Genomic DNA, 117,204 nt, shown 5'->3' with positions numbered 1-117,204 from the left:
GATGAAAATGTTCTCTATCTTGCTTGCAACAGAGTTTGTCAAAATGCACCAAGTCTTATACTGTGAAAAGAAACAGTTTGTTGTGTGTAAATCACTCTCTTGATAGAATTGCTAAGATTAACTCCAAAATGAAGAGTACGCAGCATTCTGTCAAATTATTGTATTGTGCATTCCACATGAAGAGACCAAATTGTTAGGTTTTGTATACTATGTATAAAGGGACAAAATTATTTTTATATTATTTATATTATATAAATGGATATTTATATTTATATATTTATATTATATAAACAGATCAGAAGACATGTGCTTAGAGGATCACTAGTGAATTGTGTCCTCTTTTTCATTTAAGCATTCGTTTAAATAGATGGCTAATCTTGGGACTTCCCTGGTGATCCAGTGGCTAGGACTCTGCGCTCTCAATGCAGGGGATGGGGATTTGATCCCTGGTCAAGTCCTTAGATCCCTCACATTGCAATTAAAGATCTGGCATGCTGCAACGTAGTTCAAAGATCTTGTAATGCCCCAACTTAAGCCAGGCATAGCTAAAGAAATATTTTTTTAAATAGATAGCTGATCTCATTTCACAACTATAAAGACCTCAGAAAGCTTAGAAACAACCTAAACGTACACTCCCTTTAAAACTGAAATGCAACAGCAAACACTAAAGCAGTGTGTGTTTCCTAACTGCACCCAGACAGATAAGACATGTTCCTGGGAAGTCCTTCTCCATCCACAGTAACAACATGGTTACACGCGTGAACCTACACAGTGAACATGTATTAATCGCATGTAATCGAGTGGACCATTCCTCTCTGAGTGCATTGCTGGTGTTTGCAGGCATTGCTGCACACCTGCCCTTCCTCTGCAAAATAACTGCAGAAACTTGGTTCTCCGAATGCTTTTCTAGTGATTATTCCATCTCCCGGCTAGAGGAACTGTAAGTAGACCTCGTTTGGACAGAACCAAAAGTATCAACAGAGGAGGATGTGGACAGACAGAGCTGTGAGAGAAACATAAGAAATCTTCATATTTGCTCTCCAAACACAGGGTAATTAGGGGCCAGAATTTGAAGAAGCAATTCTCCAACAGTGTAAGAAGAAAGTGGGCCTCCAGGTCTGAGCCTCTGCAACTGCCAAAGATTCTGGAAGGAGTGGAACATCAGAAGGAGACAGCCCTTGAGGACTTCCCTGGAGGTCCAGTGGTTAAGACTCTGTGCTTCCAATGCAGGGGGCAAACGTTCAGTCCCTGGTCAAGAAACTAGATCCCACATGCCATGCAACATGGCCACAAAAGAACAAGACAGCCCAAACAAGGGATAATTCTGTCCATGAGCTTAGAATACACAGGCAGATAGAACTAGTATCGGTGCATTGCTTTGCTGGGGCTTTCCATACAAAATCCTACAGGTGGTGCTGGTGGGAAAGAAACAGCCTGCCAAAGAGGAGACACAAGCAATGTGGGTTTCATCCCTGCGTCGGGAAGATCCCCGGGAGGAGGAAATGACAACCCACTCCAGTGTTCTCGCCTGGAGAGTCCCATGGACAGATGAGCCTGGCAGGCTACATGGAGTCGCAAAAGAGTCAGATGCAATTGAGTACTCGTGTGTGCTCACACACACACACACGTAGGTGGCTTAAGCAACAGAGAGATATTCTCTCATGGTCTGGAGGCAGGTTGCCCACAGTCAAGATGTCAGCAGGGCTGGGTCTCCCTGCGGCCTCTCTCCTCATCTCGTAGACAACCGTCTTCTCCCTGTGTCCTCACAGGGCCATCCCTCTGCTCAGGTGTCCGTGTTCTAATCTCCTCTTCTCTTAAGGACACAGTCCTTGTGGGTCAGAGCCCGCCCTGATGACCTCATTTAACTTCATCACCTCTGTGAAGACCCCCACCTCCAAGAACAGTCGCATTCTGAGGACCTGGAGTTGAAAACTTTAACAAACATGTTTTGTTCAGAGACGGTGATGCATTTCAATCCATCACACTCACAGTCCAGCTCCAACCACTCAGCATGTGGCCTTAAAACGTGCTCAGTTTTCTCATCTACTGAAAAATATGTCTGCTTCTGGAAGGAAGCTAAATGTCTGTGACAGAGGAGTGGATAAAGAAGATGTGGCATATCTCTACAATGGAATACTACTCAGCCATGAAAAAGAATGAAAGCCTGTCATTTATAGCAACATACATGCGCCTAGAGATTCTCATCCTGAGTGAAGTAAATCAGACAAAGGCAAATGTCATATGTGGAATCTAAAACATGATACAAATGAACTTATTTACAGAACAGAAATAGACTCACAGACATAGAAAACAAACTTATGGTTACCAAAGGGGAAGAGGGAGGGGGAAAATTCAGAGTTTAACAGATACACACCACTATATATAAAATCAGCAAAGGTCTTACTGTAGAGCACAGGAAACTATATTCAGTATCTTGTAATAATCTATAAAGGAAAACAATCTGAAAAAGAATATGATGTAGAGATAGATGGAGGAATAACTGAATCACTTTGCTGTATGCCTGAAATGTTATAAATCAACTATACTCCAATTAAAAATTAATTTTAAAAAATATACATGTCTACTTCAAATAGTAATCATAGGGACTAAATGAAGTAACATAGCACTTAGCCAAAGCACTTAGAGTAACAAAATACCCAGAAAACACGCATCAGCTATATTATCACTCTTACAATACACTACATACATCTACATCCATGTACATACATGTTATTAGGCTTCCCTAGTGGCTCAGTAAAGAATCCACCTGCAATGCAAGAGTTACGGGTTTGATCCCTGGGTCGGGAAGATCCGCTGGAGGAGGAAATGGCAACCCATTCTGGTATTCTTGCCTGGGAAATCCCATGGACAGAGATTTTCACATGTCATGAAATATTGTTCTTGTTTTGATCTTCTTCAACCACTTTTTTACTTTTTGGCTGAACCATGCAACTTGTGGGATTTTAGTTCCCCTCTCAGGCATCGACTCCACGCCCCCTGCAGTGAAAGTGCTGAGTACTAATTGCTGGACTGCCAGGGAATTCCCTCTTCATCCATTTCAATGTAAAAAACACTCATAGAAGCACTATTCCCAAAAGCCAAAAGGTGGAAACAGCTCAAATATCTGTCAACAGATGAGTGGATATGCAAAATAGGCTATATGTATCTGTTACATAATTAACAGATCAGCTCTTCACATTGAGTGGCCAAAGTATTACAGCTTCAGCATCAGACCCTGATGCTGGGAAAGATTGAACGCTAAAGGTGAAGTGGGCGATAGAGAATGAGAAAGTTGGATGGCATCACCGACTTAAAAGACATGAGTTTGAGAAAACTCTGGGGCTAGTGAAGGACAGGAAAGCCTGGGGTGCTGCAGTCCATGGGGTCGCAAAGAGTCAGACCCAACTTAGTGATCAAACAACAACAACCACAATCTGTTGCCCAACCAAACTTGGATCCAAGCCATGGTGAAAATATATTATGTATATTTACCACAATAAAATATTATAAATTTTTACAAATCTTCAAACTTGCAGCTTAACTCAGGATGAGTTTCGATCTCCCCTTGTTCCCCTAAGAAAGCACTTTTGTGCAGAACACAAGTATATATAAAAACACCAGCTTCCCATCAAGGTTAGAAAAAAATCCCAAGTTTCCATCATGGTCTGTCTCTGCCAACCTCTTACTTCTATCTTTTCTCTATTTCAGCCACTTTGGCCTTATTACTAGTTCTTGATTTCACCAAACTCATTCTTCATACTTCCATAAAGTGGTTTAAAAAAAAAAAAAAAAGCAGCAGCTCTGTCCTACATCTGACTTCATTGCCTGAAATTCCACTGTTAGAAAATCATTCCTTTGGCTAAAGACATTTCTCTTCCAGGAAATACAGGGTACTGACTCAACAGTCTCCTCAGAGCCTTTTCACTTTTCATTTCCTCTGTTTAAAACACACATTTTTCCTCCTCGCTTGTCCATGGTGCACTCTCTCCATTCATTTGGGGTCTCAGTTCAAAAGTCAGAGATGACTTCCCTGCTGTCTGATCAATAATAACCACCCACCACCATCAAGACACCCTCTACCCTGCTACTCTACATACATTCTTTTCCTCCAAGAAGCTACTTTCTAAGTAAACTCAAGCTGAGGTCACATCTTTGCTTATCTCCTGCCCCTTCCAGTTTACAGAGGTCAGTGTGGCCAGAACAAGAAGAATAATGCAAATTACATAAGGTCCTATGGGTCATCCTAAGGATTCAGTTTGGTGCCTGAATTATATGATACTGATTGTGCTTTTGCAGAATGGATTGGAAATTGGGGAGACCTTTACAAAAGTCAATGAACATGATGATATTAATGACTTGAAATAAACTGTGACAAGTGTAAAATGCCATACCAGCATCCACTGAATAAATCCCCTTACTCCATGGCTCCGTCCTCCTGCAGCTTAAAGCTCAAACTTTTTTACAACTTTTTTGGCTGAGCTGGGTCTTTTTTTTTTTTTTTTTTTAAATGTGGTCCACCGGCTCTTCATTGCTGTGGGGGCTCGCCACAACTCTTGTCTACTCCCTAGTTGTGGTGGATGGGCTTCTCATTGCAGTGGCGTCTCTTATCGCAGGTCACGGTCTCCAGAGTGCCAGCTTCAGTAGTTGCTACATGCAGGTTCAGTAGTTGTAGCTTCCAGGCTTAGTTGCCCCGCAGCATGTGGAATATTCCTGGACTAGGGATCGAAACTGTGTCCCTTGCACTGGCTAGAGGAGTCCTATGCACTGTGGGTTAGTGCCTCAGTCTTGTCCGACTCTTTGCGACCCCATGGACTGTAGCCCGCCAGGTTCCTCTGTCCATGGAATTCTTCAGGCAAGAATACTGGAATGGGTTGCCATTCCCTTCTCCAGGGGATCTTCCCAACCCAGGGGTCGAACTCAGGTCTCCCTCATTGCAGGCAGATTCTTTGCCGTCTGAGCCCGCAAGGAAGCACGTACTACCACCACCAGGGAAGTCCCAGAGCTCAAATTTATAAGCCTGATGCAGCCCGCCCTTCCAGCCTGGTCACAGAAGCAGGAAGTTTAGAATCCGCCGTGGCCACTAGAGGGCAGCACACAGCTTCACGTTGGTGAAGCGGGAACACCAGGCAAAAAGATTTCACTGGACCTGAGCCGTTCCTGCTTCCTCTCAAACGTTGTCCTGAGTCGCCGAGGACAAGCTTGCATCAAGTCAACAGTCGCCAGGAAATGTGATAGGAACCCAACGTGGAAATCCGCCGCAGGAGTCAATTTTGGGAGGTGATGAAGGTGTTTATGGCATACATAGTGGTGATGCTTTTGTAGGAGGATGAAAAAGAGAGTGTGTTAGTCACTCAGTCTGTGTCTGACTCTTTGCGACCCCCATGGACTGTAGCCTGCCAGTCTCCTCTGTCCATGGGATTTTCCAGGCAAGAATACTGGAGTGGGTTGTCATTTACTTCTCAAGGGCATCTTCCCTACCCAGGGGTCAAACTCAGGTCTCCTGCATTGCAGGCAGATTCTTTACCATCTGAGCTACCAGTGTGGATAGGTATCCCCAAACTCATTGCTATGTATACACTCAATGTATACATTTTTATATTAATATGTCAATCATACCTCAATAAACTAGGTTCAAAACGAAAGAAAAAAAAATGCCCTGTGCCTGACTTCATTGGCATTCCACCATTAAAGAGTCATTTCTTTGGCTTTAATATTTCTCTTCCAAGAGATACAGGGTACTAACTCAACAGCACAAGCTGAGCCCTGGAAGGGATTAAAGAATTAGGAAGAGCCTTTGTGTCACAGTAAAAGGTTCTGGGCAGAGCCCACTGCACATACAGCAGGTATCTTTTCAGCTGTATACTTAGTAAGAGTTAGTGGCTCAGTTGTATCCAATTCTTTCCAACCCCATGAACTGTAGCCTGCCCATCTTCTCTGTCCATGGAATTCTCCAGGCAAGAATACTGGAGTGGGTTGCATTTCCTTCTCCAGGGGATCTTCCCCACCCTGGCATCCTACCCGGGTCTTCTGCATTGCAGGCAGATTCTTTACCGTCTGAGCCACTTGGTAAGACCTTAAACACACACTTATCCTCAAAAGACCTAGATCCAACCTCTCCTTCCGGGAAACTCATTCCTCTTGGCTCCTCCAACTCTGTGTTTCTCCCTCTTGCCCCAACCTGGCCACATGAAGCTGTGAGTGTTTGTATCCAACAACTCTGACGTGAGGCCTCTATGGATCCCGTCCCTATACTTTTGGGTGAATGAATTGAGGGTGGGATTGGGGGTACCTCTGGGCAGTGTGATGATGCTGCAGGGCCAAAAGTATCAAGGGCTCTTTCTATTGTTCAAACCTGGGCTCATATAAGCAGGCTTGTGAACAAGCGCGTGTGCACACACACACACAGACACACACATACACTCACCCTGCTCTCCACTTCCCCAAGCCAAGTTATCTGCCAAGGAGGTTGGTGCACTACTCCCGATATCCACCAGAGGGCAGGCGTGGCTTAATTTGGGGCTATCTGCATTTGTAATGCGTGTTTGTGTGTGTGTGTGTGTGAGAGAGAGAGAGAGAGAGAGAGAGAGAGAGAGAGAGAGATTTACAGGCTTGGCGTTGTTTTTCCCTTTGGATGATGGCCATTCTGACCTGGGATGGCTTTGGGTTTCCCAAGTGGCGCTAGTGGTAAAGAACCCACCTGCCACTGCAGGAGACTAAGAGACAAAGGTTGGATCCTTGGATCTGATCAGGAAGATCCCCTGGAGAAGGAAATGGCAACCCACTCCAGTATTCTTGCCTGGGAAATCCCATGGACAGAGGAGCCTGGAGGTCTACCATCCATAGGGTTGCAAAGAGTTGGACCCGATTGAAGCTACTTAGCACACACGCATTCTGATCAGTGTGAGGTGATGCCTCATTGTAGTTTTGATTTACATTTCTCTAATAATTAGTGCCAACAAAGGTCCATCTAGTCAAGGCTATGGTTTTTCCACTGGTCATGTATGGATGTGAGAGTTGGACTGTGAAGAAAGCTGAGCGCCGAAGAATTGATGCTTTTGAACTGTGGTGTTGGAGAAGACTCTTGAGAGTCCCTTGGACTGCAAGGAGAGCCAACCTGTCCATTCTAAAGGAGATCAGTCCTGGGTGTTCATTGGAAAGACTGATGCTGAAGCTGAAACTCCAATACTTTGGCCACCTCATGAGAAGAGTTTACTCATTGGAAAAGACTCTGATGCTGGGAGGGATTGGGGGCAGGAGGAGAAGGGGACAACAGAGGATGAGATGGTTGGATGGCATCACTGACTCAATGGACATGAGTTTGAGTGAACTCCGGGAGTTGGTGATGGACGGGGAGGCCTGGCGTGCTGCGATTCATGGGGTCACAAAGAGTCGGACACAACTGAGCGACTGAAGTGAACTGAATAATTAGTGGTAGCGAACATCTTTTCATGTGCTTGTTGGCCATCTTTTGTGATGTTTATAAATGTACTTGTTTGATCCAATGGATATAAGTCTGATTGTGTTTGAAGTCTGTCCACCAGTTTCACCTGTGGATGTCTTCATCTGAGTAAGTAAGGGCAGGGTGTATTGTTTGAGGATGTTGTATCTGTCAATCTGTCTGCTTGTTTCAGGTACCATATGGTGTGTGCTTGGGGTGTGCTTCTGCAGCTAGCTGAGTAGACACATGTCTCCGCACCTATTTTTATAAATCAGTTTGACAGGTGCACCTCTGAATTGCCAGTTGAAAGCGGGTGTCAGTATTTTTGCACCTCTGTGTAGGCGTTTCTAATCTTATTTCAGTTAGTTTCGGTATTTGGGGAGGGGAGTATTTGGGGTCTGGGATCTGTTGGCCTGGTGTAATGAGGGGAGGATATCTGTGTGCATCCCTAGAGATGTCCGCTTGACATCAGACATGGGCAGATCCTTTCAGTGTCCACCTGCATGCCTGCTTTCCAGTTTATTTGCTGTATTTGCCTGTCTGTGTGTATTTGGGGGCCTGTGTTTCTTCATGACAGTCAGTGCACCTGCTTGGCCTGTTATGTGTCTGTTTCATCACAAGGGCCTTTATATCCATCACGTGTGTTATGGGTTAAATTGCATTGACACCCCCCCCACCCCCCCGCCAAACAGAGACCTGACACCCAGGACCTCAGAATGTGACCTTATCTAGAAATAGGATCTTGGCAGATATGATGAGTTAATTTGAGGCCACACTGGAGTAAGGGGGGGCCTTAATCCAGTTAGATTGGTGTCCTTATGGTGGTTTAGTTGCTAAGTCATGTCTGACTCTTTTGTGACGCCATGGACTGTAGCCCTCCTGTAGGAGGGCAGGGTGCTCTGTCCACGGGATTTCCCAGGCAAGAATACTGGAGTGGGTTGCCATTTCCTTCTCCAGGGGCTCTTCCCAACCCAGGGATAGAACCCATGTTTCTTGCATTGCGGGCGGATTCTTTACCAACTGAGCCATAGGGAAGCCAGTGTCCTTTTAGAAAGGAGAAATTTCTTTGTTTTTTGTTTTTGTGTTCGCCTCATGGCTTGTAGAATCTTACTTTCCAAGCTGAGGATCAAACTCTGGTCCTTGGCAGCGGAAGCTTGGAGTCCTAACCACTGGACCACCAGGGAATTCCCCAGGAGGGAGAGATTGGACACATGCGCACAAGTAGGGTGCTGTGTCAACACTGGAGTTGTGCTCCCACAGGCAAGAAGCTCCCAAGAAGTGAGAGAGAGAGATGCCTGAAAGAGATGTCTCTCCACCATCCAGAGGGAGAACAGCCCCCCGCTGACACCTTGATCTTGAACTTCTGGTCCCCAGAAATGTGAGACAATCCATTTGTTTGGTTTAATTAAGCCTTTCATGGCAGGAAAGCCATGACAAACCTAGACAGTGTGTTCAAAAGCAAAAACATCAGTTTGCTGACAAAGGTCCGTACAGTCAAGGCTATAGTTTTTCCAGTAGTCATGTACAGATGTGAGGGTTGGACCATAAAGAAGGCTGAACACCAAAGAATTGATGCTTTTGAACTGTGGTGTTGGAGAAGACTCTTGAGAGTCCCTTGGACTGCAAGGAGATCAAATCAGTCCATTCTAAAGGAAATCAGTACTGCATATTCATTGGAAGGACTGATGCTGAAGCTGGAGCTCCAATACTTTGGGCACCTGATGCAAAGAGTTGATTCAATGGAAAAGACCCTGATGCTGGGAGAGATTGAAGGCGGGAGGAGAAGGGGACGACAGAGGATGAGATGGTTGGATGGCATCACTGACTCGATGGACATGAACTTGGACAAACTCTGGGAGATGGTGAGGGACAGGGAAGCCTGGAGTGCTGTAGTCCATGGGGTTGCAAAGAGTCAAACATGACTTGGCGACCGAGCAACAGTGACAACAATTAGGCCACTCAGTTTGTGGTACTCAGTTGTGGCACCCTGAGCAAACTAATACAGTGTGCTGGTGTATGTGCATCCCCCGGCAGCTGCATGTAACTAACAGCCAGGGCCAGGGGAGTTCCTGCTTAGGGCAGGGGGACTGCCCTGTGTTCCACTTGTTTATTTATTGGTTGCGCTGGCTCTTTGTTGCTGCACACGGACTTTCTCTAGTTGCGGTGAGCAGGGCTACTCGTGGTTGTGGTGCGTGGGCTTCTCACTGCAGTGGCCTCTCTTGTTGCGGATCATGGGCTTCAGAGGGCTGGCTTCAGTAGTTGTGGCACAGGGGCTTAGTTGCTCCCCGACATTTGGGATTCCCCCAGAACAGGGATTGAACCTTGTCCCTTGCACTGGCAGGCAGATTCTTAACCTCTGGACCCCGAGGGAAGTCCCTGTCCTGTGTTCCTATGTCAATACATTTCGGTGACAGCTGTTCCCTGGAACCCAACTCTACAGCCACCTGCAGGCCACGCCAGGGCACACCTGAGGCCACCCCTCACCTCTGCCAGCCGGTAAGAAGTGGCCTCTTTCAGCAGCCATCTGCCTGGTCCCTCGGGGGGTTGTAACAAGGCAGCTCCAACCACTTCTCCGCCCCATACTCTCTCCGTCCCCATCTAAGCACAGTGCTGCTGCTGCTGCTAAGTCGCTTCAGTCGACCCCACGGACTGCAGCCTACCAGGCTCCTCCGCCCATTGGATTTTCCAGGCAAGAGCACTGGAGTGGGTTGCCATTGCCTTCTCCCTAAGCACAGTAAACTCCTGGTAATTTTCAGAACCTACAAGGCTCACATTCATTTCTCTTTCCCCTAAACCCACCCCATTTTTCTTTTTTTCAAATTGAAGTATAGCTGACTTACAGTATTGTGTTAGGTCCAGGGATACAGCAAAGTGATTCAGTTATACATACCTTTTTTCGGGTTTCTTCCCACATAGATTTCCTCCCATATTACAAGATATTGAGCATAGTTCCCTATACTATAGAGTAGGTCCTTATTATTTGCCTATTTTATACAGTCTGTAGACGTTAATCTCATAGGCCTAATTTATCTCACCCTCCCCCCTTTCCCCTTTGGTAACCACAGGTTTTTTAAATCTATGAGTCTGTTTCTATTTTGCAAATAAATAATTGGTGTTTTTTTTTTAGTTTCCACGGATAAGTGATACCATACAGCATTTGTCTTTTTCTGATTCACTTTGCTTAGTATGATAATCTTTAGGTCCATCCATGTTGCTGTAGGTGACAAGATTTCATTCGTATTATGGTTGAATAGTATTCCAGTGTGTGTGTGTGTGTGTGTGTGTGTACACGTCTTTAGCCATTCATCTGTTGATGGTATTGATGGTGCGTCCCAATCCTTAGAAGGACACTAGTCACATTGACTTAGGGTCCACCCTAATGACATCACTTTAACTTAATTAGCGCTTTAAAAAACCCATCTTCAAATACAGTCAGCATCACAGATTCCTTCTTATCACAAAAGTGAGTGAATAAATCAATGAATTAATGAATGAATGATAGAAAGGGCTTTCTGGCAGGTTCTGATTTTATCCCGTGTATTCACTGCTTCTCCCTGGTTGAGGAGGAAACCTTTGCCAACTGATGTTGCTCTGGCTAATGAGATGTCTTCTTTTCATTCCCAAGAAGAAATACGAGGAAACCGCCGAGTGGTCCAGTCATTTCTCTGTTACTCCTGCCACAAGCCTGGCACATCCCAAGGCTGCAGTGCCTTCTCCTTCCAGAAGCTTCTTCTTCAGCAGAGTTGAGGCCAGTGCATGAAAGAATTATGCAATGTTGAGATGAGAAATCATTTGCTAGAGTAGCAATACTCAGCCCAAGGTGACAGATTTTTTTCTCCTAAGAGTTATCCCTTCAGGAAATCTACCAAAGATGTGACTTCCGGGGTTTCAAAAGCCCAAGGAAAGATTCTGGTGCTCACTTCAGCAGCACAAATATTAAAATTGGAACAGCCCCTGTGCAAGGATAACAGCAAATTTGTCAAGTATCCCATATTTTTGACATGGATGGACCTGGAGCCTGTCATACAGAGTGAAGTCAGACAGAGAAAAACAAATATTATCTATTAACACATGTGTGTAGGATCCAGAAAAATGGTAGAGATGATCATACTCACAAAACAGAAACAAAGACACAGATGCAGAGAAGAAACGAATGGACACCAAGGGAGAAAGGAGGGAGGGTGGGATGAGCTGGGAGATTAGGACTCACATACACACTATCAATTCTGTGTATAAAATAGGTAACTAACGAGAACCTACTGTATAGCACCCGGAACACCACGATGCTCTGTGGCGACCTAAATGGGAAGGAAATCCGAAAAAGAGGGGATATATGTATACACATAGCTGATTCACTTTGCTGTACAGTAGAAATTAACATAACATTGTAAAGCAACCTTTGCCGACAAAGGTCCATATAGTCAAAGCTACAGTTTTTCCAGTAGTCATGTACAGATGTGAGAGTTGGACCATAAAGAAGGCTGAGCATCGAGGAAATTTTGCTTTCAAATTGTGGTGTTTAAGAAGATTCTTTTTTTTTTTTAATTTTATTTTTTAAACTTTACAATATTGTATTAGTTTTACCAAATATCGAGAGAAGATTCTTAAGCAATACATTTGAATCAGTTCTAATGAGGTGGATAAAACTGGAACCTATTAAACAGAGTGAAGTAAGCCAGAAAGAAAAACGCCAATACAGTATACTAACGCATATATATGGAATTTAGAAAGATGGTAACAATAACCCTGTGTACGAGACAGCAAAAGAGACACTGATGTATAGATCACTCTTATGGACTCTGTGGGAGAGGGAGAGGGTGGGGAGAATTGGGAGAATGGCATTGAAACATGTATAATACCATGTATGAAATGAGTCGCCAGTCCAGGTTCGATGCACGATACTGGATGCTTGGGGCTAGTAACCGGGACGACCCAGAGGGAGGGTATGGGGAGGGAGGAGGGAGGAGGGTTCAGGATGGGGAACACAGATATACCTGTGGCAGATTCATTTTGATATTTGGCAAAACTAATACAGTATTGTAAAGTTTAAAAATAAAATAAAATTTAAAAAAATAAAATAAAATAAAATAAAATGGTAGCACTAGTTTTCAAGCTCCATAAGAGCAGGGTGCATGTCTGCCTTATTCACATTTGTTCTCAGTGGCTTTGGTATAGTGCCTGACATACAAAAGTGTTGAGATAATTTTTTTGAATAATTAATAGAAGAATTTTTACTTAAAAATCATAACTAGATTACTGTATGCTGTATAACTGGAAGGCTTTCTAACTATATATAGTCAAATAGAGTCAATATCACACACACACATATATCTTCCAGCAGGAGTAAAAATGTTGGAAGTGTTTTTGAATATGAAGAGTTTTTGTCTGCTGCCCCGCTAAGTCTCTTTGGTCATGTCCAGCTCTGAGCGACCCTATGGACACAGCCCACCAGGCTCCTCCATCCACAGGATTTTCTAGGCAAGAATACTGGAGTGGTTTGCCATTTCCTTCTGCAGTTCTTGTCTAGAGGAGTTCATTCATCATTTTTACCTAGTTCAGATTGTTACTTCTGAATCAAAAAAATGAATGAATTACTTGCTTTAAAAATCACTTGTATGTATGAGATGATTAAATTTGATATTTCAGTAGCCATCAAAAAAAAAAGTCTTGGACTCTAGGCAGCAAGGAGATCAAACCAGTCAGTCCTAAAGGAAATCAACCCTGAATATTCATTGGAATGACTGATACTGAAGCTGAAGCTCCAACACTTTGGCCTTCTGTAACGAAGATCTGACTCATTGGAAAAGCCCCTGATGCTGTAAAGATTGAGGGCAGAAGAAGAGGACAACAGAGCATGAGATGGTTGGGTAGCATCACTGACTCAATGGATATGAATTTGAGCAAACTCCATGAGATAGTGAAGGACAGGGAAGCCTGGCGTACTGCAGTCCACGGGGCTGCAAAGAATCAGACGTGACTTAGTGACTGAACAACAACAATTTGTGAGTGTAAAATTCTTTCCTGCCACATAGGAGTCCCATTTCCGTATTTCAGGCCTTATTTGTTTTGATATTCTAAACTTTTTTATTTTCTATTTGGGTATAGCCAATTAACAAAGGAGTTTGTGATGGACAGGGAGGCCTGGCGTGCTGCGATTCATGGGGTCGCAAAGAGTCGGACACGACTGAGCGACTGAACTGAACTGAACTGAACTGAATTAACAAACAATGTTTTGATAGTTTCGAGTGAATAGTGAAGGGACCCAGCCATATACATAAATGTGTCCATTCTCCCCCAAACTCCCCTCCCATCCAGGCTCCACATAACCTTGAGCACTGGAGTTCCATGTGCTACACACAGCAGGTCCCTGTTGTTATCCATTTTAAATACAGCAGTGTGTACATATCCATCCCAAACTCCCTAACTATCCCTTCCTCCCATCCTCCCCCCACCACCCCACACCACCGGCAACCATAAGTTCATTCTTTTGGAGGACTTGGAGGTCTTGGAGGTCTTTTCAGTGACAGAAAAAGGTGAGAGAGCTGGAAAGCAGGAATCAGTGAGGGGGCTTGTGTCTGTCCCAACTCCCTCTCCCACCATTCCCCTTGCAGGTTTGACACAGTCCATCCATTTATCATTATATTGGAAGTAGTTGCCTAGAGCCCCACCTTCTCAAGGGGACCCAAGAGGAAATGCATGTGTTATAAATTAACCATGGCAGGGCATCATCCCTGGAGTCCTGCCAGCTGGACGCTAGCCCTCCACAGTCCGCGGACTCTCAGCCCACCAGGATCTGTCCCAGCTCCTGGCCCCACTGCTGTTCATCCTGGGCTTGGAGCCTGGAATCTCTTGTCTCTCTGCCAATGTGCCAAGGCTCAGCAGTACTCAGAATAGTCCTCTTCTACATAGTTGGAGGGGAACCAGCCAATCTGGAAAGAGACAGGGAAGGAGTCAGGGCGGCCTCTCTGTGCATTCTCCCGCTGTTCCTTGACACACCGGCCAGGTTTCCTCTACCTCAGGGCCTTTGCACCTGCCACACCTTCTACCCCAGAAAGTAGCTCCCCGGATACACCCTCAGCTGACCACCTGCACCTCCTCCTGTCCTTTACTCATGCATCACCTTATCCATAAGGACTTCAAACCATCCAATTTAAGCACTGCAAACCTCACCCACCCCAACACTCTTCACCCCCACTTACTACTTTTCCATAACACTTTTCACCATCTAATTGATTATATATGTTACTTATTTACAGACTTGTTCTCTGTTCCCCCTCTCTTCCCTACAACAGGGCAGGGATTTTTGTCTGTCTGATTCATCACTGAGTTCCAAAAACCTAGAATAGTTCCTGGAACACAGTAAATCCTTAATAAATATTGAAAAGATAGATGGATGGATGATGGATGGATGGATGAACAACGGATGGATGAATGGGATGATGGATGGATGATGGAATGATGGATGGATGGATGGAATGAATGGATGGATGAACAAGGGATGGGTGGATGTAATAATGGATGAATGATTGAATGATGAGTGGATGGATGAATGGATGGATGGATGGAATGATGGATGGATGGGTAAACAATGTATGGATGGACAAAATGATGGATGGATGGGTGGGTGGGTGGATGGATGGATATAACAATGGATGGGTGGATGGGTAGATGAATTCTTTATAGCGCAGATCTTCCTAAACACCCCAGAAGGCTCCCTCAAACCCCATTTGTCCTCCATCACACAATACATTTACCCTCTATGGCTCCTAAAACTGCTCTCCTAAGCAATTATCCAGAGGTCACTTTTCATGTTTCCCTCTGGTAGAATTTAAGCTCCTAACTGCTGCTCTTATATTCATTCAACAAGTATTTTTTGAGAAACCGATACAAGCAAGGCAATATGCTGGAGACTAGAAATTCATCAGCAGATGAAATAAAGAAGACTTTCTCCCCCTTTGTGAGACAAAAATAAGAAGCAAAGAGAAGCAAAGTTTTCTGAGAAAATTTGAGTTCCCTCCTGAAAGTCCAAATTCAGGCAAAGAACACAGAAGGCAAAAGTGGTTGGTCTGCCTCTTCATGCATTCAATAAATATTGAGCAACTACATGACAGCCACTGTTCCAGGCACTGGAGATACTGACGTGGGTAAGACAGACAAACTCCTCCCTTCAGGTTCCCCCAAACATGCCATTCACTCTCTCACCCCAGGGCCTTTGCACATGATGGTTTGTTTGCAATAGCTTCCCACACTGGTCCCCCTCCCCCCCAACTGTGACCTTTTTACCTGGCTAACTTTACTCATCCCTCAGTGATCAGCTTGCCTCTCAGAAGGTGTCTTGACCTCATCCAGGGTGAGTCAGAGGTTTCCCGGGGGCTCCCAAGGTGCCTTACGATTCCCCATCTCAATCTTGACCATTCACTCTTACGAGGGCATGTTCACAGTTCTACATTTCCCACTAAATTATGAGTTTCGTAGGACAGTGATGGTACTGTGCTCCTTTGTGCCTCCTCAGCACCCAGCAGAATGGCACATAGTAGGTACTCAATAAATAAATGCAAGATGCATACATGAAATCTCTGTCCCTTCCTCCTTTCCAACCAGGGACGCCCCCCTGCCCACTCTCCCCAGTCCACCATCCAGGACAGCTCCACTGTCATGGCAGAGCCCCGCCCCGACTCACCCGGCCGTAGATCTCCCCTCGCCACCAGCCCTGCTGCCCCTTCTTGTTAAGGATCTTGACGATGTCGCCTTCTTTGAGGGACAGCTCTGATCGGTCCCGGGCGCAGAAGTCATAGCGGGCTTTAGCAGTGCCAAAGATCTTGATGCTCCCGGCTGTACGGCAGAGAGCAGACATGGGAAACAGCCCGGAGCAGAGCCCTCCCACCCTCCCACCACCTGCAGAGGACAACGCTCTTAGGAGAATGTGCTGGGGTAAAGGACCCCTCGATGCTTCTTTCCACTGAGTCTTGGGCACCCTGTGTTCTGAGGGAAGACAGCTGTCTTCCCAGAATCATTCTTCCAGCCCAACCAGGGTGCAAATTTAGAGGATAATACCATATATGATCTTTAAAATGTTTTGTATCTATTCATGCTTTCCTAGTGGCTCAGATGGTAAAGAACTATTTGCGATGCAGGAGACCCTTGGTCAGGAAGATCCTCTGGAGGATGAAATGGCAAGGCACTCCAGTATTCTTGCCTGGAAAATTCCATGGACAGAGGAGCCTGGTGGGCTAGAGTCCATGGGGTCACAAGGAATTGGATGTAACTGAGCAACTAACAAACACACGCATATATTCATAGTAAGAGAAACAGAAGAAAGATGTGGAAATTTTCATTCCAGATAATATTAATTATATGAAGGAGGTCTAAGAGTTAAAAGGAGAAGGCAATGGCACCCGACTCCAGTACTCTTGCCTGGAAAATCCCATAGCGGAGGAGCCTGGTGGACTGCAATCCGTGGGGTTGCAAAGAGTAGGACATGACTGAGTGACTTCACTTTCACTTTTCACTTTCCTGCATTGGAGAAGGAAATGGCAACCCACTCCAGCGTTCTTGCCTGGAGAATCCCAGGGACAGGGGAGCCTGGTGGGCCCGTCTATGGGGTCGCACAGAGTCGGACACGACTGAAGTGACTTAGCAGCAAGAGTTAAAAAAGAGAAGGAGATGGGCTTCCTTTGGTGACTCAGTGGCTAAGATTCTGTGCTCCCAATGCAGGGGGCCCAGGTTCAATCCTTGGGCAGGGAACTGGATCCCACATGTCATAACTAAGTGTTCATATGCCACACCTCAAGGTCCCGCATGTCACAACTAAAAAGATCCTGGATGTCACAATGAAGAGGGAAGATCCTGGGTGCCGAACTAAGACCCTGCACAGCCAAATAAATAAACAAACAGTAGTTGTTTTTTTTTTTAGAAACAAGAAAAGAAAAAGAGAGAGAAAGATAAGCAAAGGGGAAAGGGACACAGGAAAACTTCTCAAAGTACAATATTAAGTGATATTGTAGAAAATTAGTTTGTAGTATTTCTGCAGATAGGCTGACTGAATATATTTTCCAGGAAGAAATGTGCAGACAGAAACATCTGATTGGGTGATGAGAATAAGGACAATTTTCATCTTAGAGTCCCGATGTTGTGCTGGTGTTGCTTTCTCAAAAATACAGCTTTTTTCGGTGGGGAACTGTTATTTTATAGGCAAACATTTGAACAATAATTAATTTTTAAATCCATCTTAAAATTTTTTTTGGACAGGTAAGAATTCAGAAACTCCACCACCCATGTGACTTTTCCACCAAACATACTCCAGAATGCGCTCCAGCAAAATAAAATTTGAATTAGAATAAGGAATTTTAAAAATAAAGGAAAACATGGAAAATAAGAAGTGTAGACAGTTCAAACAATGCTTGATAACAACTTTGCAAATTGAAATGCAATGGTGAAGAAAGAATTCCTAAAATGTAAGGCATGATTGTTGTCACTCACAGAAAACCATAGCCAACACTCCAGAAAATTTCAACAAACCAGGTTAGTAAGCTATACAAAGGAAAACAGAAGTAAGAGAATGCTAAAGATCTTGCCTTTCTGTGGGAGAAAGTTTTTTGTTGTTTTAGTCACTCAGTCGTGTCCAACTCTCTATGACCCCATGGACTGTAGCCCTCCAGGTTCCTTTATCCATGGGATTATCCCAACAAGAACACTAGAGTGGGTAGCCATTCCCTTCTCCAGAGGCTCTTCCCGACCCAGGGTTGGAACCCGGGTCTCCTGAATTGCAGGCAGATTCTTTACAATCTGAGCCACCAGGGAAGCCCAGGAGAAGGTTATCGATACTGATTAATGCCTGATTTAATACAAAATTAAAGGCTTAAAAGATACAGATGAGCACCCTTCTGGTTTCTTGTATCCTCATTTTCCCAAATATGAAAGTAACCCCTTTCATCCAAGCAAATGGATATGCAGATCTCTCAGGAGCAAAGAGACAAACTGCAAGTGGGAAGGAGTTCAGGCTGTTTCACAGATAGGACTTCTCCACGCCCGCTGGCAGCAATGTTCTCAGCATCCCCCAGCGTTCCCTGCACTACAGGAAGGAGCTGGCGCTACGGGCCCCCCTCTGGAGGCCTCCTACCTGATGGTTTGTTGATGGCTCTCCTCTCAGGCTCCTTGAAGGGGAACTGCAGGGTGGTGTCCAGCGACTTGAAGCAATCCTTCAGAGAGTTCTGTTGGTAGAATTCCACCAGCTCCTAGAAAGAGAACAGGACAGATGCTCTTCCAGCGGGCCAGCCCACAAGGGAGGGAGCCAGAGCCGGAAGGAACCACGTCCAACTCCTTGTGTGAAACAGACCCCTCTTCTGCGCTCCCTGGCAACAGACTCCTTGAAAGCTCCCCTTGACAGGGAGCTAACTCCCTTCCCAGAGGCCAGGACCATTTTATGGGGAAGAAATCACATTGTCTCAAGACAGTTCTCCTAATATCGTTTGTTTCATGATAAACTTACCAAATAATCAACTTGCTTGACGACCAGTTCACCAAAACCAAACACCCCCTCCACCCTCTGGGTGTCAAGAGCTCTATTTTTACAGATAATTGTAATAATAATAGATGTTGTTTATGAAGCAACTACTGTGTGCTGGTCGGTGTGCAACCACACATCATCAAAATCTCTTAATAACCTAGAGGGGTGGAAGGGAGGCTCAAGGGGGAGGAGATATAGGTATATTTATGGCTGATTCACATTATTGTATGGCAGAAACCAACACAACATTGTAAAGAAATTATCTGCTAATTAAAAATAAATATTTAGGGGCTTCTTTGGTGGCTCTGATGCTGGGAGGGATTGGGGGCAAGAGGAGAAGGGGACGACAGAGGATGAGACGGCTGGATGGCATCACTGACTCGATGGACGTGAGTCTGAGTGAACTCCGGGAGTTGGTGATGGACAGGGAGGCCTGGCGTGCTGCTATTCATGGGGTGGCAAAGAGTCGGACACGACTGAGCGACTGATCTGATCTGATCTGGTGGCTCAGTGGTAAAGAGTCTGCCTGCCAGTGCAAGAGACATGGGTTCAATCCCTGATCCAGGATGATCCCATATGCCACGGAGCAACTAAACCCCTGCTCCACAACTCCTGAGCCTGTGCTCTAGAGTCCAGGAGATGCAAGTGCTGAGCCCACGCGCCACCACTACTGAAGCCCACAAGCCTTCTAAGGCTCTGCAACAAGAGAAGCCACCACACTGAGAGCTTGCACACCTCAGCTAGAGTCTAGCCCCTGCCTGCTGCAAGTAGAGAAAAGCACGCACAGAAATGAAGACCCAGCCCCCATTTTTTTTTTTTTTTTGGTTTTAAAAAATAAATATTTTTTAAAATCTCTTAATAATCATGGGAGGTAAATACATTGGTGAGTCCCCTATTTTATAGATGGAGAAACTGAGTCACAGAGAAGGCTCATCCAGGGTCACACAGCTAGAAAAGGACAGATCCAGCATTCAGTCCTAGGACAAGAGATAGAGTGTAATAGCCAAAAGCTGGTCTCTATGTGAACGTGTGAAAGTCACTCAGTCGTGTCTGACTTTTTGCAACCCGATGGACTGTACAGTTCATGGAATTCTCCAGGCCAGAATACTGGAGTAGGTAGCCTTTCTCTTCTCCCAGGGATCTTCCCAACCCAGCGATTGAACCCAGGTCTCCCAAATTGCAGCTGGATTCTTTACCAGTTGAGCCACAAGGGAAGGCCAGTCTCCATAATAAGACTCATCTGAATTCAAGAGTCAGATGTGTGTCATTTATGACTATTTCTCCCATAAATGTTCAAGCTCATCCTAAGAGTGGGGGAAAAGGCAAGTCAAAATTAAGGGACATTTTGCAAAACAAAATATTTTATATGTTTAGGAGTTCTAGACTTCAAAAATGTCAGTGTCCTAATTCATGTGGATGTTTGGCAGTGAAAGTGAAAGTTGCTCAGTCATGTCTGACTGTTTGCAACCCCATGGACTATAGAGTCCGTGGAATTCTCTAGACCAGAATACTGGACTGAGTGGCCTTTCCCTTCTCCAGGGGATCTTCCCAACCTAGGGATCGAACCCAGGTCCCCCACAGTGCAGGCAGATTCTTTACCAACTGAGGCACCAGGGAAGCCCAAGCATACTGGAGTGGGTAGCCTATCCCTTCTCCAACAGATCTTCCCAAGCCAGTGATTGAACCAGGGCCTTCTGCATTGCAGGCAGATTCTTTATCACCTGAGCTATCAGAGAAGCCCGATGTTTGGCAGAAACCAATACTATACTATAAAACAATTATCCTTCAGTTAAAAATAAACACATTTAATTCTTTTTAAAAATGACAACGTCATAGGTGATGGGAGTGCCTTTTTTTTTTTAACAGAATACAGTTGTTATATGTAATTGAAATATTTTTCCGGTTCATTAAGTGTGAAAAAACACTCAAAACTCTGGTTGTTTATTTCATCTTTGTTGGATTAACACATTCTCTCACTTGGAAAAACAAACAAAAAAACGTCAATGTCATGAAAGACCAAAGAAATAAATAAAAGACTGGGGAGCTCTCGCAAATTAAGAGAGACACTAAGCACATGAATGCAACGTGTGATTCCCCTGATTACATCCTGGGGATGAAAAGGCTATAATAAACGTAATTGGGGCCAACAGGGAGCTTGGAAAACGCACTGTATTAGGTAATAGTTTTGTATCAACGTTCAACTCCCTGACTGTGATAATGATACAGTGGTGAGGGGAAAAAAAATTGTCTTGGCTCTTCAGATATGCATGCTAAAGTACTTACAGGAAGAATTTTTTAAATTTATTTTTAATTGGAGGATAATTGCTTACAATGTTGTGCTGGTTTCTGCCATACAACAATGTGAATCTGCTCTCAGTGTACCTATGTCCCCTCCCTCTTGAATCTCCCTGCCACCTTCTACCCCTTCCCGCCTCTCTAGGCCATCACAGAGAACCAGGGTGATCTCTGCGTTATACAGCAACTTCCCATGAGTTATCTATTTTGCACGTGGTTCTGGAAGAGGGCATGGCAACCCACTCCAGTATTCTTGCCTGGGGAATCCCATGGACAGAGGAGCCTGGCGGGCTACAGTCCATGGGGCCATAAAGAGTTGGACACAACTGAAGCAACTTAGCACAGCATTACACATGGCAGCGTGTATGTTTCCACACTGCTCTCTAGGTTTGTCCCGCCCTCTCCTCCCCGCACCGCGCCCACAAGTCTGTTCTCTACATCTCCGCCCTGCAATAGGTTCATCGGTACCATTTTTCTAAATTATAGGGAAGATCTTGATATCTGTGAATTACTCCTAAATAGTGCAAAACAAATGTGTGTGTGTGTGTGTGTGTGTGTGTGTGTAGAGGCAGAGAGGGAGAGAAAGAAAGCAAAAGAGGAAGAATATTAACAACCAATCAGTAAAACCAGGTGAAAGGCCCACAAATATTCATGACACTATTCCAGTAACATCTCAGTAATTTTTCAGAAAAAAAAAAAAAAAAAAAACGGGGGGAGGAAAAATTTTCAGAATAAAAAGTTTGGGGGAGAAAAAGATATGTGGAATGAATGAACAGTCCCTAACCTTTGGGGGAGTAAAGGATATGTTTGAAGCTCAAATGAAATTTGAGACACCTTCCTCAAAAAAAAAAAAAAAATGCAGATATATGCAAAATTCTAGATTTTTTTACCAGAGAATTCAAAGCTCCTCAAGGATCCACAGACCATGGGCACGATCCATGAGCCTTATCAATGGGCTTAAGAGGTCTAAAAGATAGCCCAAAATTGCACAGCAACAAATAGAAGCAAAAACACTTGAAAGGCCTCTGGATTCTCCATGAAATGATCATTAAACAGGTTAAGGAGAGCTAAATCTTTTTAAATTGGGGTATAGTTGCTTTACAATGTTGTGTTCATTTCTGCTATACAGCAATGTGAATCAGCTCTATGTACATATATATATATATCCCCTCTTTCTTGGATTTCCTTCCCATTTAGGTCACCACAGAGCATTAGGTCGGAGAAGGCAATGGCACCCCACTCCAGTACTCTTGCCTGGAAAATCCCATGGACAGAGGAGCCTGATAGGCGGCAGTCCATGGGGGTCGCACAGAGTCGGACACGACTGAGCGACTTCACTTTCACTTTTCACTTTCCTGCATTGGAGAAGGAACTGGCAACCCACTCCAGTGTTCTTGCCTGGAGAATCCCAGGGACAGGGGAGCCTGGTGGGCTGCTGTCTATGGGGTCGCACAGAGGCGGACATGACTGAAGCGACTTAGCAGCAGCAGCAGCAGCAGCAGAGCATTAAGTAGAGTTCCCTGTGCTATACAGCAGGCTTTCATTAGTTTTCTGTTTCACACATATTAGTGTATATATGCCAGTCCCAATCTCCCAATCCATCCCACTCCCCCTTACCCACCTTGGTGTCCATACACTGGTTCTCTATGTCTGTGTCTCTATGTCTGCCTTGAAGAAGAACTAACTCTTGATGTCTGACAAAAACAGAGACTCTGCCATTCTATGACACCAGATGAGAACTAAACCTCAGTTTCCCCCATCTGTGAAATGGGAACTCAGAGCTGAGCGAATGACCTGCAGTCCTAATGATAATATGTCTGGCATTCAACAAGTGCTTTGCAAATGATCACTGCAGCTACTGTTGTTATTATTCTTCTTCTCATTGTTGGTGATTAGAAAAACAAGTTTAAAGCCAGTTGCTCCATAGTGCCTCTTGGAGTGGTTATTCTGGATGGAGGAAAAGGGGTCCTAAGGTGGAGCCTCAGAGAGGGTCCAACTTAGACTCTGAAAGACTGGGGTTAGGGGTAGATTGACCCTTACCGTAAGTCCCCTGAAAGCTTTCTTTTCTGTAATCCGGTACAGTCCTTCTGCTGTCATGATTTTAATATGCTTGACTTCAACATTATACCTGCATGCAGGGAAAGAGAGCAAGATGTCACCGAGACCCGAGTCGGGGAATTCAGGCCTATTTCCTGTTGCGTCTCAGTCCCAGGCTATAACCCCGCACGCCAACCATGGAAGAAGGGTACTTGGCTACTGGAGGGAACGGGCAACCACTGGAACTCAACAGAATCCCTTCCCTGGAGACTTTGCTGTTCTAAGCCTTCATTTCTTCCCTGTGTAATAGGAATCATCTTCCTTAACTCAGGGTTGTCGAGAAGTCAAATAGACTCGGTAAGCAAGGCATCCTTCTAGAATAGATTGAATGAAATCTCCACTTCCACCAATACAAAGGACCATAGAATCTAAAGGATGTAGGAGAAGGGAATTCATTTCCACCAATATGGCAGACCACAGACTAGTAAGGATCCGGAAGAGACGAATTGGCAGGAGTGGTTCTGTTTACATGAAGAACTAGATAACCAAAAAAAAAAAAATTCTACTTCAGAAAACCCCTAGAAATGCTGAGAGAAGAATGCTGAACTCTTAAAAAAAAAAAAAAAAGTAAGGGAAATCCCCCAAAGGACAAAATGAGGATGAAACTTAAAAGTATGTGTCAATTCAATTTTGGCTGTGCGAGGCAGCTTGCAGGATCTCCAACCAGGGATCAAACTCAGGCCCTCAGTAGTCCTAACCATTGGAAAGTAAAAGTGTTAGTTGCTCAATCGTGTGCAACTCTTTGTGACCCCATGGACTGTAGCCCACCAGGCTCTTCTGTCCATGGAATTCTCCAGGGAAGAATACTGGAGTGAGTTGCCATTTCCTTCTCCAGGGGATCTTTCTGACCAAGGGATTAAACCTGGGTCTCCCACATTGCAGGCAAGGCAGCCCCCACTGGACCACCAGGGAATTCCCTAGAGCATACATCTTGATCACACAGAAATACGAGATGAGTTATTGTGTCCTTGTTGGGTAGAGAGTTGGCACTGAGACCCACCCTCATTCCAAAAGGCTGGACTGTCAAGTCAAAAAGCTACATCCTCAGAGGGGAAAACGTGCTCTAGAAAAACTCCACCCATCAGCACAGCAGGGACCATGTGAAAGCTTGTTTGTCTCAGACTCAAAATAGAGAAGTCACACTTAAGAATTCATCATCTTAACCTCACCTTCTTACGGGTTTAGCGTTTATACTTAAACCACCTGTATAGACTGGGAAACTAAGAATTAAACAAAACTATTTTAATCTGAAAAAGAAGTAAACTTGTTGGTGATTCCCAACGGAAGCAAATGCAAAATCTCTGGAGACCCAAGCTGCAAAGATGTCCATGGGGAAAGCCCCACTTATCATCACAAGACAAAATGAAAAAACCAACAAGGAAACGAGTCACCACAAGAAAGAAGCTGCACCCAAAACAAACAGAAAGGCAGGACAGCCAGGGTCTGCAAGACTTGGGTCCAGACTGCATTTCTGCCTCTTATGGCATCACCCATCAATGGACATGAGTTGGAGCAAACTCAGGGAGATGGTGAAGGACAGGGAAGCCTGGTATGCTGCAGTCCATGGGGTCACAAAGAGGCGGACAGTACACAGCATACAACAACAACGAGTATGCTTAATGTCCCCTTAGAGCCTTAAGAAGCATATCTTTTTTTCCTGTGGGTTACCAATCAATGAAAAGAAATAAAAAACAAAAATTAAAAACACACAGGACCCTACAGGAGCTCAATAAAAAGTGACTTGTTAACGTACAATAGTCAATCGTCTTGACAGGGACAGAGCAAAGGGACAAAGTAGGTGATTAAACACTCAATCCCACTAAGGGATTGTAAATAGAAAAACATGGGAGACCCCTGTAAGTTAATGATTACTCAAGAAAGCAGATTTGCTTAACCACAAAACCAAGCAGGCTTGCTTAGCCACACAGGCATGTCACAGAGGCTCGGGACATGACCCAAAACAATAAAACAATGGTGACATGAGCCCCACCTCCTGCCCAGGGAGCTCAGTAAGTTAATGAATCCTAGGACATGCTCTCTGCACATAAGAAGAACAATAATTTGTGGACCACATAGGGACAAGAAAACTCTCCTACTCAACCTGGGGGAGGAGGAGCTGATGCCGGAAGCATGACATCTATCTATTCAAGAAAGTCAAAGAAGTTCTCGTCCCCCTCCTCACTTTTCATTTGTTTATGAAATTGTAGCCCAGTGAGTTCTTAGGGCAGAGCATTTCTGGCTCACCCTTTCGTAAACCTCACAAGCATACTATCCTAATAAAAGTCACTTCATATCTATCACTTTGCCTCTCGCTGAATTCTTTTCCTGTGCTGAGACATAAAGGACTGGTACTGGAGCTCTTCAGAGCCCTCGGAAACAATACCCAAATGGTTTCATCCTTCCTAAGCACCTGAAGTGCTCAGCTCACAAGGGGAAACGGGCCAGGAAAGAAGAAATTACTTAATGCTGATGGCAAATTCTGCGGCATCCTTCACCCTCTGCCGCACCAAGAACGTCCCATCCGAGCGGTTGGTAAGAATGCTTTCCGCCCCGGCTCGCTCCATGGGGCCAGCGTACCTGTCAAGACATACCAAGAAGAGAGGTTCACATAACTCTGATAGGTAAACCTGGGGGAGGCAGTGGCCATTAGACACCTTTAAGTCACGCCCAAGGTTTCACAATTGGATTTCAGGAAACAACACAATCCTTTGGGTGTAGCTATGTCTCAGTGCGATACAGGAAGAAATATATTTGTTCTCTATGCTCTCCACCCTTTCCTGGCATGCTGCTGCTGCTAAGTTGCTTCAGTTGTGTCTGACTCTGTGCGACCCCATAGACAGCAGCCCACCAGGCTCCCCTGTCCCTGGGATTCTCCAGGCAAGAACACTGGAGTGGATTGCCATTTCCTTCTCCAATGCATGAAAGTGAAAAGTAAAAGTGAAGTCGCTCAGTTGTGTCCAACTCTTCACGACCCCATCTACTGCAGCCTACCAGGCTCCTCCGCCCATGGGATTTTCCAGGCAAGAGTACTGGAGTGGGTTGCCATTGCCTTCTCCATATAACTCCTAAAACCTTTGGAATCTCCAAAGTAATATGTCTTTTTAAAATTTTTATTTATTTTTATTTTTGGCTGTGTTGGGTCTTTGTTGCTGTGTAGGCTTTTCTCTATTGGGGCACATGGGCTAAGTAGTTGCGGCTCCCGGGCTTTAGAGCCCAGGCTCAATAGTTGTGGCAGACGGGTTTAGTTGCTCCACAGCATGTGGGATCTTCCCGGACCAGGGATAGAACCAGTTTCTCCTTCATTGGCAGGCAGATTCTTTACTTCTGAGCCACCAGGGAAGCCCAATAAGTGTCTTTTTGTATGCTAATAAGCTGACTGGGGCTCTTTTTTTTTTAATATTTACTTTTATTTACTTGGCTGCCCTGGGTCTTAGTTGAGGCGTGCAGGATCATCGGTCTTTGTCGCAGCTTGCAAACTATTAGCTGCACGTGGGATCTAGTTCCCTGACCAGGGATCGAACTCAGGCCCCCTGCATGGGGAGCTTGGAGTCTTAGCCACTATACCAGGGAAGCCCCTGGGGGCTCTTTAATAGGCTCAGGATGAGGGTTAGTAGTCAGAAGAGCCATGTGATTAGAGGCTTGACATTTTCAGCCCTGCCCCACCTCCACATCTGCAAAGATGGAGGTTGAATCCATCACTAACGACCCATAATTTAATCAATCTTGCCTATATAAAGATGCCTCAACCGAACTCCAACCAAATAGTTTTGATTTTTTTTTTTTTGCGGGGGGCGGGGGTGGGGGTGGGCTGGGGATTCCTAACCACCACCACTCGTCATGTGGGATCCTACTTCCCTGACCAGGGATCGAACCTGTGCCCCCTGCATGGGACGTGCAAAGTCTTAACCACTGAACTACCAGGGAAGTCCCAACCAAAGTGTTTGGAGAGATTCCAGGTTGGTGAACACAGGGAGATACCAGGGGTGGGGTGGGTGGGTGCAAGCCCAGAGAGGGCATGGAAGCCCTGTCCCATTTCCCCATACCTTGCCCCAAGCAACTCTTCTATCTGACTGTTCCTGATTTGAATCCTTTGATAATAAACAGTCTAGTAAGGAAACTGTTTCTACAAGTTCTGGGAGTTTGTGTTAGCAAATTATCAAACCCAAGGAGGGGGCTATGGGAAGCTCCCATTTGTGGCTGGTGGGTCAGAACTCTGGGTGACCCAGGCTTGTGATTGTCATCTAAAGTGGAGGGCTACCTCTTGAAGTGTGTTAGTCACTCAGTCGTGTCCGACTCTTTGCAACTCTATGGACTGTAGCCTGCCAGGCTCCTCTGTCCATGGGATTCTCCAGGCAAGAATACTGGAGTGGGTTGCTATTTCCTTCTCCAGGGGATCTTCCCAACCCAGGGATTGAACCCAGGTCTCCTGCACTGCACATGGATTTTTTTTACCATGTGAGCTAGGTAAACCGAGCTAGAAACCAAGCCTTTAATCTATGGGATTTGTCGCTAACTCCAGACAAATCGTGTCAGAATCAAATTGAATCGTAGCACACCCAAGCTGGAGTCTGTAGAATTAGAGAATTGTTAGGTGCGGAGAATTAAAAAAAAAAAACAAAAAACCCACACATTTGGTTTCAGAACTATTGAGAGTATGAGTATAGAAAAACAGGTGTGGGCTTTTTTTTTTTTTTCCTTTTACTCTGAAATTTGGCATTTCTGGAAAGGTATTTACTGAGTGTCTACTGTCTGCCCATCTGTGTGGTCACCAGGATGGAAATAGGATGAAGAGAGTGAGACACAGCCTCAGGTACAAAAATTAAAGGGCAAGGCAAAAAACTCAGTCATCAGGATAAATAACAACAAAGAAAATAAGTAGCACTTTAATGCAATATTTTCTAAATTGCAAAAGCAACCATACAAAGGAATAAAGTACTGATTAAGTGCTATAAGGTGAATGAACCCTGAAAACGTGGTGCTGAGTGAGAGAAGCCAGTCACAAAGGGCACACAGGGTAGAATTCCATTTATATGAAGCACCCAGAACTGGCAAACTCATAGACACAGAAAGTGTGTTCATGGTTGTCAGGGCTTGGGGAGGGAGAGGAGGGGTCACTGTTGACAAGGGGGGCATTTCTTTTGGGGGTAATGAGAATGTTTCGGAGTTAGAGAGAGGTGCTGGTTGCATACCATTGTAAATGTACATTTAATATAAATGTGAAAAATAAATAGAGATGTGACTATGAATATAATTATGCTATAAGTGCAAATATACAACAGAAATAATATATATTAATTATAGATAATGTAGTATTATATATGATGTATCAGCAAGAATATGAATATATTAATAGCATAAATTTAAGTATATAACATAAAAATATATATTAACTATAGATAACACATAATTATAAGTCATAATTATATAAATTATATATATAAATTTTATAAATATGATGTCATAATTATATAAATATGATGTCAATGTGTTTATGCTATAAATATAAACATTAATATATAACACATAATATATATTATATACTATACAATTATGGAGAAGGCGATGGCACCCCACTCCAGTACTCTTGCCTGGAAAATCCCATGGACAGAGGGGCCTGGTGGACTGAAGTCCATGGGGTCGCTAGGAGTCGGACACGACTGAGCGGCTTCACTTAATTTTTTCACTTTCATGCATTGGAGAAGGAAATGGCAACCCACTCCAGTGTTCTTGCCTGGAGAATCCCAGGGACGGGGGAGCCTGGTGGGCTGCCGTCTATGGGGTCGCACAGAGTCGGACACAACTGAAGCGACTTAGCAGCAGCAGCATACAATTATAGACAGTATGTATGGAATTAGTATGCAACATAAATAATATATACTAACTATATATAATGCATTTATGATATAAATATGAATTATTTATTATATATAAAATGAATGTGTATGTAAATATATAACAATTTATATTATATACCATATAATTACAGATAATATATGTGTGAATATGCCTATATGCTCTAAGTGTGAATATAACATAAATAATATATGTTAATCATACATTTTTGTTGTTAAGTCTCTAAATCGTGTCTGACTCTTTGCCATCCCATGCACTATAGCTGGCCAGGCTTCTTTGTCCATGGGATTTCTCAGGCAAGAATACTGAAGTGGGCTGTCATTTCCTTATCCAGGGGACCGTCCCCAGCCAGGGATCAAACCTGCATCTCCTGCATTGTCAAATATTGGCAGGTAGATTCTTTACTGCAGAACCACCAGGGCTTCCCATCATATACACATATAACCTAATATGTATTAATTATATATATAATTACATTATATATTTTAATATATAACTAACTACATTATAGGCTGTATATTTAATATATAACTAACTACATTATAAGGCTGTATATTGTCACCCTGCTTATTTAACTTATATGCAGAGTACATCATGAGAAACGCTGGGCTGGAAGAAGCACAAGCTGGAATCAAGATTGCCGGGAGAAATATCAATAACCTCAGATATGCAGATGACACCACTCTTATGGCAGAAAGTGAATAGGAACTAAAAAGCCTCTTGATGAAGGTGAAAGAGGAGAGTGAAAAAGTTGGCTTAAAACTCAACATTCAGAAAACGAAGATCATGGCATCTGGTCCCATCACTTCGTGGCAAATAGATGGGGAAACAGTGTCAGACTTTATTTTTGGGGGCTCCAAAATCACTGCAGATGGTGACTGCAGCCATGAAATTAGAAGACGCTTACTCCTTGGAAGAAAAGTTATGACCAACCTAGATAGCATATTCAAAAGCAGAGACATTACTTTGCCAACAAAGGTCCGTCTAGTCAAGGCTATGGTTTTTCCAGTAGTCATGTATGGATGTGAGAGTTGGACTGTGAAGAAAAAGAATTGATGCTTATTAACTGTGGTGTTGGAGAAGACTCTTGACAGTCCCTTGGACTGCAAGGAGATCCAACCAGTCCATTCTGAAGGAGATCAGCCCTGGGATTTCTTTGGAAGGAACGATGCTAAAGCTGAAACTCCAGTACTTTGGCCACCTCATGCGAAGAGTTGACTCTTTGGAAAAGACTCTGATGCTGGGAGAGATTGGGGGCAGGAGGAGAAGGGGACAACAGAGGATGAGATGGCTGGATGGCATCACCAATTTGATGGACGTGAGTCTGAGTGAACTCCGGGAGTTGGTGATGGACAGGGAGGCCTGGTGTGCTGCGATTCATGGGGTCGCAAAGAGTCGGACATGACTAAGCGACTGAACTGAACTGAACTGAACTACATTATGCAATATATAGTTATATTGATAAATGTGAATATGTAATATAAGTGTAAATAATAACATAAATGCCACTTTAAATGGTTAATTTTATGTCACGTGAATTTTACCTCAATTTTAAAACTAAATTGAAAAAAAATCCGTGATGAATAAAATGTCAAAACTTCAAATAAGGACAAGACCTGACTCTGCATGTGCCTGGCTGACTGCAATTCACCTTTCCCTACTCCCAGCCCTGTCATATCCTGCCTTGATTTACAGTTTTGATAGTCTGCCCATCATAGCTGTTTTTTTTTTCCCATTGCTTTTGTTTTTAAAAAAAAAAAAAAAAAAAAAGAGTATGGCTCACACACACACACAGAAAAAAAAACAGTATGGCTCTCAAAGTCTGAGGTTTTGGCACCCCCTTAAATCCTTGCTGCACCCAAAGTCAGGGTCTCGCTCTCTCCTCGCCCCAGTTCCGGCCGCAGTGGCCTCATTTTACCGCATCTGGCCATGCAGGGATAGAGTGAGCGCCCTGCCTCAGGTGAACACAGTTTAAACCCTGGATCCACCACCCGGTTGCTCTGTGACCTCGGGACCTGAGTGTGCTCCTCCCAGACCTAATTTCCTTCTCTGAAAAGAGGAGATAAAACTGCCCATCACAGAGGAACATTTTTGACAAAAGGCAAAGACGCAGTTGAAGCGCCTCATACGTGGTGGGTGTTCACCACACGGGAGCGTTATTAGGCCCTTTGTGTAATAAGGTTGGGCTTTGAAGCCCAGCAGACTTGGGTTCGAATCCCACCTCTTTCACTTCCTTGCTTTGTGACACTGACCAAGTTACTTGCTTTTCTCTGAGTCTTGGTTTCCTCCATTGCAGAAAGAGATTAAGAGGAGTATGCACTCAAAGCATTATTACAAGAATTGCCCTTAAAATGCTGACACAGTGGTCATAAAAACAATACCACAGTGCGTCAAGTCTAAGATACCAATCATTGTAAAATACACCATGCTTTCACGGGCAATTATGAAATAAAAATTACTGGTTTCCCTAGTGGCTCAGATGGTAAAGAATCTGCCCGGAGAAGGGAATGGCTACCCACTCCAGTATTCTTGCCTGGACAGAGGAGCCTGGCAGATTACAGTCCATGAGGTCACAGAGTCTGACACAACTGAGCGACTTAGCACACACACGCACCCATAAAATTAAGCAGAAGAACTGAGACACCACTAATTGTAAGAGCCATTCCAATGCCAGAGGCATTAAACAGTGAGAGTAAAAAATATGCATTTTACAATGGATGAAATGTAGTCATAACAGCTAATGCTAATAAGAATAGATAATAAAGTGCTTTTTGCATGTCAGGAATAGAGCTAAGCACTTTACAGGCTCATGGAAACTTCTTAACAGCGCTATGAATCAGATATTGTTACCAATCTGTTTTCCAGGGAGGAAAGCTGAAGCTCAGAGAAGCTGAGTTACTGGCTAAAGGTCACACAGCTGGATAATGTTAGAGTCAGGATTGGAACCGAAGTCAGTGGGCTCCAAAGCAACAGTATAAACCTCCATCCCTCATTGTACTCTAAGCAGTAGGTTCTCAAAAAAAGGCAAGTGGAGAGGGAGAAGAAGCTCCCATTATATTGTCACCATCATTTTCTTTCCATTAGAACCGAATATCCCAAAATCAAGGACCCTCTTTGGTCTGTGCTCTCTCCTCAGCAGCCCCCAGTGTAGGGCTGGACCCAGTAGTTAAGGCCCAAAGTTTGAAGAATGAATAACTGACTTGTTTGCAGCCCCTTGTGGCACCCTAATGTTCAGCCCAAACATCCACCCCAAAGCACCCCAAGTTAAAAATAAGATGGTTCTACTCACCAGAGATGAACGGACAGGTCCTGAGGGGGACCCTGGGGACACAGACAGAGATCGAGACTTAGGGAAAAGGGTTCAGCATGGCAACAGACTTCAGGACACTGCATTCATTCATTATAGAATAGACATTATGTGCCGGGCACTGTGCTCTTCTCTGGAAATACAGCTCCAGAATCCAGTGGGAGAGATCAGTCCACCCCTCCCAAATAAATCAGCTTTAAAGAGGCAGCTACGTGTGTAGGCAGAAATTGGAAAGACGTCCAGATCTTGATGTGTGAATGCCAAGTCCCACCGAAAGGATCCTGGCTCCTTGGGAAAATGGTTGATTCCAAGATTGGGGCAGAAACAGTACAAGAGCAGTGTGTTCTTGTGCTAAAAAGTAAAGAAGGGCTCAGAGAACAATGAGGTTATGTCAAAAGGACAGAGGAGCCAGCCTGAAGGGGCTCCCACTGGTCCAGTGAACCAGTGAAGTTGCCCAATCATGTCCAGCTCTTTGAGACCCCATGGACTATAGCCTCCCAAGCTCCTCCATCCATGGAATTTTCCAGGCAAGCGTACTGGAGTGGGTTGCCATTTCCTTCTCCAGGGGATCTTCCGCACCCAGGGATCGAACCCAGGTCTCCCGCATTACAGGCAGATGCTTTACTCTCTGAGCCACCAGGGAAGCCCTAAGCCCACTGGTCCAGGCTGGGACAATATTAAAATAAAAATCCAGGAACATTTCCTGAGATAGATAACAAACAGATACACAGATAGACACATAGATGATTGATACAGAGATGGCTATATAGATAGATACATAGATAATGGATGAATACACAAGTACATAGATACACAGATGGTTGATTGGTATATACATAGATACACAGATAAATACATAGATGATTATTAGATAGATCCATAGATAATTGATACATAGATGCAAATGGATACATGGATAGACACACAGATACATAGATATGCATGAATCTGTCAGGTAACTGACAGATTCATAGATACAAAGATGATTGATTGATTATAGATACATACATAATACACAGATACATAGAAGAGACAGTTCTTTACAATAGAATATCAGCTAATAACTTAGGAGGAATGATGGAGTTAGAAATTCATAATGCAACTCCACAATGGAGAAAGGACCCTAAGCCAAAAAAAAAAAAAAGCAAAAGATATTTTTTGGAAAATTGGTAAAGTGTAAATACATACTCTGAATTATGTAATATATAATTTATATATTATAATTTCTAATATGTGATAATTTATAATAGTAGAATGTCCATGCTGAATTTCATGTTTTCAAAAATCACGCTATGTATATACAAGAGAAAGTTCCTGTTCTCAGCAGGTATTCAGATTAAAGGGGAAATGTGTCTATAAACTTATTTTGAAGAGTCTCAAGAAAAAACAAATAATAGACATTTTCTAAATAAATGAAATGTTCAGAGAAAGATGACAGAGACAATGAGACAAAATGTTAACAATTGGTGATCTGACTAACAGATGTATGAACGTTCTTCGCATTATTCTCATGACTTTTCTCGAAGTCTGAAATTACATAAAATGAAAGCAAAAAAAAAAAAAATGGGAGAGACTTTCTTTCTGCAGGCTCCTATGAGGGCTACAAAGTGGTCAGGGGGTAGTGAGGAAGAATGAGGTTTGGGGAGAGTGGGGAAGATTTGAAGTCATTATCAAGATGAGGAAATCAAGAGAGTGGGAGACAGGTGAAGAAAGACAAGCGCTAGACAGAGCGGTGGGCAGGCCTGGTCCCTGCACGAGGAGGCCCAGGGGACGCAACCCCGTAGATGACTCTGTTTGGTGCCTCTGAAGGAATGCAGGGGTTGGCCAGCCTTCTGAACCCCTGTTCCTTCCCCAAGTGATGGAGAAGATTCAAGGATGGAGGTTCTTTAAAAAACTAAAAACAGAGCTACCATACGACTCTGAAATCCCACTCCTAGGCACATATACAGGGAAAAACTTGGTCTAAAAGGATACATGTACCCAAATATTCATTGCTGTGCTGTTTACAATAGCCAAGACATGGAAGCAGCCTAAATGTCCATTGTCAGAGGAATGGACGAAGAAGATGTAGTACATATATAAAATGAAATATTACCCAGCCATTAAAAAGAACAAAATAATGCCATTTGCACAATATAGATGGAACTAGAGATTGGCTTCTCTGGTGGCTCAGCTGGTAAAGAATCCACCTGTAATGTGGGAGACCTAGGTTCGATCCCTGGGTTGGGAAGATCCCCTGGAGGAAGGCATGGCAACCCACTCCAGTATTCTCACCTGGAGAATCCCATGGACAGAGGAGCCTGAGGGCTAATAGTCCATGGGGTCACAAAGAGTCAGACAGGACTGAGAAACTAAGCACAGAGATGGTCATACTGAGTGAAATAAGTCAGACAGAGAAGCAGAGACATCGTATGACATCCATTTTTATGCTAAATCTAAAAAGACATGATACAAAGGAACTTATTTAGAAAACAGAAACAGACTCACAAGAACTTAGAGAATAAACTTATGGTTGCTGAGGAAAGGATGGGAGAAAGGGAGGGTTGGGAAGTTTGGTATGGACATGTATACCCTGCTATATTTAAAATAGATAACCAACAAGGATCTGCTGTGTAGCACAGGGAACTCTGCTCAATGTTATGTGGCAGTCTGGACGGGAGCAGGGTTTGGGGGAGAATGGATACATGTATGTATGACTGAGTCCCTTTTCTGTCCACCTGAAACTATCACGACATTGTTCACTGGCTATACTCCAAAACAAAATTAAAGGTTAATTTTAAAAAGTCATATGTTCATGTGTATGTAATAAAAACTGAAACGTTAAAAATAAAAAGAACCAAGGAGAAAAGGACTGGTCATCCTTCCCAGGGTGAACCCCTCTCTGGGCTCAGTCAGCAAGGTAGGGAGTGACACACCATGATGGGCAGCCCCTCCTGATCTCAGGAGCATTTCCCTCAGTGCTGCCCATCCTCACAGGACGCCCTCTGCACCCCCGTGCCCTCACTCCAACCAGACTGAGGCACTCACATGCACATAGGGCTTGACTCTATTGCAGGGAAACCAGCCAACTTCATTGGTAGATATATTCCTTCCCTAAAAAGATGGAAGGGAGAGATGGACAGAGAGGTTACAGGCAGCCACAATGCTTCTGTGTATCCATCTTTCACCCAACAGCCACTCTGCTTGGCCATCTACCTCTCCATGACCTGGAATGACCCAGAGAGGGACCAACCAGTATCAACTTTTGGGAATACCACCAGCCCAGAAGGGCCAGGTCAGCCCCACAAATCCCCATAGACATCACCCTGCCTGGAGCAAATTTCCATTGCCAGAGTTCAGTGGGAGCATGATCCCACTCCGGAGGCCACCTACACCCTAACCCCTCATTCAGGTCCTTCCCTGTCATTCCCATGGCCCCAGCCTGTACCTCCCACCAGTTCTGTTCGGCTTCAGCCTTAGTGAGCTCCACAATGTCTCCCGGGTTGAGGCGTAGAAAAGGTCCAATGGCTCCAGGGGGTGGGGGCAGCCCGTAGTATTCCTGGCACACCTCCATTTTGGGCAGGCCTGGAGGGAAGGGGAGGGGATGATACAGAGAAGTCCAGGACTTTCACACCCAAGTCTCGCCACCCAGCAGGATGGCAGAAGTTAAGAAGACAGACAATATCAAGTGGCAGCAAGGATGTGGAGCAACTGGAAGTCACCTGGATTCCTGGATTCTTTTTTTGTTTTTAATTTGAAGAAGTTTTTAATATGAAAGCATCTAAAATAATTTTTTTTGCATAAACGGGAAGGGTGGCCATGACTCCACAGCTCATTCCTGCATGACTAGTAGGAACCCACTTTGGAAAACTGCTGGGCAGTATCCACTGAAGCTAATTCCACTCATGAATACATCACCCAGAGAAACGAAACACAGGTCCCCAGAGAGTCATAGATGAAGAATGTTCACAGCAGCTCTATTCACAAGAGCCAAAAAATGTGCAACATACCCAATGTCTTTAAGAAGATGGATAAACACAGCATGAAATAACCATATCATGGAATACAATGCAGCAATGAAAAAGAACAAGTGACTGCTTCAAGCAGATACGCTAATACGCTGTGAGAGTCCATGCTATACAACTTCATTTGTGTGAAGTTAAAGGGCAGGCAAAACTAATCTATGCTGATAGAGGTCAGAAAGTGGTTCCCTCTGGGAGACAGGACAGACTAGCAGCGCGTATGACCAGCACCAGCCAATAAAACTTTCCATGATGATGAAAGTGTCCTGTATATTGATCTGAGTGGTGGTTACACGGGTAGAGATTCAGTGAGTCATACTCTTAAGATTTATTCATCTTACACACCTTATGGTATGTATTTTCTATCTCAATAGAAATATTTCTGTCTCATAGAACATTATATATATCTCAATAGGAAATTATAGAAAATTACATATTTCTATCTCAATAGAAAATGATAATTATATATACCCACATAAAATGGATATGAGCAAGAGTATGTATATATATATGCAAACGTATATGTGAACATATACATATGTTTAAGTATCTGTATGATGGATATATACACACATACACACATTCATATATATTATCTCCTACTGAGGACATCTTGGTTGTTTCTGTTTTTTGACCAGTAAAGTTAATATATACATTTTTTTATACAGCTGATTTTATACATATATATTATTACATTATATACATATATAGTATATATCATATATGTATTCCCACTGTTGACCATATTTGAGTTGTTTCTAATTTTTAACTGTTACAAATAAAGCTGAAGTACCTATAGCTATAGATATAGAACTATAGCTATCTATAGATATCTATCAAGATAGATATAGAATGACAGATATGAAACTGAATCTTTACATTGATTCTGAGCAAAGAGTTTATTTTTCTTGGCCACACCAAGGTCTTTTTTTTACTCTGTGGCCGCACTGTGCACCATGCAGGATCTTTGCTCCCTGGCCGGGAATCAAATCCGCACCTCCTTCATTGCAAGGCAAATTCTTAACCACTGGTCCACCTGGGAGGTCCCCCCTAGTTCTTGAATAAAGTCTTGCCCTACTCACCTCCTGCTTCTTAGGCTTTGCACATGCTGTTCCCTCTGCCTGGACCACTCCTGCCTCCTCATCCATCTAACTCCACCTCATCTTTCAAGTGTCCACTTTAATGCCTCCTCCCCTGAGCAGCCTTCCCTGATGGCTCAGACTTATCAAGTCTCCCACTGTGATGCTCCGGAAAACCCTCTACTCCTTCCACCTCAACTAGAATAACTTAGCCAAACCCTGTCTCCTGCTACCCACCTAGGAGCTTTGGGAGGACAGGAAGTATCCTGTTTTAGTCATCAATTTACTTCAGAGGATATATACAATAGATACTGAATAAAAATTGCTCATCATGACTGTGATCCCATAGACACTGTTAACATATACATGAATCCAGCCTTTCCACCACCACCCCCCGCCCAGGCTAAAAAGAATTCTGGCTTGGTCAAACTGCACCTCCTGCTCCCTACCTTTCAGGTGGACTATGCTTACTCCTTGGAAGGAAAGTTATGACCAACCTAGATAGTATATTGAAAAGCAGAGACATTACTTTGCCAACAAAGGTCTGTCTAGTCAAGGCTATGGTTTTTCCTGTGGTCATGTATGGATGTGAGAGTTGGACTGTGAAGAAGGCTGAGCACCAAAGAATTGATGCTTTTGAACTGTGGTGTTGGAGAAGACTCTTGAGAGCCCCTTGGACTACAAGGAGATCCAACCAGTCCATTCTGAAGGAGATCAGCCCTGGGATTTCTTTGGAAGGAACGATGCTAAAGCTGAAACTCCAGTACTTTGGCCACCTCATGCGAAGAGTTGACTCACTGGAAAAGCCTCTGATGCTGGGAGGGATTGGGGGCAGGAGGAGAAGGGGACGACAGAGGATGAGATGGCTGGATGGCATCACTGACTCGATGGATGTGAGTCTGGGTGAACTCCGGGAGTCGGTGACGGACAGGGAGGCCTGGCATGCTGCGATTCATGGGGTCGCAAAGAGTTGGACATGACTGAGCGACTGAACTGAACTGATGCTTTGCTGAGACCACCCTATTATGATAAGATTCTGTGACACAGGATCAATGGGAGAGGGCATGAGGTGTGCCCAGCCAGCTAAGACTACAGATGGAGTTTGTCAGCAAACCAAAAAAGGGAGGGTGGCCAGTGAATAAAAAAGGTGAGTGGGAGGGGGTGGAGGAATAAACTGGGAATTTGAGATGGACAGATGGACACTACTATATATAAAGAGATGAACAACAAGGACCTACTTATAATACAGGGAACTATATTCAATATCTTATAATAACCTACAATGGAAAAGAATCTGAAAAATATCTGTATAACTAAATCACTTAGCTGTATACCTGAATCACTGTAAGCTCCCAGGTGGGTAGTGGGAGACAGGGTTTGGCTAAGTTATTCTAGTTGAGGTGGAAGGAGTAGAGGGTTTTCCAGAGCATCACAGTGGGAGACCTGATGAGTCTGAGCCATCAGGGAAGGCTGCTCAGAGGAGGAGGCATTAAAGTGGACGCTTGAAAGATGAGGTGGAGTTAGATGAATGAGGAGGCAGGAGTGGTCCAGGCAGAGGGAACAGCATGTGCAAAGCCTAAGAAGCAGGAGGTGAGTAGGGCAAGACTTTATTCAACCAAACTTCAATTTTAAAAAACATCTGTATACATAAAAAAGTGAATGGGAGGCAAGAACATGGTAACAAGGATTGCCATGTTCCAAGCACCCCCTTCACAGTGTTTAAGCAAAGCTAATAACAAACTGACTTTGCTATTTAAAAATTCCTTTCAAGTTTCTGGGACTAGAACAGATGCTTTATAAGTAGGATGTTATGTGGTCATTAACATAATTGTTGAGATCTCTCCCTAGGTCAGCATCACCGAGGCAAAGACTAGATTTCTTTCTGCCCTGCACAGCGTCCCCTGCTGACTCACCTAGCTCATTCCTCTTTTTGTCTTGAGCCCGCCGATGTGGCTTATCCTGGAGGGAAAGACAAAAGAGCAAGCATGACTATCTGTACCCCGTCTGGGGGCTCCTCAACCCTTATTTGCCTGCGGGTGTGCCTGCTCAGTCACTCAGTTGTGTCAGACTCTTTGCAGCCCCAGGACTGTAGCCTGCCAGGCTCCTCTGTCCATGGGATTTCCCAGGCAAGAATAGTGGAGTGGGTTGCCATTTCCTCCTCCAGGGAATCTTCTAGACCCAGGGATCAACTGGGCATCCAGCCAAGAGCCACACCCACTGATAGAGTCTCCCAGGTCCTTCCTTCCTGACTCCTGCCCCAATTTCCATGCACATGGGGGGTCTCACCTTCTTCATAGTTCCTGAATAATCTATGAGAGGGTAAATATACAGATATACTGGTTAGAATGGTGTCGGGGGAACCCTCATGCAGAAACCCACCTCCCACCTCAGTCCCCTAGTACCTTGTCCATGTCGACCACACGGAGGGACCCTTCCAAGACACTCCTTGTGTGCAGGTGCTCGGCACCGTTGACAGCGGTACCCCTGATAGAAAGTGCCTCTGAGATGCAAGGAGAAGATAAAGGAAGGAGTCAGTGATGCTGAACAAACACAGCCAATCATTTTGCCAGCAACATAAAGGGCCCCTTTGGGTGTTTTTAGAGCAGAAGAGAGACAGAGAAGCTGAAGATCAAAGGACAGCCTCCCCCCCTCCCAACTCAGGGGCATGATGGCCAGGGGAGCCCCCCCACCCCAAAGAGGAAGGGACAACCCACCCCAGCAACCAGGTCCATCCTCCCAGATTCCCACCTCAGCAGCATCTGGCAAGCCTTGCAGGATGTGGTCTCCTCAAAGGAAAACATCTGGAAGTCATGACCATTGGCAGTGGCGTTCTCAGGGTAGATGTTGGAGCTGGCAAGGGAAGAGAATTCCATGCAGTGGAACAGGATTCAGCCATTAAAGGCAATGATGTACCAGTACACGCTGTAGCCTGGATGGATCAAGACCTCTTTCCTTTTTTATGGCTAAATACTGTTCCATTGCATGGATATGCCCTATTGCATTTCTCCATGCACCCACTGATGGACCGTTGGATTGTGACCATTTTGCTAGTGAATAGTGCTTCAGTGAACATAGGTGGAGACAGAAAGTGGGTGAGTGGGTGCCAGGGGCTGGGAGTAGGGAAAACAGGAAGGGATCACTGCTTGAGTGCAGGGTCTCATCTGGGGGTTTGAAGATATTCTCGAACTAGATAGAGGTGATGGTTGCACAGTGTGAATTTACCGAATACCACTGAATTGTGCACTTTTTTAAAAGATTTTTTTTAATGTGGACCATTTTAAAAGTCTTTATTGAATGTGTTACAATATTGCTTCTATTTCTTATGTTTTGGTTTTTTGGCCACAAGGCATGTAGGATCTTAGTTCCCTGACCAGGGATTGAACTCACACCCCCCTGCACTGGAAGGGGGAGTTTCAACCATTGAACTGCCAGGGAAGTCCCAGAATTGTGCACTTTAAAATGGCTAAGTTTTTGTTATGTGAATGTCATCTCAAGAAAGAGAAGGAGGAGGAAGACAAGGAGGAAGGATTTCCAGACTGGTGATGGAAAATTGTGAACACTTGGCATTCTGGGGATGCAGACTGTCTTGAAAGCCTGTCCCTCCCACTTCCCAGAGGAAGAAACTGAGGTTCTGAGTGACCCCATGGCAGGGTGAGACTAAAGCCCAAAACTGCCTAAAGTCCTCTGAGGATGGAAAGATGGAGGAGGAGGGGGTCTCACATGGCCATCTCGAACTGCTCCATCCACTTCTTCTTTAGTTCTCGTGTCTTGAAGAACAGCTCATAGCCCTGGGCACCTTGGTCCTCAATCAGGAGGAACATGTGAGTCCACTGCAGAGAAGCAGGGTTTAAAATGAAGGCACCCACCCTGCAGAGGGTGGGACCACATGCCCATTGACCCTACTGCTCTGGGGAAGAAGGGGTCAAGCCAACTACAGCCTGTCTGTCCCCAGGAGAGCCGTGTAAAGGGCTTCCCAGGAGAAGCAAATACACATCCACAAATCTAGATTCATACACATGCATACTTATACCTATGGCTGATTCACACTGATGTACGACAGAAACCAACACAATATTGTAAAGCAATTATCCTCCAATTAAAAACAAATTTAAATAAAAAATTGTTTAAATTACAAAACAAAATCACACTTGGGACTTCCGTAGCTGTCCGGTGGTTAAGACTCTGCACTTCCACTGCAGGGGGCATGAGTCAGATACTTGATGGGGGAACTAAGATCCCACATGCCACGTGGCCAAAATAAATAAATTATATTTTTAAAATTAATTTATTTCTCTTAATTGGAGACTACTTACTTTACAACATTGTAGTGATTTTTGCCATACACTGACATGAATCAGCCAAGGGTGTACATGTGTCCCCCATCCTGAACCTCCCTCCCACCTCCCTCCCCATCCCATCCCTCAGAGTTGTCCCAGGGTCCCGGCTTTGAGTGCCCTGTTTCATGCATCGAACTTGGACTGGTGATCTATTTCACATATGATAATATACATGTTTCAGTGCTAAATCACACACACACACACACAGAGGCATTCCAAGGGCCAAGCAGAGAGCTCAAGTGGCATTGAGGGTCCCCAGCATTGGGGTCTCCCAGTTACTACCTCCGAGCCTTACCTTCTTGTTGTCCCTCTCTCCGGAGGAGTCATCTCGAACCTGGAAGCTGTGCAGGTTCACAAAGTCCTTGAGGTCGTAGGAGTCCCCTCGGCGCTTACAGATGAGCAGAGCTTTGTCAAGTAGGAAGGCATACCTGGAAGCAATCAAGTGTCCCTGTCTGGCTCCTCCCTAAGTTCCCACAAGCTCTCCACCTGATCCCCTCCCACTTTCCGGGCCCACTCTGCTGTCAATCTAGGATTCTGGCTCTTCTTCTCCAAAGTGGCCAACTTGGCCACGCCTACCTGTCTATTTTGACCTCACCCATTTGATTCTTGCTGTTCCTGCCACCTGTCCTTCTTGGCTCCACCCACACAACCATGCTGGCTCTGCTTCTCCTCTCAGTCTAGGCTCCACCCACTGGTCCGTATGGCCCCGCCTACCTCAGATGGTAAAGAATCTGCCTGCAATGAGGGAAAGCCAGGTTCGATCCCTAGGTTGGGAAGATCCCCTAGAGAAGGGAATGGCAACCCACTCCAGTACTCTTGCCTGGAGAGTCCCATGAAGAGAGGAGCCTGGCGGGCTACAGTCTATGGGATTGCAAAGAGTCGGAGACACCTGGGCAACTAACTTATTTTTTAAAACCTATCTATCTAGAAATAGCACCAAGCCCTTGCCCAGATTCCATCCTAGATCTGTGTTGGCTCCACCCACCTGCCTAACCAGTAGCCTGGCCCCGCCCCTGTCCAGGCTCCGCCCCAGATCCGTATTGGCTCCGCCCACCTGTCCATCTTGGAGCGCCTCTCCACCGAAGTTATCTTCAGCTCACCATCGATCTTGGGTCGGCCGTAGTGGGCTAGAGACTGGTCCTACACAGCAGACAAGACGTCTGGCAAGGGGCCCCCAGGAGGAGATGACACCCCATCTCCACATGGCCACATCCCAGCCCTCCCCGCCCACCCCCTCACCAGGTTCTCGATGGACAGCTGGAAGTTGGTAATCTGCCGCAGCGTCTCATTGTCCCGCTTGACCTCGTTTACGCACTGTGCCAGGTCCTGGGGGTGGGGCAAGGGTGAGCCTGGGTGCCCCCCTCCCCCAGCCCTATCCCCCACCTGGCAGGGCACAGAGGGTCAACCTCCAGCAGGGGGCAGCAGGAGAATGTCACTGTCCCCAAGGGGGATGCTGGGAATGAGTCACTGAGGTACAGGAGGGAGGGGGCGGTGGAGGGAGGGGGCGGTCCGTGGGTGTGGCCGTGCCTGGGTGGTACTCCCTGTCTTAAACCCATGGGTGTCTGGGTGGCACCGCCATCCCTCTGTGTGACCACTCACCCTCATGGCATCTAGGGCCAGCCGCAAGTTGTCCTTCTCCGTTGCATCCTGTGTGTGTTTCACCAGCTCCTGTGTGACCCACAGAGATGCATATTGCCTGGGCCTGCCCCCTCCTCCTGGGGGGCCTTCCAAACAAGCCTGGCCCACCAGCTCATTCTTCCTCCCTCTGCTGTCCCTAGAGGCTGGGGCACAGCCCCAGTGATCCCCTCCCAGAAAGGGAAGCCCAGCCCTCAGGAGCCCTTGCAGGGAGATCTGTATACCCCTAGAAGCCCATGCCTTCCCCGCTTTGTGCACCTGGAGCAGGAGGTGATATTTGAGCACTCGCTGCATGGGCACCATCAACAGGTCCCTTAAGGTGAACCTCCCGTTGTTGGCGCGCTGAGAACATTCCTAGGAGGTTGGAGAAAGGGGTGAGTGAGAAGAGGTGGAGGCAGGTGGGGATTGTTCTAGACCCTGAAGCCTCTTCTTCCCGCTCCCCAAGGAAATAAAGAAGAACGCTATGGGGTGAGGGTGACCAGCTGGAGGCTGCCTGGGGTTGATGTCCAGGATTCCTCAGCTGAGGGGGGCTCCAGAGAGGGAGGTAGACATGCCTGGAGGGTCCCCATGATGGAGACCAAAGAAATTGAATGGACAGCAGACACTGGCCATCCCTCATCATCCCTACTCTGTCTAAACTTTCACTAGACAAACGGATCCAGGTTGGGGTTCAGTCCAGGATCCGTGCTCCCTCCAGGATCAAGGCTTGGCTGGGATCGGGGCTCTGTGTGAAGTTGGAACTCAGCCCAGAACTGGGGTTTGGCCCAGACTTGGTGCACAGCCAGGGTTGGGCCTCTGGCTGGGGTTCAGTGTGCCCTCGGAGTTCAGGTCAGTGTCAGAACCTCAGGCTCGTACCAGGGCTCCATCCAGAGTACAGGGTTCAGCTGGGGTCAGTTTCTCCCACTTGGCTGATCAGTACCTCCCTCTGCAAACCTTCAGCGGGCAGACCCCTGGCTGGGCTGCAGCAGGAAGGGATGCTCTCTCCAGCTCAGTCTCCCCACTACTGCCCCCCAGAGAGTGGAAAGAAGTGAGAGAACTTCCCCCCGCAAAGATGAAGCCCATCCCCTACTTCCAGCTTCATTTGTACATCCTCCCGGGCTGTGGCCACGCGGTCCAGGTGCTTGCTGGCCGACTCCACCTGGCTGCAGTAGCGGCCATAGATGAGGAACCTGCAGGAAGAGGGCAGGCGGCCGGGGAATGACACTGGCACCAAGGTCCGGCAGATCTGGGTGTCAATCCCAGCCCCGCCTCTTCCCAGCTGGATGGTGCTGAGCCTCAGTCTCCCTGTCTGTAAAATGGGCATAACAATCGCACCTCCCACATATGGGTTATTGTAGCATTAAATGAGATAATGCACAAGAAGCTCTTAGTGGAGCACCTGGCATATCATCTCTGCTTAATGTTCATTTATTTAATAAGAATTTATTGAACACATACTGTGTGCCAAGTTCCACATTAAGCTCTGTAGAATTCCCTGGTAGCCCAGCTGGCAAAGAATCCGCCTGCAGTGCAGGAGACCCCTGTTCGATTCCTGGGTCAGAAATATCCTCTGGAGATGGGATAGGCTACCCACTCCAGTATTCTTGGGCTTCCCTAGTGGCTCAGCTGGTAAAGAATCCGCCTGCAATGCGGGAGACCTGGGTTTGATCCCTCAGTTGGAAAGATCCCCTGGAGAAGGGAATGGCTACACACTCCAGTATTCTGGCCTGGAGAATTCCATGGACTGTATAGTCCATGGGGTCACAAAGAGTCAGACATGACTGAGAGACTTAAAAAAAAAAAAAAAAGGCATCAATTTATTCGATCCTCACCACAACCCCAAAGAGGTACATTCTTTGGATCACACTGATTTTAGAGATGCAGAAGTAGAAGCACAGAGAGGTTAAGCAACTTTCTAGTGCTATACAGCTCACAAGAGGAAGAGCTGGGAATTTAACCAGAGATGAGCAGCACTGTGCCCACAAGCAAGGAAAGAAAAGCCTTCTCTGCTTGGTGGTCTATGAAGGCAATGTCCCCTGAATGCCCAGCCTGGGCAGGGCAGGGTGACCTCCAGAGGTCTGGGCTGGATGCCTGGGTCTCACCTCTCCTTGTATTTGATGAAGACCTGGTAGAGGGTGGATGCACCGGGGTTGGCCAGGGCTTCCTTCATCTCCTTTAGGAAATGGGTGTGTACACGAAGCAGGTCCTACTTGGAGGGAAGGGGTGAGGCTTGGGGTGGGAGCCTGGAGCTGGGGATGCTGGGTGGGAGAAGGATCATCCGCCCACCCTACGAGGTTCATCTCCCAACCCCCACACCCCAGGGACAGGTGAAGCCAGCAAACCATCCCCTCTGTACAGAAGCCCGGGAAGGCAGTAATCAGTCAGCTCACCTCAATGTTGATGAAGATAATCTCGACGTCTTGGGGTTTAAGGAACCGCTGCAAGGGCTTCATAAAATGCTGTGGGGGAGTGGGGAGAGAAGGATGGAGAAGGGGAAGACTCCTCCTTCCAGGCAAGCCCCAGAGACACAGAGAGGAGGAGACAGAGATGGAAAGGGACAAATAGAAACATAAGAGACTGGGGGGGAGAGAGAGATGTGTAGAGAGAAAGAGACAGAGGCAAGGAAACAGAAAATGAGAGAAAAGAGTAATGGAGAAAGTCCACACAAAAAACCTGTACAGGACTGTTCCATGCAGAATTTATTATCATAAATTCCTAAAGCAGAAACAACCCACGTGTCCATCGACAGATGAATGAATAACAAAATGTGGTCCATCCGGAAAAAGGAGTGAAGCAATGACACTCACTACAGTGTGGATGAGCCTTGAAACACGAGGTTCAGCGAGAGGAGCCAGGCACAGAAGGCCACACGGTGAATGAGTTCATTTAGATGAAATGTCCAGAATAAGTAACACCACAGAGACAGAAAGTAGGTTAGTGGGTGCCAGGGAGGGGCTGGGGGAAAATCAGAGTTTAAGGGGTGATGGCTAAGGGGTATGGGGTTTCTTTGAGGGATGATGAAAATGTTCTAAAATTGGGAATTTCCTGGTTGTCCAATGGTTAGAAGAGCCTGGGTTCAATTCTTGGCCCAGGAACGAAAATCTCACAAGCTGCAAGGCCAACACAACAGGAAAAAAAGAAAACGTTCTAAAATTAAACAGTGGTGGGTTGGGAAGATCCCCTGGAGAAGGAAATGGTAACCCACTCCAGTATTCCTGCCTGGAAAATCCCATGGACGGAGAAGCCTGGTAGAAGCCTGGTAGGCTACAGTCCACGGGGTCGCAAAGAGTCGGACACGACTGAGCGACTTCACCTTCACCTTCACACAACTTTGTGGGATTCCCAGGTGGCGCTAGTAGCAAAGAACCTGCCTGCCAACGCAGGAGACACAGGTTCAATCCCCAGGACAGGTAGATCCCCTGGAGGAGGGCCCTGGCAACCCACTCCAGTATTCTTGCCTGGAGAATCCTATGGACAGAGGAGCCTGGCGGGCTGCAGTCCATGGGGTCACAAAGAGTTGGACATGACTGAGCACACATACAACACTGTAAATCAACTATACTCCAATAAATGTTTTTGAAAATAAACAGTGATGATGGTGGCAAACCCTTGTGAATATACCAGAAAATATTAAATTGTAGATGTTCAATGGCTGAATTGTATGGCATTTTGATTAAATCTCAATAAAATGGTTAAAAAAGAGATGGCCAGGGACTTCCCTGGTGGTCCAGTGCTTAAGACTCCATGCTTCCACTGCAGGGGGCATGGGTTAGATCCCTGGTCCAGGGAACTGAGATCTCACATGCCACACAGTGCAGCAAAAAAAAAAAAAAAAAAAAAGAGCGAGAGATGGCCAAAGGAAAAAGAGCAAGTAGAAAGTGAAAGTAATAGAGATAAATGGACAAATGAAGATACAGGAAAAGAGGGCGACAGGGATAAAGAGACACAGAAGGAGAGAAATTCAAACAGAGGGAGAAGTAGGGAGCAACGCGGAGGGGACCAGAGACTATGAGAGACGAAGAAATACGGAGCAGTGAGGACGGGAAACATCCCCAAGCCCGTGTGGGCTGGATGATGCCTCTCCGCTCTGCGCATGCGTCTGGCCAGGACCGGGTCGGAGCATCACCTGTTGGATGGAGCCCAGCGTGTCGGTATACTTCTCCTCCGTCTGCTGGATCTCCCGCAGACAGCAGCACCGCTTGTCATACTCTGTCATCTTGGGCTGAGAGTGGGGAGGAGAGGCTGATGTTGGGGTGTCCGGGGATGCGCCCCACCCATGAGCCTGCCCAACCCGGTCCTGCGCCCCCACACACCGGCATGGGCACCGGCTCCGAGCGCATGAGGTCCTCGTAGACCTCGTCGCCCTCTGCCTCCTCGTTCTCCACGCAGTCGTACAGGTCCTCATCCTCCTCCACCGTGTCGCTGCAGGACGCGGAGTCAGGCGGAGCCAGAGAAGCCCCCAGACCAGGGACCCTCCGACACCCCAGGGAGAGGCCATGTCCCCTCAGACCCCCACCCCCCATGGCGGGGACTTGTCTCCTCAGACCACCAGGGCAGGATCATGGTCTCAGACACTCACTCGATCTGGTCGGACAGTCCACTGTAAATGTCTTCATCACCCACACTCTCCTCAGTGGGGAAGGGCCTGGGGGAACCCAGAGGGTATGAGCAGAGACCCAGGGGGCCAAGTGGGCAGCAGGCTTCAAGGAGGAGGAATAGGGCCGAATGGGGTCCAGAGCTGTCAGCTCACGTGGTTACTCACATGATCCCCTTGTTCTGGGCAATCGGGGTCCAGGACAGAGCGGACAGGGTGTAGATGACCTGTGATGGGGGCCAAGGCTGCTCAGCAAGCCCCTTGCCCACCCACATGCCAGAACACAGCCTCCACGCACTTGACCTTGAGGTTAGACTTCATGTCCCTGGGAGCCCAATTCAGAATCTTCCCACCTTCCTATGTCCCCACGTCAGCATGTCCACATTCCCTTAACTGAGCACCCACCACTTGAACCCTTTGTTCTAGTCAATCGCCATAACCACTCAGACAGAATGGGATGATCTTATTTCCAAGTTACAAAGGACCTAGGGCTCAGAGAGGCATGGCCACAAATCTGAGGTCACACAGCAAGTGATGGGACAGGGACTCAAACTGGGTTCCACGTGTTCCAAGCAAGCCTGTTTGCACCTGCTGTATGACTTGTTCTAGCCCAGCAGTCCTTCCCTGACAACGCTTGGTTTGTCCAGTGTAGACATTCATGGAAATGAATTGAAATCCAGTCTTTGGGCTCTAGGTGTCCATCTCACAGGCAGCTCAGTCCCATCTTACCTTGCCAAAATCCTGCACATCGAAGAGGTCGAAGGCCTCAAAGAGTTCACTCCGCTTGAGGCCAAACTTCTCATAGCAGGTAGACAGAAAGGTGCGGATATTCTTAAGGCAGAGGAACTGTGGAAAGAGAGACGAGGTTGGAGGAAACAAAATGGGATAGGGGAGAAGTTGACTCCTGGCCATTGGGCTTGAGGTCTTGCACAGAAGACGGAACAGAAGGCACAGCCCCCTCTCAGGAAAGATCAAGCTGTACCGGAAGCCACATCTACCCTGGCATTTTTTTTTGCTGAAGTACAACTCATAAGATACAAAGTTAACCATTAACAGATAACAATCTGGTGTATATAAACAATGGAATGTTACTCAGCCATTGAAAAGGAATTACATTTTGATTTATGCTGCATCACAGATAAACCTTGAAAACATTATGTTAAGTGAAATAAGCCAAACACAGAAAGATGAAAGGTGTACGATACCACCTATATAAGGTCCCTAGAAAAGGCACATCCATAGAGACAGAAATTAGGATGGGGGGCATGCCAGAGGCTGGGGGAGGGGATGGGGAGTCTGTGTTTAATGGGCACAGAGTTTCTGTTGGGGATGATGAAAAAGTTTTGGATATAGTGGTGATGGTGTCGCAACATGATGAATGTATTAAATGCCACTGAATTGTATACTTACAAGTGGTTAAAATGGCAAGTATTATTGTTTTATTTTATATATATGTTATTTGTATATTTTCATATAAAATTTTATTTATATTTACAAAATATACTTATTTTATTTATATATAATGATAAATATGCATAGTTTACCACAATAAAAAATTTAACTATTAACCACTTTATTTTTAATTAATTTTTATTGGGGTATAGTTGATTTACAATGTTGTGTTAGTTTCTGCTCTCCAATAAAGTTTTTCAGTTATACATATACATATATCCACTCTTTTTAAGATCCCGTGTAGGTCATTACAGAGTCTTTTTTCAGAGCAATGTAAAAATATTTTTATTTTCAAAAATAGTAGATGCAAGCATTTAAGGTTGTCTAATACTATTGTTAGAGAAGGCAATGGCACCCCACTCCAGTACTCTTGCCTGGGAAATCCCATGGATGGAGGAGCCTGGGAGGCTGCAGTCCATGGGATCGCGAAGAGTCCGACGCGACTGAGCGACTTCCCTTTCACTTTTCACTTTCATGCACTGGAGAAGGAAATGGCAACCCACTCCAGTGTTCTTGCCTGGAGAATGCCAGGGACGGGGGAGCCTGGTGGGCTGCCGTCTATGGGGTCGCACAGAGTTGGACACGACTGAAGCGACTCAGCAGCAGCAGCAATAACCTATAATGGGCTTCCCTGGTGGTTCAGTGGTAAAGAATCTGCCTGCAATGCAGGAGACACAGGTTCAATCCCTGGGTCGGGAAGATCCCCTGGAGAAGAAAATGGCAACAAACGCCAGCATTCTTGCCTGGGAAAATCCCATGGACAGAGGAGCCTGGGGAGCTACAGTCCATGGGGTCACAAAAGAGTCGGACATGATTTAGCAACTAAACAACAACAACTCTGTGATTCTACAATATTTGTATTTGGGGATGCCTACTCTATGTGGTTGGGCACTCAGACTTGTTCCATTCTCTTGATAACCCTGTGAAGTTTTGATGCCCATTTTACCTAAAAGGAAGCAGGCTCAAAGAGGGAAGGAAAGTTGCCCAAGATTATTAACTGCAAGAGTGACTCTGTGGCTGGGAATTCCCTGGTGGTCTAGTGGTTAAGACTCTGCGCTTCCAGTGCAGAGGACACAGGTTTGATCCCCCGTCGGAGAATGTGTGGCCCAAAAAAAAAATTATATGCACAGGGAACTCTGCTCAATATTATGTAACAACCTAAATGGGACAAGAATTTGAAAAAGAACAGATACATGTATATGTATCACTGAATCACCCCACTGTAAACCTGAAACTAACACAACATTGTTAATCAACTATACTCCAATATAAAATAAGAAGTTAAAAAAGGAAAAAGAGTAAGCATGTGGCATACAAAACACACTTCTGGTTATCAAAGGGGAAAGGCCGAGAGGGTAACAAATTAGGAGATGGGGATTTACACACTATTGACTATAAAATAAACAACAGGGACCTACTGTACAGCACAGGCAACTATACTCAATACTCTTGAAGTAACTTACAATGGAAAAGAATCTGAAAAAGAATATATGGCAACCCACTCCAGTATTCCTCCCTGGAGAATCCCCATGGAGAGAGGAGCCTGGCAGGCTACAGTCCATGGGTTCGCAAAAAGTCAGACACGACTGAGCAACTAAACACAGCACACACATATATATAACTGTATCATATTTGCTATGTACTTGAAGCTAACAATACCGTAAAATTCTTGCCTGGAGAATCCCCGTGGACAGAGAAGCCTGCTGGGCTACAGTCCATAGGGTCACAAAGAGTTGGATATGACTTAAGTGACTTAGCATGCACAAATCAACTATATAATTGTTGACTTAGCACGCACAAATCAACTATACTTCATTTTTTTTAATCCAAATAAAAACAAACAAACAAAAGGAAGACCATGGAAGAGCTGAAATTTAATTCCAAGATGGTGTGAATCTGGAGTCGATTTTCTTGACTATAACTTTATTGCTTTGCATGCAGTGGAAGTCACCATGAGCACCTGCCACTTGTTCCATTCTCAGCACTTTCTCTATAGTGTTTTAAATTTATGTATCTTCAAATATGTATATATATATATATATAAGGTAAGCAACAGGACGGTTTGATGTACTTATTCATAGTGAAAGCATTACTACAGTCAAGCTGATTAACACTCCTCATAGTCACCATGTTTTCGTGTATAATGAATGCACTTGAAATCTACTCTCAGAGCGTAGTTATGGTGTTCAATACAGTGTTACCAAGTACAGTCATACAGTACCCTAGAGCTCCAGACGGACTCATCCTATGTAACTTCAACTTAATACCCTTTAACCAATATCTGCCCATTAATTTCCCCACCCCTACCCCCAGCTCCTTGTACCCATGGTTCTACTCTGCTTCTGTTAAGTTTTACTCTCTCTGTGTAGAGAGGTCAGCTCATCAAAATGAATTTAAAAATTAAACAGGAATGCTTCTACTGTGTGTGTCCCCATTAATCATAATGTTCGCTGTTGGTTCCTAACAGAAATTCTGTTTTTCTTTTTTTTAAAATTGAAGTATTAGTGATTTACAATGTTGTCTTAGTTTCAGGTGTACAGCAAAGTGATTCAGATACAGATAGATAATTCTTTTTCAGATTATTTTCCATTGTAAGTTTTTGCAAGGTCTTCCCTGGTGGTCCCGTGGTGATGAATCTGCCTGCCTATGTAGGCAACACGGGTTCAATCCCTGATCAGGGAAGATCACACATGCTGTGGAGCAACAAAGCCCCTGCACCAAACTGTTGAGCCCACATGCTGTACCTGCTGAAGCCCATGAGCCTAGACCCTGTGCTCTGTGACGAGAGAAGCACTGCAATGCAAAGCCCGCATACAACTACAGCAGCCCCCATGGGATGCAACTAGAGAAAGCCAGCGCAGCAACGAAGACCCAGTGCAGCCCAAAAATAATAATAATAATAAATAAGTTGTTATAAGATAATGAATATAGTTCCCTGTGCGATATAGCAGGTCCTTGTTGGTCATCTATTTTATATATAGCAGGGTATATATGTTAATCCCAAACTTCTAATTTATAGAAACGTTTTTATCCATTTAAATAAGTTTCTTTGTATTCCTAGCTTCTTGGAAAGTCTTTGTATTTGCTTATTTCATTGAATCAGGAATGGATGTTGACTTTGATTAAGTGATTTCAAAGACCTATACAAGACAAGCAAGTGTATTTTGTTCTTGACTCAACTAGTATAGTGAGTTATATCAATCGAATCCCCGATACTGAATCTTTGGTTCTTTTGAAGTGACTCTCAATTTTGTTCTGCATTTGAAAAAGGTAAAAATGAGTCACACAACATCTATGGGCTCTAAAATGCCAGTGTAAAACCCTGATTATAATTTCAGTGTCATTAATTCCTATGTACCTAAAAATTATAGATTTTTGGAGGCTATTCTGCCTCAATATTTGTGAATATTTTTGCTCGCATGCATGTGGCCACATTTAAGTCAGATAAGAAATGATTAAAATAATGTAAAGGGGAATTTATTTTAAATTTTTTAAATATATGTAATCATATTTATATGAGAGATACCATGGAATCCTTGCAATAATCTTACAAAATAATTACAACTATTATACTCATTTTATAGATAAGAAAACTCAGGCAGGGACAGACACAGCTGGAGTACAAACTTAGCTGCATTTATGAATCAATTCAATACACACACTGTTCTCTGTATCTTTGTATCTCACACTTTCATCTTCAGATTGTATCTTCTTCTGAATTATTTCCATATCCACAGCCTACTTAAGCCATTCTACGTGGAACATGAACTTTAACATAATTGAATGTATTTAAGGCGAGAACATCCTCCTCTCAAAGAAAACCAGGATCAAGTGCTATAAACAGAAATCAGTATAAAACAAATATGATATAAATAGTGTTATAAAATTTTAGCTTGGTGGTCCAGTGGTTAGGACTCCGCACTCCCAATGCAGAAGGCCGGAATTCAACCCCTGGTCAGGGAACTAGATCCCACATGCCACAGCTAAAGATCCTGTATGTCACAACTAAGATCTGGTGCCGCCAAATAAATAAATACTTTTTAAAAAATTTAAACCTTTGTCTTAGGTAAAAAGCAAAACATTACACTTAAGACTGAAATGCTGCAGAAATTTTCTTTGACATCAGAACTAAGGCAAGAGTGCCCACTTTTCATTCTTATTCATATTGCACCAAAGAGCTTAACCTGTGTTGTAAGACAAGACAAAGAAAGAAAAGGAAATTAGAAAAGAAAGACATTAATGCTCAGTTTTGCAGATGATATGATTATCAACATAGAAAGCCCCAAAGAACACACACATAAATAACTGGAATCAATAAAATAGCAATGCCACTGAATACAAACTCAACTTAGTGCATCACATGTCGGCACATCAACAACAATCAGAAAACGTGTTGTTTTTTAAAGATAACATTTGTGAAATATTAGAATAAGCCAAACTAAACTACGGTGATAGAAATCAAATCAGTGGTTGCTTCTGGGGTGGGGAAGGTGGAAGAGATTGACTCAGAAAGGCTGCAAGTCATGAAAAAGTTCCGTATCTTGATAAGGGTGTGGGTTGCACAAGGGTATGTGTTTGCTAGAACTGATTGAACAATAAGTTGAAGAACCAAGCATTTCCCTGTATGAAAACTGGGTTTGATTTTAAAAGGATAGCATTTCCCATCACCTAAAAAATGTAAAAGCTCACTACCTGCCAATTCAGGGACACAGGTTTAATCCCTGGGTCAGGAATATCCCCTGGAGTAGCTAATATATTCTCCAGTATTCTTGCCTGGAAAATCCACAGACAGAGGAGCCTGACGGGCTAGAGTTCATAGGGTCGCAAAAGAATCAGACACAACTTTGTGACTAAACAACAACAAAATGTTACACAAACAACAAAGTTGGTTAATATCTAACACATCTAACAAAAGAAGTACAAATCCTTTATGAAGTAAATTATAAAATTTTATGGAAAGGTATGAAGGAGCATCTAAATAACTAGAGTGACATATGTACTAATTCTTATCTAGAAAAACTCAATATTTTTAAATTTTCAGCCTTCACCAAAACTGAGCTATAGATTCAAGGCAATTACTATTAAAATCGCAGAATGACTCTTCACTGAACATCTTTTATGTGACCATCACTGAACTCCAGGGCTCTCTTTAAACCTTACAATCTTTAATCCCTAGAGCCAGGACAGAGATCCTGGGATGGTAAGGTAGAGAACAGGATGGAGAATAAACTCCCACAGTGCCCCTAATCCAAAAGGACACACGAAGGAAATTCTGTGGCAGCCCAGTGATTAGAACTAACTCCATGTTCTCACTGCCAAGGGCCCAGGCTCAATTCCTGGTTGGAGAACTAAGATCAAGGTGTGTCCAAAAGAAGGATAAGAGGAGATTCTCCTATTTGCTGTGTGTCTTTGGGAAAATCACCTCCCCTCTCTGAACTTGTTTCCTCATGGACCATCATAATGCCCACTGTGGCATGTTGTTGTAATTCAATAGAATAATCCATGTAAAGGGTTCAGCATGGTGTGAGACCTCAATATCTGGAAATAATCATTATCATCATAGTGATTATCACATCATCAGTATTACGATTACCACCACCATAATCATCTGTATAATCATCACCATCAATATCATCACCATCTTCATCATCATGACCAACGTCTCCATTACAATCACCATTACTACCATCATCATCATTACCATCACCATCATCATCATAAACATCTTCATCGTCATGATCAATGTCCCCATCATAGTCACTATTACCATCACCACCATCATCATATTCATCTTCATCATCATCACCATCATCACGACGATTGTATTCACCATCATCTTCTTAGCTCCAGCTGGAAAGCCCAAGAGCATTCACCGACCCATCAATTCCCAGAACTGGAAAAGACCTCAGGTAGCCACTAGTCTCCAATGTTCATCACCCAGAGAGAGGAAAAAAAATCCAGACAGGAGGAACTTATTCAAGGTCACAAAGCAAGCTGGGTATCTCATAGCACCTCCCAGGCCTTAGTTCTATTTCTGCTGCCTACCTGTGCAGAGGCCACTGGAAGTCCACGAGAATTCATGCTTTCTCTTCTATAATATGGAATTGCTCCTGGAAAGTTGACTGCCCAGCCAAAAACTACATTTCCATCCCCTCTTGCAAGTGGGTGTGGCCATATGCCTAGTTCCAGCCAATGGAATGTGAGTATTCATAATATGCAACATTCTCATGGCAATGTATTTAAGAAGTGAAATTGCATTCTGCATACTTTCTTTTCTCCCGTTGTCTACAGGCAGAAATGATGCTGAGACTTTAAGGGATAGCAAAGCCACAAATGAAAATAGTCTCTGAATCACACCATCAGAAAAAAACCTCCCTCCTGATACCAGGAGGAACATTGGACTACTAGGTGAACAGGAAATAAATTTCTATTGAATTGCTGCTAAGTCATTTGTCGTGTCCGACTCTGTGCGACCCCATAGACGGCAGCCCACCAGGCTCCCCCGTCCCTGGGATTCTCCAGGCAAGAACGCTGGAGTGGGTTGCCATTTCCTTCTCCAATGCATGAAAGTGAAAAATGAAAGTGAAGTCGCTCAGTCGTGTCTGACTCTTAGCGACCCCATGGACTGCAGCCTACTAGGCTCCTCCATCCATGGGATTTTCCAGGCAAGAGGACTGGAGTGGGGTGCCATTGCCTTCTCCATCTATTGAATTAAGTCACTGCAAAGGCTTATTTGTTACAGCAGCTAGTGTTATCCTAATACAGTAGCCTTAAGGGCCAGAGCCAGCTGTGGTCTGAATGATCCTCAGAGACCCCATGACCGCCCATTCTAGCTCTTCTTGTAATTGTTCCTCTAATTACACACGTGGCAATAAACGAACAGCTGGAACCTGAGCTAAGAGCTCCTGTCACATCTGCTTAGTGGACTTCTGCTCATCCTTCAAGGCTCATCTCCAATACTCTTCTTCCAGGAAGCCTCCCCCAGTTTCTTCACCCAAGCAGAGTCCTCACCCTCATTCCCCTACCCTGGGATCCCTTAGTATGATGTCCCTCTCCACCCCTAAATGTTACGTATTTTACATTTTACACCTTGTTCCTATTTTCCCTCTGCCTGAATGCCCCTTGTGATCATCAACAAATATTTTTCAGCTCCTACCATCTAGAAGGGCTCTCCAGGTGGTACTAGTGGTAAAGAACCTGCCTGCCAATGCAGGAGATGTAAGAGATGCAGGTTCGATCCCTGAGTCAGGAAGATCCCCTAGAGGGCGGCATGGCAACCCACTCCAGTATTCTTGCCTGGAGAATCCCTGTGGACAGAGGAGCCTGGCGGGCTACGGTCCATAGGGCCTCAAAGAGTCAGACACAGCTGAAGCAACTTAGCACACATGCACCTAAAGCAACCTGAGTTGTATTTTACATTTTACACCTTGTTCCTATTTTCCCTCTTAAAAAGAGTGTCAGAGCCCTCCAAGACAATACGCCTGGATGCAAACCCAAGTCCTCTCTGCAGCTCACCCGCGCCACCTTCCACCATCACCTCCCTCCACTCAGCTCCTCCCCATTCTCCCCTCACCCACTTGGCCCTCTTCACTATTCCTAGAACAGTCAGGCAAGATCAGCCCTAGGACCTTTGCACCGGATTACTCTCTTCCTAGAAGACTATTCATCCCCTCAATTAATTTGGTGCCTCCCTTCCTTGCCGCTTTTGGACCTTTGATGAAATGTCATTTCTCAGGATGACCTTCCCAACCACTCGACTTAAACATGTAGAGAATTTCCTGGTGGTCCAATGGTTAGGACTTGGCACTTTCACTGCCCTGGGTCCCGATTCGATCCCTAGTTGGGGAACTAAGACCCCACAAGCCGAGAAGCATGGCCAAAAAATAAAATAAAATTGTAACATACACGTATTTCACTTTGCAATTTTTTTTAAATGTATTTATTTATTTTTGGTTGCACTGGGTCTCTGTCACTGCTCGTGGGCTTTCTCTAGTTGTGGCAAGCGAGGGCTAGACTCCAGTTGCAGTGTGCAGGCTTCCCATCGCAGTAGCTTCTCTTGTTGCACAGCACAGGTTCTAGCGCTCAAGGGCTTCAGTAGTTGCAACTTTCAGGCTTAGTTGCACTGCAGCATGTGGGATCTTCCTGGACCTGGGATCAAACTTGTGTCCCCTGCATTGGCAGGCAGATTCTTAACCACTGGACCACCAGGGAAGTCCTCACTTATTTATTTTGTGATTGTCTGTCTGTATTCCACCACACAAGCCCCCCCCCCCAACACTCTAGGACATCAGCACCACGAAGGCAGGATTCTCTGTGTATTTAGTTCACTGCTGTGGCCTCAACAGCTAGTTCAAGGCCCAGCACACAGTCAGTGCTCAAAAAAAATGTTGATGAAGGAATGGATCTCCATTTGACAGATGGGACAACTGAGGCTCAGAAAGGAGATAGCCCCTTCCCAAGCCCACACAAGTAGAAGTGGGGAGCCAAATACCAGCTCTGCAGGTCCAGAGGCAGTGCTCCTCGCCCAAGCTCTTCAAACTATACCAGGTTGCCTTGCATTTCATGGTGCCACACTGCAGGTGGAACTACCTGGAAACCAGGGTGCAAAGGCACCTGGGAAATGTAGTTCCCTTTGATACAGAGCAAAGCAAAGAAGTGCAGGTGGGATCTGAGAGCAAGCAGGCTAATAACCCTCATAGAGCCTGAGCAAGTGACTGACTTTTTGAGCTCAGTGTGTTATCTCATCTCCAATCCTTTGGCCACCTGATGCGAAGAGCCGACTCACTGGCAAAGACCTTGATGCTGGGAAAGACCACTGAGCAGTTTGAGGGGCTCAGCATGTGACAGGAACCACATGTACCACTCTACAGCCTGACAGCCTTTGTGGGATGAGTCCACACAGGACCTACAACAGAACAGATGGCCCCATCTGGCCTGAGGGAGGAAGTTCTCTGCTGACCTCAGGAAGATCAGCTGAGCCTTAAGCCTCGCCCCAGTCATGTGACATCTCAAAAGGGGAAAGAGGGTATGACTCATCAGCCCTCTGGGCTGGAGTAGGGCCAGGTGAAGAAAGGGGCTCCCTCTGACAGCAGGAGTGACTGAGGTTAGACCACTAGAAGGACTTCCTGGTAGCCGGAAGTGTGGGCGAAGGTAGCAAAGGACAGGAGGCCCTTTGACTAAATGGAGAAGTGGCCTGGGAGACTTTTTTCCTCCCTGCTGGGGGAGAGGGGGTGCAACCCCCTCAGTTCCCCTCCTCCCTCCACCAGAACCTCTGAGCTGGGCTGGCATCTCGCCCATATGCAAATCAGCACCCAGACACTTCCCCCTTGCTTGCAGGTCCCCCACCATCACAGCCCTGCCCCAGGCAAAGAAAGGGCTGGAAAGGTCGGCCAGTTCATCACCCTCTTTCGGGGAACTGGTGTGCAGCGATAGAGGTCCCTTGGGGTGCTGGAGATGGGGGCGACGGGATGTAGGGGACATGAAGCAGGAGAGTCAGAAGCCAGAGCCGAGCCCACAAACAAGCAGAAACCAGCTCCCCCACCCCCACCCCAGCCCCAGGGAGCCGACCGGAAACAGGAAATGCCTGTTACCAGGGCTTGCTCGGGGGAGACCGAAAAAGGGCGGCCCCGCCGCATTCAGCCCGTGCAGCCCCTTAATCTTGAGCTCGCAAGACTTCTTCCTGCAGACCAGAGAGGGTGGGCGTGCTGTGCATCCTTTTCGAAGCCTGCAAGCAGAGGTGCTGAGTATAAACGCCTCTTCCTGGCATTCAAAACCCTCCCTGCTCCAGCCCATCTCTCTCCCCATCCCCTCCCCTCCCACTCTAGCACGCACTCAACATCTCACTACCAGTACAGGGGATCAGACAGACAGGGTTTGACTCTCAGCCAAGCCAACTGCAACCTGAAGGACCTTGGATGGGTCACTGCATCTCCCCGGTTCCTCTGTTTCCTCATCCTCACCATGGAAATAAAAATACCAGTCGAATCTCCACTCTATCCCCTACCCAACAGTCAGGGCCACACTTTAATTCAGCAAGCATGTGTTGAATGCCTGCTGTATGCCACATCCTGGGACTGGGCGGTGGCTAAGACAGAACCTTGTCCCTACAGAGCTTACAGTCTAGTAGGGAGACAGACACCAAGCAGTTGTCATTGTTTAGCCACTCGGTCTTGACCGACCCTTTGCGACCCCGTGGACTGTAGCCCGCCAGGCTCCTCTGTCCATGGGATTTCCCAGGCAAGAATACTGGAGTGGATTGCCACTCCCTTCTCCAGGGTCTCTTCCCCGACTCAGGAATCGAATCCGCATCTCCTGTGGCTCCCACGTTGGCAGGCAGATTCTTCAGCACCGCGCGACCTGGGAAACCCCACTACTTGTGTAAAAAGTATTATAAACCTATTACAGTACAGCACTATATAACAGATTGTGTTAGTTTTGGGTACCTGGTCTAACTTTGTTGGCCTTATGAAAAAGTTAGATTTACAGGGAATGGGGACTTCCATTCGTATGTAGGGGACTTATTGCAAATATTATTTTAGAGTGTGAGGTGGGGGAAAAGTGTTCCAGGCAAAGGGAATAGCATGAAAGGGTCTCTGATCATTTAGCCACTCATTCACTGATTAGGGAAATATTTATTGAGCAACTATTATGTTCCAAACACTGGTTTAAATGCCAGGGATACAGTTGTGAAAAAAAAAAGATTTACATCCCTGCCTCCATGAGGCTGACATTTTGGCAGGAGACAGACAACAAATGTGTTACATGAGTGTGTATATAGCTTGTGTGTGTGTGTGCGTGTGCCCTCAGTCATGTCCTACTCTTTGCAACCCCATGGACTGTAGCCCGCCAGGCTCCTCTGTCCATGGGGATTCTCCAGGCAAGAATACTAGAGTGGGTTGCCACTCCCTTCTCCAGGGGATTGTCCCGACCCAGGGATTGAACCCATATCTCTTGTGTCTCCAGCATTGGCAGGTGGATTCTTTACCACCGAATGACCTGGGAAGTTCATATAGCTTATTGCTGCTGCTGCTAAGTCACTTCAGTCGTGTCCGACTCTGTGCGACCCCATAGACGGCAGCTCCCCCATCCCTGGGATTCTCCAGGCAAGAACACTGGAGTGGGTTGCCATTTCCTTCTCCAATGCAGGAAAGTGAAAAGTGAAAGTGAAGTCGCTCAGTCGTGTCTGACTCCTAGCGACCCCATGGACTGTAGCCCACCAGGCTCCTCCATCCATGGGATTTTCCAGGCAAGAGTATTGGAGTGGGGTGCCATGCTTGTTAGGAGGTGGTAAATATTAAACGAGAAAAGTTAGTAGGATAACGGGATGGGGCATGCCAGGAAGGGGTGCCATTCTAAATGAAGGGGCCAGAGAAGGCTCACTGAGAGAGTGACATTGGAATAAAGACTTGTAGGAGGACTTCCCTGGTGGTCCAGTGTTTAAGAATGCACTTGCCAATGTAGGGGAAACGGGTTTGATCCCTGGTCCAGGAGAATCCCACATGCCTCAGGGCAACCACAACTACTGAGCCTGCGTGCCTAGAGCCCGCGCTCTGCAACACGAGAAGCCACCGCAGTGAGAAATCCATGTACCACACCACGCACCACAACGCAGAGTAGCCCCTGCCTGCTGCAACTAGAGAACGCCAGCGCACAGCAACAAAGACCCAGAGCAGCCGAAAAATAATAATAAGAAGTGTTTAAATTAAAAAAAAAAGAGAGAGAGAGAGAGAGACTTGAAGGAGGGAATAATCTGGTTAGGTGTCTGGAAGAAAACGCTTCCAGACAGAGGGAACAGCTAGTGCAAAGACCCCGAGACTGGACCCTGCCTGGTGCTTTGAAGGAAGAGCTTGGAGACCAGAGTGGCTGGAGCAGAGTGAGAAAGGGGGAGTGGGAGGGAGTGAGCCACGGGTGGTATCCAATGCTGATTTACCAAAACTGGGGCCATGTGAGGGAAACCGGGCAAGTGTTGCCATGGGAGCATCCCACCATCCTGCCATTATCTCCCAGAGTCCCTGTGAGGGAAGCACAAATTATTTTTTTTTTAACATTTTTAAAAAGATTGTTTTGATATAAACCATTTTTAAGTCTTTATTGAATCTGTTACAACACTGCTTCAGTTTTATGTCTTGATTTCTCAGCCATGAGGCATGTGGGATCTTAGTTCTCTGACCAGGGATCAAACCCTCACCGCCTGCATTAGAAGGTGAAGCCTTAACCCCGGGACCACCAGGGAAGTCCCAAGTACAAATGACTGATGTCTTTTGAAGCATTTTCTCCAACTCTCCCCTGGTCCCCCGCTCAATCACAGCTAAGATTGACGGCAACAGCCCCACCTCTCTTGGGATGCTCAGATGCTGCAAACATCTGGGGGTCACTCTGGGTCCCCCAAGCAAATAACCACAAGACAGCCACCCCCAGGGAGAAGTTCTGGAAACCCCATCCTTTGAGGAGTCATGAAAGCACTGTGGGTGTTCTTCCTCGGTGAGAGGGAACTTGGAGGAAGCTGAAGATGTAATCACAGAGGCAGATCTCTGATGGGTTATCTGAAGGAAGACGATTAGCTGGAGACATGTGATAAGGAGAGTCCTAAGAAACAAGATCTGGGTTTGATCTAAGAGTGAACAAGTGTCCAAAAGCAGTAGAGCCATTAAAGCTTAGGAGGGCCCTGCCACTGGAAAAAAAATCATTGCTTATCTTTGATTCTCAGGCAAAGAGCAAGAAGAGGAGCTTTCTTTAACTAAGACACTTTGTTGCTGTTCAGTTGCTAAGTCATGTCTCTTTTGTGACCGCCCACCCCCCCACCATGGACTATAGTAAACCAGGCTCCTCTGCCCTCCACTATCTCCCAGAGTTTGCTCAAGTTCATGTCCATTGAGTTGGAGATGTTATCTAACCATCTCATCCTCAGCCACCCCTTTCTCCTTTTGCCTTCAACCTTCCCCAGCATCAGGGTCTTTTCCAGTGAGTCAGCTCTTTGCATCAGGTGGCCAAAGGATTGGAGCGGAGATAACACTCTGAGCACAAAGAGGTAGTCACTTGCTCAGGGTCTATGAGGGTAATTAGCCTGCTTGCTCTCAAATCCTACCTGTCCTTCCTTTGCTTGGCTCTGTGTCAAAGGGAACTGCATTTCCCAGGTGCCTTTGCACCCTTCCTTCCAGCTAGTTCTAGCCAATGGGAGGCCCAGGCAGGAGACCAGAGGGTGGAAGGAAGAGAGAAGCCAGGGTATTTCTCCTTCTCTTGTTCTGCCTCTCCAGCAGCAAATATACCTCCTCCATGGTCTCAGCTCCCTGAAGACAGCTTTAGCCTGAAGGTCTAGCTCCTGTTACATGGTTCTGACCCCAGGGTCCTGGTCCTACTACCTCCTTCTATTTTTTTCTCCAGTCTATGACTACTCTCTGGCTTACCTTAGTAGCGGGCATCCCTGGTGGCTCAGACAGTAAAAGAAGCTACCTGTAATGCAGGAAACCTGGGCCGGGAAGATCCCCTGGAGAAAGAAACGTCTACCTACTCAAGTATTTTTGCCTGGAGAATCCCATGGAAAGAGGAGCCAGGCGGGCTGCAGTCCATGGGGTTGCAAGAGTCGGATACGACTCAGCGAAATTATTAATAACTGTGCCTTCCAAAGATGGCAACAAAAATACCACCATCCAGCATGCTCTTCTGCAGTGTGACTTGTCAAATCCCCCTTAAGAGGTGGAGTTTGTTTCCCCACCCCTTGAAGCTAGGCTGATCTCAGCTACTTGCTTGTCACTGAGAACACAGCCAAGTGACACCATATGATTCCTAATTAGGTCAGAAGAAACCTTCCAGCTTCTGCCTTGGTTTCTTAAGAAACACTTGCTGTCTCTCCACACTCCTCCTTGAAAGCCCAGTCACCATGTTATGAGGAAACCCAAGTCACATGGAGAGACCACATGCCAGTTTTCCAGGCAAGAGCTCCAACTGAGCAGAGCTTCAAGTCATCCTAGCCTAGGCACTCCCACAAGAGAGTGAAGAAAGCTCCAGGTGCTTCCAGCCCCCAAATATTCAAGGTTTCTCCTCCCAGAGCTAAAAAACCATCATCACCACGCCCCATCTGAACCCCAGACTCACTAAATCTGTGAGAAGGATAACATAGTTATTGACATACATCACTTAGTTTGGGCTGGTCTGTTTCCCAGTAACAGATAACTGAAACACAGAGGTGCCTAAGTCATAAGTACTTAGAACAACACTTGCAGATAAGTAGGTGCTCAGTTAGTGAGACCTGTTTCCGTTGTTATTCATTATACTTTCTAAATCTAGCCCCATCCATTTCATTAAAATTATTGTTTTCAAAGTACCCAAACCTGGGGAGTTCCCTGGTGGTCCAGCGGTTAGGATTCTGAGCTCTCACTGCTCGTGGCCTAGGTTCAATCCTTGGTCAGGGAACTAAGATCCCACAAGCCACATGGTGCTGCCAAAATAAATCATTAATTAATTCATTTACAACAGGGTTTCAGTTTCCAAGGAAGATGGAAGGTTCTCCTGGAAAGAGGAATTTATGACTACCAGTCATTCACACTTTAGTGAGGATTAACAAACTATCAAAGTGACAGGTGATGGAGATTTACCAAAAAAAAAAAAAAATTTCCAGGTACCAAGACCTGGATGTGGATACACTTTGCTCTTTAGGTCTCTTGATGTTGCATCCTTCTGGCCCCTGACACTACAACCTTATAAGGTAGGTACTATCCTTACCCCCAATTCAAAGGGGGAAAACCAAGTCACAGGTTCAGCAGCTCATCCAAGATTGCAAAGTCAAGACTGGCACCCAGACACCCAGGCAACCAGAGTCCATGGCCCTCCAACAGGGTTTCTAGGTCTTTTCAAGACTGATACTTGGGCAGCTATCTTGGGCATTCTTGCTATTGATCAGTTGCTAAGTTGCGTCTGATTCTTTGTGACCCCATGGATTGCAGCACACCAGGCTTTCCTGTCCTTCACTATCTCCCGGAGTTTCCTCAAATTCATGTCCACTGAGTCAGTGATGCTATCTAACCATCTCATCCTCTGCCACTCCCTTCTCCTTTTGCCCTCAATCTTTTCCAGCATCAGTGTCTTTCCCAATGAGGCTGCTCTTCGCATCAGGTGGCCAAAGTTTTAGAGCTTCAGCTTCAGCATCAGTCCTTCCAATGACTATTCAGGGTTGATTTCCTTTAAGATTGACTGGTTTGATCTCCTTGCAATCCAAGGACCTCTCAAAAGTCTTCTCCAGCACCACAATTCAAGAGCATCAGTTCTTCAGCACTCAGCCTTCTTCATGGTCCAGCTCTCACGTCCGTATATGACCACTAGAAAAACCATAGTTTTGACTATACAGACCTTTGCCTTGGGCACAAGAGGACAAATAGCTACACCTCTGTTCTCTACCCACTCAACACAGAACCACACCACTCCCTCCAGTAGTAACAGCCCAAAACATCTCCAGGAATTGCCACATGTCCCCTGGTAGGACAGAGCTGCTTCCTCCCTACCCCCAGTTCAGAACAACCGCACTGTGACCCAGGTTCAATCCCTAGTCAGGACTGGAAAAAAAAAAAGGAACCACTGCACTAACCAGCACGCTGGGCTGCCTCCCAACTCCAGGGTCAGATGGCCCAATCAGAACTCTCCAAAAGCTATGTCTCCCCCAGCCTTCCCATCTCAGCAAATGATACCCCATTTGTGTGGGTCCCTAAGCTACAACCTTTGCCTGATATCATCTGACCTCCTCCTTTCATTTATTTCCAGCCCTCCTCCATCCAATCTGTCAGCAAGTCTGATCAGCCCAACCCCCCCCAAAATGGGAGGCAGATGCATTGTCCCCAGCTCCTTGTCCAAGCCCCCATCACTTCTCCATGGAACCCCTCCATCAACTTCCTCCTCCCAGGTTCCCTTGCTGCTACCTCTATTGCCTTTAGAGTCCGGTCACCATGCTGCCAAGTCGTTTCAGTCGTGTCTGACTCTGTGCGACCCCATAGACAGCAGCCCACCAGGCTCCCCGTCCCTGGGATTCTCCAGGCAAGAACACTGGAGTGGGTTACCATTAGAGCAGCTTAAAACCCTCCAAAGATTTCCAATCCCATTTAAATTCCATACACAGTCCCAAAGCATTTTGCAGTGAAGTGCCTTCCTCCCAAACATCATTTCCCTCCACTCCCCTTCACTGGCTCACCTTCTTCAGCCAGCAGATTCTTCATTCTCATCTGCCTGCCACAGGGCCATTGCACAGGCTTTCTCCTCCTTGCCCCCGTGCTTCCTAGGTGGCTCCTCATTCTTCAGCTCTCAGCTTTCCTTGACCACCCCGCTCTGTTTGCTCTTCAGCATCCTGAACCTTGATTTATTCCATCTGCAACACTGACTACTGTGTTTTATTGATTTGCAGGGCGTTGAAAGGAAGTCCCCAGATACATCCACATCAGGCCCTTGGCACCAGTGAATGTGCTGTTATTTGGAAAAGAGGGTCCGGGATGGAGGGTAGTCTTTCCTGGTTGCTCAGTGGTAAAGAATCAGCCTGCCAGTGCAGGACACACAAGTTCGAGCCCTGACCTGGGAAGATCCTACATGCCACGGAGCAATTAAGCCCGTGCCCCACAACTACTTAAGCCTGTGCTCTAGAGCCCGGAAGCCACAACTACTGAGCCCACATGCTGCAACTGCTGAAGCCCATGACCCTAGAGCCCAGGCTCCACAACAAGAGAAGCCATTGCAATGAGGAGACTGTGTACCACAACGAGAGAGCAGCCTCCGCTAGCCACAACTAGAGAAAAGCCCACGCAGCAACAAAGACCCAGCATAGCCAAAAAAAAAAGACCCTGTGCTTCCAATGCAGAGGGTGTGGACTCGATTTTTCTAAAAATGACTTTGCAAAACATCATAAAGGATATCAAGGTGAGGAGATTATTCCAGATTATGAGATGCACAGACAGACAGACATAAAGGACACAGTCACTTGAAGATGGAGGCAGAGGCTGGAATAACACAGCCGCAAGCCAAGGAATGCCTGGAGCCAGTCGAAGCTGGAAGATGCAAATAAGGGATTCTCCTTTACAGCCTGGAGTTGGAGCAAGATGCTGCTGACGCCTTGCTTTCCAACCACTGCCCTCCAGAACTCTGAGACAATATAGCTGTTGTTTCAAGCCACCCAGTTTTTGCGACTTTGTTACAGCGGCCACAGAAAACAGAACACAGGCAGCCTTCTCTCCCAAGAGGCCACGAACTCAGGAGAGCAGAGAGGAAATCTGTGGTGTTTCTTCCCATCACCCCAGTCATCAGCACAGTGCTGGCTGCCGGATAATAAAATAAAGGAATATCTAACTTGAAGAAGCTCTCAATCTCATCTTTACCCCAGCCAGTAATTAATTGTTCATTTCTCTTTAGATTCTGTGCCACCCACCTCCCCCTACTCACCTCCCTCCCCCACCCACCTCCCACCTCTCGGACACAAGAAGCTCACTCCCTCCAAAACAGTGGTTCTCCCAGGGGCAATTCTGCTCACCAGGGTATATTTCGCAATGCCCAGGGACATTTTGTTGATCCCACCCTAGGGGGGCAGAGTGGGTGAAGGTCAGGGATGCTACCCAACTTCCTACAATGCATAGGCAGCTCCCAGGACAGAGAATGAAATGCCAATTTCAGTACTACTGATACTGAGAAACTCTGGACTCAGTTTAGCACTTGATACCAAGATAAACATCGATGGATCAACTGCCTCTTGACTTCTCCCTGCTTTTCTGGTAACCATCCCTCTATTTCCCCGGGATGAAACAGCCCTTTCCCCAGTCTAGTTCCTTTGGGTAGAGTTGACTCCCTCACCAATGCCAGGAATGGGCGTGTGATCTGGCCTGATCAATCAGGCCATGCATTCTCCCAGCAATGGGTTCAAGATTGGACATGTCACCCCCTCCCCCCAAATGATCATGTCCGATGAAAGAGAGAGCTGGGGTTTAGGGGCCATTAAATTGACCCTTTCGTTTTCCACTAGACACAGAATTGTGGGAATAAAAATTTGGAACATCTGGACACTCATGTCTACCTCCATGAGGGCAAAGAATGACTAAGATGGAGGAAAACACTTAAAAGAAAACAGAGTTAAGAGATGGAGGGCAATGGGTAAAGAGAGGAGGGTTTCTGAGATATTGTCAAGACCCTGGATCCAGCTGGACATATAGGCCTTCTCTCCCAAGCTTTTCAGTTATGTGAGGTAATAAATATTATTTTTTGACTAAGCCAGTTTCACTTGGGTTTTCTGTCACAAGATCTAAGACTCTTGCTCGAAACTTCTGCAGATTAAGCTCAGAATTTCCTCAAACCTTAAACTTCTCCAACTGAACATCCCTTATTTCTTCAAGAACACAGTTCCCCCAAGGGACCTGACTTTCATGTTCCTCTTAAAGTCCAAGTCTCAGAACACCATCCTTGATATCAGAGGAGGACAGTCCATCTCTGCAATGTAGTTAGATCGTTAGAATGTAATATAGTGAGATTGTTAGAAACCTAAATATGCCCATCCAACATACCCCCAGGTCCTCCCCACTTCCTGGCACCGTTAGTTTTAGTAAGAGAGAAACAGAAGTGCTTTTGGCCCCTGAAATATACCCGGACTTCCCACAGTCAGTTGGCATGTCACCTCCTCCAGGAAGCCTACCCTGATTGTTTCTGGGACTTCCCTTCTCTCTGCTCCCACAATGCCCTGGGTGCCACCCACCCATCACTGAGTGTGTTACTCTGTCATAGCTGCCTACTTCCTCATCTGTTTCCATGAGCTGCTATATGGTCTGTGTCTCATTCATTGTGGGACTCTCCATCGCCCAGTGAGTGGAACGAACTAGTACAAAGAAATGCCTCTGAGGTGGGTGGCAGCCTCATCACCATTATTATTTTTGTTATCATTGCTATCATCATTGGCTTCATTTGCCCCATTTTACAGACAAGAAAACCAAACGTGAGAAAGCCGAGGCAACTGCTTGAAGTCACGTAGCCTGGAACTAGTAAAGCCAGGATAATCTCAGGTAATTCATTCTCAATCACCGGTTACCAACTACCACTACCTAGTCATAGGCACTCAACAAATACCTACTCAATCAGAGATGGATCAGCAAACTCTGTAAAGAGGCAGACAGTAATTTGGGTTTTTTTTGGCTTTGCAGGTCATAGAGTCTTTGTCGTAGGTCACACAGAGAGAGCAGTCACAAACAATGTGACAAGTAGGCAAGACTTTGTATCAGTTAAACTCTGCTTACAAAAAGAGGCAGACGGCTGACAGTTTCTAGGGTGCTGACCCCTGTATTGAATGACTGAATGAATGAATATGTGATCAATGTTTTATTGAGTGGGGCTTCCCTGGTGGCTCAGAATCCGCCTGAGCAATGGTAAAGAATCTGCCTGCCAATGTGGGAGATGAGAATTCAATCCCTGGATCAGGAAGATCCCCTGGAGAAGGAAATGGCAACCCACTCCAGTATTCTTTGCTTGGGAAATCCCAGGGACAGAGAAGCCTGGCAGGTTATATCATCCATGGGGTCATAAATCAGTTGGACATGATGCAGCAACTAAACACCAACAACAATTTCGTTAAGCACCTACTATGCGCTGAGTGCTGTCCTAAGAACTAAGGACACAATTGTGAACCAAACAGACAAAAAGCTTTCCCCTGATATTCCAATGGGGGAAGCAGATAATAACCAAATAAGCCAAAAAACTATGGTAAGTCTGGGGCTTCCCTGGTGGTCCAATGGTTAAGAATCTGCCTTCTAACACAGGGGTCACAAGTGTGATCCCTCATCTAGGAAGATCCTACATGCCGCAGGGCAACTAATCCACTGCTCCACAACTACTGAGCCCAAGGTGCCCTGGGTTAGCCAGGGCACCACAACGCATGCCACAACTAAGACTCAACACAGCCAAATAAGTAAATAATTTTTTTAAGTTAAAAAAAAAATCAGTGGTAAGTCAGCAAGTGCTAAGTACTGCTTTGTTGTTGTTTAGTCACTAAGTCATGTCCACCTCTTTTGTAACCACAAGGACTATAACCCGCCAGGCTCTTCTGTCCTTAGGATTTTCCAGGCAAGAATACTGGAGTGGGTTGCCATTTCCTCCCCAGGGGATTTTCCCAACCCAGGGATCGAGCTTGCATCTCCTGCATTGGCAGGCAGATTCTTCTCCCATTGAGCCACTTGGGAAGACCCACTAAGTATTACAGAGGAAAATTTAGAAAGGGAAGAGAATGGAAGGTATTGTGGTGGGATGGGGGTGGGGGCAGACAGGGCAGCGGATGCAATTTCATATAAAGAAAGCAGCAGAAATCTCTCTGATAAGAAACCTTCAGGAGATAAGAGAACAACCAGGGTATGTATCTGAGGGGAAGAGTGATTTGTGGAGAAAGACAGCAAGTGCAAAGGCCCTGGGGCTATATTGTACCTGGTGGGTTCTAAGAACAGGGAGGGGGCCCATGTGGCTGCAGTGGGGTGAGGGAGGAGATGAGAGCTGAGAGGCGGGCAGACACCAAACTCAGAGGCTCTTATGGATCATGCTGAAGATTTTGCCTTTTGCTGCAAGGGGACCCATGCATGGGAGGGCTGAGAGCAAGGGAAGGGCTAGGGGTTTCCAGCATCCTCCCTGAAGTCCTGAAGGGTGATGTTTCCCAGTACTGGGCCCAGAGAGGAAGTCAGTGAACAGAACAGAATGGAATGGGAAAGAAGGCACGGCACCAAATATTGACTCTCTCAAGCTTCCATCCCCGTCAGCCCTAATGGGCATGTTTAAATGAGGTCTTCCACCCAACCCAAGACAACCCACTGGGCTGAGATTTCCTTGTACCCAGGCCCCACTCTGTCCCCAGCTGAATCCTTCCCCATGGCTCTGGTCCATGTCCTCCTCCTTCCTCATCTCACAGAGGTTTCCTCAAAGCCAGCCCCCTCCAAAGCTACATCGCTGAAGTCAGCTAGGCATCACCCAGGGGTCCTCTTGTCACTGCCTTCTCTATATCCACCCAACCCACTTCCTTGTCCTTCCTGGCACAGAGCTAAACTACATTCCCGGCCTGTCTTGCAGTTGGATGGGACCACATAACCAAGTTCTGGCCAGCGGAATAAGGATGGAGGTGATGGTGCCACTTCCGGGTCTGGTCCATGCAAACCCCCCAGGGTTTCCCTCCCCATCACTCCCTCCTTTGCCGTCTGACTCCAAGGGCTTCAGGGAGGGTGGGGCCTTGAGGCAGAAGGAGCCCAGGTCCTGTAGGGACTTTGTAAAGAATGGCTGGGCTTTCCTGGTACCTTAGTGGTAAAGAATCCACCTGCCAATGCAGAAGACATGGGTTCGATCTCTAGTCCAGGAAGATCCCACATGCCTTGAAGCAGCTAAGCTGGTACACCACAACTACCAAGCCTGTGTTCTAGAGCCTGAGAACCACAACTACTGAGCGTGCGAGCCCCAGAGCTTGAGTTCTGCGGCAACAGAGGCCACAGCAATGAGGAGCCCTCGCGCCACAAGCAGAGAGTAGCCCCTGCTCACCGAAACTAGAGAAAAAGCCTGCGCAGAAACTAAGACCCAGTACAGCCTAAAAATAAATAAAGAAATAAAAGAAATATATACATATATATAAAGAAGGAATATTTTCTTAATCCCCCAGTTGACCCAAACCAGATTGTGGTATAAGCCAGAAGGAAATTCTTTAAATTCACTGAAGAAATACAGTTCACTACAGCAACTAATATTTTGCACCCTGACCTATACCACATCCTACAGGCAAGCTCAGACCTACTGAAATCAAATTAGCAAAAAGAATGACTCCCATTAATTTACATGCTATCAATCATATGTCAATCACTGTGATAAAAATGTAGCCTGCATTATCATGCTGAACCTTCATACAACCCTGAGATATCAGTGCTGTCCACACCCCCATTTTGTAGATAAGGATCAGATAGATTAAGTCATTTTTTTGTCCAAGATCACAAGGCTACTAAGTACCTGACTTGAAATTCAGAACAGCTCAATATATAAAAAGTTCCTAAAAATCAATTTTAAAAAAGGGGGCAATAGTCCTGGAAGGGAAAAACATGGGCAAGTGATATGAACAAATATTCGTTTGCAAAAAGAAAATAAAAATAACTCTTATAAGAAAAGATGCTCAGTCTCAGACTAAGAGAAATGTAAACTGAGTCATAATGAGCTTCATTTATCACCCAAGTTGGCAAGACTCCAAAAGCTTAACAACTGTTGGCAGGGCAATGAAGAAACCAGCATTCTCACTGTTAGAGGTAATGTAATTGGAACAATGCATATGGGAACAATCCCATACAGAGAACAATTTGGCAAGATCTACCAAAAACACAGACTCACCTGCTTTGAGCCAAGAAACCCTTCTGAGAATTCATCCCATGGATATACTTGCTCATGTATCTGGCTGCAATAACAGCATTTATATATAACTAGATACTTTTCTATGTTCTTTATAGTAACTCATTTATCCTTCACAACAATACTTTCACATAAGGACTTATTATCTCCATTTTAGAGATGAAGAATCGGAAGCATAGAGAGGTTAAGTAACATGCCCAAGGTCACACAGTAGAGGAGCTGAAAAACAGTTCATGGACAAGGTTACTGATCACAGAAAGTGTGTCAGAACAAAAGCATGGTTCAATACAAGTTCCCAGCAATAGGAGTGATGGTGAAATAAACCATTGCCCAGCTGGGCTATGGAATTGAGTTTAGAGTAAGTTAACAGTAAAGATTCTAAGAGAGAGAGTAGGGATTCTGAGGGACTTCCCTAGGGGTCCAGTGGTTAAGAGTCCATGCAGGGTACATGGATTCAATCCCTGATTGGGGAAGTTCCACATGCCAACACAGGGCAGCCAAAAAGGAAAGAAAAAAAAAAAAGAGTAAGGATCCTGGGGCCAGGCTGCCTAGGTTCAAATCTCTGACTTTGTCACTTTCAAGCTGGTTACCCTGGGGCTAGGGACTTAACTTCTGTGTCTCAGTTTTCCCAGATGCAGTGTGCAAATTAAGTCACTGTGTAAAAAGTGTTTAAACCAACGATCAGCTCGCTTTTTCTACAAACACCTAGATAATAAATGTCTTCAGCACCATAGGCCAGATACTGTCTTCATCAGTTACTCAAATTTAGAATTGTAACTGGAAATTGGCCATAGATAATACATAAACAAATGGGCATGGGTGTGTGCTAATAAAACTTTATTTATAAAACATGCTGTGGTCCAGATTCAGCCCTCTTGTTGTAGTTTGCCAGCCCCTAGTTTGGAAGAATGCCTGGCACGTGGTTAGCCCAATGGAAGTAGTTTGTTTAGTAAACGGACAATCTAGAATATCCTGCAGTCAATTTTTTATACATGATCTTAGCCAAAAGGCCGAGAAGCGATGCTGCAGTCATTTTTTTTTAAAGAATGGGAACACTGTATGAACTGATTTGGAAAGACGACCAAGGTGATGATTAAAGTAATGAAAGCAGGGTATACAGATAGTATGTTCTGTCTTTCACAGAAAGAGAGGAGTGTAGTTAATAAGAACCTAAATTTCTATGTGCATAAGAAAATTCTGTAAGGATATATAGTCAGCTTAAAAAAAGTAGTCACTTATGGGGGAAAGCAGGAACTGGGTATCTGAGGAAGATGGCCAAAGATTATATTTTTCTCTGCACACCTTCTATGTGTTTTGAACTTTGAACGATACACACATATTATTTAACTAAAGAATCAAATATTTTAAAGATTCTACCAGGCTCTCTGTCCCCCAGCACAGGGTTTCTCAAAGTCAGCCCTGTTGACATTGGGTGCACGCGCGTTCAGGCTTGTCCGACTCTTTGAGACCCCGTGGGCTGTAGCCCGCCAGGCTCATATGCCCATGGATTCTTTTCCAGGCAAGAATTCTGGAGTAGGTTGCCATTTCCTCCTCCAGGGGATCTTCCCAACCCAGGGATGGAACCCACATTTCCTGTACTGGCAGGCGGATTCTTTACCACTGCTTCTGCTGCTGCTGCTGCTGCTAAGTCGCTTCAGTCGTGTCCGACTCTGTGCGACCCCAGGACGGCAGCCCATCAAGGCTCCCCCGTCCCTGGGATTCTCCAGGCAAGAACACTGGAGTGTGTTGCCATTTCCTTCTCCAATGCAGGAAATTGAAAAGTGAAAGTGAAGTCGCTCAGCCGTGTCCGCCTCCTAGCGACCCCATGGACTGTAGCCCACCAGGCCCCTCTGTCCATGGGATTTTCCAGGCAAGAGTACTGGAGTGGGATGCCATTGCCTTCTCCGTTTACCACTGCACCACCTAGGAACCCCACTGTTGACATTGGGGCTGGATAATTTTCTGTTGTATGTGAAATTATCAGATGTTGCACAGCATCCTCTATCCACTGGATAACAGTAGCAGCTCCCAGAAGTGACAACCCAGACTGACACTGCCAAAGGTCCCCTGCTGGGGGAGCAAAACCACCCCAGTTGAGAACCACTGCCCTAACCCAAACTCCTACAAGCTATGCTATGTTACCAACCCTCCCATTTTCCCTCATCTTTCCTAAGAAGACTTTTTAGCGAGAGTTTATCGCAGATTTGATCCCTAGGTGGGGAAGATCCCCTGGAGGAGGGCATGGCAACCCGCTCCAGTATTCTTTCCTGGAGAATCCCATGGACAGAGGAGCCTGGCGGGTTACAGTCCATGGGGTCACAAAGAGTCGGACCCAACTGAAGCGACTGAGCACAGCACAGCACATCAGGTGTCGACACTATGCCGAGCAGTATTGAAATGTTAAAACAGTCCTCCCCTCAAAGGTGCCATATTTAGCCACAGTTCACAGATGGGGAAACTGAGGTTCAGAGAGGTGAAACCAGGAAGTGGTGCAGCTGGGATCTGAGCCCAGATCTGGCGCCTCCGAGCCGCCACCTCCACCACCACCTCCAGCATAAGTCCACCCCTCCTGTTCTAACCCTCCCACCCTCTCCCTTCCCTGCCTCTACTGGTGGTGCCAGGGTTTATTGGCTGGGGATGAAAGCACAGAGAGGTTAAGTAACATGCCTAAGGTCACACAGCGGAGGAACTGAAAACAAGATTCATCATCTTGGCTCCAGTGACCACCCCCATTCCCAGTATAATAAGCTCCCCCGTCCTGGTGGGATCTTTCCCACAATGACGGTCACATTCATCTCTTCCTCTCCACTTCCTCAGCTTTAAGGTTTCATGTCTGCTACCCAGAATTTGGGCTCCCAGAGACAGCAAAGAGTGTCCGGTCACCCTGTGGCCATCTGTAATGACATCGTCCTCTCTCTGGGTCTCAGACCTCAGAGAGACCATCCAGTGCGGAGACCCACTTCAATCTGACCTCACCCATGAACTATGCCCACACAGCCAGCCCAGGCACTGCCCCGCAGCACGACTATGTGGCCACTGACCTGCTCCTACCTTGGGACCTTTGCCAGGAGCTCTGTTTCCTTAGATTCACCCAGCTCTTCCCTCACTTTGCCCAGGTCTCTGCTCTAATGTCACCTCGTCAGGGAAGCCTCCCAGACCTCATATGCAAAAGTGCAGCCTCACACTCCTAAGCCCCCCTTTTTCCAGACCACCCACCACTCCGAACAACGTAAATGTTGCCTTATTTGCCCACTGTCAGTGTCTCCCATTAGAGCATCAGCTTTTTCACAACAGGGTGTTTTTTTGGAGGGGCGGGGAGTACTTTACTTATTTATTTTTGATCATGCTGCACGGCATGTGGGATCTTAGTTCCCTGACCAGGGATCGAACTCATGTCCCCTGCAGTAGAAATGTGGAGTTTTAACCACTGGACCACCAGGGAAGTCCCGACAACAGGGGTTTGTGTGTGTCTTTGTCCCACTGTCTCAGCACCATGGATGAATGAATGAACGAACATGCTGTTTCCACTCTACCCAGGAAAGAGTGGAGCCAAAGCAGAGGAGCTCTCAAGAGGAAATGAGAGAAACAGAGAAGCATTCTAATTCCAGACGCCACACCTTTATTTACGGCATTGTGCGTCCCTCACCCCATCCCACCCTCATCAGGAGCCCTCCCTTTTCTCTCTTTGCCCTTCCACACCTCACTGGCAGTTCTTAGCCCTGGCTTAAATCTGTTGACAGACAGGGACTTGCAAACTTAAAGAGGCTGTTCTTGGGGCACCTCCCTTTGGTTTAAAATGACTACCTTTTAGCTTCCCGTGCATGGCCCCACTGTGAACAGGGCAAAGGATTGCACTTTGAAAGGAGATAAAATGCACAGGGCAGCAAGGCCCAGAGCTCCCAGATAGAGAGGATCATGGAACACCCTTGCCCAGTGCCGGGTCTGACACAGTTAGGCACCAGGGTCAAAGCAATAAGAAAACTCCTACTCACTCTTCAAAATCCAGCACAAATGTCCCCTCTTGCATTAAGCCCAACTCCCCCAGGCAATCTTTTGCCTTTGCTCCAGGGCCCTCAGCCCAGAATTTTTGTTTCCCTCTGTCTCAGTCCTGACAACACAGGGCTAGGGAATGTCTGTCTTCCCCAGTCTGGGAACTCCTTGAGGGCCAGACTGAGACCTGGGTCCTCGGCATTAACCAGCACAGAAAATCAGGATTCATTAGTCCCTGAAGCTGCCCTCTTAGAGGTTAATGCCACACCCCACTGCCTTTTATCAGAAACCAGCTGTAGGGAAGATGCAGGCAAGGATGGAAGTTCATCCTTAGGTCTAACCACTTTCCCATGAGCGGCTATCGAAGCCACACTGGGTCTCAACTGCCCACAGGTCAGAGGCCTGACTGATCCTAGGGCTACTTCCTTCTGTGTGCAAACACATGTAGGCATAATTGTGTCCTGTGGCCACAACAGCTGGCTGGGGTGGGAGGATCTCTGGGGTTCCCTCATTCTTTCAGGAGGCCTGCCTGTGCTCAGGGAGGGTGAGCCACCCATCTCTCCCACGCGTGGGCCTGTCACCAGGAAACACCCCAAGGACCCCTCCCTGATCACTTACTGCTCCTCCCCCGATCTGCACGTGGCATCTCAACCCAGAAAAGAGGCAGTGCCCCAGGCCGCCCTCCCCATCTATCCCCAAAAAGGGCCCCCACCACCAGCCCACTGCACCTCCAGACAAGGCTTTCATCCTGGGGTGGGACCTGAGGGCTGGATGGCTAGTGTCCCCTCAGACCCCTAGGGCAGGCAGGGTGCCCCCAACCACCACCCATCAGCAGACATTACTTTTCATCCAGCGCTCAAGAGGCCAGGGGGAACCAGAGAAGGTACAACAGAGAGAGAATCCAGTCCAGTGGCCTCCCCCACCCAACCACATTCAAATAGGGATTTGAATATATTTCCTGAGCCGGGGAGGTTGAAGTCAAATCCACCACCCCCTGAACCCTGGGGCCCTTGCAGAAATCCCTACAGAGAAAAAGCAGCTATTTCTAGGTTCCCACAAACCCCAAGAACACAGTCTCAGGGCTCTTTGGGACTGGGTCCTGCCTCAATGTACCTCTTGGGATGGACAGAGCTAGGAAGACCAGAGTCCCAGATCCACAGTCCCCCCACCCTCCCCATGCTGCCCCAGGCCCCGGCAGGAAGCCAAGGGGAAGATGTGAGGGGAAGGAAGGGGCCCAGGGCCCAGGAGGAGGCGACGCATGTGGGGGAAGGAATAGGAGGAGGCCCTTCCCCCATAGCCAGAATCTTAGTGGGTGGCAGGGTCAAGGGAGCCCAAAATCTCAGGTGCCCTATCGGCCACTCAGGAGATTCCTAGGGCCCCCTCCGGACCCCTAGCATGTCCCTTTTGGGGTCTAAATCTCCAGTGGAGTCAGCCTGAGGTTTTGGACTTGGGTTAACCCCAAGTTTGCCAGTTTTCAGCCTAGATGTGGGAACCCATTCCTGTTAACCTTGAGGGGGCCACCCCTGAATCTTCAGTGTTAGGACCCCCACATATCCCCCATGCCAGGCCCAGAGTTGGGGCCAGCCTCCTCTCTTCACTGCTGGCCCAGAGGCGCAGTGCATCAACCTCCTGGGTACCAGCCTGGGGTGCCTCCCGCCACCCACCCTCTGGTAGGCCTGCCTGTGGCCTGTCTCACCTGGGACATCTGGGGACGCAGGTTGACTTCCCGCAGGTTGATAGCGTGGGGCAGCAGGTTGTTGAGCAGCTGGCACAGAAGGACGCCATCCCGGAGGGCCTGCGCCAGCTCGCACACTTGGGCTCCATCCCAGGTCACACGGTGGCTGGGCGGTAGCACCCGGCACTGGATGAGCCAGTGGGTGCACTGGCGCCACAGCTCCATGGCCACTGCCTTCCCAGGCCCGTCCGCACACCCTCGCGGCCTCCTCCGCCCGCCGCCCGCCCGCCTGCGTGCCTGCCTGCCTGCCTCTGCTAGCCAGCTACCACTTCCTCTTTTTTGCCTGTAACTGTCGCCCTGAGAAGGGGTGGAGGAGGAGGAGCCGTGGGGTGGGGGCGGGTGGGGGGAGCACCTGGCCAGACCCAGCCCAGCCCCCTTTCAAGCAGGACCTGGCCTCTCTTTCGCCCACCAGCTAACACCAGGGCATCTGGGCGTGGGGACAGCGTAATTAGGCGGAGTTCCACTGCCTTCCTCTGCATGCAACCCAAGAGCAGTACCACCTCAGGAACATACTTAAAATCCACCCTCTTCTCACCCCTCCCTCCTTCACCTCCTTGCTTGGCCAGCCCTGCTCCTTGCTAACCTGGACCAGTCTCCTCCCCCTCATCCCCAGGCTCCCGTTCTCACCCACCACAGTCTGTAACCCCCCCATCAGAGGGCACCTATGAACACCCCAGTCAAGCCACTGAGTCCCACAGCCCCCCTTGTTGGGAGTAAAAGTCCTCCTGTACACCACAAGGTTCTTCCCTTATCTCTTCCACTCTCTCCTTCATTTGCTCTCTTCCAGTCAAACAGGGCCTCCTCAATGTTCCCTGAACCCACGAGGTCACCCCAAAATCTAGAGTCCTAGGACTCACCCTAGAGTCCTGCCACAGGGCCTTTGCACATGCTGGTCCTCTGCCTTAGACAGCTCCATGGCCAGCTCCCTCATTTTCTGCAAATCTTAGCTCCAGGGCACCTTCTCATGAAGTCTTCCCAAACCTCTCCATTTCAAATCACAGTCTTTATTCCCCACCCCATCACACCCTGTCCCACTCCCCCCTCCCCCACATTAAGCCCTTATTACCAGTATTCTTGCCTGGAGAATTCATAGACAGAGGCTCCTGGTGGGCTACAGTCCATGGATTACAAAGAGCTGGACACGATTGAGTGACTTTCACTTTTCACAACACTACTATCCCAGAAACCTGACATTTTATTATGCTTACTTTTTTCATTGTGTATTTGGAAATTTGTGTCTATGTTAAAACCACTATCCCCAGCACCTGGCACATATATATATATATATATGTTCCACAAGTATTTGTTGAATGAATGAATAAATAGTTAAAAGCTCTATTGGTTCTATCTTTGACATTTATCCCATGGCTCTGGCCACCATCATCTTCTAGACTTCCATAATGTCATTCATTCATTTAGCAAATATTTGCAATCCCAAAGAAAGGCCATGCTGAAGAATGCTCAAACTACCGCACAATTGCACTCATCTCACATGCTAGTAAAGTAATGCTCAAAATTCTCCAAGCCAGCCTTCAACAGTACGTGAAACATGAACTTCCAGATGTTCAAGCTGGATTTAGAAAAGGCAGAGGAACCAGAGATCAAATTACCAACATCCGTTGGATCGTTAAAAAAGCAAGAGAGTTCCAGAAAAACATCTACTTCGGTTTTATTGACTATGCCAAAGCCTTTGACTGTGTGGATCACAACAAACTGTGGAAAAATCTTAAAGAGATGGGAATACCCGACCACCTGATCTGCCTCCTGAGAAATCTGCATGTAGGTCAAGAAGCAATAGTTAGAACTGGACATGGAACAACAGACTGGTTCCAAATCGGGAAAGGAGTACATCAAGGCTGTATATTGTCACCCTGCTTATTTAATTTCTATGCAGAGTACATCATGCAAAACGCTGGACTGGATGAAGCACAAGCTGGAATCAAGATTGCCGGGAGAATTATCAATAACCTCAGATATGCAGATGACACCACCCTTTGGCAGAAAGTGAAGAACTAAAGAGCCTCTTGATGAAAGTGAAAGAGTAGAGTGAAAAAGTTGGCTTAAAGCTCAACATTCAGAAAACTAAGAGCATGGCATCCGGTCCCATCACTTCATGGCAAATAGATGCAGAAACATGAGAACAATGAGAGATTTTATTTTGGGGGCTCCAAAGTCACTGCAGAAGGTGACTGCGGCCATGAAATTAAAAGACGCTTACTCCTTGGAAGAAAAGTTGTGACCAACCTAGACAGCATATTAAAAAGGAAAGACATTACTTTGCCAACAAAGGTCCAACTAGTCATAGCTACGGAGAGGGCAATGGCACCCCACTCCAGTGCTCTTGCCTGGAGAATCCCATGGACAGAGGAGCCTGGTAGGCTGCAGTCCATGGGGTCGCGAGGAGTCAGACACGACTGGGTGACTTCACTTTCACTTTTCACCTTCATGCATTGAAGAAGGAAATGGCAACCCGCCCCAGTGTTCTTGCCTGGAGAATCCCAGGAATGGTGGAGCCTGACGGGCTGCCGTCTATGGGGTCGCACAGAGTCGGACACGACTGAAGCGACTTAGCAGCAGCAGCAGCAGCAGTCATAGCTATGGTTTTTCCAGTAGTTATGTATGGATGTGAGAGTTGGACTAGAAAGAAAGCTAAGCGCAGAAGAATTGATGCTTTTGAACTGTGGTGTTGGAGGAGACTCTTGAGAGTCCTTTGGACTGCAAGGAGATCCAACCAGTCCATCCTAAAGGAAACCAACCCTGAATAATCATTGGAAGGACTGACGCTGAAGCTGAAGCTCCAATACTTTGGCCACCTGATGCGAAGAACTGACTCATTTGAAAAGACCCTGATGCTGGGAAAGATTGAAGGTGGGAGGAGAAGGGGACGACAGAGGATGAGATAGTTGGATGGCATCACCAACTCTACGGACATGAATTTGAGTAAGCTCCAGTAGTTGATGAGTGACAGGGAGGCCTGGCATGCTGCAGTCCATGGGGTAGCTGAGAGTAGGTCAAGACTGAGCAATTGAACTGTACTGCTGTCTTAAAGTCCTTATCATTACCTGAAATCATGTGGTCTACGAGGTCTCTCTCCCCACCTCCACCCCACTAGACTGGGAGTGTTCTCAGCCCGCTCTATCCCACAAGCCCCCACCCCACCCCAACACGCCTGGGATTTTTAAATTATTGTAACCACCAGGGGGCGCTAGAAACCGTCATTGGATATAACCGAGCTGTGCACCAAAAGCAGGCTGGGGAAGGAAAAGACATTTCCTCAGCCTGAGACTGAAGTCTCTTCCACACTGGCAGGTGGGAAAGCCCAGCCTGGAAATTCCCAGATTTATGATTCCACAGACACCAAAACTTTCTTCCCCAGGCATCCGTGATTCTCTTTGTGTCAATTTCCTCATCTGTAAAATGAGTGACAGCAAACTTCACTGTTTAGAAATACAGTAGGGATCAGAGACGGCGGGGTTGCAAAGATCAGAGGAAGACAGGATAGAGCTCCAGGGCTCCAGGTTTGAATCCCACTTCGGCCAATCACAAGCTGAGTCAACCTTGGGCAAACTTGGGCTTAGTTGCCCCATGCCTGTTTCTGCATCTAGAAAATGGGGTGATGAAAATAGGACCCATCTCACTGAGAGGTCTATGTAAAAATAGAATTATGGAGGCAGGGCAAACAAGTATACAGTAAGCACTTAATGAATGTTAGCTGCAGCTACTGCTTTCAGTTCTGCTGCTAATACTACGCACCCTCAAAAACTTGGCCAGAGGGTCCTATTTCTGGCTCCAGATCCCCCCACACACCTTCCTCACGCTTGTCTCCAGGCAACAGGATGGAAGCCCCCTTTCTCTCCTTCCCTCCACCTAGGAAACCACCTGAATGTTTGCCCCCCACGTCCCGCCAGAGTCTAGATCAATTCCAGCGGTCTGTTACTGGGAAAGACTGTCGTGTTTTCCCGCATCTCTCTTCACAAACCCGACACCCAATGTGGGGTTCCTTCCGAGAAACCCAGGGGGGCAGTCTGGAGGAAGCGCACTCTGCCACGTCACAGCCGCCACCACTCCCGGTCGTGTGAGACAGCCCGTAAGGGCCGCCCCGCCCCTGCCCGGAACAGAGGAGCTAGGAGACATCCCTTGCCCCGTCGCAAGGGGTCAGGGGCTCTTAGGACCAGCCTGTGGCCTTAATTGGAAACAAGGGGCAGGGCTCCAAGGGCGGGACTAAAAGAGGGGTATCTAGATGAGTGGGCGTGGTCAGCCTGAGGGGGCGGGGCAAATTTAAGGGGGCGGGTCCACTAGTAGGAATGAAAGGAGCTCCCCAGGGAGCGTGACCTACAGGAAGAAGGTTCATCCAAGCGGGCGTGGTTAGCGAAAAGAAAGTTTATAAGGGGGCGGGGCGATAAGTTACAGTAGGAGAAAGGGCGGGGCCTGGAGGGGAGGGGCTTAAAGTGGGCGGGACCAGGTGATGGCGCTAGGAAACCTTAGGGCGCGGCAAGGGAAGGCTGGACCTGGTTGGGGAGGAGAGGGAGGGGTCGGGAGACGCAGAGCCTCAGGCTTCCGCCAGGTCCCAAGTTCTTGCGAGCTCCGCGGGTCCCGGCCCAGGTGAGTGAGGGTCCCCGTGCAGAGGCAGGACCGGGAGATTTGGTGGGGGTAGGGAGTTCTTTTTTCCAGGTGGGGCCACCTGCTCTCTGAAAGAATCTGTATGTCCCCGCGCGTCCGCGAAGGTAAAAGGGGTCACCTGATTGGGTCTCTGTGCATCATGCATGTCCGTGTACCTGGACGTCCTCCTGCAAGCGTATTTTCTCTGCGACATGGACAGCCTCCCTGCTTCCATGCCTGAGCAATGTTTTTAAACCACAAACCAGATCGTGACCCTCTCACTTCATACCTTTCCGTAGCTCCTCTTCCATCCCACCGAGACGAAAATTCGAGGTCCACCAGGTTCCTGCATCGTCTCTGCCTAACCTCACTGCTCTCCACTTCGCTCGTGGCTCACAGCATTGTCACACCTGCCTCCTTGACGACGTAAAATATAAAAAGCAAGCTCTGCACCTTTGCCCTCCCTGTATACCCCTCACCTGTACTGCTCTTTCTTCACATCTTTGCTTAACTGTTCCCCCCCCGCCCGCCCCCCCCCGCCCCCGCCCCTACTGAGATCTCAGGTCCCAAGTCACTTGGTGGGAGACAGCCTTCTGACTACTATTCATATTTAAGGTAGCCTCCCCCAGCCAGCCTCTCTTTACATCTCCCTGTCTTATCTCCTTCGTTGTTCACCCTTAGACATTATCTTCTTCATTCATCGTGCACTTATTTGTTTTGTGTGTCTCCTCCACCGGAGGGGCCTTGGTCTCATTCATCTCTGTTTCTCCTTGGCACACAGTAACCATTCAACCAGTCAGTATTTTGCTCACGTTTGAGTCTCCGTGTCCACCTGTGTCCCTGTCTCGTGCAAGTGGCTGCCCCCTGTAGGAGTATATGGTCGATAGAAAATGAATAATCCCCTCCCTTCTTTCCCCAAACTTGCCTCTCACCCACCTCCTCCCTTGATTTCTGCCCCCTTCCTCTCTCTCCTGCCCAGATACCCAGAAATTATTCCAAACGATGCAGGACAGGTGGATGACTTAATTGGCCTGTGGCCGTCCTGTGACCACTCTGAGCTCCCCCTGAACAAACCAGAGTCAGTGATGCACCTTCACACCCACTAAGGGGCACGCAAGTCAGAGGACGCTGGAGTCAGGGGACTCTTAAAACCAAGGCCAGGCCAGGCCCAGCTGACAAACAGGAAGTGCACAGGTATCCAGGAGACACACCTGGTATTCAGGTATGTGGCGCCTGGAGCCAAAGCTCTGCTCAGCTCTCCCGCCCCTTAAGCCACCTCGGACCAGTCTGGGAACTTCCAGGCCCTTTCAGCTGACTCAGGTCCTAAACATCTTCGTGCTATTTCTTTGCAGATCCTTCCGGGCCCAGAAGGCCCTGGGGGTAGGGGAAGCAAGACACTTTCCCCACCACCTCCCACTCCCTCTCCCCCTCTTCCCTCTCGTCCAGAGCAGTTTTTTCACCAGATGCTTGAGAGACCCAGGGCCTGAGGCATGCGCGATGATCAAGGGGTCCTAGAGTGTCCGTGTCCTAAGTTTGATCACAGTAATAACGAATGAAAACCTGTAGATGTCTATTTGCTGTTTGCTGACCTGTCTACAAAAATGTGACCTTTTAATGGTCTTTTAAAATGGGTTTCCCCACTGGCTCAGTGGTAAAGAATTCACTTGCAACCCAGGATTTGGCTGGAGACACAGTTTGATGCCTGGGTCGGGAAGATCCTCTGGAGGAGAAAATGGCGAGCCACTCTGGTATTCTTGCCTGGAGAATCCCATAGACATAGAAACCTGCCAGGCTACAGTCAATGGGATCACAGAGTCAGACACCGCTGAGCGACTGAGCATACAAAATGACCTTATTGGAAAGCCACGCATGGGTTAAATTTTTTTGTACAATCCAAGAATCCTTGAGTGTGCCTACAGATCACTGAGATGCTATGGGTTTTAGTAAATTTAATTCTCCCCAGCCTGGAATTTATTTCACCCCAAGAACCACCAGGCTTGAGACTTACCCAGTGGCTCTGTCTTCCCAAGGCAGGAGGCCTGGGTTCCATCCCTGGTCAGGGAATTAGATCCCACATGCCAGAACTAAGTGTTCTCATGCCGCAACTAAGACTCAGTGGAGCTAAATAAATAAATTAAATTAAAAAAAAATTTTTTTTTAAAAGAACCACCTGACTTGGCCCCTTAAAATCCTCCCAACCTTTACCCACCCCCAAGACCTTCCCAGGTCACCGTAAGAAAAATCTTAACTCCACTGCTTGAATCTTCATATCTGATCCCTGGTTTCATTTTTCCCCTTAGTTCTCTCAGATCTATTTTAGGCTTCCTTTTCTACTCACTGATTTTCCTAATCTCTGTCTTCTCAGCTAGAAGATGCCTAAGAGCAGGAACCTTGGTCTGTGTTGTTCACTGCGAGGTCTCTAGTGCCTAGAAGGGGCTCCTGGCACAGAGTGGGTGCTGCATAAATATTCTTTTGAGTTAATTTGTTAATTAAATTTCTACAAAATATAGCACTATGTCATCTGCATTAAAAATTGCATTACATTTGAGATCATTGTCTTCTTCCTTCGCAAGAATCCCAGTGAATTTGCATGACTGTTTTCATGAAATCACAGCCTATTCTAAATTAAAGTTAGGGACTTCCCTGGCAGTCTAATGGTTAAGACTCCTCACTTCCAAAGCAGGAGGTGCCAGTTTGATTCCTGGATGGGGAACTAAGACCCCAGATGCTGCATGGCACAACCAAAAAATAAATTAATTAAAAATAATAAATTTATTCATTTCATGCTTAGCCGCTCCGTCATGTCTGACTCTTTGCAACCCTTTGGACTGTAGTCTTCCTAGCTCCTCTGTCAATGGGATTTTTCAGGCAAGAATACTGGAATGGGTTGCCATTTCCTACTCCAGGGGATCTTCATGACCCAGGGATTGAACCCACGTCTCCTGTGTCACCTGCATTGCAGGTGGCTGCTTTACCCACTGAGCCATCCAGGAAGCCCCAAAGTTACTCATAGCTTGATTTAATCTGATATATATATCAAATATAACTCATATAATTTATAATTAAAAATATATAATCTGACTATGGGTAACTTTAACTTAATATAAATATATATTAGCATATTTATATTTAGAATATAAAATACACAAATGTTATATGTAAATATTTAAATACATTTATATATAATTATCGGAGAAGGCAATGACACCCCACTCCAGTACTCCTGCCTGGAAAATCCCATGGGTGGCAGAGCCTGGTAGGCTGCAATCCATGGGGTCGTGAGGAGTTGGACACGATTGAGCGACTTCACTTTCACTTTTCACTTTCACGAATTGGAGAAGGAAATGGCAACCCACTCCCGTGTTCTTGCCTGGAGAATCCCAGGGACGGGGGAGCCTGGTGGGCTGCCATCTATGGGGTCGCAGAGAGTTGGACACAACTGAAGCGACTTAGCAGTAGCAGTATATATAATTATATAAATATGCTGTGTATTAAAATATAATATATATATATACATATACAGAAAGCATTGCATTTTATGGTTTGATAAGATGTGGGCTGTTGTCTTCAAACTATGAGGAACATGAAAGGGCTGACCAAGCCATTCAGGAAGCAAGAATAATTATTCCTGTTTTACAGATGAGGAAGACTGAGGCCTGTTGGAAGTACAAAGCACAGCCCTTGCACCCTCTGCCCCCGAGAGCTCCATGCAGGTGCCACAAGATGGAGAGGACTTTGTGGGCCAACCCTGGTACCACGGCCCCCTGTCCCGCCAGGTACCACTGCCTCTCACAGGACCACATACCATCTGATGGGGAATCTCACTCATCTTTGACTTACTGGGGACTCCTGGGTCCCAGATAAGGGCCTTAAGGTCAAGATCTATCAGAAAGAGTGGCTTGAGGGCTGAGGATTGTTTTGCAACTTGGTCTATGTGGGATGTCACTTCTTATCTTTAAATTATTACTTCCTTTGGGATGGTGTTGAAGAAGGTGACAGGAGTTGAAGAGGGTACTAATGACTCCTCAAACCTCCCTTTGGCCCTACTTGTCTCTCTGTCTCTCTCTGGATTCCAGGCCACCTGTGGCCGCCAGGGTCCCATTTCCCTCTCAATTCAAAGCACCTCACGCTCATCTCCAGCTTAGGAGTCACCTTCAGGAGTCCCAGGACCTGAGACATCTAATCAAATCATGAGAGGCAGTGTAGCTTAATGGTGAAAATCCCACACTTTAGCCACAAGCAGCCTGAGTTTAAATCCTATCCCTACAATTTATATTGGATGTAAACTAGAGCAAGGTAGTTGATGTCTCTGGGCCTCTGTTTCCCCATCTGTAAAATGGGCATAATAGTACCTACCTCTTATCCTTGGTAAAGGATGAAGTGAGTTCATACATTTTACACTTAAAACAGTGCCTGGCATATAATAAGGGCCATACAAGTGTCCTTTGCGCATATTGGCCAGTCCCCAGCCTCCATCAGCAGCTCTGCTTTGCCCCTCTATGATGTTGTGGCCCTCAGGCCCTGTTTTCAGCCACCATAGCTGGCATGATAGTGCTCTATTTTTATAAAGGTGAATTTCAAGGCCATGGTCTGTTTGGAAGAACCTAGCAAATGGCTTTTCTGAAAGCCACATTTGCATAAAAAACTCAGCATATGTTACCAGGTTGGAACATGCATTAGTCAGCGTCAGCTAGTGGCTGTAACAAACATTCCCACGCTGTCAACGACTCCATCAACATTTAAAGACTAGTTCATGTCACAGTCTAAGAGGATGCAGAGCTTCAAAAGGAGTCAGACCCAAGCCCTTTCAGTCTTCTGCCTCCACTGCCCCGCCAGGGCTCTGTGGGCGTCAACTGACAGATTCAGGAAGAAACCTGTAGGATTATGCTAGACTTATTTCATGGGGCAGGTCTGACCATTCCCCACAGCTCTCCTCCCACATCCCATTGGTCAGATCTTGTCACACGACAGTTAACCGCAAAGGAGCCTGGGAACTGTAGTGCGGAAGTATGTCCACTAGACAAGAAATTGTTTGGCTCAAAACTACCCAGTCTGTGGGGTGGCTTTTCTTGGGTCGGGGGGAGGGGTCGGGAGTCTCCATTAATTACTGATACGTGCTCATGTGTAAACCCTTGCCCCCCGATCCTCCATCCCCAGAAGGCCGAGGACCTTCTCCAGCAAGATGGTGACTTCTTAGTTCGTGCGTCCAAGTCCCGTGGGGGCCACCCTGTGATCTCCTGCCGCTGGCGAGGCTCAGCCCTGCACTTCGAGGTGCTTCGTGTGGCCCTGAGGCCTCGGCCAGGCCGGCCCACAGCCCTCTTTCAGCTAGAGGATGAGCGTTTCCCCAGCCTGCCTGCCCTGGTTCGCAGCTATGTGATTGGCCAGCGTCCACTGTCCCAAGCCACAGGGGCTGTGGCCTCCAGGCCAGTGCCACGGCAAGGACTAATTCGACGCAGCTTTAGTGAGGACACCCTTCCAGACGGCCCGGCTAGCACAGAGCCTCTCAGGTATTCACAGGCTCTCTACATCCTGAAGACACCCAAGACCTCCCAGGGTTCTCCACCACTGTTCCTGTGTGTTCCAATAGTGGATGGCTCTGTCCACTATTGACATTTGTAGCCAGATTATTCTTGGTTGTGGGGGGGGCCATTCTGTGCATTGCAGGCTGTTGAACAGCATCCCTGGTCTCTTATCTACTAGATGCCAGTAGAATGCTCTGCACCCCTCCTCTTAGTTATGACAACCAAAACATATCTCTTGACATTGCCAAGTGTTCCCTGGGGTTAGCAAGCACCCTGGGGGATCCCCTGGTTCTGAGTGATGGGATGTAAGGTTTTCTGGGCATTGGTGGAGGCTATATGCTATCTAACTATCTGCTAGGAGTAGGACAACATATCTCCCTCCCTCTGTCCCCCAGGGATAGGAAGCGGAGTGATAGTCAGCCCGCAGGTTTGGAGCATATGTGGCGGCCACCAGAAGACCCTCCTGGACCAGGTAAAGGGTCTTCCAGGATAGGACATAGCTCTGAAATTCCTCTGCCATGCACTATCCAAGTGACACTGGGCAGGTGACAACCTGCTGGGAAAAAAGGATGGTGATGCTCTCGATGTTGTCACAGTGACTAAAACACACACAAGAACTCTGTAGGTGCTTAAAAGTATGGGTTTACAATGATTCCAAGAAACCCTCCATGCTCTAACCATAGCTAAGCTCTCTAATAATTCCATCCCTCATCCCCTGTTCTCTGGCCACACAGACATCCTTTCAGTTGCTGCTTGTTGTTGTTCAGTCTGCTGGAACCTTGTACATTTGTTCCTGCCTCAGGGCCTTTGCACTTGCTGGCCTCATCTTCGGAAAGCTCATTCCCTAACCTTTACCTGACTGTTTCTCATCTAACAGGAGTTCCTCAAAGCAGCTAACCCTGGCCATCCTACATAAAGGAGGAGTTCCCCTTGTGCCCTGACTGGCCTGTTGTCTCCCATTCAACATGAGCCCTCACTGTGTGTGTCAGACACAATACTAAGTGCTGAGACACATCAATGAACAAGAATAACAAAGATCCCTTCTCGAGTGGAGCCAACATCCTATTAGAGAATGAAGGACCATGAACAACAGAAATGAGTCATATTTGTTGTTCATTTGCCAAGTCGTGTCCACTCTGTGATCCCATGGATACAGCACACCAGGCTTTCCTGTCCTTCACTATCTCCCAGTTTGCTCAAATTCTTGTCCATTGATTCAGTGATGCTCTTTAACCATCTCATCCTCTGTCACTCCCTTCTCCTTTTGCTTTCAATCTTTACCACCACCAAGGTCTTTTCCAATGAGTTGGCTCTTCCCATTAAGTGGCCAAAGCATTGGAGCTTCAGCTTTAGCATCTGTCCTTCCAATGATTATTCAGGGTTGGTTTCATTTAGGATTAACTGGTTTGATCTTCATGCTGTCCAAGGGACTCTCAAGAGTCTTCTCCAACACCACAATTTGAGAGCATCAATTTTTTGGCACTCAGCCTTCTTTATGATCCAACTCTCATGTCCATACATGACTACTGGGAAAATCATAGCTTTGACAATACAGACCTTTGTCAGCAAAGTGATGTCTCTGCTTTTTAATATGCTGTCTAAATTTGTCATAGCTTTTCTTCCAAGGAGCAAGCTTCTTTTAATTTCATAGCTGCAGTCACCATCCACAGTGATTTTGGAGTCCAAGAAAATAAAATCTGTCACTCCTTCCACTTTTTCCCCTGCTGTTTGCCATGAAGTGATGGAACCAAATGCCATGATATTTGTTTTTGGAATGTTGAGTTTTAAGCCAGCTTTTTCATCCTCCTCTTTCACCCTCATCAAGAGGCTCTTTAGTTCCTCTTCACTTTCTGCCATTAGAATGGCATCATCTGCATATCTGAGGTTGTTGATATTTTGCCCAGCAATCTTGATTCCAGCATGTAATTCATCCAGCCCAGCATTTCACATGATGTACTATGTATATAAGTTAAATAAACAGGGTGACAATATACACTCCTTTCCCAATTTTGAACCACTTTCAGTAAGATTCTAACTGTTGCTTCTTGTCCAGCATACAGGTTTTTCAGGAGACAGGTAAAGTGGTCTGGTATTCCTGTTTTTTTAAGAGCTTTCCACAATTTGTTGTGTTCCACACAGTCAAAGGCTTTAGCATAGTCAATAAAGCAGAAGTAGATGTTTTTCTGGAATTCCCTAGCTTTCTCTATGACCCAACGAATGTTGGCAATTTAATCTCTGGTTCCTCTGCCTTTTCTAAACTCAGATTTTCTATCTAGAAGTTCTTGGTTCATGCACTGCTGAAGCCTAGCTTGAAGGATTTTGAGCATAACCTTACTACCATGTGAAATGAGTGCAACTGTATTGTAGTTTGAGCATTCTTAAAGAAGGAAATAACAACCCACTCTAGTATTCTTGCCTGGAGAATCCCATGGACGGAGGAGCCTGGCAGGCTACAGTCCGTGGGGTCACAAAGAGTCGGACATGACTGAGCAACTTCACTTTTGAACATTCTTTGGCATTGCCCTTCTTTGGGACTGGAATGAAAACTAACCTTTTCCAGCCCTGTGGCCACTGCTGAGTTTTCCAAATTTGCTAATATATTGAGTACAGCACCTTAACAGCATCATCTTTTAGGATTTGAAATAGCTCAGTTGGAATTCGATCACCTCCACCAGCTTTGTTTGTAGTAATGCTTCCTAAGGCCCACTTGACTTCACACTCCAGGATGTCATGCTCTAGGTGAGTGACCACACCATCATGGTTACCCATGTCATTAAGACCTTTTTTTTGTACAGTTCTTCTGTGTATTCTTGCCACCTCTTCTTAATAGCTTCTGCTTCGCTTAGGTCCTTACTGTTTCTGTCCTTTATTGTGCCCATTCTTGCCTGAAATGTTCCCTTGATATCTCAGTTTTCTTGAAGAGATCTCTAGTCTTTCCCATCCTATTGTTTTCCTCTGTTTCTTTGCATTGTTCATTGAAGAAGGCCTTCTAATCTCTCCTTGCTATTCTTGGGAACTCTGCATTCAGTTGGGTATACCTTTCCGTTTCTCCCTTGCTTTTCACTTCTCTTCTTTCCTCACTGTTTGTAAAGCCTCCTCAGACAACCCTTTTGCCTTCTTGCATTTCTTCTTCTTTGGGATGGTTATGGTTACTGCCTCCTGTACAATGTTACAAACCTCTGTCCATAGCTCTTCAGGTATTCATGTCTATCAGATTTAATCCCTTGAATCTATTTGTCACTTCCACTGTATAATCATAAAGGATTTGATCTAGGTCATACCTGAATCAGAGAAGGCAATGGCAACCCACTCCAGAACTCTTGCCTGGAAAATCCCATGGATGGAGGAGCCTGGTAGGCTGCAGTCCATGGGGTCGTGAGGAGTTGGACACGACTGAGCGACTTCACTTTCACTTTTCACTTTCATGCATTGGAGAAAGAAATGGCAACCCAGTCCAGTGTTCTTGCCTGGAGAATCCCAGGGACGGTGGAGCCTGGTGGGCTGCTGTCTATGGGGTCACACAGAGTTGGACACGACTGAAGCAACTTAGCAGCAACAGCAGCAGCAGCAGCATACCTGAATGGCCTGATGTTTTCCCCCTACTTTCTCCAATTTAAGATTGAATTCTGCAATAAGGAGTTGATGATTTGAGCCACAGTGAGGTCTAGGTCTTGTTTTTCTTGACTGTATAGAGTTTCTTCATCTTCTGCTGCAAAGAATATAATCAATCTGATTTCCATATTGACCATTTGGTGATGTCTATGTGTAGCGTCGTCTCTTGTGTAGTTGGAAAAAGGTTTGCTGTGACTAGCATATTCTCTTGACAAATCTCTGTTGGCCTTTTCCCTGCTTCATTTTGTACTCCAAGGCCAGACTTTCTTGTTATTCCAGGTATCTCTTGACTTCCTACTTTTGCAACTCCCTATGATGAAAAAACATCTTTTTTGGTGTTAGTTCTAAAGGTCTTGTAGGTCTTCATAGAAGGGTTCAACTTCATCTTCTCTGGCATTAGAGGTTGGGGCATAGATTTGAATTACTGTGATGTTGAATAGTTTGCCTTGGAAACGAACCAAGATCATTCTGTCATTTTTGTGATTGCACCCAAGTACTGTGTTTCAGAGTGTTTTGTTGACTGTGAGGGCTACTCCATTTCTTCTAAGGGGTTCTTGCCCACAGTAGTAGATATAATGGTCATATGAATTAAATTTGCCCATTCCTGTCCATTTTAGTTCACTGATCCCTAAAATGTCGATGTTTACTCTTGCCATCTCCTGCTTGACCACATCCAATTTACCTTGACTCATGGTATGCTGCAGTTCATAGGGTCACAAAGAGCTGGACAACCTTAGTGACTGAACAGCAACAACAAATGGCTCTAACTTTCCAGGTTCTTATACAATATTGTTCTTTACAGCATTGACATTTACTTTCACCACCAGGCACATCCACAACTAAGCACCATTTCCCCTTTGGCCCAGCTGTTTCATTCTTTCTGGAGCTATTAATGATTGCCCTCCACTCTTCCCCAGTAGCATATTGGATACCTTCTGACCTGAGGGGCTTATCTTCCGGTGTCGTATCTTTTTGCCTTTTCATACTGTTCATGGGGTTCTAACGGCAAGAATACTGGAGTGGTTTGCCATTCCCTCCTCCAGTGGACCACTTTTTGTGATAACTCTTCACTGTGACCCATCTATCTTGGGTGGCCCTGCACAGCATGGCTCATAGCTTCACTGAGTTATGCAAGCCCCTTTGCCACTACAAGGCTGTGATCCATGAAGGGGAATCAATTATGCTTTGGGTTAAAAATTAAAAGTAGGACAGAGCAAGGAGTATTACAGTTTTTAGCAGTAGTTAGGAAATTTTCTCATGGGGAAATATTTGAAGGAGATGAGGGAGGGAACGATGTGGATAATGGGGTGAGAGTGGCCCAGACAGAGAGAACAGTCAGAGCAAAGTAACTAGAACCAGAACAAGAGTCTGAACTGTTCATTGAACCAAAAAGAAATGAGTGTAGCAGAAACAGTGGGAGTGAGAGGGAAGTCGGAGAGAGATCAGGCTCAGATTGTGAGAGCTTTGAGGGCTAACAAGAGGACTTTGGTCCTTATTCAGAGTGAGATGGGAACATTAGGGAGGTTTTAAACCCCCATAACAGGGTTGACATAAATGTTTAGTAGATATAGTCTCCCAAAAGTCTGTGTGCAGTTTTAAGTTAATAACCTCAGAAGTAAATATACCACAAACTTAACAGAAGACATAATTCAAAAGTTTGATAAATTCAGTTTCTTTGAGGCATATGTAACTTTGTGAATTTTGAGTGACATATTTTTTTTCATTTTAATTTTGTGTGGTCAGTGCTTACCATCTTCAATCAGAGGAGCAAAAAGACTACAGACTTAAAATGTAGTATTCAGAATTGGCAGAACTACATCCATGTCAGAGAAAGTTCATTTTCAGACCATTGGTAGGTATCTAGCATCGATGTTGGTGAAGCTGTTCAGCTTCAAAGCTGCAACAAGGTAATTTAGGATACCTGGTTATTGGCTGAATGAATGCAGGAACCAGGAGGTTGGTAGCTCAGGAAGCCATCACCCTAGCCAGCTATCTTCTCTGTGTACCTCTTTCTCCCCCTCTTGTATGACCCCCAGGATCCTCCACTGTACCTGCATCTGGCCTGCCTCGGACAGGTAGTGACCCCGTGATACTAAAGACCCCAGTTCCCTTGGGGTCCGTTGCTGACAGTCTCAGGGCCTCTGATGGGCAGCTTCATGCCAAGGCCCCAACCAAGCCACCTCGAACACCCTCATTGCTACTGCCTGATGCCTCTGGACGCCCCCCGACGTACTGTGAGCTGGTGCCCCGAGTGCTCAGGGTCCAAGGACCGCCCCCTGGCCACAGCTGCCCAGAGTCAGAGGTGCCCTGGTGGGAAGCCGAGGAGGAGAAAGAGGAGGACACATGTTTTGCAAGACCACAGGCTGAGGTCTCTTTCTGTCTCCCTGACACCCCCTTCTGCCTGCTGGGCTCCCAGAATCGGCCTCTGGAACCCGAAGTCCTGCATACTCTCCGTGGCCTGTTCCTGGAACACCATCCTGGGAGCACAGCTCTCCACCTGCTATTAGTAGACTGCCAGGTGGGTCCCCTACCAGGTTTCCCTCCCCAGGTAAGGCCTGAAGCCAGGGCATGACCCAACCCCACCTCACACCCATAGACTCACTCTGCTCCTTTAACGTCCCTACTCTTACCCCCGCCCCCCATCACCAGGCCACAGGTGTCCTGGGAGTTACCAAGGCTCAGCGGGGCGCCATGGGGGTCGCCTCCGGTCTGGAGCTGCTCACACTTCCCCACGGGCATCGTTTGAGGTTGGAATTGCTGGAGAGGTGAGCCAGCCACCTGAAATCCCCAGGGTCTTCAAACCTCCTCCCATTTCCGGTTCCCCAGGGAGGAGGGGAATGGGCAATGCCGCTGACTGTCCCTCCTCACCCCCACATCGCAAACCTCCCCACTGCCCCCAGACCCTTGCCCTCCGCCTCTACAGGCTCGAGACGCTGGCGTTGGCTGGGGCGCTGGCAGTGCTGGGCTGCGCAGGGCCGCTGGAAGAACGCGCAGCCACCCTGAGGGGCCTGGTGGAGCTGGCCGTGGCGCTGCGGCCAGGGGCGGTGGGGGACCTGCCCGGACTGGCCGCGGTGATGGGCGCCTTGCTCATGCCCCAGGTGCGTGGGAAGCAAGGGAGGAGGCCGGAGTGCAAGAGATGGGGAAGAGTGGAAGGAAGGAAGGCTCACGTCTCTTCCTCCAGGTGTCGCGTTTGGAACGCACGTGGCGCCACCTGCGAAGGAGCCACACGGAGGCTGCGCTGGCCTTTGAGCAGGAGCTGAAGCCGCTGATGAGATCGCTGAATGAGGGCGCCGGTGAGTGGCAGCTTTCGAGGAGTGACAACCCTAACCAGAATCTGGATTCAGCCCTAAGCCCCGCCCGCCCGTGTCTTAGTCCCCGCCCCTGGGTCTCTCCTAGGCCACGCCCCCTGCCTAGGCCCGGCCCCTGACTCACATCCAGCAATGCGCTAGGCTCTGGCCTCCGGGTCTCGCGCCGAACCCTTGTTTCTGTCTCGGGCTCCACCTTGGCCGTACGAGCCGCCAGCTCGTTCGGTCCTAGGCCCCGCCCCTTAATCGAGGCCCCGCCCCCCGCGCCCTTGCCCCCGCCCTCTACGCGAGATTCAGCCCTGGACCCAACCCCTGGGCGGGCCTGTTCTAGGCTCCGCCCCAGCTTTAGGCCACACCCTTGTCCTCCTCCGGTCTGGGCTCGAGCCTCAGTGTCTGACCCAAACCCCACCCGCAGCCCTGTCCTAGGATGCCCTGGCCCCAGTATATGTTGCGTCCTCTTCACCCTAGGACCCGCACCCCGTCCCTAGCCCAGCCCAGATCCTTCCCCCAACAGGACCCAGCGATCCCGGCGAGGTGGCGCTGCCGCATGTGGCACCCGCGGCGCGCCTGCTGGAGGGTGAGGAACTCCCGGGGCCCTTGGACGAGAGCTGCGAGCGGCTGCTGCGCACCCTGCACCGGGCGCGTCAGACGGCCCGGGACGCGCCCAGATTCCGTGAGGCTGTGGCGCGGCGCCTGCGAGGTGAGCGCCTCCCCTTCGAGGGGTTGCCAGATGATCCCCACTTTCGAAACAACCTGCATGCTCCAGCGCGGTAACCCCCAAATCCACCGGGCCAGAGACTAGACTCATGTCACACCTCCCAGAGTCCCACCCAAACTGGGCGGGCCCCGGTCCCAGGGGTGTTCTCACCTCCACACACGCTACCGCCACCTGCAGCGTTGATGGGCACAGCACCCTCTGCCCCTCGGAGCCAAGCCCACAGGGCCCCATCCCCACTCTCTCACCTGGGAAGGCCCTACCCCCAGAGGGTCTCAATTCCCCACAGGAATGCGAAGCGCCCTCCAAAATGACTCAGACCATCACTCTAGCAGAATAGCGCCCCCACTGTACTCAGAACCACACTTCTGTCCTGGGGCAGCCCTGCCTCCGAATCCCGCACCTGGGTGGTTCCTTAAGACCCTTCTTCTTCCAACATGGCCCAACCTCCTCCTCCAAAGTTTGTTAGGCAGGGTGGCCCCAAATTCCACCCTCAAGGCAGCTCCATGTCCAGGTTCAAGCCCTAAAGTAGGGGGTGCTCTGATGTGGCCCCTGAAACGGACTGGCCCCCATGCACCCTGGCAGAGCCCGCATTGACCAAGCCCTTCAGCCACCGCCCCCCTCCCCCCCCCCCCCCACTCCTCCAGACCTCTCCCCAGCTAACCCTGCCCAGTTGTTCAGATAATCGGGGGCAGAGTCCCTCCTGGGTCAAAGTCCAGAGGGAACCAGGCAGGTGTGGGAGGAGCAAGGCAGGTGCCTGGGCCCTACCCCCAGCTCACCTGGCCTCGCCCCCAGGATTCCGGCCCAACCCGGAGCTGACAGAGGCCCTGACCACTGGCTTCTTGAGGAGGTTGCTCTGGGGGAGCCGAGGGGCTGGGGCGCCATGGGCCACACGACTCGAAAAGTTCCAACGCGTCCTCAGCGTCCTCTCACAGCGCCTGGAGCCCGACCCTTGAAAGCACAAGCCCCCTTCTCACGCTGGGATACCCAAGCATCTGGGGACTCCTGATGGAGACCAAGGAAGCTGCCCAAGTTTCTTCACCCAGCCAGATACAGTGGGGACCTGCACCCTGCTGCACAGAAGGAGCAGACTGGTTTGCAAGAACCCACCTTGCACCCTAAAAAGGCATGTGGATCCTGGGAGTGGACAGCTCCTGCCTTACACTAGAAGACCCAGATGTATGGAGGCTCTGCACACCCCACCCCACCCCTCAAGTGGTGAATGTATGTCTCTTAATGTTAAAGAGAACTTGAAGATCTGTCTGTAAGAGGCCAGAGTTCAAGTGTTTTAAAAGCTGTGTGACTTTTATCAGATCACTTGACCTCTCTGTGCCCAGTTTCAATATAAAAGTGAGACTGTACTTTCTAAGGGTTATCATGGGGATGAAAACTCAACGTTTGAATGAGCTCCTGGGTGGAGAAGGCCTGGCACACAGTAGGTGCTCAGCAGATCTGAGCTGCAGGGAACACCAAAGGGGTGACATCCAGCACTCTCCTCCCTACCGGAGTCACAGACACTCGACTCCCAGCAAGGGGCAGTTTGTCCAAGGTGTACCCAGGTTCATTGCCACTTCCTCATTCCCTGCGTGGCCCTTAAGGAGGGTGATGTTTGAATATCCAGCCCCAGTATCCAAACCTCCTAATAAGCCACAGACTCCAAGAGTTTTTCATCATTTTTTATATAAAACAAAATGACCCTAGCCGAGCGGCAGGAAGAAAAAAGATTCGAAACATGAGTATGTACATCAATGGTAGAAGGCACAGCGGGTCCATCTGGGGAGAGGAGTGAGGGGGTGGGGGGCAGCAGGTTACACAGGTCTCAGCCAAAGCCACGGGGGCAGAAATAAAGTGCGTAGGTCCTGGGGCCCCCCGTGGCCCAGAAGCAGCAGCCAACAGCCCCCCTCTTCCCGCTTCCAGCAGGGTTCAGTTGAGCATGACGCGGAGGTAAGAGGTGGGCACGTAGCCCTCACCCCCCTGTTTCCGCCTGACCCGGGTCCACCCGTCGCCTTTGTCTTCTTCCATGAGACTGAGGTCCTCGCCCTCAGCCATGGAGATGGTGCCCTCGCTGGACCCTGTCACAGAACGGCAGTGGGCTCAGGTCTTCTGGAGGCGGATCTCAACAGAGCCCAGCCCCAAATGCCACCCTCCCCTGCCCCTACCCCCCACCAAAGTCACCAATGTACCACCCAGGCTGTCCATACCTTCAAAGTGGTAGATGGCCACACAGTGACCAATGGGGGAGGCGGGCTCCTCCTCAAATTCCTCATCAAATTCCGTGTAGATGGGGGCATCCTGACCCTCCTCAGATGGGGGCTCTTCAGAGCTGATTGGAGAAGGCAAAGCAGTGAGAATAGGCACCCCTTACCAGGGTCCCGGGTCTGGGGACAGACCCACCCTGGCCTCCCTGCTCACCTCTCCTTGTTCTCTTGCGATCCATTGTTGCTGTTGCTGCTGCTGTCCGGCGGCGCGCTGGCTGGGGGGTCTGGAGGCCGGGTGTGCCGGCCCAGGGTGTCTCCCCGGTTGCTTAGGACTCGGCTCTCAGCTTCTGCCAGCCAAGCCTGAAAGGAGGGGACCGCACACTCAGCTCCAGGGCCAGGCTCTGGGGTCAGCCCACTCTGGGCCTGGAGGTTTCCTGAGATCACCCATGTACACCAGAGGCAGTGATGAGAAACAGCTGGAGCCCCCACCACCTACACCTCCCTGTCCCTCATTCTCCCCCTCCCCACCAGGCAGTGACTCAGCCAGGCCTGCCGGCCCCGCCTCTCCCCAGGGTCTGCCCTGACCTCATACTTCTGTACTTCCAGTTTCAGCCGTTCGATGTTGTTCAGGGTTTCCGTGATCCGGGGTTCCAAGCTGGCTGGGTCTCCCATCTGGGGTGTCTTTTCATACACATCCTTCATTTTCTTCAGGGCCTCCCTAGGGTGAGACAGATGGAGGAGAAAGAAATCCATGTGATTTAACAAACAAAAAAAGATGGGCTTTGCTTCAGGGAGCTCAGCCAGTGCTTCATAGCCTGGATTCAAATCCCAGAGCGGGCATTTCCTAGTTGTTCCAAAACTGTGTCTCAGTAGGCTTGTCTGTGAAAGGAGAATAATGGTATCTATATGTGTTGTGAAGATGAGAGCAGTGCCTTTACTGGAGTATAACTATGCTGGAGTATAGTTGCTGTACAATGTTGCGTTAGCAAAGTGAATCAGCTCACACGTACACATATATCCCCTCTTTTTTTGGATTTCTTTCCCATTTAGTCCACCACAGTGCATTGAGTAGAGGTCCCTGTGCTATACAGTAGGTTCTCATTAGTTATCTATTTTATACGTAGTAGTGTATATAGGGGGCTTCCCAGGTGGAGCTAGTGGTAAAGAACCACCCATGTAAGAGATGCAGGACATGCAGGTTTGATCCCTGGGTCAGAAGATCCCCTGCAGAAGGAAATGGCAACCCACTCCAGTATTCTTGCCTGGAAAATTCCATGGACAGAGGAGCCTGGAGGGCTACAGTTCATGGGGGTCGCAAAGAGTCTGACATAACTGAGCAACTAACACTTTCAGATTTTCATACTGAGTGCACACAGCATACCAGAAACCCATTCTAGGCATGAGAAATACAGCACTAAACAGAACTATGTGGATCCTACCTCTCAGTTAGGATACACATTGTCTCCTATGTGTATCACAGTCTCTCAGGAAAACAAGAATTCTAATGATCCATGTAAGGAGTTAGAAGCTTTATAAATGCTAGGTGGTATTATTATTATTATCATTAGTCTCCTGTCCCTGCTTCCTCCATGTCTATATATACAGATGGTAATTGTTACACGCATGGACCTCTGGACGATGACAAACCTGGGTTCAACTTCTTCCCAGTCCTAATACCTGATGCACATTACAGATGAGGAAACTGGAATGAGCTAGAATAAAGACCAGTCCATTTGGACTCCAGAGCATGCACCAGTAACCCCAACATCATAAAAATCTCAGGAATGGGGATTTCTCTGGTGGTCTAGTGGTTAAGAGTCTGCACTTCCCCTGCAGGGGGCACAGGTTCCATCCCTGGTAGGGAACGAAGACCCAGGATGCCGCTTAAGGTGCAGCCAAAAATTAAAAAAAAAAAAACGAAACGAAACACTCAGGAACAATAATCAAATGGAACTTTACACCAATAAAAGCCATTTTGTACAAGGAGTTCTGTGCAAAACAGCAAAATATCATTTGGCTGCCTATCTGCAAGTGGCAAACGTCATTCTTATTATGTAAGAGGACTGGGAAGAGAATCTTGCTGCTTGGAAAGTGTGAGTAAAGATTTTCTTTTTTTTTTTTAATCTGGCAGGTTTTTTTATTGTTAATATGTTAAGTGTTTTGAGTTATTAAATGAAAAAACCATATGCTTTTTTTTTCTTTTAGCCAATTAATGGAGTGAATAAGACTCATAGATGTTTTTGATATTGAACCATCTTTGCATTGCTGGGCTAACCCCACTGATCATGATTTTGTTTGTTTGTTTTTTATTATTATTCTTTATTGTGGTATATACATAATATACAATTTCCCATTTGTGCTATTTTTAAGTGTACATATCCATGGCATTAAATTCATTCATGGAGTTGGGCAATCACCATCACCACATGATATAATACTGTTTTTAATACATTGCTGGACTTGGACTGGCTAGGATTTTGCAATCTAAGATTAAGTTAATTAAATAAATCCATAATTTTATTTTCTTGAATTCTTGCTAACTCAGTTTTGGAACTGAGATTCCACCAGCCTCCTAAATGAACTGGCAGCTTTCACTCTTTTTTTTCCCAGTCTTTTTGGCAGCATGTGGGATCTTCATTCTCTGACCAAGGATTGAACCTATGCTCCCTGCATTGGCAGCACAGAGTCTTAACCACCGGACCTCCAGGGAAGTCCCTTTCACTTTTTTTCTGTTTCCTAGAATGACTTGTATAAGGTGGGAAGAAACCATTTCTTCTACTTGCTGCTGCTGCTGCTAAGTCACTTCAGTCGTGTCCGACTCTGTGCGACCCCATGGATGGCAGCCCACCAGGCTCCCCCATCCCTGGGATTCTCCAGGCAAGAACACTGGAGTGGGTTGCCATTTCCTTCTCTAAGGCATGAAAGTGAAAAGTGAAAGTGAAGTCGCTCAGCCCTGTCGGACTTTTAGCAACCCCATGGACTGCAGCCCACCAGGCTCCTCCGTCCATGGGATTTTCCAGGCAAGAGGACTGGAGTGGGGTGCCATGGCCTTCTCCACTTCTACTTGCAGTTCACCTTATAAACCCACTGGGGCCTGGGGTTTGTTAGGAGACCTTTGGGTACCATTTCAGTGTGAATCATTTATCCTTTCACCTTGTTCCTTACCTGCTCAGCCCCTCACCTTACCTCTGGTCCATCTCCTTCTGGAGTTCACGGTTCCGTTCTTCCAGCTGCTGCTGCAGTCGCTTTCTCTGCTGCTCCGGGGGCAAGTGGCTGAAATCCTCAGTCACCACTGTCTGCGAGGTGGAAGAGGATTGAGCTCCGGAACACAGAGTTTGAGCTCTCAGGTCTAAGATAGGCCTAAGACACACCAAGTCCACCTTCCTCCCTGCCCAAGGTTCTTGGGGGGGCAAGGCCATGCACAGAGCGAAGCAGGTCCAGGTGGGGCCTTGGAAGGAGGGGGCCCAGCCTGCGGCAGGAAGCGAGCCCAGGGTCCCGCCACCCGGCCGCTGGGCGGGCTGGGGCCGCCCCCTCCTCCTCCCCCAGAGGCCTCACTTACCCCACGGCTGCCTCGAAGGCTGCGGAAGGATGCTAGCCGCGGTTTGACCGACTTACTGATCTCGCTCAGTATGGCCAAGGGGTCGAGGCCGGAGCGGGGGGACGGGGGTCCATTAGGTAATGCCGAGGGTAGGGGGCCCCCCAGGGGGGAGAGAGGTGGGGGACACGGCTACCGGCAGGGGCCAGGGAGGGCATGGGTCAGAAGGGTCGGGAGGATGTAGAGAACAAAGACGGATGGACGGACGGATGGACGGCGGATGGACGCAATAAAGAAAAAAGAAAAAAAAACCAAATGGAGAAAAGAAAAAAAAAAGTAAGAAAACCACAACTCAAGATGCACAATCACACACACAGAAAATGCATGCAAAGAGCAACACAAATATCTGGGAGGTGACGGGAGGGCATTAGATTGTGAGCCAGAAGGCCAGACCCCTCCCCCTCTACCCCCCAACACTTCCCACCTCCCTTGCATCCTATGTCCAGTTTCTAGAATGGAGCCTGGAGGCACAGGGAGGCCCATGTTTCTCTACCCGACCCCCAACCCCAGCTTTCTGGGCTCACAGTCTAGAAGGTGGAAGGAGAGGCATGCAGAAATCAAGGTCTCAGACAAAAATGGGGCCACAGATGTCAAGGGCAAGCTAAGAGAAGAGTCAAAGGCATGAAATACCAAAAGGGCTACAGCCGGGGTTTAAGCTGGGGGATTCAAAGCATATGTCGACAGGGATCGAAAGTATGAAACAGGAGTCAAAGGTATAAATTGGGCAGAGGAGGGGGTTGTCAAAGGTAGAAACCAGGGGTGTCCAGGTACGTGCCTGACATTGAAAGCCAAAAATCCCAAGAAAAACCAGCCTGAGGTTAGGGGGCCCAAAGACTCATCAGAGGGTTGAAGAGACTCAAGGGGAGTCCCTAGGGCTGGTGTCCCAAGCCCTCATCCAGCCCTGAACCCCAAAGCAGGTCTCTTCTCTCAGCCTCCTGAGAAGCAGCAGACAGACGCCACAGGCCCTCCCCTGTCAATCCGCCCCCACCCCACCCCCCCCAGCCTCGGGGGACTCCCAGACCAATGGCCCAGCCGCCTTCCTTCCCTCCAGCCCGGGCTAGCAGCCAAGAGGAAAATTCCTGCCTGGGACTCAGCGTTCCGGCGGCTGGGGCTGACTCAGTGTGGGCCCCTGCTGTCCCCACTCACACCCAGCCCTCCACCCTGAGGGCCCCGGCCCCCACCTTGTTCTTCTTGCCGAATGGCCAGCGCTTAGCCCGGCTGCGGCTCGTGCCTCGGAGCTCTGGCCGTCCATCGGAGGGGGTACCCAGGCTGCTGTCCGAGGGCACACGGTTCATGGGCTGGCTAAAGTCTTCGAATTCCACGTCACCCGGACGGGCAAAGCCTGACTTGTGCAGCTCAATTAGGACCTGGGAATCCTGGGGATGGTGAGGGGCAATCAGGGGCAAGAGTGGGGGCCCAGCCTTCGGACTCCTACTTCTGCATACCACCCCCAACCACTGCTTGTCCCCTGTGGTCCACTGCCAGGACCAGGCACCCACATTCTTGGCATTCACAGCATCTGCAGCCACCTTCATGCCCTCCAAACACTTGGCAATGATGGGTACCACCTCCAGCTCAGTCTCTGACAGGAGCCCGTAACCAGCCCCCAGGTGGGTGGCCCGCCGCTCGTCCATGTCCTGCAGCTTCTGTAGAGACAGGGGGCACGGTTCTCAGGGGCATTGGTCGAGGGGCTGGTGGCAGAGTGATTCCCTCCTGAGCATAATGGAGCCCCACACTGACCCCAAGCCCAGTTTAGCAGGGAAAACACAGAATTGAACACAGAGACTTCAAGCTCAGTGTGGTCAGGGGAGAAATTTCAGAGGCGAGGGAGATGTCAGAGAGGAATTTGAGGCCCTCCTTTTGCCTAGGGAGTCAGGAAAGGCTCCTCAAAGGAGGTGAAAATGTAGCCAGGAAGGGACTTCCCCAGTGGTCCAGTGGCTAAGGCACTGCATTCCCAATGCAAGGGGTCCAGGTTCAATCCCTGGTCAGGGAACTAGATCCCACATGCTGCAACTAAGACAAGGTGCAGCCTAATTAATTAATTTTAAAAATATACTAAGAAAAAAACACAGCCAGGAGTTTCAAGAAAAAAGCAGACCCAACGCAGATACTCCCAGTCTCAGTGTTGGGATAGAGAGTAGAGTACAGAGCTGAAACAGGAGAAGGGAAATTTGAGATCTGCCAGAGGGTTTGTTAGAATTGGGGCTTGGAAGAATGTAGGAATTACAAAAGGAAAGAACGACATCCCTGGCAGAAAGAACAGCTTGAATAAAATCGGAGAACACTTGACTATTGGGTTCTAACTTCTTTACAATTTAGAGATTAGGGCATTACAGCTGGGGTTTTGACAAGTGTATAGGAGTTGGTTAACTCTGGGGTTCTCTAGGGAAGGTGGGACTGGGGGTTTGTAGCACTCACATCAAATATCTGGGGCATCTGGGAAAAATAGAAGTGAGACTGGTCACGGTTGAAGCGCTGTAGTTGGGCTGCATACTCATTTTTGCTTTCTTCTGCCATATGACTCCGAAGGTGGGCTTGTTGTTTGGCCTGAGGAATATCGAGGTGGGGGGAAGGTCATAGCCCAGTTCTGGCCTTGCCTAACCCTGACCCCCAAGCCTGTCTCAGACCCCACAGGCACCTTCTCCACATCAGCCTTGGTGGCGTTGATATCCTGGTCAAGCCTCTCAGCGGTCTGGGCTGCCTTCTCAGCCTCCCTGCAGTCCCGTTCAAATTTACGTTTACTCTGTGTTGGAGACAGAACCGGAATGAAGGAGCTGCCCGCCATGGTTTCAGGGACTGGGGGGAAGTCACCAGCAACTGGGAGTCAGGGTGGGGACAACAGGCAGGTTGGAAATCCACAGGAGAGGAGGGGTCCAGGCCAGATGAAGTGAATCGACAACCCTCACCCAGCTGCTCGGGGCCAGAGCCTCACTTCTCCACACCCACACACTCACATTCTCCAGCTGCTTGAAGCCACTTTCCAGCTGCTGCTGGGCCCGACGACCTTCTTGGAAGTGCTATGGGAAGAGGGGGCGATAAGGCTCACCCTGATGTCAGGGGACCCTCGGGAAGCCCCAGAGAAGGGATCACCCACCATCTTTCTCTCCTGTTTCATCTCCTGCGAGTACTTGGCCAGCTCCAGACATACACGCACGCTGAGGTTCTCGGCCACCAGCTCCCGCTGGCCAGCAAAATCATTCACCTCCTGCAGAATCTGCACGAAGGACTGTTGCTGGCTGAACCTGGGGTGGGATGGAGGGGGGACAGGGGCTGGGGGTCAGGACCCCCGGGAACCACAAGCCCCCAGACCCACCTCCATATGAGAAAGCATGAGCCCCAAGACATTCACCCCAGAAGCAACGATAAATTCTGGCCCACACCCCCAGCCTTCAAAGGGGACACAGAAACTCAGAATTCTCAGAATTTGGGGAGGTCTTAGAAAGGGGATACGATGCTTACACCATCTTTTTGCATCACTCTCGTGGTGTCAGTAGCAGCATCATATAATCAAATACTATAAATGCTTTTGCAAGAAGCATTAGTATTCACATAAGTGAGATAAAATCCAAGAAGACCCTAATGAACTTAATTAACTTCATGTCAGTTCAGGTCTTGAGATTGCCTCCAAACAAGCGACCAGAAAACCTTTTGCTTTCTAGAGCTTTGGGGGTTTCTGGAACTGGAATAAAGTGAAATGAGCCAGGCATTGTTTTAACACACTATCTTAATCTTCATATGAGCCCCTACAAGGACATCGTCATCCCCAATTCACAGGAGAGGAAAACCAAGGCTCACAACATGAGTCACTTGCCCAGAGTCATTCATTTAATAACTGTGGGAGCCTCTCCCATTTAATAGGCGAGGGAAACGGAGGCTGAGAACTGAAGTCAAGTGGCCAAAGCAGTTCAGCTGGAAAGTAGTGGATTTAGAATTCCAAGCCAGGTAATTCGGTTCCTGCATCCAAGCTCACGCCTCTAGGTGGAACTGGGGTGAGAAGTCAGGGATCTGTTTGCGGGGAGCCCAGCTTGAGAGAGAGAGCCCAGCTTGAAAGAGAGAGGAAGTGGGTCCCATACCCTGGCCCTCCCAAATCTAGCCCTGTATCCATCCGGTGTTCGTTCTTACTTGGATTCAGGGTCATCTTTGGCAGGTCTTTTGGGCATGTATTTTTTCACCAGGCTCCTAAGGAGAGAGGCAGGAAGGCTGAGCCCCCAGTCCTCCAACCGCTCCCCCTAACCCCAGGGCGCGGCCACCTTAGGGTCTCACCGCAGTTGCTTTGCATAAGCCTGCTCCACCTCCGTCCGCTCTTTCACGAACTTCACGTATCTGTCCAACAGGTCCAGACCCCACTGCGTGTGCCGCTCGAGCACCTCAAACTGATCCTAGCAGGGGGATTGGGAGGACCAAGGTCAGGACCCGGGGACCCCACAGCCGCCGACCCAGCGGCAGGGGAGCCTCCTGGCTCCGAGCTCCAAGAAGGAGTGGCTTCCCGGCCCCGCCCCGGAGCGGTGCGGGGGGAGGCAGGAAACCGGCGGGAACCCCCTCCCCTTCCCGGGAAGGGCCAGAGAACTGGGGCGGGGCCCCAGCCGGACTACAGGGTCCCCTCTCCCGGCGTCCAAGAGGGGTGTGGAATGGGGCAAGGCCACTCCCCCTGCCCTGGGTCCCCTAATCCCCCCCAGATTCCGGAAAATCCGGCCGGCCTGGCGTGAGTCAGGGCCAGAGGGGCAGGGTTCCCTGCAGCTTGGGGGGGGGGGGGGCCCAGAATGGTGGGAGCGCGGGCATCAGGTTCCCCCGGTCGCCACGCTTCCCAGGGTCCCCCCAGGGGCGACTCAGTTTTCCTCACTGACTTCACTTTACCTCCAAAAGAAATCCCAGAGTTGGTGTGGGGGGGACGATCTAGTTAACCCAGGGCACCCAGGAACCCAGGAGTGCCACCGCCCCCAGAAAGAGGAGGGGTCAGAGGTTCCGGCTAGGAAAGGGGGAAAAAATTCTGGGGCTTCCAGGGCATAGGTTCGAGGCGATTAGTGGCGGCCCCTCCCAGTGCCTAAGGAGGGCTGGGGGAGGGGGCTGAGGCCGAGGCTCGCAGCCCCCTCCCCCCTACAGCGTCCCAATCCCTAATTGTAGATTAGAGGCGACGTGAAGGCGGTTTGGACTTCCAGGTCCCACGTGGGGTTGGAAGTGGCCAGAGGGCCCCCTCCCCCGCCCCAGCCGGACAGGCGGACGGCGGGCAGGGACCCAGGGGCCGTAAGATAAGCCGCCGGCCCAGTCAGGGCGCTCAAAATAGGTGACCTCTCCCGGCTGCTCAGGCCTGGTCCCAGGACTTCTTCTGCCCTCCTCACTATGAACCCCGTACCTCAGTTTCCCAGCGCGGCTCCTGAAAGGTCGCCCTCCGCTCCGGGGCGTCCTGAACCGCCCTGGGAAACTCCGCGGAGAGAGGGGATTCCAGGGGTCGGTGGAAGGAAACGCGCAGAGATCCCGCTGGGGTACTGCAGGGGCAAATCGTGGGTCTGGACCCCAGGAAGGGAGGAACTTGGAGTCAAGCGGAACAGACTCACCCACAGTTCGGTGCCCCAATCCATGCTGCTCCTGCCGGGGCCGACGCCTCCACCGCACCCGGTCCCTGCCGCCCGCCGCCGCCGGGAGACTCAGCCCAGGGCTAGGAGCCCGACCCCGCCCCGCTAAAGGCCCCGCCCACTCCAAGCTCTGCCACGCCCCGTACACTCTGCCACGCCCCCGCACTCTTGGAGCCCTGGCACGGCCCCCTGAAAGCAAGAACCCCCTCCAAGGAGGCGGGCCCCAACGGACGCCCCGCCCCTTCCTAAAGGAATGCGCGCCACCCGACGCCACTGGACAGACCCCTTAAAGGACCCCCATCCATTTTCCAAATCCCCTGGGACCCTTTTGTCCACCCCATCCCTGACCCCGCCCTGGACGGTTTTTTCTTTTCCTCTTCCCTTTCAATCATTCATTAAAGGGCCAAGACACTAAAACCCCAACTCAGGAGGTTTTCCCCCCACTCCATCGCAGGGAGAACTGAGGTCACCCCGCTCTTGCGGGCCGGCCTGGCTCCAGACGTCTACGTTCGTCCCACTAATGGTCTGGTCCCTCCGGCCACAGGGCGGATGGGAGGACTTCGATCCTGTCCAGGACGCGCCTCCGCCAAGGCCGGGTCCATTAGTGCCCCTACCGCATCCTGCCTCCCTCCCTAAAGTCTACGCCGGGAAACTGAGGACGGGCTGTCCTTGGGGCGCCAGGCCCAGGCCTTTACTCGGCTCCCGTACAGTTCGAGCTTGCACCTGCCCATTTCCCAGTCTCATCCATTAAAGCCCAATCAGGTTTAATAGTTTGCATAGACTCTAGTATTCTACTCCACGACTCCCCCGCTCCTCGAACCCTTGGGCTTGGAAGTCTGTCACCTCTCTCATAAAGTCAGTTCACACACTGTTAATCCCTTTGAGGCACTGGGATGAAAGGGGCGAGATCCAAGGAGCAACCTCCCCAACTCCCATCCTCTCCTGCCTTTGGTACTTTCTCTTTGGTTACAGAGGTGACAGTCGCCCTGCTGGGGCTGAGGGCTTTAGACCCCCTGGGACAAGTCAGGCTCTGAGCCCCGTCTTCCAGGACACAAGAAATACAACAGGGCTAGGATAGATAGCTCCAGTAACCCACACTGGGACAGACGGCTCTGCGGGGACCTGGCCCCACCTGCTGGTGGCTTCCGAGTTAGAAAATTTCAGATTGCAAAATAGACGGGCCTCAGAGGTTAGATGGAGAAGGAAACGGCAACCCACTCCAGTACTCTTGCCTGGGAAATCCCATGGACAGGGGAGCCTGGCGGGCTACAGTCCATAGGGTCACAAAGAGTCGGACACGACTGAGTTATTGAGCATGCATACCAGAGGTTAGAGGGTCAGATCGAGTCAGAAACTCAGCCTGGGGTCTGGAACTCAGCGGCTCAGCCTGGGAGTTAGGGTCTCAGCTGAAATTGGGGTTCATCCCAGGTGGGCACCACAATTGGGATGGGACCTGACTAGGATCGGAGGTTTAGGAGAGGGGTGAGCCATTAGTCGAAGGCCTGGGACTCAAACGAAGGTCCACAGGTCTGTCCTAATCTGAGGTCAGGGCTCAGTCTTTATCTGAGATCTGTCTAGGTGTAAACTCAGCCAGAGATTAAGGCTCAGTAGAGTTGACTCATTGGAAAAGACTCTGATGCTGGGAGGGATTGGGGGCAGGAGGAGAAGGGGACGACAGAGGATGAGATGGCTGGATGGCATCACCGACTCGATGGACGTGAGTTTGAGTAAACTCCGGGAGTTGGTGGTGGACAGGGAGGCCTGGCGTGCTGCGATTCATGGGGTTGCAAAGAGTCGGACACGACTGAGTGACTGAACTGAACTGATAGGCTGAGAGTAGAAGGGGAAGGGAGAGCTGCATTTCAGCTGAAGTCAGGACTCAGCCGCAGGTAGGCGCTCAGCGTGGTGTTGGGGTTCAGCCTGAATCAAGATTGTCCTGGATTCTGGGGATGGGACTCCATCCAGTGGCCTCACTCCAGGATAGAAGTGTCCGCCGAAGCCTGGTAACTCAGTCTGGGATCATAGGTCATTCCAGGGTCATGATTTAGCCTGGGGCCAGGTTTTGGCCTCTCGGTGGATCTGCAAGATTAGGAAAACAAGACAGGCTTTAGCAAATGCAAGTGTTTACCAAAAGCCTGAGCTTTGGCAGGGAGCCACATCCCCAGGGGAAAAAGGGGAAGTCTGTCCTTAGGGATATTGGGAGATGTAGTTTATTGTATGCCCCCATTGAGTTGTTTGCTGCCCCACCCCCTCCAACCTTGCGTTGTGGGTAATGTAGTTCTGAACGGATCTGTCAGTTAAGAGTGGGTGGAGGAATTCCTCTTCAGGGAAGGGTATCAGATCTATCACAATTGGCTGGATGCGCTGTCCATCAACTTACATCCGGGACAATCTTTCTAGTGATTGGTGGGTGTAAAGGCGGGGTTAAGCAATATTAGCATTCCCATTCGGGACTGGTGCTGTCCATTTGGTGTCTTACAGGGGGCGGGCACGAGAGGAGGCAATCGGTGATTGGCTGAGAGGGCTCAAAAAGCAGAAGGGTCGGCCCCCACCGTGCGGCGATTGGCTCACCGGTAGGCGGGCCTGGGGGCGTCAGAGGCGGAGTCAAGGGAGGCGGTGGCTCCAGAGATGGCAGTGAGCGAGAGGAGGGGGCTCGGCCGTGGGAGCCCCGCGGAATGGGGGCCGTGGCTACTTCTGCTGCTGCTGTTAGGCGGTTCCTCTGGACGCATTCACCGGCTGACGCTGACGGTGAGTCCCGCCGCGTGGCGGTCTGGGGTGCGGGGCACAGCTTTGGCCCGGAAAAGCCCCTAGCTTGGAGTGGTCTCGTCCTATCTCCCCCGCTCCTTATGCGGGATGGAGAGGTCCAGCGCCCCCTGCTTCAGGCCAGGAGTGGTCTCGCCAGAGGAGCCCTCTCAGTGGTTCTTTTGAAGATGCCTGGCCTGCTGCGCTGGGGTCGTCCCTTGCCCACAGCGGGTGGGGCTTCACCTCTGGGGACCCAGGACTCTGAGGCCTTTAAATTCTTGGGATCGCTTTGGGGCTGCTAGGGACCCTTGACGCCGCCCAGGGAAGTCCCTGGGGGTTCTAGAATGAGAGTACTAATTGGGATCTTGGGGACTCAGTTGGAACCTAAAAATTTTCCGAGAAGTGAGGACCAGGGTCCCCAAGATGCGTAACCCTGCTTTACGGGTGATGCCCACCTCGTAGGGAGAATTCCACGTATCCCAGACCTTCTCTTCCTGGACTCTCCGAATGGTGGCCAGAGGATCCCGAACCATTCTGTGCTTACTTGGAATTGGTCTGGGATCATGGCCTACAGGGGTGGCCCTCTCTTCCTCTCCCGTCACCCTTTGAACCTGTCCTAAATACAGAGATACCGGGAGGGGGCCGAATCCCTTGGCGGAATCTCGTGCCAGAGCCCTGGGGCTGGGCTGGTGGGAAGTCTGAACTGTCTCTGTTTCCTTGGTCTCCGGCAGGGGGAGAAGCGAGCAGACATCCAACTGAACAGCTTTGGTTTCTACACCAACGGCTCCCTGGAGGTGAATCTGAGCCTCCTGAGGCTAGGCCGCCAGGATACAGAAGAGAAGGCCCCGCTGGTGAGGGGCTTTGGGAAATTTGCTGGAGGAGGGAGATGTGCACGAGTTTCTGAGCCCACCCACTCCCCCCCAGTTCTGGATTCACATCCTAGCTCTGCCTCACCCTTGTGATCGTGGGCCAGTCCTTTGGTCTCTCTGAGTTTCCATTTGCTTATCTGTAACTGAGGAATATTTGCTTATCTGTAACTGAGGAGAAGGCAATGGCAACCCACTCCAGTACTCTTGCCTGGAAAACCCCATGGATGGAGGAGCCTGGTAGGCTTCAGTCCATGGGGTCGCTGAGTCGGACACGACTGAGCGACTTCACTTTCACTTTTCACTTTCATGCGTTAGAGAAGGAACTGGCAACCCACTCCAGTGTTCTTGCCTGGAGAATCCCAGGGACGGGGGGAGGCGGGGCTGGTAGGCTGCCATCTATGGGGTCACACAGAGTCGGACACGACTGACGTGACTTAGCAGCAACTGAGGAATAATTTCTCAGGCTATACACGGAGCTGGTGAGAGGGGAGCCTACCAGTGAACGGGACAGCCCCAGTTCCTGCAGTCAAAATCAGAGGCTAGTGTTATTGAATCCCCGCTGGGTACCCATATACTGCAAATAAATTTCCATGAGTCTGTTCTGTCATAGCCACCTTTCAGGATCCCTGTGAAAATATTACACCTGTAAACCAAATTTTACAGGTGTTTGTATAGACTCAGAGGTATGTGGCTTACTCAAAGTCCCAGAGCTTGGATGTAGATCCAAGTGTGTTGGATTCCAGAGCCCAAGGCAGGAAGCCGTAAACATTCTATTTATTTTTTGCATAATCATTTTAAATTGGGGGCGGGGGGGCGGGGGGAGAGGAACCAGCGAAGGTCTCCTGGAGGAAATGACATCCCAGTCGAGTGGTTAGGAGTTAAAGGAAGAGGATTGGGGTGCTGGGGGCAAGTGGGAAAAGTCAGTGAATGCAGGATCTCCCCCTTAGTAGGTATTAAGGAAATTCGAGGTTATGTGTCTGTTGCCACTGATAGAGGTCCTTGCTGGTGTCCCCCACCTCACAGTTTGTTTTCTTTCCACTTGCCAGGTGGGGTTCAGTCTGACCCGGGTGAGATCTGGCAGCATTCGCTCCTACTCAGTGAGTGGTAGGGGTGGAAGTGGGGAGAGGAGGGTGGAGGGGCTGAGGCAGAGGAAGGGGAGGGTTGTCTGTCGGCCTCTGAAACTCAAAGTCCCCTGGTCCTCTCCCAGAGAGGAAGGGAGAGACTCACCCTTGTCCCGGGGAAGGAGGAGAGGATGGGGAGGGAGGCAGGGTGGGCCTGGACCAGTGGGTGGGGGTAACCAAAGCTCCCTACTGCCCACCCTCCAGAATCGGGACTCCCATGAGTGTCCTCTCCGGAAAAACAGTAGCAGCCTCCTGGTTCTCTTCCTCATCAACACCAAAGATCTGGAGTGAGTATGGGGGCTACCCTAAAGATCCATCACTGGGGTGTCCCTTGTTGTGATACCCATGTGAGCTGATCAGGTGGAATGAGAACCAGCCAGAAAGAACCTTATGCCTTTGGAGAAAGCCACTCGCTTTTGTTGTTGTTAAATTTTAGTTATTTATTTTTGGCTGCACTGGGTCTTTGTTGCTGCACATAGGCTTTCTCTACTGGTGGCGAGCAGAAGCTACTCTCTCCCTACCCAAGATGCTCTGGCTTCTCATTCCTATGGCATCTCTTATTGCAGAGCACGGGCTTTAGGGCATTCGGGCTTCAGTAGGTTCGGCAGGTGAGCTCTAGAACGCAGGCTCAGTGGTTGTGGTGCATGGGCCTAGATGTTCCGTGGCATAGGGGATCCTCCCAGACCAGGGATTGAACGCATCTCCCCTGCATTTGGCAGGTGGATTCTTTACCACTGAGCCACCAGGGCAGCCCTCCCTGGTGGTACAGTGGATAAAAATCCACCTGCCAATGAAGGAGAGGCAGATTCGATCTCTGGATCAGGAAGATCCCCTGGAGTAGGAAATGGCAACCTGCTCCAGTATTCTTGCTTGGAGAATCCCATGGACAGAGGAACCTGGAGGGCTACAGTCCATAGGGTCCCAAAGAGTTGGACAGAACTGAAGTGACTTAGCATGCACACATGACCAGGGAAGCCTGACAGCATTTTCTTATTAAATAAGGTGTACTTCAGTAGAATGAGTGACTCTTTGTCATGGGAAGTGACAGATAATCCCTGGTGCTGGCAACACAGGGATGTGGCAGCCATCTCGATGGATGGTGGCCAAATGCTGCCACTTGATGACCACTGGTAGAACCCCCCAAGAGAGCAGACCCTGAGGACCTGAGTGGCCATTGAGTCCCTCAGCACAGCTGGTGTTCCTGACCTCGGGCTTCAGCCTCCCCACATCATCCCCAGGGTCCAGGTACGAAAGTATGGGGAGCAGAAAAAGCTGTTCATCTCTGCTGGGCTCCTCCCAGAATCACCCTCCGAACCAGGGCTCCCAAAGTCAGAGCACATGGTCACCCCCAAGGTGGACCACGGTGAGTCGGGCTGGGAGGAGTGGGTGGGCAGGGGTGCTCCATACATTCCCCCATCGTTCTGCTGTCTGTCCATCTCTGATCTCACCTGTGTTTCACCAGCAGGGACCACTGCTGCACCTGACAAGGCCAAGTCAAAACCCACAGGATTACAAGGGGACCGGCAGGTATGGGAAGCCAGGGCAGGAGGGAGGAAGGCCCCACCCCCATAGGGGGCAGCTGATGCTCCATCGACTCACTCTGTCCCCCCCAGGGTGTCAGTGGGAAGGACCAGGAGCTGGTATTGGGCCTGGGCCACCTCAACAACTCCTACAATTTCAGTGTGAGTATCCGGGAGTGCCTGCAGCACCTCCCCTCCACAAAGTGGGGACGCCCCCAAGTTGAGGTCCCCTCTCCCCTCTGTCCGCCCCGCCTCTCAGTTCCATGTAGTGATCGGCTCTAGGGCTGAGGAAGGCCAATACAACCTCAACTTCCACAACTGTGACAACTTGGTGCCAGGCCGGGAGCAGCCGTTTGACATCACGGTGAGTGGAGGGGGAGGGCAGTGGGTTCATGGAGCCCTCACTGCGGGCCAGGTACCCCATGTGCATCAGGGAGACGGGAAATCTGAGGATCAGAAATGAGAGAACGGAACCTGGAGACTCACACTCAGGGCCCAGCATGTCTGGAGCTAGCCTGCAACCCCCTGTCCCCCACTGCTTCCTCCCCAGGTAATGATCCGGGAGAAGAACCCCGAGGGCTACCTGTCAGCGGCGGAAATCCCTCTTTTCAAGCTGTACATGGTCATGTCCGCATGCTTCCTGGGCGCCGGCATCTTCTGGGTGTCCATCCTCTGCAAGAACACGTAATGCCCTTGATCCTGGGGGTCCTCCACCTCCTGTCTCCCCACTTTCCCATCCTTGCCCCTGACCAATGCCCTCTCTCTTCTGTCCCTCATCTCTCCTCCCCCTCCAGGTACAACGTCTTCAAGATCCACTGGCTCATGGCAGCCCTGACTTTCACCAAGAGCGTCTCTCTTCTCTTCCACAGTGTGAGAGTCTGGGGCCAGGAACAGCGTGGGGTGGGCTGGAGTCTCTGGGGCCAGGAAAAAGCCCCTACAAGCCACTCCCCAAATCTCTGCAGACCCTGGGCTGGAGAGTTCCATATGTCCATCCGAGTGTCCATCCATTTTATCACTGTAGCCAGCTTTCCATCCAGCCCTTCTGTCCAGCTGTGATAGCCCACCTTTCAGTCTGACTATTTGTGGGTCCAGCTGTGACTATCAACCAGGCCGATTGTCTAACTGTCGATCCGTCCGACTGTGACCTTCCCTCCATTGTCGCGGGTGTGACTGTCTCTTTCTCTGTCCACGCACCATCCTGATTGGAACCGTCCGTTCCTGTCCCCTTCCTGGTCATCCATCCATCAGTGATTGTGCATGTTCCCAAACCACCATCCATCCACCCTCCCCATTCCCCTGTCCATCTGTCTGAATGTCAATCCATCCACCCACCTCCAGATCAACTACTACTTCATCAACAGCCAGGGCCACCCCATCGAAGGCCTCGCTGTCATGCACTACATCACGCATCTGTGAGTGCCCCTTTCTGCTGGGCAAGGTGGTGGGGAGGCAGACAGGGGAGGGCTGGGCCCCCAGGGTCTCACCACACCTCCTACCTCCCTCTGCCAGGCTGAAGGGTGCCCTCCTCTTCATCACCATTGCCTTGATCGGCTCCGGCTGGGCCTTCGTCAAGTACGTGCTGTCAGACAAGGAGAAGAAGATCTTTGGGATAGTGATCCCACTGCAGGTGCCTAGGGAGGTCCCAGGGGCGGGGCTGGTGGGCGTGGCTACACACACCCAGTCCTCCGCCCACCTGCCCCGCCCCCTGCCCCCGCAGGTCCTGGCCAACGTGGCCTACATTGTCATGGAGTCCCGCGAGGAGGGTGCCAGCGACTACGGTATCTGGAAGGAGATCCTCTTCCTGGTGGATCTCATCTGCTGTGGCACCATCCTGTTCCCCGTGGTCTGGTGAGGACCCCCACTGGGCCCCTCCCGCCGTGGGCCCGGGCGGGGGCAGTACTGACTGCCCCCTGTGTCCCTCCCTCCGTCCCAGGTCCATCCGGCATCTCCAGGACGCGTCTGGCACTGATGGGAAGGGTGAGACTGTGCCCGGGGCCCTTGGCTGGCTGCTGGTCCCTCTTGCTGACCCCTGGATGCTCCTCCCATCCCTCCTCTGACTGCCTCTCCTCCCACTTACCTTCCCTTGCACATCCCTCTCCACCCAAATGTCCTCTCCTCCACCCCTGACCCCTTCGTCCTGCCCCCAGAGTCCTTCCCTTGACCCCCACTCTCTGTGCCCACCGTTCAGTGGCAGTGAACCTGGCCAAGCTGAAGCTGTTCCGGCATTACTATGTCATGGTAGGAACCCTCTGCTCACTCGGGAAGTTTGGGCGGCGGTGGAGCGGGGGGCGAGGGGGCGGAGGGAAGTTTGGGAGGCGGTGGTGGAGCGGGGCGAGGGGGCGGAAGACAGCCAGCTCATTAGCAAGCACACCACCCTAACGCCTCCATCTGCAGTCCCTTGGAGCCCGGCCCCCCTGGCCCCTACCCCAGTTATCCCCAGCGGTGCCGGTGGTCTCATCCCCCCGGTGGCCTCTCACCCCCATGCCCCTGCAGGTCATCTGCTACATTTACTTCACACGGATCATTGCCATCTTGCTTCGGGCGGTCGTGCCCTTCCAGTGGCAGTGGCTGTACCAGGTGAGCACAGAGGCCCCAGGAGGGGCGGAGGGTGAGCCAGACAATAGCGGTGGAGGCAGGGGGAGTGTGCCTGACACTCCCACTGCACCCCCTCGACCCCTGAGGGGATGAGACCACCGGGACCCCTGGGGATGCCTAGGGTGGGGGCCGGGGAATTATCGGTGGAGGGCAGGGGGGCCGGGCTTCAAGGGACTGCAGATCGAGGGGTTAGGGTGGGTGTACGTACTAACGAAAGGGCTGTCGTCCGTTCCCCCCACCCACCCCCCACCTCCGCCTCCCAAACTTACCAGCTCTTGGTGGAGGGCTCCACTCTCGCCTTCTTCGTGCTCACGGGCTACAAGTTCCAACCCGCAAGGGATAACCCGTACCTGCAGCTACCCCAAGAGGATGAGGAGGGCATGCAGATAGAGCAAGTGTGAGCCCTAGGGCTGGGGTGGGTGGGGCTTTGGCAGCGAGGGGCGGGGCCTGGGGCGGGGCCAGGAGGCTCTGGGGTGGGTGTGGTGGGGCTGAGTGGGTGGGCCTAGGCAGTGGGGAGGAGAGGAGGGAGCCAGTCTCAAAGCACAGGTGGGTGGGATCTGGGCGAGGCCGGGAGGCTCGGGGTGGGCGTGGTGAGCTTCTAGGGTGAGACTTGGCTCCCCTCAACTCCTGGACCACCTCCTTACTCTCTGCCTGTAGAATGACCGATTCTGGGTTCCGGGAAGGCCTGTCCAAAGTCAACAAAACAGCCAGCGGGCGGGAGCTGTTGTGATCAGGTCTCCACCTCAAACAGCCCTTCGACCTTCTTCCTCCTCGTCTCTTCAGACATTCCCTGCTCCGGCTTCTCCCAAAGACAGTGAGGGGAGGAGGGGGCCGGTGCTCACAGGGCACCCAGCATCCTGGGACCAGAGTTCCTGGAGCCCGTTCAGAAGATGACCGACAGCCTCCATCCCCCACAGATGTTGAGCACCATGGCCCCACCCGGGACCACCCCCCCACTTGCAGCTGTACAATAATGACCCATCTGTTTTGTTACCCTGGTCTCTTGCCTTTTGGGGGGTTGGAGAGCGCATGCAGAGGCTGTTTGGAATTTAGAGACCCCTGGTGGGGATGGGGGCGGGGGTTGAGGGTGCAGTACCCATTACTTAACACGGTCAGTAAATATCAATTGAGCCACCACTGCATGCCTGCCCCACACAGGACACAGCAGTGACCACAGCCCACGCCAAATCCCAACACTTAAGTGCCTGCTTCCAGCACAGGGTCCTGACCCAGCCTGGGGAGTCAGAGGTGAGCAGAGAGAGAAGAAAGGGAGGAAAAAATGGTTGATTGGATGACCGCAAGTGGCTCAGTGTCATATCTTTTTGCCTTTTCATACTGTAAAACATTTCTCTCACAATGGAAACAGTGAGAGACTTTATATTTGGGGGCTCCAAAATCACTGCAGATGCTGACTGCAGCCATGAAATTAAAAGATGCTTGCTCCTTGGTAGAAAAGCTGTGACCAACCTAGAGAGCATATTAAAAAGCAGAGCCATTACTTTGCCCACAAAGGTCCATCTAGTCAAAGCTATGGTTTTTCCAGTAGTCATGTATGGATGTGAGAGTTGGACTAGAAAGAAAGCT

At 48.4% G+C, this 117,204-nt stretch overlaps 4 protein-coding genes across 17 annotated transcripts; 2 read left to right on the top strand and 2 right to left on the bottom strand.

Moving 5' to 3' along the window:
- Positions 1–13,651: 13,651 nt before the first annotated feature.
- Positions 13,652–77,932, bottom strand: VAV1 (vav guanine nucleotide exchange factor 1). Its single transcript, XM_025293333.3, has 27 exons — positions 77,619–77,932; positions 48,851–48,967; positions 48,290–48,348; positions 48,107–48,172; positions 47,841–47,949; positions 47,654–47,749; positions 45,918–45,986; positions 45,630–45,733; positions 44,618–44,717; positions 43,807–43,902; positions 43,513–43,581; positions 43,153–43,239; positions 42,968–43,053; positions 42,209–42,341; positions 41,297–41,406; positions 40,325–40,426; positions 39,979–40,076; positions 39,863–39,885; positions 39,490–39,535; positions 35,924–36,060; positions 35,524–35,589; positions 32,479–32,510; positions 25,797–25,913; positions 23,280–23,367; positions 18,558–18,672; positions 16,119–16,270; positions 13,652–14,367 (listed from the first exon to the last, which is right to left on the bottom strand). The coding sequence occupies exons 1-27, from the start codon at positions 77,820–77,822 to the stop codon at positions 14,314–14,316; spliced, it is 2,535 nt and encodes an 844-aa protein (XP_025149118.1). The 5' UTR covers positions 77,823–77,932; the 3' UTR covers positions 13,652–14,313.
- Positions 77,933–82,107: 4,175 nt separating this feature from the next.
- SH2D3A (SH2 domain containing 3A) lies at positions 82,108–96,771 on the top strand. 9 transcript variants are annotated; one of them, XM_044948044.2, is made up of 11 exons: positions 82,108–82,259; positions 85,896–86,032; positions 87,414–87,763; positions 88,174–88,250; positions 93,427–93,465; positions 93,807–93,908; positions 94,040–94,155; positions 94,291–94,488; positions 94,572–94,683; positions 95,210–95,395; positions 96,333–96,771. In XM_044948044.2, the coding sequence occupies exons 2-11, from the start codon at positions 85,964–85,966 to the stop codon at positions 96,530–96,532; spliced, it is 1,449 nt and encodes a 482-aa protein (XP_044803979.2). In that variant the 5' UTR covers positions 82,108–82,259; positions 85,896–85,963; the 3' UTR covers positions 96,533–96,771. The 9 variants fall into 9 exon arrangements, 7 of the variants coding, with proteins under 7 accessions (XP_044803979.2, XP_044803980.2, XP_044803978.2 ...); XM_044948045.2 differs by having other exon boundaries at positions 96,206–96,500; XM_044948043.2 differs by having other exon boundaries at positions 94,040–94,488.
- Positions 96,772–97,070: 299 nt separating this feature from the next.
- Positions 97,071–106,908, bottom strand: TRIP10 (thyroid hormone receptor interactor 10). 2 transcript variants are annotated; one of them, XM_006045097.4, is made up of 15 exons: positions 106,756–106,908; positions 105,467–105,582; positions 105,326–105,382; positions 104,298–104,445; positions 104,158–104,220; positions 103,842–103,946; positions 103,622–103,750; positions 102,703–102,849; positions 102,385–102,579; positions 101,168–101,335; positions 100,795–100,904; positions 98,194–98,326; positions 97,823–97,968; positions 97,612–97,733; positions 97,071–97,482 (listed from the first exon to the last, which is right to left on the bottom strand). In XM_006045097.4, the coding sequence occupies exons 1-15, from the start codon at positions 106,777–106,779 to the stop codon at positions 97,334–97,336; spliced, it is 1,812 nt and encodes a 603-aa protein (XP_006045159.1). In that variant the 5' UTR covers positions 106,780–106,908; the 3' UTR covers positions 97,071–97,333. The 2 variants fall into 2 exon arrangements, with proteins under 2 accessions (XP_006045159.1, XP_006045160.1); XM_006045098.4 differs by lacking the exon at positions 101,168–101,335 and having other exon boundaries at positions 106,756–106,907.
- A 2,455-nt stretch (positions 106,909–109,363) lies between these two features.
- Positions 109,364–116,613, top strand: GPR108 (G protein-coupled receptor 108). 5 transcript variants are annotated; one of them, XM_025293330.3, is made up of 18 exons: positions 109,364–109,521; positions 110,247–110,366; positions 111,431–111,481; positions 111,710–111,792; positions 112,744–112,868; positions 112,971–113,032; positions 113,119–113,187; positions 113,285–113,389; positions 113,576–113,709; positions 113,820–113,895; positions 114,364–114,437; positions 114,535–114,652; positions 114,743–114,873; positions 114,959–115,002; positions 115,214–115,263; positions 115,519–115,602; positions 115,893–116,017; positions 116,278–116,613. In XM_025293330.3, the coding sequence occupies exons 1-18, from the start codon at positions 109,402–109,404 to the stop codon at positions 116,348–116,350; spliced, it is 1,644 nt and encodes a 547-aa protein (XP_025149115.1). In that variant the 5' UTR covers positions 109,364–109,401; the 3' UTR covers positions 116,351–116,613. The 5 variants fall into 5 exon arrangements, with proteins under 5 accessions (XP_025149115.1, XP_006045161.1, XP_045022610.1 ...); XM_006045099.4 differs by having other exon boundaries at positions 112,968–113,032; XM_044948048.2 differs by lacking the exon at positions 109,364–109,521 and adding an exon at positions 109,728–109,746 and having other exon boundaries at positions 112,968–113,032.
- Positions 116,614–117,204: the final 591 nt, after the last annotated feature.

Source organism: Bubalus bubalis, chromosome 9 (genome assembly GCF_019923935.1).
Source record: "Bubalus bubalis isolate 160015118507 breed Murrah chromosome 9, NDDB_SH_1, whole genome shotgun sequence".
Taxonomy (NCBI): Eukaryota; Metazoa; Chordata; class Mammalia; order Artiodactyla; family Bovidae; genus Bubalus; species Bubalus bubalis.
Note: the sequence above shows the minus strand (reverse complement) of the source record. Positions and strands in the feature narration are given on the sequence as shown.

Coding starts and splice junctions, on each gene's coding strand:
- GPR108 (XM_006045099.4), top strand. CDS start 109,402: ATGGCAGTGAGCGAGAGGAGGGGGCTCGGCCGTGGGAGCCCCGCGGAA. Junction 114,438..114,534: donor ATGCACTACATCACGCATCT/GTGAGTGCCCCT, acceptor TCCCTCTGCCAG/GCTGAAGGGTGCCCTCCTCT. Junction 115,003..115,213: donor GTCTGGCACTGATGGGAAGG/GTGAGACTGTGC, acceptor CCCACCGTTCAG/TGGCAGTGAACCTGGCCAAG.
- VAV1 (XM_025293333.3), bottom strand. CDS start 77,822: ATGGAGCTGTGGCGCCAGTGCACCCACTGGCTCATCCAGTGCCGGGTG. Junction 45,734..45,917: donor TTATCTTCATCAACATTGAG/GTGAGCTGACTG, acceptor CCCTCCAAGTAG/GACCTGCTTCGTGTACACAC. Junction 43,240..43,512: donor TGGCCCTAGATGCCATGAGG/GTGAGTGGTCAC, acceptor CCCCACCCCCAG/GACCTGGCACAGTGCGTAAA.
- SH2D3A (XM_044948040.2), top strand. CDS start 85,964: ATGCAGGTGCCACAAGATGGAGAGGACTTTGTGGGCCAACCCTGGTAC. Junction 94,156..94,313: donor AGGTTGGAATTGCTGGAGAG/GTGAGCCAGCCA, acceptor CCGCCTCTACAG/GCTCGAGACGCTGGCGTTGG. Junction 94,489..94,571: donor GCGCCTTGCTCATGCCCCAG/GTGCGTGGGAAG, acceptor CTCTTCCTCCAG/GTGTCGCGTTTGGAACGCAC.
- TRIP10 (XM_006045097.4), bottom strand. CDS start 106,779: ATGGATTGGGGCACCGAACTGTGG. Junction 103,751..103,841: donor CCAAGGCTGATGTGGAGAAG/GTGCCTGTGGGG, acceptor GATATTCCTCAG/GCCAAACAACAAGCCCACCT. Junction 98,327..100,794: donor CAGAAGGAGATGGACCAGAG/GTAAGGTGAGGG, acceptor GTCTCACCCTAG/GGAGGCCCTGAAGAAAATGA.